The sequence below is a fragment of the Akebia trifoliata genome, chromosome 1, assembly GCF_017979445.1.
Source record: "Akebia trifoliata isolate Shusen 1 chromosome 1, ASM1797944v1, whole genome shotgun sequence".
Taxonomy (NCBI): Eukaryota; Viridiplantae; Streptophyta; class Magnoliopsida; order Ranunculales; family Lardizabalaceae; genus Akebia; species Akebia trifoliata.
In genome coordinates, this window is record NC_141375.1 from 35,884,059 (window position 1) to 36,025,712 (window position 141,654).

Sequence of the window (141,654 nt, forward strand, 5' to 3'; positions counted from 1 at the left end):
TATATAACTTTGATTGATGAAAGAAATTTTATTTTACTCTAAATACTTGGAATTGTAGTTTTAAAACTTGCAAAGCTTGACTCAACTCAACCCCATTGAGGCTAGTCAAGTGGCAAATAGAAAGTAATAAAAAATTTAGATTTTTAACCCAACTCAATGCCTCAAAGTTGATGAGTAGACTCAATATTTTCTGAATTGACTCAATGAGCTGGTTCAATCGAGTATACAGGCCAGGTTACCTTAAAATCCAATTGAGTTGATTCGAACCAATTTTGAATCAACTCGAAAGGATTTAAAACTATAGTTTAAATAATTAAAAATTGTGATTATTGATGATGCATTAAGACTAAGCTAATGACGTGAGATTCCTTTATACCTTGTCGCCAATATATGAATAAGAAGTCAAAACTAATAAACTAAAGAATCGATGACATAAAAAGAAGATACCCTGAATCTTTTTTGAGTTTTAGATTCCCTTTTAAACAAAGTGTATCATAACCCCCACCATTAAAGAAAATAAACTTTAAGCACGACATAGCCACTTTAATTCTTTCTAATAGAAATGTATACAAAGATGCTGAATATTAAAAGTGGATATGGATGGCTTAGATTTATAACACGTGTCCATCAACCAATTGATTTTCAAATATCGTGCTTTAAGTGAAGATCTTAATGTTAGCATGTTAATATTCATAAATTTGCAATTTAATTTTAATTATTGAATGAGATATTAAACTTCTAATAAAAGCTAAGAGATACATCGTGGATGCGAAAATTGTTCTAGTTGACTCGATTCCATTGAATTTCAAGGCGACTTGGTTAAAACCAACGCGTGATATTTTTTTTTTTTTGACTTATAGAAAACCGAGATCCTCCAATCACATTTACCAATGTGTATTAAATCGTACCCTTAATTTACAAAAATACCCTTATTTTATTGATGTGGCACGCACTGAAGAGTCTGTGAGCAAAAAATCACTCCCTAACTCATGGTAGTGGACACAACTGAGTAGACTCGAAAATGCACGGAGTCAGATCACAAACTCAGTCGAATTTTGGCTATACGTAATGTTTTTGTGTATATTAAATAATTAATTTACTATAAAATATCAAAAAGCATTTTTTAAGACATTTGTAAATTTAGAATATTGTTATTTCACTTATATGACTTGTCTGAGTCAACTCATTACTTTATACTTGATTTGATGGACATCCTAGTCAAGTTTTAATACCATGGGCCTGCTATATGACAAAAAAAAGAACAAATTGTCTTAAATATTATTGGTAGGAGGTTTAACGTTACAGTTATAACGGTAGTTAAAATACTTAATAGTGGGTTCAATAGTAGATAACGACAGATTTAATGGCATTTTAAATCTTTATAAAGTTGTAATCATGTATTAAATCTTGGTATCCTCCCTCATCTCGTCCCCAACAATTACTGAGTTGACTGTCTTGAGGCATTTTACATCCGACGATTAACTCTATTTATTAACCTGTATTTATATTCCAATAATTATAATTTATTTTTTTGATATTGTTAAGGTATTCCCTAAAGACACATGTTAAAGTGTGTTAAATACACTTTGGAAATTAGATTTTGTACTGAAAATGACCTTGAAAGTTTTATTTTATATTCCAATTTTCAAAGTGTATTTATTGCAATTTAAACTAATGATCTCAATTGGATTTGAGGAAAAACTTTAGATTTCCTAGATATCAATTCCTAGGGATACACATTTTTCTAGGGATCCATTTGTCTTTGGGAATCCCTAACATCCCAACAACGTTGGGGAATCTCAAGTCTCAACCCTCCCATGGGGTAGCATTTTCCAATTTGGGCTTTGAGACACATGTTTTCAATGGTTCTCAATTGTACTTGGGCCGGTCAAACCCCATCTTGTTTGACCCATTCCAATTCAAATCAACCATTCAACCACATAATTTACCAATATACCATAAGACTCCAAACCATGTAAATGGAGGTTCAATATTATGTTATATATATATTTACTAGAGTAGAAGGTTAAAGGCAATATTATTGGAAAGAGAGATTAAAAAAATAAAGACAATAAAGTTGAAAGGTCAATCTTGAAAATCAAGAAAAGAAAGACAATAAATTAAAAATTATCCTCGAGATTTGTAATAAGATTAAATCTCAATCCGTCTTTATGTTGGGATAAGGGGAGTGGGATACATCTTTGTATTTTATTATCTAGACAACAAGTGATTAATTTTTTATGATATGTGAATTTATTTTTATCAACAACAATAATTCGTGTTGACGAGGATTGAATCCCAAATCTAATGGCATCATCACCATTGACTTTACCAACACGTTAGAAATCTTAATTTTCATAGACAACAAATATTTAATTCACTAAAAATAATTAATTTACATTCAAATATAAAACATAGTGATTTAACCAAGTTTTCATTAGGTAATCTTGGATCGAGAACAAGTTAAATTGACGGACATTTCACATTGAATAGCTAGATCAATACATCTAGAAGTTTAATTGTTTTTAAATTTTTTTTGCTCACAAAACAATTAATACAAGATTTCATGAAATCCCAATCCATCAATCCCACAACGCCTAACGCAGGTAGTTTTGTAAATTGGAAATGCCTTCAGTACATATTACTTTCTGTAATTGGTCGATCATGACTATAAAATTTCTTTTCGGATGAATTTTTCTGTGAGTAAATTTTTTCCACATTTGAACTATTTTAAAGTTAGGTTTTTCAGTCGAAGGTGTCAGCTTGGACGAGACAACTCATCCATGTTTTGAGTCTTTGTGTCGTTTCATTTTTTTTTAAGAATAATGATGAATTCACACGATTTTGACGTGGTAAGGGCACAAAACCACACATTTTTAATTTTACTGTGTACCGTAATGAAAGAGATCTATGATTTTGTGCCCTTGGCACGTCAACTGCGTAATAAAACCGCATGCATTCATCATGACTTTTTTTTTAATAAGGATTTCTTGACTCCCCTAAGACTCTCTTGATGGGGCAGCATTTGTCAGATCAATAGTTTTTTTCATCAAGACATACAATTACTCTTATTATTTTGGTGATGTGCAGTGGTGTATTCGAGAAAAAAATCTATGATTCTAACACATGCCATGTCAGGAAAGCATGAGGGAGTACGTAGTTGGGTGGAGTAAGAAAATCACGATTTTTTTTTTTTGCTATTATAATACGTCAACTTAGGAAACATCGATGCCACACACACCACGAGCCAGTGGCCATTTAAAGCTAGAAATAAAAGATGGTAGGGTCCACCATTCTCCACAGATAGTGCCAGTTGGGCCCACCGTTTGGCAACATGTTACGTAATCAGAATGAAAGCAAACCTGATTTAAACACGTGTCACTCTCATGTCCCTTCGTGAAGTGCGCTCCAAAGATGCTGGTTCAATCTCCCCTAAAGTTGAATAATAATCTTAATTGCCAAAGCCCAAAGGCAAAATAATTATAATAATAAAAAAAAAAAAGTAAGAGCTTTCGAAAGAGAGAAGAAGATTTCGCCACGTGTCACAAAGAACGCATCATGACAAGTAAAGCAGATTTTCACTGATGATGACGTCATTCCACCAGGGAACACCACCACCCATTCGTTCACGTAAGCTGACGTAACTCTCCCTTTAAACAGCATAACAAACGTCATCGCTAACCTACGCTCATTCCCTACCTCTCCTCATGTGCCGCCCCCTTCCTCCAACTAAGGAGTTAATCATCCAATACTTCTCCATCTACAATATTTAATAACTCACTACTCATTTAACCGTCAATCTCCCAATCAACTTTACGATCGTGCAGTTTATATTGAGATATTGTTTTAATACGGTATTTAGAGATGTAGATAGTTTAAACTTTTGCTTTATAAAACCTAAACGTCCCAATTTGACGACTAACTTCTTCTTCTTCTTTGTTTTCTTTCTTCTCCAGCGATGCAAGGAGGATGGATTATCAAAATTTATTTAACGGAGGATTAACTCTGGAATTAACGCCGTTAAGAGGGATGATATTGCCTTTAACGATTGACGTTGCAGAATCTACGGAGAGAAGGATCGAACGGTTGATATTAGAGAATCCAGTGATAATATTCAGTTTATCGTCGTGCTTCATGTGTCACGTGATGAGGAGGTTACTGTCCACCTTAGGAGTACATCCTACCGTAATAGAGTTGGATGAGGAGGAGATGGGTGTGCTTGCGGCGCACGGTAGCGATAGAGTGGGTGGCAATGCGCCGGCCATTTTTATAGGTGGGACTAGCGTTGGAGGACTAGAGTCTCTGGTGGCTCTTCATCTAAGTGGCAATCTCGTGCCCATGCTTAGACAAGTTGGTGCTCTTCAGGAATGATTCTCTGATTATATTTGTACTTTGGGGACTTTTATCAAACTTATACAAGTTTTAGGAATTATCGATATCTCTCTTCTAAAACATGCTAAGCATTGTAATTTGTTTAGTTTATGTTATGGATCATCGTTACCATTACAGTCGTATCTCGAAAATTTGAGGTTATCATCTGAATTAATTATGATTCTCAAATTGTTTTTTATAACTTCATGTCTTATGTTAATTCAAGTGTGTTCATATATATATATATATATATATATATGCTCTAAATACTATAATTTATAAGATTTAGATTTTCGATATTAAATGTTATACGAGATATGAAGTATATATATGTGCTATAATATTACATATCCATAATCAAAAGATGTACTTTCTAAAGGTGCATGGGATATAACCTTCTTGGGATGTATCATTTATGAATCCAACCATTAATTACATCCAAGGCGCTTGAGTTTTAATGATGGAGAAAGTTAAGCCTTTATCTTTAGGGGTAACAAACCTATTAATAGGGATGTTTGGTCCAATTCCAAAATCTTAATTTAATGGTTTGACTTATAATCTTTCTTCCTTCCTAATTTGATACATTTATAGGGATTGATAAATTAGATATTTATAATCAAAAGCTTAAAAAAAATATATAAAATAGATATCTTTGATACAATTGAAAATACTTCCTACTTTGTACATCATGAGCAATGGATAGTTGTCCTTTATGAGCCATTTGGCTCAATAGATTCATGAGTTCTTTTTTTTAGATGCCCCCTGTACGCCCCCCCTCATAGAATTGTAGATCCTTTACTTCTGTTAGGGAGTGTATGGGGGCATCTGAAAAAAGAGCCCCTATACAATTGAAAATACTTTCTACTTTGTACATCATGGGCAATGGATGGCTGTCCTTTATGAGCCATTTGGTTCAATAGATTCATGAGTTCTTTTTTTTAGATGCCCCCTGTACGCCCCCCTCACAGAATCGTAGATCCTTTACTTCTGGTAGGGAGTGTATGGGGGCATCTGAAAAAAGAGCCCCCCCCCCGTATGCCCCCTACACAGAATCGTAAATCCTTTGTTTCGGGATACACAAGAAAAATATTTATGCTTTTGTCAGGGAGTGTATGGGGGGCATCTGAAAAAATAGTGTAAGATTATCATTAGTTGTCTAGATTCATTATAGATTCTTCAAGATATACAAGACAAAGTTAATGATACCAAATTCACCTGTAACAATCTCCACCTTAACTTTAATTCTACCAATTAATCTTTTCAAAGATGCTCAAGGAACTATATATCATCTTTAGTGCGCGCATAGAACATTAATCAATCAAGTCCAAGCAATATTCAAACTTCATGGATAGAAATATTTGGCTTCGCCATTATATTTAAAATAATTTACTTTGTATACTCTCTTGATTATTATGTCTTTTAAAATGAAGAGAAATCCATGTTTATATGTTAAAAATAAATGATGGTTTTATTAATAATACAACTAATTTGGAGCAACAAAGATGCAATATATAGTTGTGCGATCATTATAATTATTCTATAGTATACTTTGCTGATTCGACTTTGAAAGTTGATCAAGTTACGTACATTTGCTTTGTATTCCTTTTGATATTTATAGTGATATATTTCAAGAGTAAAAAATAAATATCATCATCACTATATTCTTATCATGAAGATTTGGGGTAAACGAATCATGTCTCCATTCAATTATGTTCAAAGCCATATCTTTTGCTTGAAAGTGTTCTTATTTGCTTTCACTGCCTTATTTAGTTATGTTAGTGTTTTTTTTAGGCTTCCCCTTGTTTTTTAGAACTTTCAATAAAAACAGAAGTTAAATGTACACATTGAGAGAGAGAGAGAGAGATTGGGTTCATGGAGCGATGACTCACCCATCCATATGGACTGCATGTGCACGTAACACCCAAAATAATGATCAGGTGCCGCATGGATGCAGAGAATGAAGACATACATTTCAATTTTAAGATGGTTTTTACGAGAGTTTTAATTTTCTCCCAAAAATCACCCCTTTTCTACCTGTCAAAATTCACACTTGTTCCCCTAACTTTCTACTTGGTTTTACAATGATTTACACATGGACGCACTTTACGCTGTTGCAACCAAACATTTACAAAAAGTAAAGAACAAGGATCCAAAACGGCATCCCATTCCTAAAGAATAGGAACGATGTCTACGTGGTTAGTTTTGGTTGGGGTTTAAAACACATCGGGCTCCTAAACAAACAAGCAGTGCATGCAGCCCTGTGTATTTTAAATCCAACCAAAACATGTCATATGTAGACATCGTTTGTAGCTGTAGGAATGGGACAATGTTCTGGATCGTGACTCAAAAGCAAATTTCAAAAAAATAAAAATGCAATTATGGAGCTATGCGGCAATTTGCAGGCATACCAATCAGGGTGTGTCTAGAAAAATTTTAAGAGCATCTAATTAAAATCTTAGAAATGAAGGGTAGATTCAAATGAAATACCAAAATGAGTTATAAGATTTACACAATAGACACTCTAGAAATTACATAGCAACTTGTCTTTGGACAATAACAAATATTTGAAACCTTATCTTAATTATAAATAGATCTCTTAACTTCTACACCTTTGAGACGAGAAGAAATGAATCCAGTAAGAAAGTTGATCAATGGGTTCAATTTTCACTCATTTCTCCAGTGCAAGCTCACGCAACTAACTTCTAAGTGAGGGGGTGATGAAAGTTGACAAAGTACCGGAGTTGGAGTTCTTGGCAACTCCAAGTTGAATTCTCACAAGCAATCAAACATTCAAGTTGTAAGTATAACCGTTAATTTTCAAAAGTTATTAAAACGTTACAAGTCCATGTCTCAAGATCACAACTCCAATCAACAGTTGGGTAAAAATTACCCATTAACAATGAAAACCCTTCCAAGCCAACACCTGCAATGTGCTAACTTCATATCACACATATCACACAAATCTACACATGGCTAAGAAAAGCGTACCAAACTCACAGGTGACAAAAACTTCCTTCAAAAGAGAAAAAAGATACAGATTTTACATGGCATAGCTTTGAGCAAAAAAACAAAATAAAAAAGCTTACATATAGCCTTCAGTCTTCTATCTCTTCCTCACCATTGTTATCATCGTCATCGTAATCTTCTTCTTCTTCGTTGTAGTCTTCTTCTTCCGGTTCTTCATCATTAACAATGAAACCTCCTAGACTATCTTCTTCTTCTTCTTCTTCATCTTTATTAGCATGGAAGATTTTCTTCTGTACTGATCTTTTACTACTTTCTGTATCCTTAAGGGGCCTGATAGGGTCCTTAGATCTAGTTGTTGTGTATTTGGGTCTTTTACCACTTCTCAATTTTGCAATTTGCAACTTCTCATCTTCACTCTCACCTGACCAATCGTCATCATTATTGCCTTCATCTTCCTTCTTTCTCCTCGCACCCTTCTTACCTCTAGACCTATTTCTCTCATTGACCTCATCATCCTCACTATCCTTTCTAGGTGACTCAAGGAACCAGTCCCAATGCTTTATATCACGGAGAATTTTCTTTGGATAGTTGTCGAATTCGCAACCCATTACCATGAAACCAAACTCTGTGATTCACAAAATAATGAAACATGTATTAGTAGCACAAATAGCACTTTGTCCTTCCCAAATACACAAAATAATGAAACAAGTAATCAACACAAAGAACACTTAGTCCATCCCAGATGCAATAAATTAAATCTAAAATTGTCATTTTCATATGGCGCCGCACTTGACAAGAGATAAAAGGTATAGAAGTGGAGAGAAGAGACGAGAAACTCAATTTCTCTCCACCATGTTTGGATTGACAGGAATGAACTTGGGACAGCTTTGGAATTTTAAACTCACCTTTTTCTCTCTCTTCTTCTCTCCCCACTTAACAATCCAAACAAGAGAAATAGAGAGAAACTCATTTATTTCTCTTCTCTCCATTTCTCTCAAGTCTCAATCCAAACACCGCGTAATGGGTCAAGGCTGTGGGAGCGGAAGAGCTTTCCAGATTTTTAGAAAACTACTAAAAAGGGAGCTGCTATTGTCCCCCAAACTTTTACTTATCGCATCCCAAATTCTTAAATAATTCATCACACCCCAATTAAAGATTAAAGAGAAATTCCCGTAAATGTGCACAGCTTACTACAAAATTCCAGTTCATTTTAATTACCAAACCATGTTTTCCAGTGAGTAACTGACTTTTATATAGGTAATTTGAAAGTGACTTTTATAATCAGTGACCTTGCTAATAAATTACCAGCAAGATCACAGGTAATGTTAAAGTCAAATGCTATTGATATTTTTAAAGGCGAGTTCGCTGATTATAAAAGTGACAAACTCACTTGAAAACATGTTTTGAGAATTAAAGTAAATAGTGTACCGGATTCGGAATTCTGCAATATTGAAGGCAAGAAATGGTAATTTTACCCCCAAGATTAAAAAACACTCTCCAAACATTACAAAGGTTTAACTCAAATTATAATCTCAACATTACAAAATATTATTACGCTCCTTCAAACAATATCAGTAGTTGTGATGTATAGAAATGTTTTGTTTTGCTTTATTTTTGGAAGTTCTCAGACACTCTGTATCAAATACCTTGTATTCAGCTATATATAAGAAATCAAATACGGTTATTGGGGGTGTGAGGGCGAACCTTTAACTGGGTCGATATCCGAAACATCAAGAGATCCAAACCCTAACTCTTCATTACATGATCCATCATCACTGCTTTGAATGTTTCCCGCCAGTTCCTCCTCCACTGAAATCACGTCTTTCTTCAAACCCCTCTTTTCTTTCTCTTCTTCTCCCTCAAATACACTTCTCTTCAAAGTAAACAAAGTGGGGTGTTTAACAGAGACGCAGAAGGAATCACCGACTCTCATCTCCCCTTTATCAGAATTCCTGAAAACCCTAATATCACCAACTCTATTGCTGAAAACCCAGATAGGATTCTTCCCCAAAACTTCGAAATAAACCCTAGGATCTTTACCATCAGAGGTGCGATGTTCAATTGAAATATGGTGACGAGAGACTGTTCGATCGTCGAAAGGAAACCCCAACCCTCTACCGAACTCGATCTTTGAGCTAGTTTTGATGACGATTTTCAAACCAAATTCACCTTCGATCTCCATCTGTTTCTCTGATCGATCTGATGCAGAATTGCTCGAGAGGAAAGTCTGCAAACTTCAGAGGGAAGAGAACCACGCAGGCAACTAAAGGAGTGGGAATATTTGAATATTGGTTCATGTGGGTCCTATATATATATGTGTGTGTGTGTGTGTGTGTGTGTGGTGTGTGTGATTCATACAAATTCATAGAAATTATTATCTTACAAATTCATAGAAATTATTTGAAAATAAGTATACGTTAAGAAAGTTTTTAAATTGAATTAATGATTTGACTCGTCAAAGATAGATAAGTTCGATTCTTAAAATCAACACTCTTAATGTAAACATCCGAATTTGCATTGGCCTTACTTCGGGAAATAGGACTTAAAATGGGACGGATTTTATTCGAAATTCGAGAGAACTGAATCCAAATTTAGCGGGTTTGGTTTTTTCAAATATATTCAAATTAATATATGGTTCAGATATGGGTTGATGTCCCTTTACTTGGGTCGGATCCAGATTTCGGGTTCAATACTTCTGCAACAGAATCATATATGATTTCGGGCTCGGGAACAGGTTGAAGGTGAGTTCCTTCACTTCATCCATAACAGAACGATTGCCAACCGTTTCCTCATCTCTATGCTCCCACGTGCACCGCCTCTCGGAAGGCATTGGAGTGAGTTAGCAGCCCGGACTTCCTTTCCTCTCACCCACCGAAATTGCATAAATAAAGAAAAAAAAATAAGGTCGATATAGATCCATTTCATATCCACCAAGATCTGAATGATATATTACTTTGTAAGTTATATTTTTATATTTTTTAAATTATCTTTCATCAATTAACAATTGTTGGGTGTAGTGATCAAGAGCTCTCTTTAAATGAGGAGATCATGAGTTTAAGTCATCATTTGGACAAATTTTAGCAATTTTGATTGAAATAACTTCGAATGATTTGACATTATCTAACCTGATCGACACGAATCAATTAATTCGATCGAATCAGATCCGAAAATGGATTTAATGGAAGTGAAATGGTTCATATATGGTTTTAGCTATCAGGACAAAGTTGGATTCGGATCCAGATATGAATCTGAATAAAAAATTTGGATATGAATGCGGACACACTCATATATTCATAAAATTAAAAATGTGTTTTAAAAATTTATATACATAAAATTATAAACTAATTTAAAGAGAGAAGAAAAATAATAAAATTAACTAAAATAATCATTTTTATTAGTAATCATAATTTTCAAGAAAAGAAAAATATTTAAAGTTGTAATATAATCATTGTACGACAATATATAATTGCGCTTAAAACAAAGCTTTAATAACAAAGATGATTATTTATCTAATGAAAATAATCACAAAGTAATTTAGATGCATAGATAAACAAAAGTATACATTTTGAAATATGATTTATGAATGTGAAAGAAATCAAGATAAGAAATATTTTTAAATTATTATCATATTAAGTTTGGGTTCATGCAAATTGGATTGGCTGATACCTATGCCCTCGCCCAACCTAATTTGAGTTGGGCATTTTTTTTTTATTGCCGAACTCAGGGTTGAACCCAGGCTAATTATGCCCAGACATGACCTAAGGTCGAATTCTTTAACCCATCGGGGTCAAGTTCTTCAACCCATCGGGTTCGGGTTTTTCCTGCCAAGTTGCAACCCTAGTTCTAGACAACATGTTTTATACTAAATGGACTAAAAGTTTCAAAATGAGCTGATTCTTTGTACTTTGATCTTCTTTTGCTTGCAGTGAATAGGTAATATATATAAACTTTTTAAAAAAAGATTTCACTGAAGTAAAGTTAACAATATAGCTCGTCGTGTACAAACTAATGCAAAATTGTTCCAAGAGCTATTTTTTCCACCAAGGAGATCCTAAGAGAGTGATAGGACTATTTGAAAGCTAGGGTTCATTGCATGCGAATCAATAAGCATTTGTTAAATATATTAAATCATTAGAGAAAATGGGTTATTGGGTAAAAGTGCAATACTTAGGACATTGCATAAAGGTGTTTGTCCCAACCTCTTAATGTTGTTCTCTTTTGCTTGTTTTCTTTCTTCTCAAGTTGGTGATTGCACTAATAAAAAAGTTGACATCTCAATCTCAAATTGAGTTTTAAAATCACGAACCAAACTAGTGATTATACGTTGATTGAGAAATGATTTAACTCTTATTACCCTTTGTAAGTCGTAACCATGGTTTTAAATCTTGGATTCTTGTCATGTTGACATCTGAGTCTTGGATGATTTTCAAAATCGTTCAACTAACGAGTTCATTATTGAGTGTGAACCGCGAACCATGAATTCGAATTTGAATCCAAGTGAACTGTCGAACCAAGTAACACCAATCAAGATCTTAGAGGAGTGTTTTTCCCGAGATACCAACGATAATGCTATTAGGGGGTCAATGGGTCGGTTCAAGAAAATTTTAACCATGATCATTATATTTTTTTCGGATCCAATTCTCAAATAAGGGAAACGGAAACGCCAAGAATCACGAGTAACCATCGATTCCGATTCTCAAGAATTGAATGAAAAGACAAATTGTTAAAAATCATTATCATTTTTTTTTCTTCTAAAAAATAACATATTATTTACAAAATATAACTTAATTATAATTTATTTTACTAAACTACCCAGGTATGCTTGACTTGGCAAGCACCGATGAGTCTGTGAGCCAAAAAACGACTCGTGAGTTTGACACCCCTAACTGGGTTTCTTTCACTTTAATAATCGAATTTCAGTTTCTGACGAAGTACATATATTGATCGTAGATTGCAACCTCCGCCACTAACCTTCACCACTCCACCAATGGCGTATCGAGTAAGAATCTCTCTCTCTCTGAGTTCTGTTTCCCAATTTTGCTCGACAAAACTCTCTGAATATGTTTTATTGGAGTTCGATTTCGTCTGATCTATGGAACAAGCTAACTTTGATTACTTTTATAAGTTAGATTTCGTTGTGCAAGAACAGGATCAGATTCAAAGATAATTTTTTGGCGAGGAAAATGAAATTTTCTTGCGATCTGTTTAGTTTAGATCTGCTATAGCTCCCCGTTCTGCATTTAGATCTGCCACAATACGTGGATGTCATTAATTTAGAACCAAAATTTTTACTCAAGTTCGTTCGTGTAGATTCTACAAGTGACCTCAATTTCATAAATTTTTGTGATTCAAACACCTTTTGACTTAATATCGAGGAAAAAAATTGTTAATACAGTGCAAAGGTTGCTATTTTTCAGGCCTAATTCAGTATTGCTTACTATTTCCAGTAAACTTGGAATCAGATCCAGGGGACTTTGGAAATGGATTTATGTTATTTTCTACAAATTATAGAATATGCTAAGTTGGAATGTTAAGAATTCGGTAAATTTTTGTATAACACGTTAGTAATCTTTGAAGATGATATCCTTGTTTACCAACCACACATTGTCTAACCAAATCCAGTTCGTTATGGATTTTTCCAATTGCCACATAGGAAATTGAGCACAATTTTGCAAAGAAATAGCGCACATGTTTCTTGGGAAGAGATGGGAAACATGCTCAATAACATTTGATTGAATAGTTGATGGTTCTGTGTGTTGTTGAAAAGTTGCAAATTTCAGATTTTTTCCATTATGGTTGAATTTTGGAGAACTCTTGTTTGTTCTCTATGAATTTATACATCCTGATTCTTCGAGTTTTTTTTTTTTTTGCTATGTAGGAGTCATGCCCATCCATTAAAAAACATTCTTCTTTTGGATTCTGAAGGGAAACGCGTAGCTGTCAAGTATTATTCGGATGACTGGCCAACATTAACTGCAAAGTTAGCTTATGAGAAGTCGGTATTTACTAAAACTCAGAAGACAAATGCCCGTACAGAAGGTAACATACTTAAAATGTTACATATTTTAGTTATCCATTTTTTTTTTTACAATTGTAGTTTGAGCAATTCAGAATGTTTGGTGAAAGCTCTTAACAACGAACGTTGAAGGCTTTGATTTTTCTTTATGACATTCTTGCTAATTGGTAGTCAAATGTAGGAATCAAGGTTTTAAGTTGCAATTTAGGTACCTGACATTCTTTGGGTCTGAATTCATTGTACCCCAAGGATTTAGTACTTTCCCTTAGTTTTATATAGAAAAAAAATGAATATATATATATAGTTCAAGAGAAAAGCATGGATTCCCAAAACGCATTGGTGTACATCCTACAATAGCGCCATTATGTTTGGGAAGTTGATGGTAATTGTGAGCCATGTTGTTAGTTGGTGTTCAAATTTCCTTACTATTGCAGTTATATTAGTGGTTTGATATTTCATCGTCTGCAGCGGAGATAACGATGTTCGAGAATGATATTGTTGTCTACAAATTCATCCAAGACCTGCACTTTTTTGTTACTGGGGGCGATGACGAAAATGAACTCATCTTAGCCACAGTTCTTCAGGGGTTCTTTGATGCCGTTGCCCTTCTCCTCAGGTCTTATCAGTGATATTTATGACTTTTGCCTCTTCACCGATTCTTATTTAAATGATGATGGTTTCTCAATTTTCGCATCTATGCTATCTAATCTGGTACATCCACGTTACAGGGGCAATGTGGACAAAAGGGAGGCACTGGAGAACCTGGATCTTATCTTTCTCTGTCTCGATGAGATTGTTGATGGAGGGTATGACAATCTGCTTCACAATTACGTATTCTTTTTCTAAGCCCTTTGTTGATTGTGCTATTCAAATACTTTATTAGCGAGGTTGTCTAGAAATTCCACTGTTCTTTTTCTTGTTTGATAGGAAAGATAGTTATGAGATGATAAATTTTTTAAGAGTAACTAGTCTGAGTATAGAGATCATTATGTAGACCCCAGAATCGAAAAATGATGTAACTTTATCATGTAATTCCTAACAAATTATAATTACACGTACTATCTTTGGCCATCGTAGAGTGCCCTTATACAAGAATCTACTGATATAAATAGAACATCACACTTGGAAACTGCCTTCTCAGGCGCTTTTGCTAAAGGATGCATATCTTCCATAGCCAAAATCATTCAATTCAGGTTTATCATGGTAGGTTGACCTCTCTTGTTAAGTTGTGATCCATCCCCCTTCTTCTTCTTTACTGTTGGTGGTAGTGAGAAAAGCTTATTACATTATAATCATGGATCATATGTAATCATCTCTAGGGTAATTGCTTTTGTTAATTTCTGTTACCTATGTAAGGCTAGTGATGTCATTAGGGAAATGTTCAGCAACAAACATTTTGGCAAAACATTTTTCAAAACATGGGTTAGAGGTTTTGGAATGGGCTGATTTTTGGTGAGGATGATCTGTGAGGAGATCATCATCACCAAAAATCAGCCCATTCCAAAACTTCTAACCCTATCAAAAATGGTTTACAAAAAATGGACGGTCCACGATTTTTCAACTTGTAAACAGGGGCTAAAAGTTTTGGAATGGGCTGATTTTTGGTGAGGATGATCTCCTCACCGTAGAGATCATCCTCACAAAAAATCAGTCCATTCCAAAACCTCTAACCCATGTTTTGAAAAATGTTTTGCCTTTGTTGCTGAACGGGACCCATCGATTATAAATTTGCTTAGGCGGTTTGGAATTACTTTATTTCTTTTACATATTTATTTACTAGGCAGTATTGCCACACTTTCTTGGTTAGAGAAATGATCCTTTGGATTATGGTTCCTTTTGTTGTTTGCCGAGGAATTTGGAAGGAGATTAACCATTGAGCTTTTGAGTGGAGGGTCATTCTTTCTAGGAAGTTATTATTAGCATTGGTCAGTATTTCTTGCATAAATTATTGGTTATTTTACAGGCATAATATACTTGATCCCATGGCATTTACCACATCATGGTAATTTCTCTTCCCAAATGTGACTATTTCGTTCTCATCAAACTATGGAAACAGTTGGCCAAATTCCTTCCTTTACATGACATTATAGAGATTTGGAGTGAAACAATCACATTTGAGAAGTGTGGGCATGAGAAAGCAATTGTCTTAAAATAGTATCATCACCAATGTGTAATATTGGAAATTGCCATGTGACTGAAGCATCCCAATCAAAATTATATAAAACGGCTATGCTTTATGGAGTTGAATGATGGGCAATCAAGAAAAAACACGCACATGGACCGTATGAAGTAGAGATGAGCGAGAGGAAAATTTATGAATGATAAAATTAGGTACGAACGCATTCCTGATAATATAGGGGTAACCCCAATAGGTGATAAACTAAGGGAAAATCAATTGAGATGCTTTGGTTGTGTGCAACAAAGACCAATAACATGCAAGTTGAAGGTTATAAGAGATTGAGAAGGGGATTTTTGTCTTGAAAGTTCTCTGACAATGTTTCTGATTCATCTAGGAAGTTATAAGAGTTGAAGCTTTTGTCTTTTGTACAGGATGGTTCTTGAAACCGATGCAAGCATTATTGCAGGAAAAGTTGCAAGCCATAGTGCAGATTCTGCAGCACCCTTGTCTGAGCAGGTGATGTAACTTTCCGTTTTTGTACTCCCCTCCTTAGTAGAAAAATGAGAGAAGGAAAATATTCTCTTCTTTTTGTTTCTAATAAAACCCCAAACACTCCTATTTTTTCTTGCAGACTATAACTCAGGCACTCGCCACGGCACGTGAGCATTTAACAAGATCACTTCTCAAATGACGCATCGTACATAAGAAAACAAGAGGAAAAAGGTTGTCTTCGTTTCTTTTACAAAAACATTTCCCTTCCCCATTTTTCATTTTCCTGAGTTGAGGTACGGCAGTCGATTTTAGAAGGGATTAGTAATGGATGATGATACTGTTTTAGGTGTTTAAGGTCCATCTTCAGCCAATTTGATTTGATCTGTTTTCACAGACAAATTCGTTTGTCTAATAATATAGTGTATTCATTGTAATCCACACCATCACCATCAACATAAGCCATGTCCCAACTGTTTAAAATTTGGATCAGTTAAATGAATCTTATTTCTTCATTCCTTTCTACCATGGGTTGTATCCTTTGTTAATTAAACATATGCTCTCAAATCCCCTTTGTTCTTCCATGGTCCACTTCCATTTTGGCCTACCTACTTTGAATCGATCTGCACCATTGGGTTCCATCAATGCCTATATTACCAAACCATCCATCGTCTCCTTCACGAGAAAAACTAAGATTGCCTAAACCAAAACCTTATATGAAAATGTGAAATCCCAATGGGTTAATAGTTCCTTTTTGTCCCGGCCAAGACCAGAATGTCCTGCTGAAATATTACGACGTGGAACGAAATGTGATGTATCACGGGAAATAATAGGGCCTAGTTGGAGACCAATGTGGTGATCTTATCCCAAGAAAAAACCACTCTATTGTGCTACTGATGCCACAGGAGTCAAAATGGTAGTTGTGCATATGAAGAAAAAAATGTGTTATCCTCGAGATAAGTATTGTCGAAATTAGAATTATCCGGATATATGTAAAATTTCAATAATTGGCTGTCATGCTTATGCGACTAAAATAGTGTGTTAGCAAGTTGGCACCTTCATGCTTGGTTTATATAGAGTCTGAGTTTGATGTGAAGACATGAGTTGTGCGAAGTCACCCATGCGTGACACATCAGCCATGTAATTTAATGCCTTGACTCAATGTTTTATGCATACCCCTCACAATTTGGATAATATCTTGGGCACCCCTACAAATATAAAATAACTTATATATCCTCATCTTCACTCAATAAATAAAAATCCTTAATTTTTCTCCTTTTCTTTTTCAAACTTAATATTCAATCTGTCGGAGGAGTAGAAAATGTTGAATTGTTTTTAAAAAATAAATGTAAGGTTTTCTAACCATTGATTAATAGGAGGTTGAGAAGAATGGGTCGGAGATTTGGTAGAATGGATAAGAAAATTTTGTAAAGAATATTATAAAGTAAGAAAAGAAAAGTGATAAACACTTTTTATCTTGACCTTTGTGAAAAGAATAATGATTTTCTTATGCCCCATCACATAATCATAGATCATTTATCTCAGGATGCACAAAATCATAAATCTTTTTCTTGTGTATCTTGAGACAAATGATCTACGGTTCTATGATAAAGGCATAAGGGGACGTATGTCAGAGGAGGCGTTAGATTATCACTCACTTTGATGAAATTTTTTTGAAACTTTTATATAAAATTTCATTATTTAAAAAAAAAAATTTTGAATCCCATCTTTTTGATGAATTGGTTTTGATGAAATTTTTTTGAAACTTTTATATAAAATTTCATTATTTAAAAAAAAAAATTTTGAATCCCATCTTTTTGATGAATTGGTTTTGAAGATGAAAATTACGGATGATGATAACTCATTTTGAGGATGAAAGAAAAATTGAGAGGTTATTTTTTGTGAGAGATTCTATTGTCGACACCAACTTTTGCTAATAGCCGTGTCTAAAATGTCTTTTAAATGGGTGAGGGACATGTCTAAATCATCCATTAAAGCAGCGGTGGAAGTGTCATTTTTTAGTTGGAGAGTGCCCAACCATCTAAACATAATGAGTGAGGGCCACGATTTAGACTGACAATTTTACTATAACCATCTAAATATATCTAATAGCATTGAATTTTGATGCCTAACACTTGTGTATATTTAGATTGTTCATTTGGTGGGCCCACACCATTCAACGTTCTTGATCAATGACGGTGGGGCCACTCCAAAGTAAACAGGGAACCGACACTAATCAGTCTTTTTTCTTTTTAAAGTGAACTTTTTTTTTTTTTTTTTTTTGTCAACAAGCTAAACTTAGTGAAATTAAGTTTTAAGAGAAATTCTATGGCAACAACTTTTAGAGTGGAGTTTGATGCCAAGACTTGCACAACACGGGTTATATGCGAAGCTACAAATGTATGCCACCTAAGCCTTTGAGGTTAGCAGCTCCACTTTTCAAGGAATATAAAAAGACTAATGAGAAAATGACTAAAAAAAACATACGTGGTATTCACGTTGTTGTTGACGTGGTAAGTGCACGTAACCATAAACTTATATCCTTATGTATCTTAAAGAAAAAGATCTATGATTCTATGTATTTGCTATATCAACCACATATGAATTGAGTATGTTTTTCAAGTCAGATTATCATGACTCATATAAAAACAGTCGTCTTGAAATCACGTTTTTCAGACATGGAGGTAGCCAGAGAACCATATATGCTTTGCATTTCACTCATATTTCGATAAAAATCATCTATGAATCCTACACACTTTCATGTAAAAAAAGTTTGAAATGAGATTATTTCAATATTATTCTTGAAAAAAAAAAAAAAATAATAAAAAATACTCTTCTAACTTTATCACTCAATCTTTTATTTTCAAAACTAGCGTCCAATATGTACTTCAACCCTTAGCCCAAGATGCAATTTTTGAGAAAGTAAATAATCATGAAATTTTGAGTAAAATATTTAAGATATGTTACAATGTTTAGGGTTAGGAAGAAAATGAATGACTGTAGATAAGATTGAAAATAATTTATCATAAATTTTGAAGAATTTGAAATAAGATTGATTTTGAAAAGAAAATTTAAATAAGATTTTTGTAAAGTAGAAGTGATGAAATTTTGAGTATAAACATCATGAATTTTTTTCGATAGATAAAAAGTAGGTTGGAAATGATGGACTTGACTTGAGAAAGAGTATACATTAAGGTTAAACTGGTCGGTGGATATTCTTAGGAAAAATATAAATTTTTAGTTAGAATCGAAGAAGAGGATATTTTGATTATAATAATGATTTTCTGACGCCCCCCTTCACTCACGACCTCATACCATCGAGAAAGCCTACATAAAAATATGGTTAGGAAACTCGGATTTACAATTTTTTTTTTTTATTTAACGAAACACGTGGCAGTTCCCTGTTAATTTCGTCGAAAACGAGTGGGTCTTCATGGAACTCATGTTGCCAGTTCATCAAAGAAAGCTAAGATGAGTGTGGATCTTGTATCTCACGCAATTGATTAGCTATCATATCCGGGTCTTAATTGCATGGCACGTGGCAAAATGTTTGACTTTCTTTTTAAAATTTTATACAAAGTATATTACAAGGTTTGGGAATATATATATACATAACCATTGAATTTGAGTATTTTCATCGTGGGCTTGATAAATAATGCACGATCATGTTGATTTGATCAAATGAATTTAAATATAATTGACTATAAAATAGTGTTTTGTGTGAAATTTACATAAAAATATGAATAATGTTGAAGTGACCTCAAGATTGGACCTCACATCACACACCTTGATGTGAGAATGTATAGGAATTATAAATACTTTTTCTCGTGATGTGAGTACAAAAAGCATTTATAATTCCTATCTACTTTTATATTAAGATGTGTGATATGAGGTCCAATCTTGAGGTCACTCCAGCAAGACTATAAAAATATTTCATTTAATACAAAGAGGAACCCCAATTAGCTGTACCGACATAATTAAGGACATTTGTGAAAGAATCACGATTAATTTGAGAATATTAGATGAGAAAGCAAATGATCTCGAATATATTTGATTTATATTATGGATTAGAGATAATTTATCGTCTGTTTGCAAGTTGTAGATAAAATAATTGTTTATACTTAAGAATAAGTCCTTTGATGTATGTGTTTTTGCAAGTGACATATACAATGCTAATTAATTAGAACAAGAAAGTCAATATAAAATCCAAACTTTATAAAGTTGTTTTCGATAGAATCAAAATGTAGATTGAAAGAGTAATAGTTGATATAAAGACAATTTAATTATACACCAAACTCAACTTTTGGCATAATTGAATAGTGGAAAAGGATTTGTTCGTTCACCACAAGGTATGTGGACAAAGCTTTGGTTCCAATGACTTTGATGATTAATGACGATTATGATGATTGTGGATGCAAATTTTGCAATCTGCAATCCATCTCAAGATTTTGCAAAGCTTTCATGATTTTTTTTTTTTTTTTACTATTACAAATCTTATTTGATATAAAAATAGATCCATGGAATATTTTGTTTTTCTGATTTCTTAAGATTCAGTCTCGTCTTTTATTCAAAGTGATTTTGAGACACCAATCAATGGTTATGGTGGGAGATCACCGAGCATGTCATCTTGAGACACCTTTCATAGTACACTTGGGTCACTTTGCCAATATCTGATCCCAAAATAACATGTGGTATTATCTTAGAGGGAAATGTTCAACACCCTACTATTTACCCAATAACTTGTCCTATATGGGTTAGAAGTTTTGGAATTGACTGATTTTTGGTGAGGATGAGACTGTCCATTTTTTGTAAATCATTTTTGATGGTGTTAGAAGTTTTGGAATGGGTTGATTTTTGGTGAGGATGATCTCCTCATCATAGAGATCATCCTTACCAAAAATCAGCCTATTCCAAAACTTTTAATTCATGTAGGACAAAACACGTAGGATAAAGTGTAGGGTAAAGCATAGGGTGTTCAACGGGACCCTATCTTGGATCACCATGATTTTTACCTCCACAATGACGATGGTGATCTTAGTCTTAAAGATTATATCAATTTCTACTTGAATTAATTGAATTTAAAGGGAGTGTGAAAGTAGTGAGAGGTTTACATCATTAAGTTGGACACCCATTTGATTGGGCCAAAAACATATTAAAATTAATCAATTTCTAAACAAATTCGACTAGCTTGATTATTTGACATGCGATTTAAGTTATAAAACTTGATTATTTATTTATTTATTATGATTTTAAATATGATTTTTTTTAAAAAAAATTTAAAGTCACGTGGTATTCATGGTTTCAAAACTCGTTTGATTCATCTCAATATCGGACATGAATGAGGCGAATTAACAAGTTAATTTTTCAAACAAGATTTAATACTTACATTCATTTTTTTATATATATTTTAAATAAGATATCTTAAACATATCGAAAAAGTCATCAAAGATGACTCAGTATCTAGCATAGACGAGACAAGTCTTAAACATATCGAAAAAATCATCCAAGATGACTTGGTATCACAAGACGAGATGAGACGCAAAATCGATTTTTAGAAGGATGGTGACAATTCAAAATTGAAAGTGCGGGCTAGTATTATATTACCCACCCATGTATATCGATAAAAGACCCACTATGCTCAGCTTAGTTGTTAAAAAATAAATAAATTTAAAATAGAATTATAATTTTTTATTATTATTATAAAAAATAATTAAATTACAAAAATAAAAATAAATAAAACAGTCAGAGTTTATAAATTTATAACCGAACCGGGAAATCCTGCCGTATCGTTCGAATAGACAGCGAAGAAAAGAAGAAGTACCGCCAAAACCATAAACCATAATACATAATCTCTCTCTCTCTCTCTCATCGCTACCTTCGGAGCTTTTATTTTGATTCAAGGAGCTTTAATGGCGATCGATCATTTACAGAGATTTTCCTCTTAAAGATCGAAGAGGACGTTTTCATTTCTTCATGATCGTAGGTGGCGTTTTTAACCCCCTTGTTTTTCATTTCTGCAATGTGTTTTTGGTTTTGGTTGAATTCTTTGTGTTTGGAGATTGTTTGGTATTTATTGTTGTTCTGTTGGATTTTATATGTTGATTCTTGAAATTAGAAGCTGCAAATGTGGATACCCTTTTCTTCTTTTGTTCAAATTATAGTGAAATATTTAGGTCTGAGAAGAAATTTAGAAATGATTAATCTTGATGGATCGTTACTGTTTTTGTATTTTTGAGCGAATTTTGGGTTTAAATTAGTAAAGAAATTTCATGAAAATTTTAATTTTGTGTTCCAAAATTCATGAATATGTAGCTGCATTAGCCTGTAAATGTCGAATTCATCATCTGTGAATATCAATTAAGAATTCGTGGAAATTTGGATAGATGAGGGTTATTATTATTATTTTTTTTGGGGGGTGAAAATTTTTTGACTTTTTTTTTCTTCTGCAACGTGTCTGAGTGTATTTGCTACATTTTCATTTGCATTCAAGATTCGTTCTTGATGGGAGGACTTATGCTGCAGGAGCTACTGCTGTTTTAGTGGCAAGCATTGTTTCTTCAATGGGTAGTAGTCAAATTTAATTGACTTGAGGTGAAAATTTAGAAAATGGCGCGAGGAAGCAGGATAAAGGAGAAGCTTCGATGGAGCAATCTCTACACTTTCTCTTGCATCCATCAGAACATTCTAGAGTCAGAGGGATCACATTCTCTCCGAGGCCCTGGTTTCTCACGTATCATATACTGCAACCAACCGCGTTTCCACCGAAGAAAGCCTTTGAAATACCCATCAAATTATATATCAACCACGAAATACAATATTCTCACTTTCTTACCCAAGGCAATCTTTGAGCAGTTTCGACGGGTTGCCAATATGTACTTTCTAATGGCTGCATGCTTATCTCTCACACCTATAACTCCGTTCTCCGCTGTGAGTATGATCGCCCCTCTGGCCTTTGTTGTTGGGCTGAGTATGGTAAAAGAAGCTTTGGAAGATTGGCGTAGATTCATTCAAGATGTGAAGGTCAATAGCCGAAAGGTTAGTCTCCACAAAGGAGATGGAGTGTTTGGTTTCAAAGCATGGCAGAAGGTAAGGGTGGGAGACGTGGTAAAAGTGGAGAAGGATCAGTTTTTTCCTGCAGACTTGCTTCTATTGTCGTCAAGCTATGAAGATGGGATTTGCTATGTTGAAACAATGAATTTAGACGGTGAGACAAACTTGAAGGTTAAGAGATCTTTGGAGGTAACATTGCCCTTGGATGATGATGCATCTTTAAAGGGTTTTACTGGAATAATCAGATGTGAAGACCCCAACCCTAACCTCTACACCTTTGTGGGCAATTTTGAGTTTGACGGCCAGGTCTATGCTCTTGACCCTAGTCAGATTCTCCTCAGGGATTCAAAGCTTAGGAATACAACATATGTGTATGGAGTAGTAATATTCACGGGCCATGATAGCAAAGTGATGCAGAACTCGACTAAATCACCCTCCAAAAGGAGCACAATTGAAATGAAAATGGACTACATAATCTATATTCTCTTTACCTTTCTTGTTTTGATCTCATCAATAAGCTCAATAGGCTTCGCTGTGAGGACAAAGTTTGGGATGCCACAATGGTGGTACATGCAACCACATAATTCAACAAATTTGTATGATCCAATGAAGCCTGCCTCATCGGGCATTTTCCATCTTGTCACTGCTCTTATCCTATATGGATATTTAATACCCATCTCGCTCTATGTTTCAATCGAGATAGTTAAGGTCTTGCAAGCATCGTTCATTAACCAGGACTTGCACATGTATGATGAAGAAACTGGAATTGCTTCGGAAGCACGAACATCAAATTTGAATGAGGAACTTGGTCAGGTTGACACAATTCTCTCCGATAAAACAGGCACATTGACATGCAATCAGATGGATTTTCTCAAGTGTTCCATTGCCGGCTTTTCCTACGGTGTTGGTTCTAGTGAAGTTGAACTTGCTGCTGCTAAGCAAATGGCCTTTGATCTCAATAAGCATGATTCGTCAAGTTCTAGGGAGAATGATAGAAATGATCTTGAGGTGCCTGAAATTGAACTGGAGACAGTCATTACTTCTAAGGATTGTAAGGAACTCAAATCTACGATAAAGGGTTTCAGCTTTGAAGACAACCGCTTGATGGATGGAAATTGGTTAAATGATCCCAATGCAGATGTCATTTTGTTATTTTTTCGGATACTGGCACTTTGTCACACAGCAATTCCTGAGCTAAATGAGGAAACTTGCAGTTTCAGCTATGAAGCAGAATCACCGGATGAAGGAGCATTTTTAATTGCAGCAAGAGAGTTTGGTTTCGAGTTCTGTAAAAGAACACAAACAAGTGTGTGCATCCGAGAACGATATCCTTCTAATAATGTGCACCCAACTGAAAGGTTAATATTTGAACATCTTTTCTTACTTTAGCTTATGCTACTATTTATTTCACATTTTGATTATCCGTCTATGGCAACATTTTCAGGGAGTTCAAAGTTCTGAATCTGATGGAGTTCAGCAGTAATCGGAAACGAATGTCTGTAATTGTGCAGGGTGAGGATGGAAGTATTCTTCTTCTGTGCAAAGGTGCAGACAGGTCTGATTCACAGTACCCATCTGCTGTGTGTGTGTGTGTGTGCGCGCGTGTGTGTGTATGTGTGTGTGTGCACCTCAAGGAAGTGGAAATTATCTAATAATCTCTCTCTCTCTCTCTACACACACACACACACACACTCTGATGGCCTCTAAAGTGTGATATTTGCAGTCAGAACACCACGTAGTATGGAAATAGATCGTTTAATGGGTGTGAGAATCTTGCCCACCTCTTTTCTCCCATGTGTGCATGTGGGTTTGTCCCTTTCTTTGTTTAATAAAATTTTACTTATAATGATCCCCACATTAAACTAGTTAAATCCTCATTGAGCTCACTTTGTCATCTGGATTATTTGAGTTCCATGTGAGTGCTTGTTCTGTCAGCACTGACTGCATAATCCCCTTGCTCAATCCATGCAGTGTCATATTTGACCGGTTATCAAAGGATGGAAGGATGTACGAGGACAATACAAGAAAGCATCTGAATGAATATGGAGAAACAGGCTTGAGGACACTGGCTCTTGCATACAAGCGGCTTGAAGAGTCTGAGTATCTCAGTTGGAACAGTGAGTTTCAAAAAGCAAAGACCACTTTTGGGGCAGATAGAGAAGCTATGCTTGAACGTCTATCAGAGATGATGGAAAAGGATTTGGTTCTCGTGGGTGCAACTGCTGTTGAGGACAAACTACAGAAAGGGGTAAGATTCTGTCACTTTAATGTCATAATCAACGTAGCATTCTGAGTCGGGTAGGCTGTGGGTCAAACTTGTACTGCTTTGGCCTTGGGTAGACCCTTAATGGGCCTTATTTTATGTGCAAGTAGGGCCACATCAAATCCAAACTATTAAGGGATTTCCACATGCTTAGTTTGGCATACATTTTTTATATACTCAGGAGTGGGTTCCACAAAGATTCATGTTAGTTCTTAGTTCCATAAAGTGGGAGAGAGGGCATGAGTGCAGAAGCATGATGGAATTGCATGGTGTTACCTTCACATTTGGCTCATGTGCTTAGATATTCAGCAGATAACAGTTGGAAATTCCAAAATATATAGCACAACCTTACAAATGCTAACTTGTGGTATAACTTGTCTTCTTGGTGGAAATCTAGTAATTTGTGGCACATGAAGGAAACTTTGAGTTGGATAACTGCCCAAGTTACTAGAGTACACACTATTAATATTAATTCATTTTAGAAAAATATTAGGGAAGATTGGTTCTGTCTCATGTATAACAAGTGCCAGGTGTAATGTGATGTTGGCATGACAACACAACATAAACATTACGGTTGAAGAAAGATGATACTTTAGTTTAGGAATATCTTGAAGAAACCATATTCATTATCTCGAGAGCATTATACTTAAGGATGGAGAGATTGATGATGATGTTGCCTGTAGAATTAGAGTTGGATGGTTAAGCTGGAGGTGCACTTTTTGAGTGATATGTGTTGACGAATACCAATCTAATCAAAATAAATATTTTATAAGATGGTAGTAAGACCGGCTATGCTTTATGGAGCTAAGTGTTGGGCGGTTAGGAAGCATTGTGCTTAATAAATTGAGGGTAGCAGAGTTGAGGATGATGAGATGGATTAGATGAAAGAAAAATTTAGAAATGAACGAATTCAAGAAAATGTAGTAGCTTTTGGCACGTTAGATTGAGATGGTTTGGGCTCATTGAAGGAATGGCGACTAGGGGCCCAATTAGAAGGAGCGTGCAAGCTGAAGGTTCTGAAAGAGTGGGAGGAAGACCCAGAAAAACGTGGATTGAGGTAGTGAAAGCATATATGAGCACACGTTCAATAATGAACAACGCGGCTTTGGACAAAATTGAATGGAGGAACGAGATTCATTTAGTGGATCCTTTGGGATTAGGTTTGATGATGAAGATGATATATGGAAAATGGTTGGTTGGGCATTTATTTTGTTCGTTTTCTACTGATGTTAGGAGTTCTATTTCCAATTTGAGTATGATTAGGACAGTCGTTGACCTCTAAATACCCATATACTCATAGGAGAATGTTTGATAATTTTGTTAGTGGCAGCCCTTTTGTTTGTAAGGCGAATTATTGTCCCAACTTTAGTATTGAACCTTTTTTGATTGTTTGATTTATCAATTTCTAATACCTCTTGAGGGGGATAAGAACCTTCCTCTCTGTCTCTTCTTTTCTTTCTCCTTTTCTCTTCTGTTGTTTGCTTCTTTATTTTGGGTTAATCAACATGTTGCCCTGCATCACATACTTTTGGATCTCTTTTTGTTTCCTTTTTTCTCTTTTCAATAGGTTCCTCAATGCATTGACAAACTAGCACAAGCTGGTCTCAAGATCTGGGTGCTGACAGGGGACAAAATGGAAACTGCAATCAACATAGGGTTTGTTTCTCCCACATTGCAAAATAGCGAAAGCATTGGTTGATCCATAACAATTTTTTGTTTTTGGCAAAGTCTATGTCTTCACATTGTAAGATGCTGAACAGCTCACCAGAATGAAATTTATGTTTATGCAATGCAGATTTGCTTGTAGTTTACTTCGGCAAGGCATGAAGCAGATCTGTTTAACAATAACGAATACAGATCCTGTAGCGCAAGATTCCAGCAAGGTACAGATAATTTTATTGGCTTTTGTATAGTTTTGAATTTCCTTAGAACCAACTAAACAAGCACAAAAACAAACCTAAAGCACACACAATCATGTATAGAAAAGTGGAAAGATTTCAGTTTAGGTTTTACTGATTTACTTGACTATTGATCAGGCTTTGAAAGAAAACATTTTGTTGCAAATCACCAATGCCTCACAAATGATCAAGTTAGAAAAGGACCCTCATGCTGCTTTTGCCTTAGTTATTGACGGGAAAACTCTATTTTATGCTTTAGAGGATGATATGAAGCATCACTTCTTAAGTTTAGCAGTTGATTGTGCGTCTGTCATATGTTGCCGGGTCTCTCCAAAGCAGAAGGCACTGGTAAGATATTTTTCACCTTTAATTGATGAAGTTTGTCATATATGAATGGGATGAGGCTTTGTTTATGATGGTGAATGGACGGTGCTTGTCATCCAACTATTTATTTATTTTAAGTGATATTCATCTAAAGGGTGATCCAAATTTGCATTTGGATATGGCATTAGGTGACAAGGTTGGTAAAAGAAGGATCTGGAAAAACAACTTTAGCAATCGGTGATGGTGCAAATGATGTTGGTATGATTCAAGAGGCTGATATTGGCATTGGTATCAGTGGGGTAGAAGGGATGCAGGTTGGTGACATTTCAATTCTCAAAAAGTGATTTATATATCTTCGAAAAGCATTGATTCATCTATTAAACACATGTTCGAAAAATTGAAACTCAATTTTTGTCAATGAATCTTACTGTATATGATGTTGAAGGTCCTAGAATGTGATAGTTTTGATTCTTTTTGTGGCTAAATTTGAACTGTTGTCTCTTGTAATGTTTACCGTCTGTCAGCTGGTCTCCAGTGGGAGGCAACATTTATTTTATCAACTTTTGATCATTTTCTATCTAGTTGGATTCCCATTATGGCTTAGAAATATTCATTTCAGCTGAGACTATATGGTGTCCCCTGCAAATCTAAAAGTATAATTTTAACCTCTCAACAAAGTTTTTCAAAGGCATTCTAGGTTTGCTCATTGAGGCTCCCTGAGGGAGAGACTCTCCAAAAAGTAGTTGGAGCTTGGTGGGCCAAAGCACACCAGGTGACCGTGCTCCTGGAAAGCCCACTCTTGCTGGGCCGAAGTGCTAAAGATTGTTCTTTCTAGGGGGTCCTATGTTTGTTGGGCAGACCAGTCAAAAGAAAAGGAATCAATTCTTTGGGATTTTGAAGCTTTAAGGAAAGGCCTGTTTCCCTCAAAAGGCTTATGCTTATTTGAGCCAACACTAAATAAGTTTATGCCTTAGGGGTGACACATGCCTTTTTGAGTAAGGCGTACGCATAATGGGGACGTGTTCTATTTCTTATTTTTTCCTCTCTGTTTTTGTAGCACCATTACAAAATATTCATTGTAATTAATAAATATGTCCATGTTATACCATTAATTTACATAAAGAGGCGAGGCTATACAAAAGTCCTTGAAGCTTTAAGCAAAGATCAAAGGCTTGTTCAAAGAAGTGTTGAAAATTACTACTACTACTACCCAATACCCACCACCACCACCACCACCACTACTATTTTTTATTTTGTCCCTATTTTAACTTCTCTCTCTATTCCGAACCCACTCTTCTGCTTCTACTTCTTCTTCTTCAAGTCTTGGAGTGTTATTATTATTAGTATTTGTTAGAGTGGTTGTTTAACTCTAAATGTTGCTTTTTTGTTTGAGGGATTACAATTTGGAAATATAAAACAATGGCTGTAATTAATTTTAATTTGATTCTAATGCGTTCCGAATTTGGATTTGGATATTAAAAACTTTGGAACGTGGGATGGTGAATTGCCATAATTTTTATTTTATTTTTTCTGATTTTCTTTTTTATTTTATATTTAATTATTTATCTATTTTAAAAAATACAAGCTCATTTAAAAAACTGACTCTCACTGATACTTTTCAGATTGAATGTATTATCCGTGGTGCACTGTTAAAGTGCATGGGGTTTTGCTTTTTCAAGATATTGTATTGCTTCTGAAAGGAACTGTCAAGCTCACAAATTATCAGCTTTTTGCAGGCTGTAATGGCAAGTGACTTCTCTATATCCCAGTTCCGGTTTCTGGAGAGACTTCTGGTTGTCCACGGTCACTGGTGCTATAAGAGGATTGCTCAAATGGTAAGAATATGTCATCAAATATGCAATATGATTCCATGGGATCTATTTCTCCTCTAGTATGTTTGTGTCAAATGAATAAACAGATGGAATCGGATCAAAGAGTGGCCTTTTCATGTTTTACTTTCATTTGTTGCTAATTTATGGTTAAGATGTATGATGTGTTTGCATTCAGGTCTGCTATTTCTTCTACAAGAATATAGCCTTTGGCCTTACGCTCTTCTATTTTGAGGCATTCACTGGCTTTTCTGGGCAGTCAGTCTACGATGACTGGTACATGATACTGTTTAATGTCATTCTCACTTCGTTGCCTGTCATTTCACTCGGAGTTTTCGAGCAAGATGTCTCTTCCGAAGTCTGCTTGCAGGTTAGTTTCCGTAATATCCCTTTTAACCATTTTTTCATTATGTCATCCATAGAGGTGTTAATGGTTCAGGCCCTGCTTTTGTTTATTTTTTAATAAGCTTGACCTGACACAGTCATCCAATTACTCAATCCATATATTTCCTTTTTCAGTTCCCGGCATTGTATCAGCAAGGGCCAAGAAACTTGTTCTTTGACTGGTATAGAATTTTCGGATGGATGGCAAATGGTCTCTATTCATCTCTCATGATCTTCTTTCTCAACATAACTATCTTCTATGACCAAGCTTTCCGTGCTGGAGGCCAAACAGCAGACATGGCTGTTGTGGGAACCACCATGTTTACCTGCATCATTTGGGCCGTCAATTGCCAAATTGCCCTCACAATGAGCCACTTTACATGGATCCAACACCTCTTTGTCTGGGGCAGCATCATCACTTGGTACCTCTTCCTCCTACTCTACGGCATGCTCTCGCCAATTTACTCCAAAAATGCTTACAAAATCCTCGTAGAGGCTCTTGCCCCTGCACCGATTTACTGGTCCATAACATTGTTAGTAACAGTTACATGTAATCTCCCCTACTTAGCTTACTTATCATTCCAAAGATCCTTCAACCCCATGGACCATCACATGATCCAAGAGATCAAATACTATAAGAAAGACGTGCAGGATCAACATATGTGGACAAGAGAGCGGTCCAAAGCAAAGCAGGAGACCAAGATAGGATTCACAGCTAGGGTGGATGCCAAAATCAGGCAGTTGAAGGGGAAGTTGCAGAAGAGATACTCGTCCTTAACTGCACAAAATGTACCACCTACTTCTTAGCAAAGGCTGGTTCTTTTCTTTCCCTTATTTACACTCACATCTCCTAGTATTTCTCCATTTGGTTACACGGGGTTTGTTCACGACCTTCCGCTCTCGTTACTTTAGATCGAACCTCTTGAAAATGGTTGACATTTATAAGAGTTTGTTTTCATGGACCCGCCATCCTCTCTTTGCATTTGTGTACTTCTGGGATCGGCGTAAAACAGCTTCTGTTATGAAGAAACTTGGGGTGTGGCCACTTGACAGTAAAGGATCGTGGCCATTTTAGATAGTGAATATATCGTTGTTTACTTGAATATATTGGTTTGGTCATGTTTTTGACATTAGGTAGGAAAAATTACTGTGCAATTGTAATTCCTGAACAATTTTATCATTTATAAAAAGGATAATTTGTCTTTATAGTTAGTGCAAGGAATGGTTTGAAAATTCAGCAACCCAAATATATGTGGGTATTCTTGAGACTAATGCTGAAGTGAGACTTCAAGATTGTACCTCATATTGCACATCCTCAAGTGAAAGTGTGTAGGAACCATAGATGCTTTTCACCAAGATACGTGTCAAAACTATCTATGGTGGAACAATCTTGAGGTTACTCCAACACGACTCTTTTCTTGATGATTTTTTTTTATTTTTTTTAAATTCGAGTGGGGGAATTTACAAAACTCAGGGTGTAAACTAGGCTGTTAAGATACCGCCCCAAAACTCAGGGTGCATTTACGAAGACATTCCTACGTTGTAAGGTATCTATTAGGTAACTTTCCCTGTAAATTAACATTTTTTCTCTCTTTATCTTATATAAAAGAGATTTATTTAAAATTGTAGTTGTTGGGGTTGACATTAGGCATGATTGGCAACCAAACCTTTCTTAGGGGACTCAATAAACATGTTTCTGTCTCTGTCTATATCAACCAACACAAGGATGAAGGATCCGGATATTTGATGGGCCCCCGACTATTTAGTTTCAACGGCATGATTTCTCTTACTTCGGTTCTGGGATAAAATCGAGTGGTTTTTGCTAAAGATTCGTGATTTTCTGACGCCCCCTCTGACACATGGCCCGTACGCCTCCCGACGTGGCATGGGTTCGATTAGAACCATAGAGAATAATAAAAAAATAAGGGGTATGTGATCAGTTAAAATATAAGGGGTAAGTTAAATATTTTTAAAAGTGTGGAGGGGTATTAAAATAAACTATAAAACAAAGTGGAAACTGGAAACTGGAAACAGGTTGGACTAATATAGAGTTACCGAATCTGACTTATTATTACTAATTAGGAGTATTAATTAAGAGAGTTTCTATTGTTACACCAACTTTTGCTAATGCCACACTACTTGTGATTCATTAAGAAATTGATGTGACATTAGTAAAAGTTGGGTGTATCAATAGAGCTCTCTTAATTAATTGAGGGATAGTTTTAGAATCAAAACTAATGTCTTGTGTGAGAATTAATTTGCCACGAGGGATGCGAAATTTTTTCCTTCCCATCTTTCCTATCAAATGAAAACCTACGACAAAGATGGGAGGATAATCTTTCAAGATTTCAGATGTAAAAGTCGAAGAAACTCTATAATTAGCCTTGTCTTTTCCATCTCAACTTGAAAATCAAACCAAACCAAATCAAACATGGGGAACACACTGCAAATGCTAAAACGAAAACAACAAGAAGAAGAAGAAGATCCCTTTTTATTAATAAGATGTTCTCTTGTACTTATGTGCTTATTTTGTCATTGATGCTTTTCCTCAGAGAGATCAGTGAAAAGATCTATGATTTTGTGTACATTACCATGTCAATGTACCCTTGAACGTTGTGTCCTAGGACGTTAGAGTAGCGCAACTCTTGATCAAATAATATTAAGGTTTCATGGTATTTTTAGAGGCATGCTATTGCACCTCAACTTTTACTTATTACATCCCAATTAAATAAATATATCAATGATTGAGAGTAAGTAAAAATTGGGGTGCTAATTGTAAACAACAGCTGAAGTTGTTGGAATGTTATATATATATATATATATTTTGCTTTGACGGGTCACACGTACCGATCACCTTGAACATGTACGACAGTTAAATGTAATCACTTTATGTGGAAGGGCATATAGAAATTTGAAGGTGTGACCTGAGAAGTAAATCGAGTCGCCCTTACCATCTCAGCTAGCCCCAGATGGAATGGAATGTCATATAATGCTTTGTAATGTTTAAATACTAACTTGAACCAAGCTTTTGTAATTTTTGAATGGTGTGTTTTAATCTCTAGCTAGGGTGTGACAGATATAACAGGTTTTTGGAGAACAAGGTTAACTTGTGATTTCTTTCTTAGAAATTCGTCTCTTCAATTTTCTTAGATGATTATGATTTATTTTCCAAACCTCATTCACAACCGATGTGCAAGAACCTTATAAACTCCGATAGAAATTGTTCATTCATATTAGAAAGGATGTAAACAAAGTTGTGAGGTATCATGGGCATTGGGAAGACTAGAAGAGAGATTGAAGCGATGGATTTTGGGGGAAAAATATATATTTTTTCCAACTATATCAAGATTCGTGAATTGAGATTCATTTATAATCCATGGTTGTCAAGTTGGTTCGGACCCTCCTATCTCAACAACGAGCGTGGGACAGTTGGACTCTTACCAAAGAGAGATTGTTTTCATGTTTAATTTTTAGTTGGAGGTGTAACTTAAATAAGCATTGTGTGCTAATAAAACTTCTCTTGAAATACCATAATAATTAATAACAACCTTTGATCTGTGGATGTGCTTTTGGATCAACTGACTAGATTTTACAAGACTATTTAGATGGTTGAGATCCTTCAATCATGTTGATCTTTTATCAGAAAAATCCCCTAAATAACCCCAAAGGGTGGAGAGATGGTCAGGACCATGATTTAAAATATAGTATGGATTAAATAATCCTTTAAAGGTCACCCTCAACGATTTATCCCAGAAATTACCTAGTGCTTATGATAGTTGGTTGGGTTTTGTTGATCTTGATGTCAAAATAAAAAATAAAAATATAGTGATAATTTGACTACCTCATGTGGCAAATTCAATCCAATCGACAATCGGATGTGACAAATTCGAGAATCGTAGATTTGTGTTTCTTGGAATACATAATTCCATCAAGATACACTTTTATGGGAAAGTGCAGCCATGTATCCCGAGGAGCATAGATTTACGATTCCCAAACTTATCACATCAGGATAGTCGATTGAGTTTGTCATGTGGGGTAATCAGATTATCATGACTCCTAAAGAGTGGTTGGCTAGAAGATTAAGATGAAGGCATTTATGTCTTTTTCATTAGCATTCAACGTAGAGAGGAACAAAGTCAATTGGGTGTCCCAAAAATTCAGGAAAATGTGGCTGGGGGTATATTTAAAATACGTTGACGCTTTAGAGGTGGAAGTTAGAGTGTAGACCATCAGCACAGCCTGGAAAATAGGTGGGCCCAGTCTAAGAAAGTAGGGTCAGTAGTTGTTGTTGTTGTGCGGGTCGACTCGGGTCCACCCATTTTTAGAGGTAGTGAGAGAAATGACGTATTGAAAGTCCGGTTCGATTGGATCAAAGCGTGATGATGGGAGGCGGTATCATGTCGTCTCCTCTCTTTTTCTTCCTTTCTTCTTCTCCTCTTCTGCAACCAATACCTCCATTGATACACAGAGATCTCGAGATCTCTCTCTCTCTCTGTCCACGTTTCGCCAATTGATTGACCTCCTAGTCAATTGTTTTTGGTTTGTTTCGCGAACCGAATCGATCATACGAGGAGGCGATGGGCGTGGATCATTCGACTACCGTTTGTTTCAGATTTCAATTTTTGTTGAATTCTGATAATTGGCGAGGCTGAATTGCTGGTTCTTTGGGATTTTTTATGTAAATATTGTTGGAATTAGGGTTTGAATTCGGACTTAGGGTTTCGTTTGTGATATTGGTTTGTACTTCGGTTGATGGAGCCTCGTGTGGGGAACAAGTTCCGACTCGGTCGTAAGATCGGTAGCGGATCTTTTGGAGAGATCTATCTTGGTTCGTCGATTTTGGTTTAAGATGATTTTTTTCTTCTTCTTTTCATTTGTTAATTATTTTAATTTTTTGGGATTGTTATGGGTTGATGGAATTTTTTTTGTAGGTACTAATTTCCAGACGAATGAAGAGGTCGCCATTAAGCTTGTAAGTGATTTTACTTGAAAAATATCCGAACTTGAGCTGAATTGTGGATTATTTCGATATGAGGAAACTATTAGTTTTGCAATTTATTTATGAAGTCTCTGAAAGGTGTTAAATTTGGCGGGAATTTCAAATCTTTTTTTTATAACTTTTGCTCGTAATGAATTCTTCATAATCACCAACATTTTCATTGCTTATAACATCTTTGTTTCTGACTTATTACTGACACCGAAATTCAGATTGTTTCGAATAAGATCTAATCATCTAATACAATTAGAACTGTCTTAGGAGTAAATTTGGGGCAAATAATGATGTTGGTATCCTATATTTGCGGGGCATGGTATTTAATTTGGAGATATTTGCTATAATTTGGGGAAGGATCTTTTGGAGATCACTCCCTTTGTCTTACAGTTAATCTAATGAAACCACTTTGTTAAAAACAATATCATGATGTTTGATAATTGCAACAATGCGATCACAATTCTTAAATATAATTAATTTGTAGTAATTGAAGAATGTAACACTTCTGGTTAGCAGCTATTGTCAAATGAGAATGGGACACACATAATAGAACAAGATCGACTGTTATAACTTATGGGCAAAAACACAGCCGTTTTAGTGTCTGTTTTCTTGATATATCTTCGTGATGCTTTCTTGAATTTAATGATGTATATTGATTGACACTGCTTCAGATCTGATGCTCACATTACATAATCTTTTATCCACGGCGCTAAATGTTATTCTTGCGCAAACACTTCCTGTATTTTTCCTCAGGAGAATGTCAAGACAAAGCATCCTCAATTGCTATATGAATCAAAGTTGTACAGAATCCTACAAGGAGGAAGTAAATGAAATCTTTACTTCTTTTGTCTACTAATTGTTTAGAAATAACTGTATTCACTAGTTTAGTATATTCTGTTTCCAACTCTTTTTAATATTGGCAGATGGAATTCCAAATGTGAGATGGTTTGGTGTCGAAGGGGACTATAACGTTCTTGTAATGGATTTACTTGGACCTAGTCTTGAAGATCTCTTCAACTTCTGCACCAGGAAATTGTCTCTGAAAACCGTTCTTATGCTTGCGGATCAGATGGTAGGATGTCATTTATTCGTGTTGTTATAACATTTTACATTACCTTGTCATTTTCGTCATTTTGTGGTATTTCAATGCTTTTGTCAGATCAACCGAGTTGAATTTATTCATTCGAAATCTTTTCTACATCGAGATATCAAACCAGACAATTTCCTCATGGGCCTGGGGAGGCGTGCTAATCAGGTTTTAGTTTTAAGTTATTATTATTTTTTTTTCCAATTGCTAGAATTTGCTTTGTAAATATCTGTATTGATGTAGTTTGTGCTGTTGCACTTGTATGTAGGTGTATGCTATTGATTTTGGTCTAGCTAAGAAGTACAGAGATACGTCAACCCACCAACACATTCCATATAGGTAAAGTAGTTCTAAATTATTTAATGATTGATCTTGTTAGATGGTTATGGTTGAAGAGGTGGGGATGCAGTAGCCTTGAAGGTCTATTATATCATAGAAATGACACAAACATGTGTGTCGGTATCTGACATGGATGCTTTGAGAAGCCCAAAATGCACACACATCTCTACACATTCATGGTAATAAATATTTACTATCATTTAAATCAGATGCTTTTTTTTTTTTCAAAGTAAAGGTTAATGTACAAATAGAAATATATGAAATGTAAAATAATGCATTTATTTAAAATAGGTAGATTTAAGAGATGGAAGACTACCACTACCAGAAAAACATGGATTTATCTAGCAAAAAAAAAAAAAAAGGATGTGTTTAACAACTTAAAAACATAGTAGTTATAAAAAAGGAAGAAAACCCCTTAATAATGTAGTGAATGGAACTTATCATAAAAAAAAAGAATGTAGTGAATGAGACTGAAGTAAATTTGGTGGGGTCAATCTACAAGATCATTGCAAAGATCCTTGCCTCAAGATTGAAGGAAGTTTTACAGGAGTTGACCGGGCTAGAGCAAGGGGCTTTTATAAGGGGTAGGCAGATTTTAGATGGGGTTCTCATTGCCAATGAATGTATTGATTCTAGATTGAAGAGTAAAAAATCAGGCGTTGTAGGGGAATTTGGCATTTAGAAAGCCTATGATCACGTGAGTGGGAATTTTTTGGAGTACATGGTGTTGATGTTAGGCTTTGGAGATAAATGGTTTGGGGGGATTATGAAGAGTGTGACTTTGACTTTGTTTTCGATTTTGGTCAATGGTAGGCCTGCTGGTTATTTTAGGGGTTCTAGAGGGCTAAGACAAGGAGATCCTCTCTCCCATTTTTTGTTTGTAATTGTGACTTTTGTAAGGCAATTAACATATGGTCGTTATCAGGGTTCAGAGTGATTGAGAATGGTCCCTTGGTTCCTCATCTTCAATTTGATAACGACACATTAGTTTTCTTTTGAAGGATGGTAGAGAGCAGGGACAAAGTGAAGTATTTGAGAAGGCTTTTGTGTTATTTTGAGACCATTTTGTGGTTACATATTAATCTCAGTAATAGTAAGTTGTACGTGGTAGAGATGTTAATGAGGGATTTCCTATGGAACGATTAGGATGGAAAGAGGAAGTTGCATTTGGTAAAGTGGCAAATCATTTGTTTTCCAAAATAGAATGATGGTTTAGGGATCATAAGTCTGAAGAGAACAAACAAGACTTTACTGGGAAAATGATTGTGTCGTTTTGGAGAAGGAAGAAGTTTGTGGAGAAGAGTTGTTAAAGCAAAGTAAGGGAGAAAAATCATAGCTAGGAGAGTGGGGAGGCAAAAGCTGCATTCGGTTGTAGTGTGTGGTAAGGGGTCCTAAAAATGTCTCAAGAGTTTAGTAAGGGGATGAGATTCAAGGTGGGAAGAGGGGGCAGGGTGAGATTCTGGGAGGAATATTGGTGTGGCAATTCATCTCTTTCACTTTAGTTTCATTCTCTTTATGCCGTATTTTTGAAAAAGAAATCAATGGTTTTTCATTGTCTGATTCACAATGGGCAAGAGCACTTTTGGGATATGGGTTTTAGAAGAAATTTGAATGATTGGGAAATCAATAAGGTGGTGTCTCTTCTCGATCTTATCAATTCTTGTCACTTGGCTGAGAATGAGGAAGATCAGAGAGAGTGTTGTTAGAGCAAGGCAATAGATTTTCTGTGCACTCCTTCCACTCGTTATTGCCCACCTTCGGTTTAGTGTTTCCGGCTCATGCTTTTTGGTCCACGCTCGTCCCTTCTCAAGTTGCTTTTTTCATTTGGTCAGCGTCCCCAGAGAAAATTCTGACTTTGGAATTTGGATAACTTGATCATGTGAGGTTTCTCCATTCCTAATTTTGTTCTCTTTGCAAAAGAAGTGGTGAAAGTGGAAATCATATTTTTCTTCATTGGCCTTTCGCTTCTAGCATGTGGTCATACTTTCTTCCTCGATTTCATTTGGATTGGATTTTCCCCATTACCATTTTTTCTCTCTTCCTTGCTTGGTCCCATAATGTGTTATCCAAAAGGAATAGATTTTTGTGGGCAGTCACCCCCTTTTCGGTGTGTTGGGGGATTTGGAAAGAGAGGAACAAAAGGGTTTTCCAGGGAGAAGCTAAGACTCTTCACGAGGTCACCTTGGAGTTTTTGGGCTTACTATTCTTGTGGAGTAAGCACAGTGAAGAATTCGTATTTTTGAAGATCTTGTTTATTAGTGGGAAGCTCATTGTAATGTATAGCGCTGCTGGGATTGGGTTGTGATTGTTATTCTCTTGCTTTTTCCTTTCCTTCTTTTGCTACTTTGGTTCTTGCTTTCTTGTTTAGGGGCCACCTCTTTTCCTGGTCTTAGCTTAATAAAATTTTCATACTGATAAAAAAAAAAAAAAATAGATGGAACATCAAACACACTAACCATATTTTAAAAATATTTATTTACTAAAAATTATTAAAATAAAGGGTAACATTTACCTTAGAAAAATAAAAATAAGGTGTGACTTCAATATGTCTTGGGATGCATTGGGGCATCGTGGCAGGAGTATCAGTGTTGATAACCTTCGGCCCCCTTTCCCCCCAGCTCTTTCTCTTTCATTGTTTTGGAGTTTATTGTGGTCCTTTTTAAGAAGAAATGTTGCAAGTCATAGCAAGTATTCCTCAATCTCTTTTTTTTGTATCTCACATTGGTGCAAATACTGCAGAGAAAATAAGAACTTGACTGGTACTGCACGATATGCAAGCATGAACACCCACCTTGGCATTGGTATGTAACACACATTTTGATGATATATGTTCTTGGTTCTGAGGCTTCTTAGACAAATATCAATTTATCAAATATTTTATTATTGATAAGCTATTTTAATCATCCATCTTTCAGATATTAATGTGTGATGTTTGGATTTTGATTTATTACTGTAGCTGTGTGTGCATTTCTGAGAGTATTGTTTTTTTTTTGCATAGAACAAAGCCGGAGGGATGATTTGGAATCTCTTGGATATGTTCTCATGTATTTCCTAAGAGGAAGGTACAAGTTCCCTGTCAACATTTCTTTATTGAGTTCCACTGCATTTTCTGTTTCATTATTTGTTTACCCCCCCCCCCCCCCCCCCTCTTTTTTTTTTTTTTTGTAGTCTTCCCTGGCAGGGTCTGAAAGCAGGAACTAAAAAACAAAAGTATGAAAAAATAAGTGAAAGGAAGGTTTCCACATCTATCGAGGTAATTTATATTTAAATAGAAGCTTGGACGCTTACCTTCCATGTTCTATGTATTTGAATGAAATTATGACTGGAAAGCTTACACCTTTTTCCTCAGGCCTTATGTAGGGGTTATCCCACAGAGTTTGCATCGTATTTCCATTACTGCCGTTCACTACGGTTTGATGATAAGCCAGATTACGCTTATCTGAAAAGAATATTCCGCGACCTTTTTATTCGTGAAGGTTTGAGTTTTTCTCTTCATTTTTATGGTATACAAATCTGCAGGTTGAAAAGCTGCAACAGTAGTACAAGTTCTCAAAGTTCTAAGCAAACATTTCATCATCAACATCAAGCATCAATGTAATTCCATCTTACCTTTTCTGGCTTTCCTTGCAGGATTTCAGTTTGATTATGTGTTTGACTGGACCATTTTGAAGTATCAACAATCACAGATTGCCACTCCGCCGGCACGTGCTCTTGTAAGTGATATTGTAGATTTTTCATACGATCATTTTCCCTATTTGGTCCCATAGGAACATTTGCATTTAAAAAATATTGACTTTCTTTAGGGCCCTCCTGCTGGAACAAGCTCTGGGATGGTGCATGCTGTTGCCAGTGCTGACCGACAGTCAGGTAGTTTATTAGCACTCTTCTTTTGTCTTCATTATACTGCATCTGTGTATGGTATGTGGATATGAACTTCCTCCATATTGATATTGGTTTGAACATCCAATCCCTGGGATATGGATCTAAAGTTTATTCTCTTCACTCTCCTTGAGCACTGTAGTTTCTCTTGACATTCAAGTGTCTATCGTGCTCCATGGATATAAAATTTATTCTCTTCGAACCTTTCATCCATTCAAGGTTCTTTTCTTCTTGGTACACTTGTTTTTCTCCTTTATGCTACTTTCTCCTTCATGGTGCTGTTTGTGTTCCTTAACATGTCTTTTGATGTTATTCTTCCCCCGACCATTCATATTAGATGAAAGGTGCCTTTTATCTCACATTTTCAGGAGTTTAAACCTGGTTGTTACTTTAATCGTCCCAGGCGGTGAAGAAGGAAGACCATCTGGTTGGTCTGCAATGGATCCATCTCGTAGGAGAGTCCCAGGGCCAACTTTAAATTCTGGAAGCTTATCTAAGCAGAAGAGTCCAGTTACAACTGATTCAGCTGTGACTAAAGATGCAACGGTAAGTCCGTTTGGCTGTACTTATCAAAAAAAAAAAAAGTCCGTTTGGCTGTATCCTTAGTGGTTGAACAGCTTAATCATTTCATCTATGGCCAAGAAAGTTGTAATTTTATGTTTATTTCTGCTTGATATATTGGTTACATAGACTATTGTTGGCTTGCTATATTTGTGCCATATTCAAGTTAAAAGAGGAAACTTTCCCTGGGAAGTGAATCTTTTTAAAACAAAAATGCCCTTTTCACTTGCAAGGCATTAAGATGCTTAGGCATTTCAAACAAAAATGTTGTAGATGAAGCCAAAAAGAAGTGGTAAAGGGCACAGCTCTTACCCTCCATTTAGAATTTTGTGTACATCTCCTTTCTATTTGCCTGATGTTGTAAAAAAGGCTTGTGTGGAGGCTTAGGTTCCTTTTTTATTTTGATGCTAATTTACTCAAATTTGTAATCATGCAATGGGCTATATGACCTTATTCCTAAAGGTTTGTTAGTTTATATAATTGCTTTAAACCATGGAGGTGTGTCATACCAGAATTCTACCTTCTTTTTTTAATTTATTTTATATTATAAGCAAACAACTTTATTAAGCAAGTGGCCGAGATGACCAATTGAGAAAAATCAAGCCAGAAAACAGAACAGAAACACCAGAGACTACGACCTGGCAATCCTACAAACGCACTCCCAATGGACAATAAAATCATAGAAGAAAATTCCCCTGAACTCAGTATACACCAAAAGAAACAAGCAAGAAAGGGTCGAAAAGGCCACCGTCTCTGCATTTACTCATCTCCCTCCAAAGCACCGACCATTCCTCTCTTTCCAAACGCCCCAACAAATTGCAAATGGTTCTAGTCTCCAAATTACTCTCTTGGCATCAAAGAAGGAAGCACCCCACTCATCCCAAGATCCTAAAAGCAACTCCACAGACCTTGGGAAGCAACCCACCACCCCAAACAACCCCAGAAACAAGCCCTAAACTTGCTGGGCAAAAACACAATGAATGATCAAATGATCTGCGCTTCGTCACCTCTTGCACACATGTTCGGTCCACTGAAACCTCTTCTAAAGACCTGATCCAGAGTCAAGATTCTCTTCAACGAGGGACACCAAATGAATAAAGCTATCCTCGTAGGAACTCTTTTGACTCTGAACTGCTCTAACTGGAAAACGCCTGGGATTCGACCCCACCAAGGGGTCGTAAAAAGATTGAACCGAGAACAAGCCCGACTGAGTTCCCCTCCAAATCCAACAGTTATATAGTCGCTTTCCGTCCTGCATCAAACAGTCCCTCACCTCGTCTCGTAACACCACATCATGTAAACTCCCCAACAAACCTGCTACTCCTTCCAATTCCCAGTCATTTATTTTTCTTCTAAAACCAAAATCCCATGCTTCACTTCCCCCATCTATACTAGCAAAGGAAGCAATGTTGCACCTTACATTAAATATTTTTAATTTCATAAATTATAAAATGATTCGAACAGAAGGCAATTAATGGTAGTTAGAACAGTGTAACGATTGTAATATTCCTTGTTTAACATAACTTGCATCGTAATCCCTACCATGTTCAAGACGTTATTACTGCTGTTCAACCTTGGTTTTGTTCTTTTGATTCCTTGCGTTAAATTATTTTTTGGATGGTTTTAAATGATTTTTTTAGTCTTAGATCAGCATTTGCATTTATATTATTTTGAACGTAAATGAATATGTTTTCCATTGAAAGCTGATATTTTGCCTTTAGTTTCTTGAGTCCATACTTCCAACTTTAACCAGACAAGTGTCTGAACTCATGCAGTTAGCTAGTTCCACGTTTTTGGGACGGTCAAGTGGATCTTTGAGGCGAGCTGCAGTGTCTAGCAGCCGTGATGCAATACTCGGGAGCGAGTCCGATCCATCTCGCCCTCGAACCACAGAGGCGAGTCCAAGTGCCTTCCGCAAGGTTGCAAGTGGGCAGAGAAGTTCACCTGTTGGCTCTTCAGAGCCCAAGCGCACACCATCTGGAAGGAACACGGCTAACGTAAAGAACTTTGAGTCCACTCTCAAGGGAATTGAGTGCCTGAATTTTGATGAGAGGTTGCAGTATTAACTGCCTGCTGTGCCAATCAACTCAATTTCTCTAAGTCTTTCACCTGTAGAGCTTAAACTGTTATACTACTATTACGATTGGAGTGGAATTGTTGCTTCGAAGTTGTTTTGGAGGGAAGCTGTGCTTGGAGGTAGTGCTAGTTGGGAACTACACACAGGAGCTGGACCTCAACTTAACTAGCCTGAAGTAGGTTCTCCCAATACAAACTGTGTCAGCATAGCTTTACCTTTCGCTTCCCTATACATCACGATTTATGTTCCGTCGATGATTTTGACTACATCTTATGCTATGTTTGTCTCAATGAGTATGTCCAACAACACATTCACCCCTCCCACTAATCGTTTATTGATTCTTATATGGTTTCCTCGATACTTTTGCATGAGTTGAAAAAATTTCTGGAGTGGGAGAGAGATTGAGGTGCATCTATTTTATGCTGTTATCAGGGACTAGAGGATGATGGGTTGGTGCTGAGGATGTTTAAAATTCCTATTTTCTTATTCAATTTTTTAGATGATGCAGGTCTTTTTTCAAACCTAGTTTGAATTTGCCTTCAAGGAAGCCTAAAATATGATTGTGCCCATAAATTACAACCACCATACTTGAAGGAACAATATCAGCAGGGGTGCCTTATACCTATCTATTCATTTTGTTTGTATGAGCAAAACATGTATGGAAACGTACAGGATTTTGGGTTGACCCACTATGTGGATGTTGTGACTAAACCTAAGATATTCAATCCTGAAAACAAGAATAAATACTCCTGACCCATTCTTGGGAAGATACGGAGGTTTCTACATTTAGAAACGTAAAATTCATATATGGTTATGGGTTATCCGATCAGGTTGGATCTTTGGGATCACAACATGCTGAACCCTGTTACCCATGGATGTGTACCTCCTGTGCTGGTAGTGTGCTTGACAATGAGAAAGACCATGAAGGCTTGCTAATTGAAGTCAATTTGAAAGCAATTAAAAAAAACTGTAGATGTATGGGAACAGTAAATGAAAAGTTTGTCATGAGATTTAGTGAGAAGCAATATCCATGAAATTGCATTTATCGACCAGAAAACAAATTAAGAGCAATCCTAACATCTATAACTGAAACCAGTTAAGTCCGCCAAACCCGAGGTTTTGATAATTTTGTCGTTCATTATCCCAAGCTTCCACATTGTAGCATACAAAACACCCTAATTGTCTCAAAAAGATTTTCCATGCATCTTTCTCAAAAAGGAAGTGAATCTGGATCAAGAAGTGAGTTCGTGCGAGACACTGGTAAGGACCGAGGCATCCTCGGAGGGTATGCTGCAATTCTGTTTCCCTTACCGTCATAAATGATAGCATCCTCCTCGTTCGGGACTCGGCATCTCTCACCCAAAATTATAGTTTTCATCCATATGGAGTCTTCTGGTTTCAATTGCTGTTCTTGTTGTTGTTGTTGTTGTTGTTCATGTTGTTCCTCCTTTCGGGCACGGTATCTTGCTAGCGTGCGCCCTCCCAACTTCATACTTAGGCTCACGGATAGTTTTCTTTTCGATGTTGACATAGCTGATATAATGTGAGTTTGGGTCTCTTTTAACTTGGATGTTGATGGCAGCTGTTTCTGTTCTTGGACTTGTGGGATGAATCTCTCTGTTGGATTTTCTAATAATGTTGCTCTGTTGTAATAGTTTGTTGCATTGGTATTGTTGTTGTTGCTACTTCTGTTTCTATGTGGGGTTTCTGTCCTGTTTTATGTGTAGGGGAAGGTGATGGAGCTCGCGATGAAGATTTTCGAGATCGAACACCACAAAGAGCTGCGATTATAGCGATCGTGACTGCTATCCATGCAGCAATTAGAGATAAAGAGATTGTGGGATGGATAAATGGGTTCCCTTCAGAAGGGATTCTCCTTCCCATATTATGGATCTCTCTCTCTCTTACTCTTCAATTCTCTCTTTGTATGTTTCTATGTTTTTTTTCTCTTAATTTTCTAAAGATGGGCAACAAAGGGATAAGAGATTGAAATTTCAAGAATGGGTATTTTCCTCTTGTTTTCTTTTGTTTTCTCTTGCATTGGAAACAAATTTGCTTGTTTTGAGGAAAGGAAGGTAGGAAGAAGAGGTGAAGAGGGAGAGACTCAAATCTGAAAACTGGTTTTCTTTTTCTTTTTTTGTTTGTTTTTCTTTTTTCCTTTTTTTGGGTAAAGCTCTGCTGTTGGCAGTTAAGTTAGTTACTCTCACGAACCAAATATATACAATTTGCTTATCACTAAGGACATTTGTGGTGCTGGAGCATGGAATGGAGGAATAAAGTTCGATCTATAATCTAGGGTTGTCATTTCATCGGATATTAATAGAACCAATCCCATAAGTATCGGATTGGATCCAAATCCAATATCTTACTGGATCAGGTCTGTACCCGATCTTGATATTTGGTTCTAATTCTAAATCTGATCTGATGACAATTGGATCTTATTTGGGATTGTAAACTCCGCAAACATGACTGATATAAAAACATGCAATCATAACCCTAAAACATATAACTAATGATTCGTTAAGATTATACCAAAGATATATGACATATTTTCTAGATCATTATTTTTAGACACCCCAACTTTTACTTATTACACCCCAATTTCATAAATTATTTCACTCTAATTAAAGATGAAAACACATCATTCAAGCATAAAAAAGATTTGGCTCAAATTATCACCTCAACATTAAAAAAATTTACAACACTCCTTCAAACAATTTCAATAGTTGTTTACTAGTCTGATTACGCCCATATAAATTCTTTAAAAAAAAAAAAAATAGAAAAAATATATATTTGAGAGAGAACTTCTGTTGGCACCTCAACTTGTACTTACTCTTTTTATTTTTAATTGGAGTGTAATAAGTAAAATTTGAGATGCCCATAGCAGCTCTCTTGTTTTATCCCCCCATGTCAGATTCGTTGATCACAATCAGGATTCCATGTATTTAATAGTCCACTCACCCTGACCGACATAACTTAATACTTACTATTATAATGGATTAATGCTGGAGTGACCTCAGCAAAAGAACCTTGATGTGGTGGAGTGTGTATGCCCGTAAATGCATTTTCTTCAAGATACGAGTAAATTGCATTTAGGACATGCACGTGTCAGCACGTCAAGGTGCCCCCGCTGAGATCACTCGTGCACCCCTCATTATAATGAGAGAAAGGTGGAATTGTTTACCAAAATCTTTGGTAAATAAATTTTAAATTATAAAAATACTCTTGTATTTATATCTACTATGATATTTCCACATCAATGTGTCACCATAAAATTTATTTATTTATTTATTATAATATTATGATCAATATTTTATTTGGGCATTAACATCTTTCATAATTTTGATTTTTTAAAATGTTCTTGAAATACATTTATTTATGAGGATGTGCACTTGTCTATCCTGAGAAAAAAAATCTATGATTCTATATGCATGCCACATCAGCTGAGTATTGACTTGGTGAAGATTTTCTAATAAAAAATCAGCCCTCTTACGAAACTTCATTATTGTACAATGACGGTAACATTTTTAAATTTTATTTTGACCTAAAAGACAATGATAAATGTATTTTAAAGATATCTTTTAAAAAAATAATCATCATAGAATATGCTAACATGATCACAATAATGTAAAAACAAACTCCAATGATTGGGATGATCATCGAGATAAATATCCTCAAGATAAGTGTTATTGGAAAATGCATAAATCTCGAGGGCTAGATTTTGCTTTTATACTTTTGGGATCATGTGTGTTATCATGAATCATTTTCCGATAGTGGAATCCAACCCTATGTGCTTTTTAAGGTGAATGTTGAACTGAGTTTTCTCAGTACTGAGCTGATGTGGCAATGGATAGAGAATCTATGATTCTATGTTCACTGCCACGTCACATCGGCACAGTGTGAAATGAAGTAAGTTTAGAATGACAATTTTTTAATGTTATTATTGTAATTAATAAACGCTACCCTCACAAAATCTCATTTGGCTTGGACCCATAGCTCATTAGTTTGACATATTGTGATGGGCTCAAAGGCCAACATACTTAATTTTACATTGAAACGCTTGCTTATTGATTTATATAGTCGGACTTTTTCGAATTGACTCTACCCTAGTTTTTTTTTTTCGCTCACGTACTTTTTCCTCATAAAGCTCAAAGGATCGAGAATCAACCAATCACATTAGCCTTCATGTATTGAGGGAATCCCCAAATTTATAGAACTATTCTCGTTAGGCTTCACGTGTCACGCAATGGAGAGTTTGTGAGGAAAAAGTCTATGAACAAAAGTTTCTCACTAGTATTAGAACAAAGATTGTGTAGCACACTTTTTCGATAACATGATTAGTTTGGTTGGTGATTATTATCCCTTGGATTTTAGCATTTTTTTTCCCCTCATGATTGGCTTGGAACGTATAATGAGAGAAGAGAAAAGATTGAACTTTTTTGGGTTTTAGCATTTTTGTCTTGAAACCTATTTAAGAGAGCTCTTATTTTTCACGAAAGATGCTATTGGCAACCCAAATTTTATTTACTACCCTTAATTAAGAAAAAAATGAATAGTGTAATAGAATCGGAATTTTGCCATACCCAGTGCACGAAATAGTAATTTACTTAAAAAAATAAGTCAATAACTAAGAATGAGTAAAAGTTGGGGTGCCAATAAAAATTCCTATCGCTCTTTGTTTAGATGTTAGATTTTTATTTGCTAGAATTAGGATTTTATATGAGCTTAATCGGAATTGTAAACAACTGTTTAAGTGTCCGAATATGTCATAATGCTTTGTAACTTTAAGGTAATAACTTGAGCTAAACTTGTGTAATGCTCAAAGGGTGTGTTTTAATATTCATTTGTATGTGCTAAGTAATTTTAGAAATTGGAGTGTGATAAGTAAAAGTTGGGGTGCCAATAGCAGCTCTCTACTTTATTTTTTAACGTTTAGTTAATAATACAAAATTGAATACGTAGAAACTCTGCTCTTAAAGAATATCAAAGAAGGTAAAAATAATTCCTGCTTTTTCTCGAATCTTTGGGCCGACAGAAAGACGTATTATGAAGTGTATTTGTAGAATGTGGTCGCTAAAGCTTAATTGTCTCTTTTTAGTGCAAACAAGAGACTACTAGTCTTGTCACCTACGTCTCTTCAGTGCAAAGGCACTGAAGTAACAATTTGTTTGTTAAAATTCCTTTTTTTTTTTAAACTCTCCTTCTCATGGTTTTGAAATCCTGTGATGGAAGGAAACAACACCCAAAGCAGCAAATTCAAGAAAATCTGTGTGTTCTGTGGGAGCAGCTCTGGTAACAGAAAAGTCTTCAGTGATGCAGCTCTTGATTTGGGAAATGAACTGGTTTGCTTTCTAGAATATAATCATTAATCTCTTTATTTTATTTTATTTTAAATGATTTTAAGGGTTCTGATTAATGGGTATTTGCTGTTTTGAATTGGGTTCCTCTTCTTTTTTCATATTTTGGGTTACAAGTCATATATTAGTTAATTAATTGGTAGTTTTTGTGTATTTCTTTTGATTGGTTTTGTGAAATCTTTTATGGGTTTTTCTTTTAAGTTTAATGAGTATTGATTATTACAGGTGAAAAGGAGAATTGATTTGGTTTATGGTGGTGGAAGTGTTGGATTGATGGGTTTGATATCTCAGACAGTTTATGATGGTGGCTGCCATGTTCTTGGGTAACTAAGAAATATCATGATGGTTGTATTTTTCATATAAATTTAATAATGAAACCAAGCTATGAACTTCTGGCTCTTATTAAAATGCTTTTTTTTTTTTTTTTTTTTAAATTTCTGGTTTTGGTTAATCTCTTATATGCAGGGTCATTCCAACAGCTCTTGTACCTATTGAGGTATGTTTTGAACTACAAAATGTTCTTGAATTTTGATTCAATAGAGCTTTTTATAGATATCTGATAAACCATCTTGCCTTAAAGTTCTTATTATAAAACTTGATTCTAATCCGTCGAATTTCTATATTTTTATGAAAAAAAATTAATTTTGGTGCTTGAGAAAGCTTCTCTCATATCTTTATGTTCTGTGATTTTTTTTTTTTTGTAGAAATTTCAGAACATAATTAAGGCTGTTTTCTTAATTTACTGGTTACCCTATCACAGATATCTGGCTCAACTGTGGGTGAAGTAAAAATTGTTTCAGACATGCACGAGCGTAAAGCAGAAATGGCACGACAATCAGATGCCTTTATCGCTCTTCCGGGTAAGTTTTTTCTTTTGTTAAACACAGAATTGGAGTTATGTACCCTTATACATCTGTACTAACTTAATGAATCTTGTTTGATAATTTGAATTATTTAGGGGGATATGGAACAATGGAAGAGCTATTGGAGATGATAACATGGTCACAACTTGGAATTCATAACAAACCTGTAATGCATCAATGCCTTTGTAATGACAATTTTGAGGTGAGAGAAAGATTGAAATGGTGTTCTAACTTTATGCATATGTGGCACAGATTGGTCTTCTAAATGTTGACGGGTACTATAATTATTTGCTTGCATTGTTTGACAATGGGGTCAATGAAGGGTTCATCAACCAACCTGATCGGCATATAGTTATTTCGGCTCCAACTGCGAAAGAACTGTTAGTAAATATGGAGGTTAAGTAATCCAACTCATATTTCTTTCATAATAGTACTTGAATTATGCATCTAAAAGTAAATTTTCTGTTTTATAAATTTGCAGCAACTCACTCACTCCAACGGACATGCCGCTCCTTATAACAATTTGCAAATGGAACAATTGGGGTGACCAAATTTACACTGAAATTCTTCTCAGTTTGTTGGTTTTTCTACTACTTGTGTTCCTATTCTGATCCAATTCTTTCTCGTTCCTTTTGTGTACTGGAATCCACGAAAAGAATGGGGTTTCCACTGCCTATTATCAAACATAATATTTACCTTTTATTTTTCCAACCGAATTCTAATGAAATCAACCGTGCTGCTTTACCATTGAACTGTTGATCACGTCAAAGGTGCACCAATTGTTGCTAGGTTGACACTATTTTCTAGTTGTATTGGGTGTGTCCACTCAAAGATACCAAATATTCAGGGCCTTTGGATTAATTTTCGACTTCTACTCAATGTCAAGGCTTAAAATCTCGTTGCACAAGTGTTATTCTAGATGTTACCTTGCGTTTATCTGATCATCGTTTGGAAAACTTTTTGTTTCTTTCTTTAGTACTACTGCATACCAATTTGCATATCTTAGTAGCCAAACTAATCCCACTTTTGGAAATTTCAGATTTTCAATTCATGTTGATTGCTTTGTTACGACTAATTGGACTATTTGAAGCCACCAACTACTACTCACATGTAAGTTTTAAGGATCATGAGGAGTCTTTATCACCTATTGAGTGCAGAAACTAGATGATTTTGTTATCTGGAACTGTGTCTTCCTCATGTCCAAGGTATGGTGGGCCCGGCCCTTTTTGTCTAAGATTCCATTAACAAAATAAAGGTGGAGAGAGATCTATGGTTCTATTCATGGGTCCCCTTAGTACTCCTTTTGATGTGAAACGGATCCCATTCCTACCCACGTTCGAAAGCATATGACTGTTACCAAGACATGAACCGTTCATAAAAATGCACAAGTTTTTGAATAATGGTTTTCATTTGAGTCTCTTTCGTACCATTGCTCATGTGCCTCCTTGTTTTGTTCTTCAGATGATTGTCGTTCTGTGAACCTTCCCATCATCACCACCACCACCATCCTTTATTGTTGTTATTTTCATTAGAATTATTGTCGAAATCATCTTGTTCGATATCATTTCATGAACTTGTACCATAAATTCACCAAAAATAAGTTTGGACATAGGGGCCAGGGCCTCCCTCTAAAAATGGAGAGTCTTGAATTCAATCCACATCTTTGGTCACCCACATAGATTTATCCCGGCTTACATGGTTATGTGTGGTTTGTGGGGTATTACATGTACTTGATATAGTCATCGAAGTCTTTGACTTATTGAAAAAGTTGGAATTAAATCGTGACTTTTTTCTTCACCAATTTAATTGTGACTTTTTAATAAGACACGGCTTTTATGAACTTCACGATTGAATCATGAATTTTACGATTAAATCAGGAAAAATGAAATATGACATTCATGCACTAGTAAGAGAATACGACCTTGATAAAGGTGATGGTGACCATTTTACCAATAAAACATAACATAATAATTATGTAAATGAGAACAACATTGAATTTGATGTTTTTGACTAGTTCAAGAATCCTAACTCAAGACTAATGATTATTAACTTTTTTAATATTTTGAACCATATAAATCTTTACTATATTGTGGACATGTGGTTACTTGTCGTGCATGCATGGATGAAATCAATTTTGGGGTTTGGTAATTGATTGTTATAGTTCAATATGATATTTAATTATATAATATGAGAATACCATTTAGTAGGAATAATTACACAATCCTAACCCTAACTCGAATTTTTTCCCGATGTTATCGAATTTTTTCCTCTTGCCAATTTATTCCTGAACTCTAACTTGGCGACTATGATACTTGGGGGATTTGGACGAGATATGATGCTCTAAGAGGCCAGTTGCCTCATCCCTATCAGTTGGGCTTATAGCTCCAAACACCGCATCATAAAAATAAAAAATTTATATCATAAATTATTAATAATAATAAAAAAAATCAAAAGTTTATTGCATTGTAGTTTCTACCGTCATTTATTTGTAGAAAGATGAATTGAGAAAGGATTGTTGGGCAATGCCCCACTCTAGAGGTAGGCCATTGATTATATGATCTTACTCGATCACTGATTGTTCATGTATATTGTTCACAGACTAGGTTCTATTTAGAAAGGATTGGGTTCCATCATTTAACATCTCAACAGGATGGGATCATAGTTCAAAGTTTTGTTTCATTTTGGAATATTTTGATGGAACACTTTAATTTCAGCTGTGACCGAAATGAAATGATGACTCGAAAACATTTGTATGTTCTTTATTATTTTATAAATCTTTTGATTGAGACTGTTTCCGAAACGTTTCTCAATCGATTCAAATGGGAAATCTTTGCTTGGATGCCTCCAATATTTCATCTCAGCAGGGCAGCATCATTAGGTCGATGTGCATGTGTGTTTAGCAAAAGGGCTATGTTATTAGTATAGTACCATAAAATGATTTTTTAAATGACTCGGGCATTTTTGAGTTGACTCAGCGAATTTAAAAACCTTGGTTTTAACTTGATAACTTTTGAACAAGAACAATAGGCTAATGGGAATAACTGTGGAACAGAATCTCTCCCTATTAAAACCTACAAATAGCAAAAAAGAAAAAAAGCCTAGTTTTCATGAAAAACAATAGGAGCAAACATCAGAATCTAACCAATTTTAGATGATAAAACAATAAAAGCAAATGAATTTGTTTCCGAAACAACAAAAGTTTAAGCCTATCAACCCCTACTCAAGGAAAAATCCAAAATCACTAACTTCAAAATAACTAAATTAACAGACTTAAAAAAGAGTCCACAAAACCAAGAATCCAAAATACCAAAACATTCATAAAGAACACACCTACAAATATACAAAGAGAGTAATTCCACTTACAAATAACCCATATCAAAATCACTAAATACCCACTAAAAAAACACGCAGACACACTAGGCTTTTGATGATATAAGATTCAATTCTTTTTTCTTCTAATATACAGAATTACAACAATCCCAAACAGATGAAGTAAGAGAAACAAAGACATCATCACCATCCATAGAGTGCTTGGGTATATCTGTCCTTTAGCCACCTGAAGCTCTTCCTAAAGGGACCCTTCATCTTCTCCTCAACACCATACATCTTGTAACTAGCAACCCTTTTCTTCCTCTGAAACTCAGGATCATTGAAGCTCCAAATCTTTGAAAACCCACCACTTTTACCTTTCTTTAACTTCATCTCTTTGTTATTCATTTGGAACTGTGGTACAGATGAAGCATAAGATGTACTGTAGCATCTGAAATTATTGGGACCAGATGAAGTAGGTGGTCTGCCTCCATAGTAGCTCTGTATTTCCATCCTCCTATCCACACATGATTTAGATCTCAAATCTTCCATTAAAACAAAACAAAAAGTAAGGTTAGACAAAAAATTTCAATACTAATGCCTAATGGAATGGAGACTCAAGACCCCAAGACCCAAGAGCCAAGCAGCCAAGAAGAGAAAGAAAATAGGTTTGTTGACTTTTCTCAGTCTTTTCTAGATATTTTTTCTAGACTAACTTGACTTGGAAAATTTGAATTTCAGGTTTTGTATTTTTTTTTATTATAACAAAAATGAGATCTTGTACTCCTGGGAGTTGAGCTACAATTCAACTTCGGGTATCCTTTGTGCACCACATCGCCACACTCTCTCAGGTCAGCCACTTTTTCTTTTACCATTAATGTTTGGCCCACTAGGCTCCACAAGATGTATTTCCTAGAGAGATACGAGCTCTCATACAAGGCTCTCGTCACACACGTCAATGGATTGTAATTATTAAAAATTACAATGAAATATAAAGAATAATTAAGGATTTTAAAAATAAAATGGATAAAAAAAAAGTAAATTTTTCATTAGCTATGCATTTTAAGGGCACTTTGAGAATAATTAAAAAAAGAAAATTAATGACGAAATGATCAAAATGAACTTCATAACTGGTGCCATTTCCATGTTTGGTCCATTTTTGACAAAATTGTTAGTCGGTTGTTCACCAAATGGTCATTCTATAATTGGATGCGATTTCGAGGATTGAAGAGTGAGAAACAGACCCCAAAGGGTGTCAATAGGTACCCAATTACCAGATTAATTGATTTTAGTCTGTCATAGATTTAATCATTTTTAAGTTTCGTTATGAATAACGAAATATGACAACAATCATACATGAATAGTTTTTAATCCAAAATATAGAGATTCAAGAGTCGATTGCTCTAATACAACATGTTAGATTTTAAACATACAAAATCTCATTCACATAACTATTTTTTTATAATTCATAATAGATTAAGAATCATGTATATATCTCAAGAACCTATTCATGTTGCTAAGAATCAAGGTTCAGGGTACTTACTTTGTGTTATAAGTCAAAACGTTGATTCAAGATTTATACTGGAGGTGTGTCTTTGGTAATACACATGCCAATGAATCGAAGTGCACAAATCCCCAAATCGAATTCTACAATTTTCAGACTCACATTTTCTCTTCTCTCTATTTGGATCGACTAGAATTTTAGTGATTGATGGAGATCACTATATTCAGAATCTCGTAAATATTATTTGTGCGTTTCTTACTATTATTATTATTATGGGGTGCTGATCCGCTTATATAAATGAAGATAGAGGGCCTAGAGATCTCTCTTAGTAAGATTTATATCAATTGAGGTTTCCTACTAAAATTTAAAGAGTGTATTTCTATTTTTAATTATATTGGGTATCAATATTTATTATTGACCTCCTTAATGTATAAATCTCTCTACAAGTAAAGTTATTAAAATCATATATGTCAATAGGTCACACGAATTGGATTATAATACTTTCAACTAAATGTTCTTTGCTCGGTAACAACATTCGAGGTTGCAATCGCCCAATACAAAAAAAATCTCTTGTTCTTGTAATATCATTCATGTTACTATAATGATTTTCTAACGCTCCCATCACAGAATTGTAGATCATTTTCCTTGGAATACTTAGAATCATAAATATTTTCTTGTGTCTCTCAAGGCAGATGAACTATGATTCTATGATGTATGTTAGAGGGCACGTAAGATTATCACGACTCATGTTATGACAATTCCAGTAGAGTTGACGCTTTATGCTATAGGTAGGATTCAATCTTCTATTCCTTGTTAGCAATGTTATTGGAGTACCATCAAATTACTCTTATAACCAATTCTGATGTGGCACATGTGCTTTGGATGTAACTCACAATGTTATTGTATCTCATATCCAAAAAATCAGAACCATAAGAACCAGAATCAATGTTTTGTTTAGGTTTCAATTCTTGGTATATATGAAATTTACTTGTTGACACGCTACTTTTTCCCAAACAGCATCTAAGAATTTTAAGTCTAAAATTTTTAAAAGAAATTCTCTTCATTTTTTTTTTCTTTAGGTCATATTTTCTATTTTAATCTTTCATTTTAAATTTTAATACTTGAATTTAATTAGATTTTATTTAAGATATCAGATCAAAACCTCACCCCAAAAACATTCATCTATTAATATCAATATTGATGTCCTTTACTTGTACCAGGACTACTTCAACCTAATGTCACTAGTTCAACTCGATGAGTTGAGCTGAAAAATAAATTGGGATTTTTTTATTTTATTTTATATATATTTATGAATAATGATTTTTTTGACTCCTCTTTACTCTCTTGAAGTGGCATGTAACAGAATCATAGATATTTTTTTTGGGATGCACAACTGTACATGTATAGGGATGTGCAGTTGTGCATCCAAAGGTAAGAAAATCCATGATTCTAGCACACGTCACATCAGGAGTGTAGTGGTGGAGTCAAAAAATCACGACTCTTGTCTTAAGTGATGAGGCTGGATTAATTTGGCCATTCCTTCAAGATAAGGATCTGAATTGGATATGGTTAAGGCGATTGTTGGTCTAAAAGTGATCCAACTTAGTTTCTATTGAAAAAAGAAAAAATAAACATAAAATTATAATTAAAGTTGGGAGGCGGTGGTTTTTGTTATTTCTATGACCTAACTGTTGATCTAACTGTATTGTTTGGTAATTTGATATCTAGATGGTAAATTGTTTGGTAACCTACTATCTAAATTTATTGAATAAATTAAAAAACATATATAATACTTTTATAAAAATTAAGTACATTATTTCATAAAAAATTGAATTTGACATTAAACAAAAACGTATAAAAGATAAAACATGATTCCATTCTTCCTTGACCTCATAAATATATAAATGGGAAAGACATATTTTTTTTAATATTCCATATTGGATTACAAATTACGAGCTAAAATAAATGAGAACATCACCTAATTAAAAATAAAAAAATAAAAACAGTTAAAAAAATCATTTTGAAAAAAATGTTGGAGTATAAGATGAGAAATAAAATAGAGCGCGTGAAAAAGTAGCTAAAACAAGATAGGTGAGCTATTTGACAGCAAGCATTGCAAAGGTCTAAAATAATGAAAGACATTTAAGAACAAACCAAATTAAAGATGAAACCAATTAGAATATCCTCATCAATCAGTACTACATAGTTATATATATATATATATATATATATATATCAACCACCAAAAACATTAACCACTCTTCTTGAAGTCAAAACAATATTAACATTTAAAACTCAACTAACTTTAAAAAACAAACAAATAAACAAAGATATAAATATAGGAAGAAAAAAAAAAAAAAAAGAAGTGGGTATCCAAAATAAAGATCTAAATGTTTAAAAAAAGAAACACAAGTAGGTATCCAAACTTTAAAAAAAAAAAAATTTCCTGTAAGTCCAAATGGGTACCCAAAATGAATGTAAAACACATCCAAGATGAGACCAAGTCAACGGTTCAGATTGGTTGAAATGTTCTGAGATGGAGTGATCACAGCCCCAATACATACACCTCAAAATTAAATACAAGAAAGCGGTGGGGCCCTTGGGTTAATTATTGCGTGTGGGGTTCAACAACCGCATTTGATGGATACATAGTTGACTAGAAATGATAATTGTATTAAGTTGACCAATCCAGAACCTTTTGTAGGACCTAGTCACATTGACATGATGTGCATTGTGCGAATTACCAATGCGGTCTGACTCATTTGATCAAAAACCTGAAATGGTGAAGCACAGATGGAGGGACTACGTCATGGTGGGCCATTTACAAGACGAGGATGGGGTATGATAATAATAATGTCCCTTTTCTACTGTATCATTACCGCACATATATGGTTGTAGATATTCACATGTGATGGTCTCAAAATGAGTTGCATTTATAATCCTTAACTTGTGGTCCGTGACTCCATACAAACTTGCTTCTTTGATTGTTTGGTGGATTGACATCATCAAATTTCCAAGAAGAGATGATGATGTAAAGGACAATACATCATGTCACACTGGATCATAAAAGATGATTCGTACAATAAGTGTCTTACATCCTGCTGGCACGACTAAGCATCGATCCCCACCATTCAATTGGTCTTTATCATGATCAATATCTAATTACGCCCACCCAAGTTTTAGCATTGGATTAGATAGCTTAAGGTCCTCAGATTCTCCATGAAAATGAGGTAGACCTCAATTTCAATTGTCATGATCTATCCCTCAAGAGCTTACTCAAAACTACTCTTAAGCATTGATGAGAATGAGATGGCAAAGACCATGCCTCCGGAAGCAGAGGTCTTGAGTTCAAATCCCCCCATAAGAGTCATCATCAGGGATTTATCCCATAAATTACCTTGTGCGTGTCGTCGAGGATTAGTCTCTAAAATCCTAATTAGTTCTTGAGATTTGATGCTTGGAGGAGAGAATCTTTAGGTCGAACACAAGGATTAAAAAAAATAATTTACCTCGAAATTTAGGTCGAACACAAGTGCTACTATTGCTACACCAAAATTTACTAATGCCACACCAATTCCTATATAAATCACCAAAAAATGCACACAGTTGGTGTGACAATAGCAACTCTCTAAAAAATATTACCTTGAAAGTTTATGACACCGAATTTTTGGAAAAAGTCAAGGGTTTATAACAAAGGGTTGGTGATGAGGGCATTTTAGTCAATTTGCATTAATTTCTCACGGAAGACCAAAATCAATGGTTATATCATCAAATTTTGAAAAAAAAAAAAAAAGCGGATAACTCTAATTTTCACCAAAACCTGTAGGGGTTATTCACAAATGACAACCTTATGTGGTTGTAGAACCTTTTAAAACAACTAATTTACATAATGTGATTTTATAATAGGATTATGTATAGTAATTATATTTCAATTTTGGGGGTCACAGTCGGTGTATAATGGTGGGGTGAAATAACCACCCTTTATTTATTTTTAGTTTATGCAGTAGCAGTGGGGTGGAATGATCAATCTTGACCGTGACACAAATTTAAAACAATCAATTAAACAAGAAATCCATCTAAGATAAAGCAAGCAAGACGTCATAAAACTGGAAATGATCCACGTAAAACTGACTGAATAATTTAAAATTGCGGAACATGTATTACAGGTGAAGTGTCAAACGCATCGTCGCTCATTCAACATCTCTTGCATCGGTAAAAATCTATATAGATCTCGTTACAAATCTCAGCAGCAAAGAGTGTGGTTCAGATTCAATTTATGCCAGTTGTATCACAGATTACTATTTTTTATTTTTTTACTCATTTCTCGCTTTCCGATTCATCAAGTCATGGTAGTATAGGAGGACAGACATGGGTTGACCAAGAATGCAGAAAAAGAACCAGAAGATCATATTTCCCACCTGCAAATATCAAAATTTCAAGAGAGAATCGGTTGGTTTCTAGTATTTAACTAAACGATTGTTGCATATATGGGAAAGTAAATATATGCAATCAACATATAAACTTAAACATGAAGGTGCGTTCATAGAATCTAGACATTGTAAAAAGAAACAAAGAATGAATTCCATTCTCACAATAAAGAGATCAGGGAAGGGACACTGATATGCTCGTTCTGCTGAGGGTAAAGATTCCTCAAAATCATGGGGCTCTTACAGTTGCACAATTTGCTACTTGTCAAGAGTATATTTTAAAAGATGACTTTATATATTATTACTAAGAGATTATTTTCAATGCATTACTGGATCTAAGGATACTTTTTTGTAATTTTAAATAATATTTAATGAGGATTTCAGTCAACAATATTCACCCTTCTTTCATTATAATAGTATAGATGTGCTATGAGGCATGCGAGGCTTAGCCTCGAGGTGCTCCTCAAGATGAGGCTCATTAAAACGCCCTGAGGCATCAGGTTGGAACCTTAAATCAGTTAAGGCTTACACCTCAAACCATGAGGCACCTAAAAGGCATACTCCTTTTGGCCGAGGCATACGCCTCATATTATTTTATTTATTTTTTAAATAATGTATTTCTACCTTATTATTCTTATTCCTTTCTTGCTAATTTACTTCTATATTTCCATTTTATTATCCAAGTAAGATTTTATATAATTTTTTTTTTTTTACTTCTGCTTGTACACAATATAACTGGAACTCTTAGAAATGAATTCGAATACAAACAAATACAATATACAAAGAAAATCACTGAGTTAAGCTGATTTATAAATAGTTTTTGTCGTATTTAGTATTATATCGATAAAGTTTGTGAAAAAATAATATTTAATTGTATTTTTGTAATGAAAATAAATAATCAATTGTTATAGAGACTTTCAACTATTCTAATACAAAGTATTTCTATTTAGCTAAAATATAAAGTAATAATATTTTATATTATTATTTATTGTTATGGATTAAAACTTGAAATTCGATTGTGTGGATTTGAAATTTATAAATATCCAATGACTATACTAAGTTTGAGTTTTTATATCATATTATTCATTTAAAAATATCATGCACGTGAGGCATATGCTTTACGCTCTGAGGCTTACGCCTCAAGGTGCTGAACAACCGAGCGCCTTGCCTTGCGCCTTAGCATCTGAAAACATATTAAAAATAGCCAAGTTCACAAAGATTCTTATCTCGATGAGAATTTTTAAAAAAAAAAAATTGAGATGGTAATGTGGCTTTCAATCCAAGCCCTCTAGCCAAGTGCACATATTTCTAAGTATCACATTTGTTTACTTGAGTTTGGATAGTTAAATAAATAGTAAAAAGGTTATGGTTCAGATATTGCAATCACTTCAAATTTTGTTGATCCATCGATTGGAAGATCCAGATTGTTAGCAGAAATATGGGGACTACATACCCCAAGAGGTGTAAAATTTTCACTTGACTCTCTGTCATCATATAATCTCAACTAAGCTATCTTTAATATGTGAACCTCACATTCTGAAATATACTTGCAAGATAAAACAAAAATTGGATGAACTTGTGGGGGTAAAAAGACTTACCATAGTATTTCTGAATTTATCTTGTAGATAATTTGTTATTATAACCAAGGGAATCTGATTCAAAATAACAATAAAAGCTTGAATTAATAAAGATAATACTAGAAGATGCCACAATTCTAAGAGAGTAATGGAACAATACTGTCAAGGTAATGTTTTAGCTTTCCACAAGTCATCCCTTGCTTGGAAAAAAGGACTTATCGATTAGCGAAGTTACCTGAAGCATTATTGCCATGAAAGCCCAATACTTGAATATGTGGCATGGGACACCAACACATAGCTGTTGACAACACAAAACAAAAACAAAGATATAACATCAAGAAAGTAACATAGTTGAAGAATATAGAACACAAGCATAAAGGAAGGAGGGACGAAGAAAAGAAACCCCTCCAATATATATATATATATATATATATATATATATATATATTCCTCATGCAAACTAATAATTCAAACTACTATCTAGCACTGGGAAATAAAAGCTCTTTACCTCATGGAATATTGCAGACACAAAGAAGGCAATCACAATAGAAACTCCCTGAAATAAAACCAAACAGAAACATGTAAATTATTTTATGCAACTAAAACACCATTAAATAGCCTTCCTAATTAGTTTTTCTCAAAATCAGATTCATGCCAGCTCATTTTTCGCAATTCCTATGTTGTGGTGGTTCCTCCTTCGCAAGATAAATGCTGAAATAGAGAAGAGGAAACGAGCAGAACAGCACGACCCGGTACATGAATTGCCATGTCTGTCTATAAGACCAAAGGTAATATTACAAAGCATGGTCCTTATTATTCTCTTTACATGGCTCTACCATGCCTGCAAGGTGGAGTTTCACAATCACAATTTATCATTGGGTGCTAACAATCCAACTTTAACTGTTTCTGATTTTCAAACTCTTATTTCTACAGAGTCTATGTTTTATGTTTAAAAAGTAATAGATTCGATTTAGCTTAAAAATCTGCTCATGTAGTGCTAGGGTGAGTTGCATTAGTTGCTTCGGAGTTGAGACTTTGATCAAGTTCAATCAACTGTTCAAAATCCATCAAGAGACATGCACTTCATGATTTAACGGTTTGATTGGTTAAACCAAGAGTTGATTTGATGCAAGGGTTCTAGGGTATTATACAAGTGATTCCTGTGATTATATCTGAAAAATTCTAGCATAACATTAAGACAAAAACTTTATAAATTATTTTCCATCTTAGACCACATCAGGTATAGTTTCCCAACTCTTTTTAGTGAATTGTTTACCAGTCTATTACAAGCCAATATAATTCCAATTCAAGGTAAAAGAGAACCTGAATAGGATTACTCACCAGCGATTCATTTGACTATTGTACCCCATTGACTGAACAGGTCACAATGGTTTAAATTTAAATAAAAGTATTAAACTAGTACAACCAATATAAGTCCTTTCTGACTCATCTGTAATCTCAGACTTGTAAACTCATTATTTACGTTTAAAAGAAATAAACAAATTTATCACATGGGACAAGTTGCACGTGAACAATTTAGATCACACTACTCAAGCAACTGGCACTGCAAGCATAAATTCAAATAGCATATGAACATAATATGTAAGGACATTAATGGGTGATGTAATGGGTCTTCCTGGGATTCAGATCATGTAATTGGGGATTCGCCCTTGCATACTTTGTACTCTATTTTTTTTTTCTTTTTTATATAAAATGTTCCCTTGCTTGCTTAGCAAAAAAAAAATGTAATGAAATAACATTCACAGAATCAATATTAAACAATGAAGCCAAATCATAAAAAAAGAAAAGATCAGTCCAAAAATGCACATAAAAATATGCGAGAGAAAAATCTTTTCCCTACCCTTTTTCTACTCCTGATATACCATTTTTATGGGGGATTTTCTGCAGAAATCAAAGAAGGCATTCATAAATAATTCAAAATATTAAAATATGTACTCTTCTTCCCAAAACTTAGGGTGGCATTGGTTAGTAAAAACAAGGCGTCAGGTGTGCTAGAAATAAATGGATTTATTTATTATTTAAAATTTCCAATATGTAGTTTTTATTCTGTGATATGTGGCAACAGAGAACAACTAAATAAGTTAATGAAAGTTGTGAACTTGCATGTCTTCAAGCTCGTATTAAAGCTTCGTTCCATTATAATGGTGTGACAGAATTGAATGGAGGAACATGATAAGTTCAACCAACCCGAAGTTTTCAGGATAAAGTTTTGATGATGATGGTTTCATTATAATGACAATTCAGTGAACCTTTTACTGAGTGAGCATAGCAATAAACTATCCAGAAAGGAAGAACAAAGGAACTCAAATAATTTGGTATTGCCTCGTAACCAGGATGCATTTATTTCAGTAGGATTTAAAAGTTAAATGAAAAAAAAATTTCAATTACCTTTGGTATCCCTTTCAGTAAGCACGGCAAATAAATATGGCGAACCATCCATTTATGAACAGGCTGTAATAAATGAGAATTTCGTTAGTGACCGCCCTACCAACTTTTTCATGTGTACATCACATAGTTTCCTTAATAAAGGTATGCTTATGGGATGAACAATATCAAAGCTTTCATGATGCAAGGAAAGCACCCACACAGACAAGTGGATGCGAGATAACAAAAAAACAGGCTTAAGTTGTCATTACAAATGTCAAATTGGATCTTTTCTACAGTCAAATCCTATCACATTTTGATTGAGGGGAACATGTGGGAACTATTGCAAAAAGAGATCTTTAAGAACTGATGAAAAAACTACCAAATTAATTAGAAACAATGTTAGCTTGGCACTTCTAATTTCCAAATTTTTGCAGTGTTGACATGTCATACAACGTGAACTTTATGGCACGGCATTCTTTATCTATGAATGTTCAAAAAATAATAATATCTATTAATTCCCAATTTCATCAATTTATTTCAACACTTAGACTTGGATCATAATAGGGTATCCATTCAGTGGGACATGGAACTTAATGTGGCTCCCTCCAACTACAAACTTGAAACCTTTTATAAATACATGCGACGAAAATAATCTCAAAGGAACATGTTTTAAATGCACGTGAGACGTAAACATAAGTTCCCCTTCTTCCATCTCAACATTGCAACAAAGACAGCCTAGAAGTTTATTTTTCATCCCTTCCCCACTTTGGAGAATCACAACAACAATTATTCAAGTCATAAATTTATACGGTTTGGTTCTAACAATGTCGGCTGTTAAAGTCATTGGTTGTACAACAGTCATGTTGTCTTTGCAAGATCATACTTGGAACAAGTTCCCCTTTTGAAGTGAATTAAAACCTAATCAAGAAAATCTTCTAAAAATTGAATTTAAAGTTTTAAAAGTTTTTGGATTTTAAACATTCTTTTGTTCAACCAAAGGTTTTGTAGGATTAAAAGTTCTCATTTTTCTACCAAATAAAACTGAAACATTCTGACAAGAGTTGATTGATGCTACAGTGAGAATCTTCATTTATAAACCCATTCCATGGCAACTTTATATATCAAAGAATAGAGTCCCTCACACAAAGTTAGCCACAAGCTCCATAGTCATCTCAATCATAGCTTAATTTATAACAACATTAAGATATAGACCAAAAAGGGAGGGAAAGCCACCAACAAAAATGGTCCACATTAGTATAAATGATTTCAACAGGTGTCACCTTCCCATAGTTATAAAAGACAATGAGGCAAAATAGTAGTGTTAGCATGAACTGGTAATAATGCAAATTATTTATCTTTCAAAAAACATCCAAATGACTATAAATACTCAAGAAGTTGAATCAAAGTTTTACACCAAGTTGAGCAAGTCACAGTTGATAAGAACAACAGATGACCATTTATATGACAAAACAATTGATCATGTAAATAACAGGGAATAAAGAGATGTACCATATTCCACATTCTCCAATACTGATGAAAGCCCCCAAATGAGAAGAGCATACAACAAACACACATTAGTATCTGGAAACCAATTACACTATAGAAAGGTCGAAGCACTTTCAAGGAAACACAAGTATTCGCATAAAAAATAAATACCTCTTCAACCGTTTTTGCATTCCACCAATCTTTGTAAAATTCACGATCACCAAAACAAAGGAGCTCAGCAAGTATATTTAACCTATATTCACATCATTGCATGCAAGTCATAAAACTAAAATATCACCATAATAAAAAAATAATGAAATGATTCAGTTACCCCTAGGAAATACTAATGTTTCTAAACACTGAAGATATAAAATAGTTGACATGAAGATCAAACCCATAATTTCATGAAGATTTACAAAAAATATACAGAAATTCTTCAATAAATAAAAAGAAATTTATGACAATCGTTTCTTCTCAATAGCTTAAAAGAGAATGCTTCACTTGCATAAGGAGTGGACATACCAGAGGTGGAAAAAGCAATAGAACATGCAGAGCCATACATATAAAGTTGGAACCGAAAGCTTCAAAACTCTCTCTATAGCATTTAAAAGGTTCCCTTTCAATGGGTGTTGAGAATTCTGAACAATTGGATTGATGTACTGCAAAATTCTTCCATCAGCATTATCTTAGAAATATTGTTTCTATGGCAATGTTAAATCCGAAAAGGAAGAAATCAGAAGACTTGACATATGAAAAAACAACTTACTTGTTCTACGATAAAACCCATCACTCCTGTAAATATCACCAATTTAACAAGTTGACGGGTCACCCAACCCTTCCGAATGCATGTAGTACGAGGATAGCTTAGCTAAAAATAATAACAACAGGATATGAAAATATAGAGAAACATGTTGTGATAGAAGTTACTGTACACACACATATTTATATGAATTGAACTCAAACTTATCTATAAAGCAGGCAATAGTGGAATGAACAAAATTTTATTTTAATGAGATATGCTTACATCACTAATAATAAGTCAAACCTCGGTGCTAAGAAATGGAAATAGGTCTTGTCAAATACAAGGAAAAAAAAAACAAGAAACAGTCAAACTATTCACTAATACAAAAAATTACAAAGAAAAAAAAAAACATATAGATGTTCATTTACACACCACATCAACACAATTTAGCACTATGTTTCAACAAATTACAAATAACAGAAGATGTGGTGCCCTGTCATTTATGTTTGGGTACTATTGACTTCCAACACACTACCTCAGTACTTATTGACTAACAACCACCATGTAAATACATATGACTTGGTTATCTTCGTAAAAGTCTACCCACATCACACCAGCACTGATACAAAAAGTAAGTGTTGATCTTGACCATTAAACCAAATTATGACATCAAATATAGCTACTTACATGGTTAGGCTATGCCTTTGTATTTCCACGACTGTGTGAGAATGAATCTATCTACAAAAGTTTTAAATGGGTTCAAATTACATTTTCTGAGTATAGTGATTCTGGAATTAGCATAACAACTATTATTTTCTAGTGATACCTTCCTTAGTCATCATCGCCTCATTATTGTAAAACTGATGTTTTAGCTAGGCCAGTGACCAAAAATGAACACCAACACAAATATTACCAAAAGCATTAAATAAAAACGAGTCATGCTAGAAGCTAAGATATACGAAGGAAAATATGTTTACCTGGTAACACAATGTCGGAGCCACCATGAAGTATACCAAACTCTTGAAGCTGACATCGTAGAAATCATCCACTTTTGGATAATTTGATGACACATCCCCCTAAAATCACAAGAGAACATTTTGGAATGAGGGGAAGATGTATTGCTTCATAGTTGCACTTGCATTAGAGGAGTTCAATAAATTATTGACTAGCTGCCGAATAGAAAAACACCTAATGTTTTCCAATTCTCATAAAAATAGGAAAATAATATATTCCTTGATGTCATTATTATAAGAAATACTAACTAAAGTATTCTAAAATTGGAGAACTGAGTGATGTAAAACATATATCTTCATAATTACCACAGAAATATCCATTAAAAGATACAAGACTGACCAAAAAAAATATTTTTCCTAACCAATGAGAAACTACTAGATTCTAACTTATGGACTCCCACAGTCCCACTTGCAAAAACATATTTAAGCCTCTTAGAAAGACACTACTTTAAAAATGAAATGAGTAACATAAACGAAACGTTGATCAAGCCATATGTTTGTGTTAAGGCTCTCAAGACTTGATTCTTAACACAAGATCACCTATTTTTAAATTATAATTATTTTCTCTACCTTTCCAAGTGTAGGAACACTTCCCTTTCGAACACACCTTCATTTTATCCTAGGTGATATGCAAGGATTCGATGGCTAAACAAGCAAATTAAAGACTAAACCCAAAGTTCTCAAAAAGAACAGAACTCGAATGTGATAGGTTCACCACAAAGTCATGAAACTTTAAACCTGAGAAACAAAAAAGAAGCACAATTAAACACAAAAATATGATCTAACACATTGTACCATGTAATGATCAAGGTACATCTGTCGTTCGAAATAGGCAGATCCTGGAACCATCTAATTTGTCAACTGACATCTAAGAAAAAAAGAAGAAAGGCAAGATTCTGTCCCCAATCTTCCATGGTGTTCAGATAGCATATACGTACACTTAGGCTCATCAACTCATGCTTCAACAATGAAATACAATGGATTTCTCAATAGAAGAAGAAAAATACAAAATCTTAGTTGGCATTATAATTATCAGTCCTTTTGGCCTTCTCTACAATAAGTGAATAGTTATCTTCACAGGGCAAAAGTACTCTAATTTTGTCTAAATATTCCACAAGTTGCATAAAAAGAAATCTATAGAAAATTGGTTCAGCCATAAAAATCTGCGAAGTGCCATGGTTACCTTTTCGACTGACTTGGTGAGAGCCCTCATATCATAATTTGTGTGTGCATAAGATACCAACTTCAACCAGACAATGCAAGCAAAGATCATTAATGTGATGCCGGATAGAACAGCAGAATCAAACCTGCATGGTTTCCAATCACAAATGAAAGAAAATAAATTGATTATTTTTTAACTGAGTTTTCTATCGTGAGCACTGGACCAGAAGCTAAAGAGGACCATAACATTCCCCAGGGACTATCAAATATGTGAGGATCTCCCCGGATTCCTGCAATCTTTTAACTTATATCCAGAAGATATCTGTTGCTATAAATTGGTCTGGTGTGTTCGTATACAGATGTGACATATATCATTAGTAGCCATAGAGAATTAAAGATATTGTAAAGCTCACAAAATTAACATTCTATCCTCCAATTGTGCATGGATAAATAAAACCAGTAACGAACTTCAATCAGTCTGGTCTTCTAAATTTTCCACAAAAAAATATAATTTTGTCTAAATATTCCACAAGTTGCATAAAAAGAAATCTATAGAAAATTGGTTCAGCCATAAAAATCTGTGAAGTGCCATGGTTACCTTTTCGACTGACTTGGTGAGAGCCCTCATATCATAATTTGTGTGTGCATAAGATACCAACTTCAACCACACAATGCAAGCAAAGATCATTAATGTGATGCCGGATAGAACAGCAGAATCAAACCTGCATGGTTTCCAATCACAAATGAAAGAAAATAAATTGATTATTTTTTAACTGAGTTTTCTATTGTGAGCACTGGACCAGAAGCTAAAGAGGACCATAACATTCCCCAGGGACTATCAAATATGTGAGGATCTCCCCGGATTCCTGCAATCTTTTAACTTATATCCAGAAGATATCTGTTGCTATAAATTGGTCTGGTGTGTTCGTATACAGATGTGACATATATCATTAGTAGCCATAAAGAATTAAAGATATGGTAAAGCTCAAAAAATTAACATTCTATCCTCAATTGTGCATGGATAAATAAAACCAGTAACGAACTTCAATCAGTCGGTCTTCTAAATTTTCCACAAAAAAATAATAATCTGAAACATGATAAAATATCCAAGAGGAATAAGACATTTAGTTTGGTGGTTTGAACATGTACTAATTCAAGACTAAAACTTTCACCTTATTTTAGTCAATTCACAACCCTCCGTCTGTCAGAGGATCGGAGCTTTCCATTACATCAAAGGCCTTATTAATGCCTTTTATCTATGCAATCCAAGTATTCACCATGCAAGTTTTCTTCAAGTTCTTGGATAAGCTCTGGAATTATTATCTCACTTGACATTATTATTCTGGTTCTCTGGTTAAAACAGGAGGAATCGAATTACTTGTGGAAGTTGGAGGCAAAATGTATTGATGTACGATTACGATATAGGAGAACATTCTTTTCAGAAAGATAACAAGACCCAACATCCTGGAGACAACCAAGGTGATGCACATTTATTCTTTGGCCGGCGCACAAATGGTTTGATGGTCATACATACAAAGATTAAGTTTAAGGGGATTTCACCATGCTTGCTTCAACCGTAGGCAGGAAATATAAATTTGTTAAACGTATTATTTGATGAAAACTGAAAGAGCTCTAAAAAAACCAAGGACTACTGGATGTAAATTTTCACTGAATTAAAGGGCAGCAAGACTAGGCATCACTTTCAAGGATGTCAAATGTCCAGATAGATTAAACATATTGAAATAGAATTAGCCAGTAGAGAAGTCCAGCTTGAACACTATATTGTGTGCAAAGATGAACCGAAAGAGAGCCTTCCATGTACTATATTTCATTCTGGTCTTGGTGGGAACATTTCGATACAATACTTGGAATGAATATACATACATTTGGAAACAAGATACATGCAATGTGCATTTAGTTGGGGCTGGTCTTGATTTAGATTCAAAAGGTTTAGATAGAGGGCATAAATCTCCACTTCTATTATAGCCTCTATTCCCACCACAATTTTCTTTTTAGTGTGAGAATGAAACATTTATATGGCTTTACATACAAATTGAGCAACTGTCAATCGTGGACACCACATTATTAGGTCTTCCTACAGGACATCATTACCATTCATGTATTTAATTGTTCCAACTGTAAATTTTCAAACGTAGTGAACTGGTACGTATAAAATAAGTTGAAACAAGAAAGTAATTTTATAACAGAATACATAATCAAAAGAAGTTGTGAAGGTAAAAAAATGATATTACACTAACCTGAGAATCGTAAGAACTGGATACAAGATTGTAGTCGTAGTAATCATTACATGAAGAAAAACAATCACCTGCAAGATTCACTTAGAGATCAGGATTTTAATTCTGTTTTTCTTTCTCTTTTTTCTTGATGACAATCTCCGTTACAATTGCATTCAATGAAACAAGTCACTGAAATGGATTCAAAGAATGTCAAATGCAGAGTTAACAACGTTTGCAATTCCACATAAACATGTACTAACCCAATTCCCCATATGCTTGGATAGATTATGCACTACGTAACAAAGACACTATGTAGCTCCTGCTTACCGATCAAAAAAATAAATAAATAAATAAAGATTATGCATTATGAAACAAAGACACGGACACGTGTACCAGTGACCAACACAGATATGAAATCAAACACACGAAACCCCAAAACCAATGTGCCTACATGTTCATACAGTTTATTGAGAGCTATTTAAAAAAAAAATGTTCACGTTAAGAATTTGACATGTAGAAAATGAATTCTGATTAGATGATATACATCAGAATCAGTTAAACATAATACAAATACAGATATTTAAATAAACTAGGGTGCATTTCAAGAAGTGTGTTAGCATGTGTCCAACATGTTACTTATTGGAAAGTAGTTTGTCCTTGATAACTAAAACACAATTTTTGTAACTTATTTTCTGAAAGAGCCATGGAGATGATCTCCTCCTTGGAAAAATCATGGTTTCCTCTGAACATGAGGTTCTTTGTTTTTGTTGCTCATCACGTTGTTTGTCCAATATGGGCAGAAAACACAGCCCGGTATGGTAACTATATTTGGCCATAGAGGTCTTGTCATAAAGTACAAGCAATGAAGATGACGATTCACAACAATATGATCTTGCAAGCAAGTCTATGGATATCAAGGAAAGAAATCATATAGTCTTTCATCCCATTTACAGAACAATAAGCATCGAACATCAAAAGTTCATAGAAAAGATACCAAATTATGTAATCACTTACTGGTTCAGAAATGAACTTATGATATGCCAGCTTTTCAACCGCAAAAGAACCAAGAGAAAAAATAGGTAGGGTGAGACTGCAATTTAAAGAAACGTTAGCACATACACCAATAGTAAAAGATAAAGTACAATCAAATATAGTATGATTCAGATTATGTCGACTCTCTTTTATTTTTATCTTTTTAATGAAAAAGGGCAAAAGTATCAGAAATAAGGAACATTACCAACACATAAAAAGTGGCCAATCTCTCAGTGATTTTGAACTAAACCAAAATCCAGATCTGATTAATAAGCCATACTGCAATAGAAACCAAGAATGAGCCATTTAAAATTGTAAACCCTAACATTGAAATCCCATTACAATGGAAATGTTAGGTTGAAAGAAATATTAAAAAACACCAAATGAATCCAGGAGATAGTGATCACTGTTCTACTGCAACAAAATGGTGAAGCAAAAGGGTCAAACCTTCATTAAATTCTCAATGATAAGCCTGCTATTCACCGCAACAAGTAGAACAATACAAAGGTTGAATAGACCTGCATGACTCTGTCATAAAATATCAACTTAGAAATAGCATGTTGGATGGTAGAAGCACAAGGGGATAGACCAAGCTACAAGAACAATAACAAAAGCTAGAATAAGGGGTACATATTGCATCCCATCTAAACTGGAAATCAACAAAGAAAGCCCCCTCCACCCTTAAATTCTGGGAACATCTTAGCCCAAAACAACAAGAGGCAAACAATGCTGAATATGATATCTCATATCGATTGCTACTTTTATAATAATTAATTCTATTAATGCCACAAACTTGTAAGCTTTCTAAAACCATGAATATGTATGTCCACACTGCACAATAGCGAGTGTAATACTAGTGAATGTTTGTAAATGATGAACAATTTAAAAATAAATCCCACCGCTAAGACATAAGAACCAATCTTTTTATATTCAAACGACACTCGATCCATAGCTTATGAAGAGTAACGCCGATTGAACTCATCACTCCATAGGTTAAAATACAATCTCAGCTCATCCAAGAGGAATGAATCGAGTTGTTCTACTTAATGATCTAGAAATGTTTTTTGTCCTGTGAAACTAATTCCATGGATGAAAAATATAGAAATAAAAATCTAGACTGATCAGTTATAGTGGCAATTGCATAAACTACCTATCCTTCAACTAATCTCTCGTTCTTCTAAATCAACCTAACAACAACAACAACAAAAATAAGAGATATTCCAGAATTTCATTTAAAAACCAGCTCAAAGAGAAAGAAAAAAAAAACTAACTTGTCTGAAAATCGCGTCAGAACTGAGAGGACTCTCCTTCACTCTGCGATGAGCAGGAGCAGATGCACGATACGCGAACTTCACTGGAACCGCCTCAGGTCCTCGACCCTCACCATTCCCGATCCTCTCACCACAATTCTCTCCATTACTCGACGAATTCACCTCTTCTTTCCTATCTCCATGGTTTCCGATCTGATTTACATCTTCTCCAGAACTTGTTGCGCCGTAATCAATGGCGGAATCCTTCCTCAAATTCTCAATTTCAGATTCGTTTATCATGGAAGACGAATCGGGGACAGATTTTACTGTGTTGGCGTTTGATCTCCTTCGTACAGAGTGATTGAGATCTGAACCTTGTTGAGGATTTGATTTGGAATCGAAGTTTTCAGGGGAGTCTGAGATCGCCATTGAAAGACAGAGAGTAAGAGACAGATTTGGCGAAATGTTTGATCGATTTTTGGCGGTTATATTCGTAGAAATTTCGTTAAAGCGATTTTGATTATCTAGGATAGTGATATTGCCAGGCCCACTAAGTATTTTATGGGGGCATTTTATCATCGATACGATACGGTTTGATTCATCTTAGCCGACATTAACAAACCATTTGACGTGCTTGATTCTATCACTCTTCGGCCCCTCCCGTCCATACTTCTTGTTGTAGTCTGTCGTTTACTAGTCCATGCTCTTGAAAGGCGGCATCTCACCTCGATTTCTCGTCTACGGGTGCAACTTGGTCCGGTTCAAATCGACGGTCGAACCAAGTTGTGATTCAGTTTTGAGTTTAGAAAATGCGGAACCAGTCAAATTTAGTTTGCTTCAAATTCAAAGCTCAGTATAGAACCGAACCAAATGGAGGGCTGCATCTTATAAAATAAATAAATATATTCAGTTATATGAATTATTTTAGAAGTTAGGACATTGATTAATGACTTTTTTTTATGAATAAATTAATAATTTATTATATTTTTTATTATTTATTTATTTATTAAAAATCATTTTCAACTGAAATTATAGGATTTTGACAACCCATAGAATTGAACAGAAGCAAACCCATCTTAATTTGGTTTGGATTGGTTCGGCTCTATTGGTATTTTGGTTCGATTTTGATTCTTATTTAGTGGAATCGACAGATGTTGGTTCGGTTCCGATTTAACCATAAATCAAATCAAATTGAACTGAGTTGAACCCCTATTCTCGTCTACCATATAAATAATTTATTAATTATTTATATTAAGGTGAATATATTATTTTTTTAATCTAAGATAAATTGTAGATGCTCGTTGGAGAAATATTATTTTTTATATAAATATCAAATAAAAAATAAGAGTTGTACTGGAGTGAACCTCGTATCGCACTTCGTGACGTGAAAGTGGATAAAAACCATAGATGTGTTTCATCGAGATACGAGTGGAAAAGCATCTATGATTCCTATCCACTTTCACGTCATAAAATGCGATGTGAGGTTCAACTTGAGGTCACTTTAGCATTATATAAAAAATAATTAGTGGGGTGCATTCAATTTGATCATGTTAAAAAGTTCAATGCTTTTTATATCAAACCTATCCAATCCTATACAATTTGTATATATTCTTAAATTATAAAATACACCTAACATCGAGCCAGAATTTTGCCAAAGTGTGTGTGCGTGTGAGGGAGACCAAGAGTGGAATTTTTTGGGGGACAATTACTTAAAAGATTTTGGTGGAGGGAGTTTTTTCTAATTAATTCCTAAGTTTTAGGACCGTTTTTAATAGTTTATTTAATAAAAAAATTATTTCCAATCAGTCCCTAAATCCAAATTCTCACAAGTGAATGTCCTAACTGTTCGAATTCATCATTTTCATAAATAAATAAAAAATTAGATTTTGAACATCTCAATCAAGTTTTAGAGACTCTATTATGTCGAAAAGGATTTAAAAAGAAAGAATAATCCATGTCAATGGTTTTTCAAATATTTTCCAGATGTATATAAAAAAACTAGGGCTTTTCACTTTTTTTCTTCATTTTTTGATGAAAATCAATCAAAAATGATTCTTTTAATTTGAAATCATCTAAACAAGTCATTATTTCAAGTTTTTAGTTAATCTTTTCATGTATTAAAGTTGAAAAAACTCGAAAATAAAAAATGAGTGGATTTTACCAGTGTCGAGTTCACCACTTTTATTGTCAAGCTCGACAATAAATAAAAAGTGATGAGTTTGACACTAAATTAAAAATGATGAACTCGACAATAAATAAAAAGCGGTGAGTTTGCCAATAATAAAGGATCATTAAGGAATAAAAAATTTACTAAATAGACTATCAATCTACCGCCCAATACTTAGGGATTATTTAGAAATAAATCCATTTATCAAGGTCCTTTAAGTAATTTTTCAAAAAAGGTTGTGGGGGCAACTAAGGGTGAATTTTTTTTGTGGGTAGTAGCGATAGGTTTTTGTATTATTTGTCCCAATAACTCATAAATCTTTTAAGGCTTTAAAAATTCTTATATGAACAAGTGCCCCCAATGTAAATCTGCCTTGTTTAATATTACCTTAAATGCCACGCATGAAATAAAGTCGGACTATCTATTTGAATTTTCAAAAAGTAAAGATATAAAATATTTACTATTTTAATAAGAGAAGGTTAAGTAACACCAAAATTTGAAAGATAAAAAATATATTCACAAATTTTTTTTTTTTTAATCTTTATTATTATAAAAGTCATTTCCATCCAAATAAACAAAATAGCAATCCCACAAATCCTTCGACAAGTTAATTAGTCTTTAATTTTCTAAATTTATAAAAATATTCTTTTTATTATATTATTTACAAAGTTACCTCCATTAGTATTTTAAATTATAAAAGACCCTTATTATTTACTAAATGATACAATATGATATAATCCAACTTTTGTATTACACGTATGGTTACCATGCCACCTACTCCTTAGTTGTAAGGATAAGCCCACCTTTTAAATACCAATATTTATGACGCACGTGCAATATATTTGATATTGGGAGATAATACTCATATGGAGGAATGAATTATTAAGCCTCACCCACCAACAAAAAGACTTCTAAATGTGTAAAACAAGTTGTTGAGATTCGTAACAAATCTCAACAAAAGCGGAATTACAATGGAGGTACTTATCCTTATAAAATTTTTAAAAGTCAATAGATTAACAAGTTATTGCGACAAATATAAACGATGGATAAAAAAAATCTGTCACTACTGTGGGGGAAATTCTCAAACATGGACACGTGGCTCGAATGAAGCCCGGAAGTATGGATTTGAAGCTCGGATAAGCTGCTATGAGTGCCCACTTGGTTAGACTCGTCAGATGCATGGACACCAACTCGAACCTGCACCACCAATCCATCCAGTAGTACGGATGGCATGCTCGGTGGATATCAAGTGTCAGTGTAGGTCGGAAGGACGAGGCTGACCGATGTGCCATTGATTGATAGCTCTGACGACCCACATCATGTCAGATCAGCTCTGATTATCCCAGAAATAGCTGGGCAGTTGCAACCACTCCTGCAGCTGACATGTCAGAAGGTAAGCTAACTACCCTGGGTCACCTCAAAGGATGGCATAGAAAAAGATTAAGTTGGATGCTTATAAAAGGAAGAGGACCATGAGTAAAAGAGGTTCGAATTCTTTTTCTCTCTAAACTAAATTAAGATTGATAAATTCTGATAGAGACTAACTTGATCGTTGGAGTGGACTAATTCGCAGGTCCGCCCAAGTAAAGAGAGAGGAAAAATATAGAGCAAATTCGAGCATCTACAACTATTATCCCCATAAAAAAATTTCTTCTCTTAGGTACCTTCACATGGACAAAATCTTGACTCCACCCTTGAATCTCGAGAGTTTTTTTTTTTTTCCGGTGGATGAGACTTAAAAAGGACTTTTCTTTGATCGGGAAAGTGTTAGTATATCCGTATAGGCGAGAACACCAGTCATAAAAAAAATAAAAAAATAAAAAAAAAAAAAAAAAAAAAAAAAAAAAAAAAAAAAAAAAGGAAAAATGTGATTAGTGATTAGCAAAACCACTCACCATTTTTTACATTACTACAAGTACTGCATGATATTTCTCGAATTTAACCTTTATGGGGACCCCCTTGAAAGTTCAAGAATCTTGGTAACGCCATCATGTGATGTTTCATCCAGAATTAAAGTCCAAAATCATACGTTAGGGACACTTTCGGGTTTGGAAGATAGTATAAGATAGTACAACACACGTTGCGCGTGCATGTACCGATACGTCCATTTAAATTAGTCATTTTCACCTGACTGATATTCTCTACTTCTTCTATTTTTCTTTTATGGTGCGATGATTCGTTGCTTTAAAAAGTGTAACATCGTGGGCATGCCCAACTTGACTAAGTCTTGAATGTTAAGGCCTCGTAAAAAGAACTATACTTTTTAACAAAAGTGCTTGTAGGAGAATTCTCAATAAATCTTTACTTTTTCAACTTTGTTATAATTTTCACTATAAGAAATAATTCATCTGTGATAAAGTTGCCAATGGATCATTTTCCAGATTACTATGGGAAGATTCTAATAAAGAATCGGATGGAACCAGAATTGATCCAGCGAGAATTGGATTGGAGTTTTTGATCTTTTATTTTTTTTATGGAACCAATTCGATTGTCCAATCAAATCTTTTTATTTATTTATTTATTTTTATGACCGGATGTCTGAGCCTATGATTAAGTGAGGGTGCGCCCTTGTGAGTGGTCCCGAGAAAATACTACTCATACTAAATATCGAACTCACAACCTACGAAATCAAATCCAATTTGATATTCAAAATATAAATAAACTTTATATGTTCAAAGAAAATACAATATTATTGATAAAATTATATTTTATTAATTTGAAACATAATTGATCCATAACAGACCCGCTAGATTATCAAATCAAATCAATGTCAAAATCCAAATATTCGAGTAGATCCAAAATTATGGAATCAAAATGTTAAAATATTCATATATATATATATATATATATATATATATATATATATATATATATATATATATATGTGGTGGGGGGGGGGGGTTGAAATTCCTTACAAATAGGGGGGGGGGGGTTGAAATTTCTACATTTGTAAGGAATTTCGTTGATCACCCTAATACTAGTTTAGTAAAATTACTTTCATCTGCTCGGCTGCTACCACTATCAACCTAACTATAGTACTCTCATTCAATCTGGCCAGATATCATGTGATATTCTCATCATTGTTAAAATTTTCATTTAATTTGTGGGAATCATATTAACTTCATGATTTTCAAGATTTTTTTTTTTATTTCCCCAAAATTGATGCAGGTAAGTCTTGATTATACGCTCATCTCGAGTCTGACATTTTTTTTCTTCCATTGGTGAGTCACATATTACTTTCTTAAGCAAATCTACCCACCAAATAATAATGCGATTTACCAATAGAAAGAAATTCAATACCCTGATTATACCACAAAGTGACACAAAAAAAAAAACAAATCATTATATATAAAAGGTTCGTTGTCAACATGTCTCAAATAAACTAGAGAATGGCCAACTTACCACCAAAAGCTCCCAATTTTTTTACCCTCAAAAGTTAAGACAAAAAATATCCAAAAAACAGGGGAATGCTTGCCAATAAACTGGGAAACAATGCAAAGTTAAGAGGAATCAAAACCAATTTTCTACATAGGGAAAAATAAATTTTTGAGATTTGCTTGCATATTGTAGATGATTGAAGGCTTCTCTGCCTTTAAAAGTTAAAAATAGATATTATATAAAGTGGTCAAGTTTCCACATAAAATATATCTTCCAAACTAATGGATGTACGTCTTCATAAAGACAACATAAGAGGTAACAATTTAAGTTGAAATTTCCAATCGGTTAAAGCCTTAGACTAAATGGGCTTATTTGAATGCAGTGAGCTTTCAATAACCAAGTACCAGATTAATCAGCTCAACCTTTACATATTCATTAAGGAAAGACTCAGGCAGTTATCCGGTAGTTACATGAGATTGCAAGTAATAAACGAACTATACCATATACGATTGGCTTCCCTACTCAATCTAAGTTCACTATATTCATTCATCCAGAATAGGTAATCGACCTAAAGTCGAACATCTCTGTTGAACATTCGTTGCATATAAAAAGATGAATCTTAGACTTAGAAAAATTAAATACTAACTCGGCAAACATTAGCAACAATTGGAAAGTAAGTAAGGTCACTAATAATTGGGAGTAGATACCACCTTCACAACCTGATTGATAAACATTAGATATGGGAAATTTTCAATTGAGTCAGAATCATGGGAAAAGCATGAATGAATAAACTCAAGTTCAACAACTACAAAATAACTGCTTTGCAACCCCACCACCAAGTGATGGACACAAAGTTCATGACTCAATGGACTGAGTGCCACGTGGTAATTTTTTGTTAGGTCAGCTCAGGGGGCAGAAAATTGTGACCAATTAAATAGAACATTATTCATCCAGTGAATCCTAGATACGTTGTAAAAATCAAATTGGTGAGTTGGGGGTGAGATGCGAATAGAGAATTGTCAAAAAGCCTAGATTAAGGATGCAAGCAAGTGAAAAAGGAGAGTTTTATCTCCAACATAAATAACAGATCATGTTTCTACATAATTATCCACTCTGTTTGAAGAAAACAACAAAAAAGGCAAAACTAAGAAAAAGGGAGAGAGAGAGAATCAATCCAAACTAGCAAGCACATTTTGGGAAACAAAAGATAAAAGATATAGAACCCCTAACTACGACGAAATTTGCAATAATGAATGCCCACCACACCTAATGTGTGCAATGACACAATCCCAATTGCAAATGTGTACAGGACCCATATTGACAATCAGTAAAGTTTAAATATGCTAAATAGACACACTAGACCATTAGAAAAAAAAAAAACATATTTAAATACTACTTACCAAACAGATAACCACACTTCAATACAGCAAGAAAAGAATCTCATCAAAGTAGATCAGCAACGTTTGAAGGCAGCTCCTCGATGACCACATTATAGAACTTCTGGATGTCAAACAGCATCCTTTCATCATCACGCGTCACAAAGTTTATGGCAACACCTTTCCTTCCAAAACGTCCACTACGTCCAATACGGTGGAGGTAGTTCTCGGGCTGTGTGGGGAGATCATAATTTATTACGAGAGAGACTTGCTGCACATCAATACCACGAGCAAGGAGATCAGTAGTGATGAGCACACGAGAGGACCCAGATCGGAATTCACGCATGATAATATCCCGGGTGTTCTGGTCCATGTCTCCATGAGTGGCAGAAACTGTGTGGTCACGGCTCCGCATCTTGTCAGTCAGCCAGTCAACCTTGCGCCGGGTGTTCACAAAGATTACACTCTGGGTGATGGCCAGGGTCTCATAAAGATCACAGAGTGTCTCAAGCTTCCATTCCTCCTTCTCAACATTGACATGGAATTGCTTGATACCCTCAAGGGTGAGCTCATCACGCTTTACCAGGATCCTCACAGGCTTGTTCATGAACTTTCTTGTGATCTCAAGAGCTTCGGGTGGCATTGTAGCGGAGAAAACACCAACCTGAACTTTCGAGGGGAGGAGCTGGAAAATGTCATAGATCTGATAGCAATAAAACCAAACATCAGAACAAGTCTCAAGATAAAAAATGACGATTATGATGAATCCTAAACACCACATAACTCTAGTTAAGGAGTCACTAAGCCACACTTAGCCAAGAACACTAGCTCCTAGGCCATCTCGTAGGCAGGTGCCAATCGCTAAATCAGTCACCCAGATTCCGAACCACTAGGTGTTAAATTAGCCAAAGTGTTGCATACTTGCATACAACTTAACATAGTGGATCTTTTACATGCAAATAAATCTCTTACAAGTTACAAGATGAAATATTTTTTGACAGTTCTTAATACATGAAATGTTAATAGTCACGTGTGAAAGTAAGAGCAACAAATTAAACAAACCCCTTTATTTATAATAAAATAAAATAAAAGAATAAATAAATAAACAACCCGCTTTGTATCAATTTTTCGGTTTTAGGATATGGATCGTCTATACAACATAAAAACCATCCTCTATTTCTCTAGTCTTTTCTTCCAATTTTTCCTTCTTCCCCATCTCCTTCTTCAATCTTTTGCCAAATTTCCATTTACTTTGTTTATTGGATCCTTTTCACTGAACAAAAGAAATAAAAATATTTGTTAGCTTCCTTTTTATGTGCATTAGCTTTGTTAATTTATCTTTTTACCCCCTTTTCTCTTTCTATTTTTTGGAGAGGAATTATGTTTGTGAAACAATAAACGACCCCCTTGGTATCTCTTTTTGGTTTTAGGAGATGAATTGTGTCTATGCAACACAAAAATCATCCTCCGTTTCTATTTTGTTTTTTTCATTTTTTCCCTTGTTTCCCATCTCCTCCTCCTTCAATCTTTTGCCATACTTTCATTTTCTTTGTTTATTGGATCCTTCTTGATGTAGAAAAGAAACAGAAATCTTTGTGAGCTTCCTTGATATGTACATTTGCTTTGCCTAGATTTTCAAAACCATATTTTTCCTTCAGGCGATTGGTGATATAGTATATGGCTATGTGCCTTGAGACCTCTTTTCAGATTATTTTATTCTTTGTTTTTTTATGGTACAGATAAAAATTTGTCTCATAGGATTCGCACAAGTGACACCTCCCTTGAAGGATCCCTGTCGTCTAGGTGTTTTCCAATGCTTTTGAGTACACTGATAATGTCTTGGCTTCAGTTGTTTTGGCTCAAGTAAAAGCATATTTTAGGATCTTCCTACCACATAAAAATATGTTCTAATAGCTTCCTATAATGCTTCAACCAGATAAGACAAAAAATAGTATAATTGGCCAAAAATAAAAATAAAAAAGAGAAAAGTAGCATTAAGTAAAGGAAGATAATGGAGGCGGAGGTAAAGAAATGACCTGATCCTTGAAACCTCTTGAAAGCATTTCATCAGCCTCATCCAGTACAAACATCTTAATGTAATCAGGACGAAGTGATTGTCTCCGCAACATGTCAAACACACGACCAGGAGTGCCAACAACAACATGAACACCACTTGAAAGAATGCGCTGATCCTCACGAACAATTGTCCCTCCTACACAAGCATGAACTTTAACACCCAAATAATCACCAAGTGCCCTCATAACCTTCTCAATCTGCTGTGCAAGCTCTCGAGTAGGTGCAAGAACCAATGCTTGACATTCAACTAAACCATAATCAAGTTGCTGCAAAATTCCAGAGCAGAAAGTGGCTGTTTTTCCAGTTCCGGACTGTGCTTGCTGAATTACATCAAGACCCTTGCAGAAGGGCACAATTCCCCTTTGTTGAATTGCTGAAGGCTTCTCAAATCCTTAAAAATAAATTTAAGTCAATAAACTTCACCAGCCAATAGAATATCATAGATAAGGGTTGAAAGCATATACAAATAACAATGAAAAGTTCCAAATCAGAAGAAAAGAACACAGGAGATAATATTAGGATCTACCATATGCATATATTCCCCTCAAAAGGTTCTCTTGGAGACCCATAGCATCAAAACTTTCGTAGACCTCATCATATGATGTAAAGAAATCTTGTCCATCTGCTGCCAGCCTGTTCTCATCCATTTTTCAAACCAAGCATGAATAATAAGAATACCAATACAAAGTAAACATGGTATATAACAAGATGAACAAGTACAACAGTCAACACATCAATGAAGTATATCTGGGATTAAAAATTAAAAGAGAAACTTACAATTCATTCATTTTAGTATCAAATTGCCGAGCATCAAACTGCGCCCCTTCTGGTGCCATTCCCGCCATGACTGTAGAAACAATGGGCAGAACTTCATAAGTAGATGTAAGGTAAAGTAAGATCTACCGAATACAGAAATAATACTACATAAACTAAGCTGAATAATTGATAAAGAACTAAACCCCACTTTTAGAGTAAAGCAGAAGCACCATACAGAATACAGATAAAGCAAATTAGAATAAATCAGAATACCGAAAAGACTTCAAAAGAAAAGGGCAAAGTAATAACAGATTTTGAATTGAAAGAGCACTATGACCTGTAAATCTAACTTTAAAGCTCTATCACTCTGGTATGTATGGTAGGTCTTCCAAGTCGACTTAAGAGATCCTTTCAAAACAACTGCTATCATTGGGCCCAATTGAACTTATGGTAATCCCAAGTTAAATCATTTGATCAATAATTGGGAAAAAGAAAGTATTCTAAATTAATGAATATAAGACAATCTGAAGTGCCAAGTCAATTTACTTTTTGAAAAACCATTAAGTTAATCTTCAATTCAACAATTCCATGACATTTACATAGTATCTTCAAGTTTTGTCTATTTTTCAACATCTCACTTTATTTTGAATTTTTTTTTTTCTGAACATACACCAAATCTTATCTGACACGAGAACCAAGAACAAACAAGATATTCTGAATCTTATTACTTTTGCAGGTGAACAGGATACTCAACAACAATTCTAGCGAGGATTGAGTGACATTAATAAATCGAAATCCAACAAGAAGAGAAAAGCTTTATCACTAAACAAAGCTCATCCCATACACAAATAAAACATAGAAATAACAAACAAACAACGTTGATGATGATTAAAAAACCAAATATACTTAGCCAGAAATAGAAGAATTCTATTAAGTGCAGATTCACAACATCATGGCATAATTTTGAAACTATTCTTGCGGAATTTTAATTATCGCCACATATCCTTTAAAAAAAGACCGAATTAAAAAAAAATTGTAATTTCAAACAATGCTACATTCTAAAAGAAAGATCTTCTAATTGAAGCAACTCTTCTCCAAAATTTTAAAAGAACAAACCAACTTATTCGAACCTAATAAGATCAACTCCAACCACAAAAGCTTACAGTTACCAACTCAACACCACACACAAACTCCTTCGAACATATGAAGTCAATCCTTAAATCGAACAAATCAAAAGAACTAGAAAAGAAGCAACAACTCAATCTAAACCAATTAATCAACTCCAGATCCAATCCATAACCAGAAACCAAAAAAAAAGAAGACAAATTGATCAATCAGAAGCAGCGAAATCTCCACCAAATCTATCAAAAATAGCACATGAACAGGATTCAACGGTATTAACAACCTTGCATTAAAAAAAAAAAAAATCAAATCCATATAAAAACAACCTAAAACAACGAGATTCGGATACTAGATAGCAATTCTAGAGAAGATAAATTGAAGGAAATTGAGAACGATTAGACAAAGAATCTGCTAGTGACCAAACCTTAAGATGATCTCTGAAAAAGAAAATTCACGGAAGAGAGAGAGAGAGTATTTGCGTTCGAGCTTTTTTAGGGTTAGGGTTTCCCAACTCCTCGGATCTCTGCCTTCGAGTTAAGGAACGCAAGTAGAGTTGGGAGAGAAACTATGACAGGAGTGGGTTTTCGATATCTATTTCTATGCTCACGATCTTCTAACCTTTTTAGTAAGTTCTCGAATTTGCCCCTGGTACTTGGTAGGGGTTTTTTTTTTTTTTTTTGGTCATCATGACTGCATCGTATTTTTTAGGTAATTTAAACATACTCCTCCGAGTTTCAATTTTATCTGAGTTATACCTTATATTTTAAAACTGATGACATACCACTTGACTGTTGTCTTTTATGAGATATTAAGAAAATTACTGAAATACTCTTGGTTTTAGCTTCTGGCAAAATCTCCAACTTTGGGGATTAATTATTACGAGAGCATCTATTAGCACACCAGTTCATATGTAAACAACCCATCAATTCAGAAGGATTGGTGCATTGTGAGTAAAAGTTGGTGTGACAATAGAAATTTTCAAATTTATTGATTGTTTTTCCAAAAAAAAAAACCTTCTCATGTTCCTTTGAACACAACTTCAATCCTTGATTTACTTTGGCAAAAAATTATTGAAGTAAAATTTATTATATTTTTTATAAGAAGAATTGATTGAGAAAATTAGTGTAATTAATCAAATTGCGAAGAGAATAAGTGGCAATCTCGTCACCAACACCCAATATTGAATTGAAAACAGGGTTTTAGAGGGAAATCGGATAGATTTTGGCAGATGGTTGAAGGCAAGGGTATTTGGATAATTTTATTGGTCTCACAAACGACTGCAGTCAAGGAAATCGCATGATCTTGAAATGCAGGGGTATCTCAAATATGCACAAAGCTCAGCGAGGTATGTTTAAATAACTCTTTAGTAGGTTACGTGGGGCCCTATGTATCTTTCAGTCTGGACATCGGGCACATTAAATTAGCACTTATTTCATAGGGAACCACCTAAGATGATCCTAGTCGCCAATTAGGTTTCTAAAATACGAACTTTCCAATAATACAACAGAGGATACCATTTTAATGGACGGACCAACCCAGATTTTCCAAGTCCTATATTCGAGAAGTCCATTTAGAATGCAGGGGCACACGTCCTTGATATTTGTGGAGCTTGGTTTGCAAATCTACTCCCACAAGTATAGAACCAATCGGATCTACCAACTGTTTAGCACTCAACCACAACTATTATTAGTGCTGTAAATGGGTCGGGCCAAACCCGCTAACATAACAAATCATTTTTTACACTTGTGAATCCATGAAAATAGGTTAGAGCTTAAAATGGTACGGATTTAGCGGAAGGATTTGGTCCCATTATGTATATCCACATTAAAATATGATTCAGATATGGGTTGATGTCCCTTGATCTTAGTCGAATACAGATTCATTCCTATATTCATCAAGATCCTAATGATATATTACTTTGCATATTGTATTTTTATATTTTTTAAGGTTTAAATGTAATTTTAACTATTAGGATTTAAATAAAAAATTTGGATATGGATATGAACATACTCATATCTGGATCGTATCCCACTCGTTTTAAGCCCTAAATTATAGGCTTACAAACCCCAAAAGGGTTGGCCAGTGAAAATGAACACTTTGGTGCAAGATAAAGACCCTAAAAAGAGGTGCATTGATGATGATGGTAATTAACTTTAAAACAGTCACTAAGCATGGTTTCTTTTCATCATCCATCATTCTCAAAGCCATCCCTGAAAAAATTGGGATTACAAGTTAAAAGAACCTTGTTCCTCAATTCAATTTTGTCTGCAACCCCATCTTGGGGTGTTATTAAAAGAGCGCCTGTATCTGCTTTCACTTTCTCAATCCACCACTCTCTTGGGTTTTCCTCTTGATGTTCTAGAACCACTACCTACAATATTTCTTTTAATTTGGACTGTTGTGGGCGTCTGTTGAATATGACCAAACAATATTTCTTTTCATAACTATTCATTTCTAATTTTGGTTTTTTCTAATATTTCCACCCATCCATCTCAACTAGGCTCAATTTATTAACACAAGGCATCTTGACCACCCAAAATTCAGTTTCATAAAATTCAACTAGCCTATTGTCTTGTAAATTTCAATTCCATATGCACTCTATAAGTGCACTTCAGTTTAGGCATCCAACTCTAATTCAATGGGCAACACCTCCCTCAATCTCGACGCAAGATAATGGAAGTGATCACTTTCAAAGAAGTTCTAGACCATCAATTTTTTACTGGACATTCCTCCTTTCAGGTGTCGGTACTAAATTCAAACTTCACATACTAGATCTTGGGTCTACACCAAACAATGAAAACTTGGGGCCGATAACAAACACCCACTTAGGGTGGAAAAAATAATCAATATTATAATGTTCTCCCACGTAGAATTGAAAGAAAAAAGTGTAATATAATAATTAGAAAGTAAGCCATTTCCTTAGTTCTACAATACCATAACCGACAAGCTCAACCATGAGAAAATAGATGACGGTAGAATATTATCCCTATTTCTAACTGTATAACATCTGGACTATGACAAATTTGGGTAGAACACTCGTGATACTTACTTGACAGTGAAAAAGAATGCAATGCATCAACGGCCTCCACAACAAAATGTACACAAATGGCTTCCAAACTGAGAGATGACATCCACTAGTCCTCCATAGCCTCCAACTGCCATAACCTGAACAGTAAAACAACACAACTCCATATGAAAATGGAAAGTATGTCATCTGAGTGCCAAGTTAAATTTGTACAGTTTTTTTTTTGGATGACCAAATGGCATGTATCCAAGAAACATCAACAATAATTTTTTGAAATATTCAAATTTTGCACTTAAAATTTTGAAAAAGAAAGTTTTCTTTAACAATCGATCCAGGGTTTAACATGCTGAATGATTGGATTCACGGGATGTGTATCCCAAGGGCATAGAAGGGGTTTTGGATAATAGAAAGCAAACCTGTCATAATCAAACTGAATCATAAGATCATAAGGAATAGGACTCAAATGGAATCAGAATTTAAATCATTGAATCATAAGATTCATAATATCATAAAACCCTGTATGGAAGCAAGGGAAAATTTCTAGAAATCAGCAGTGTAAACATAGAATGGATATAACAAGTACTTTATTGAAAGAAAAGATATGAAATAATAAGGTGCCCAAGTAAAAAGAAGATTATATTAAAACATACACCAGAAGGATGTAGGGAGATGGAAAATGCTGACTGAGGAGCGCATTGTATCTGTGAGAGAGTCATCCCATTCATGTCGAAACGACTGAGTACAGGTTCTGCTCCAACAGCTAAAATCTGAGTAAAACATAAGAACCAATGTTTACTTGGGAAGAATGAGATGAAAGAAATTTTCAAAAACTACAACTTACTAGTAAAAGTAAATTCCAATATAAAACTTCGAAGAAAACTCTATGAATTGGATAGTGCCAATTCAACCACTACACTAATGACAAGTATTTCCTTGAATAAAGGACAATTATAATTCTTGCCACTGAAATAATAAAAGCAAGTAATTCAAAATATTTACACCATTTGAAAAAGGGGTCATCCGGCAAACCAAAATGATGTTAAAATTTCTAAATAAGAATAGAAAATAGTGCTATTTTCTAATTTGTAAAATACAATAAAGGCATAAGAAATTTTACCCAATGGAAAATAATTCTCCATAAGCGAGTCAGGTAAATAGCTTAAGCAAACCAAATGAGAACAAAACCATGCAAGATACGCTTACAGTGGTATAATTTTAACAGGAGATGCCCAGAGAACTTCTTATGTTTGCAACTAAAATAAGTTGCTTTATGAATTAAGAAAACTTTACAAATGGGTATCAATATAAGAACAGTTTGTAATAAAAATGAGTTATAAGGGGTGTAAAACTCAGATTTTTAAGAACTTTATACAAGCTTTCTTAAGATCAAATTGTAAATAGCAAGGGAACAGGTAAAGTTAAATATAAATCAACATCATGTTCAAATTAGATTCTAAGAGATACTGTGACCAGGGTTGATGCAAGGATATTTAAGAACTTACTTCATTTTCATCAAATAATATGTCTTGAGTAGGGGAACGAGTGGTGATCCTAGAGACGCACTCACAAGCAGAAAGATTCCAGATTGATAAACTCCTACCATTGCCACAAGCCTGGAGATGAGCAAAATAGGTTAAATCTTTCAAGCATACAATGTAAAACAACCAGAGCAGAAGGTATCTTCACAAACCCAGAGGAGCAACTTCCTTAATCCAATTATGTATCCCATATCTTTATCGTGGAGATGGCCTTAAAATAGGGGACCTTTGGTTCACAAAATAACATTCTACACTTTAAAGTTTGAAAATATGTCTCACAATTCATATTGACTAACCATTAAAAGCAGAGTAGAAAACCTACATATCCAATGCTAACATGATGTCTTTTGGCTCATATCGCATAGTAACAGAAACAAACTATTGCATCATTGAAGTTTCCCTCATTTATAAAGGAGGAAGATGAAGTCAGTTTGGCATCTGGTTCAAACTTTTAGCCACATAGTTCCAAAAATCCATTCAGGCCCTCAAGACTGCAGCTCACTTATATGGATAATTGTTGTATACAAGCAGCCTTAGGCATAGAAAAATAAACAAAAAACAACTATATGCTGGTTTAGGGAAGCACAGAAGTCATAAAATTTATAATGTAAGTTACATTTAGTGTAATCATCTGTTCATAGATTCATTGGCATCATCTTACGCATTATCCAAATATTGGGACCACCTCTTCACAGATTACCTAGTTAAAAACATCCCAAATTCAGTGAGCAAAGTGTCGCTGCACATCAAGAAAAGTACTATAAAGCATAAACACAGGCGAAGAACCAAACTTCATCCAATTCTATTTCCTTTAAGGTGTCATTATCCCAAAATTTTGCGGTTGGCTGAATGAATATCGTTCCTCCATTCCATTTTTTATAAAAACATGTCCTTTGTTAACTCTAGTGTGTTCATAACCGTACTATAATAAAAATATGAGTTGTGATAATCTGACGCTCCTTTTTTTGTATGCTCCCTTCATAGAACCATAAATAACTGTCCTTGTGTATCCCGAAGCAATGGATCTACGGTTCTGTGAAGGGAGCGTACAAAAAGGAGTGTCAGATTATCACAATTCTAAAAATAATATCCTAGAAAATACTACATCAATTACAGTTATAAGTATTTATGCTTGTCACTACAAACCGAAGACACACCCAACAACACACGTACAGACACGCACACGCACACACAAAAAAAGATGCATAGAAAATCAACAATGTGATATAGAAACCTATGGAAAGAGTATAAATAACACCACCACCAAATATCTTTATTGTAGAAACTCTTACCAACCAGCTTTCACTTGCATCGAGATCAATACAACTGACCCATGAGAAAGTTTCCTTCAACTTTGTCTCCTTTTCTGGATCTATCAAATGAATACTTTTTCCACTTCTGCAATCTGGGTCAACAGATAACACATGGCACTAAGCATGTTAGAATTGTAACCATGGTTTACAATATCTTTATCACGATAACCAACATGTATCACTATGCAGTAGGCATAATACCATATCAAGCAACATTTATAAGTATTTGAAGTCATGATTGTAGTAACTAAATCATCAAAACTTATGGTAAAAGTTAAACCCCCAGCATTGCATCACGCTCTAGAGAAACAGAATCTAGAAGGAGATATAACTAAATGATCATATTGCCTGTCTAATATTTTTCTTTTGAAACTGTTTCAGAATGTTTAAGCTCACCCCATATTCGTACGGTCCCATCCTCCGAACCAGTTATGATCTGCCAAAAAAAGAAAAAAAGCGAGCACATGAACAAACAGACCACAAATAGATAGTGTATTGGCCGAAGGAATGATCCTTAAATGTCATCTAGATTACTCTCGCATGGGATACTTCAACTGTTAGCATAAAAAGTGTGCCCACATCACCTTAGTCACATATTCTTACCATATATGGGTAGCATAGAATGGCATATATAGTGTAGGCACAATGATCAATAATAGAATGTTCCACAGTTTTAGAAATTAGAAATAAATAAGGTACTTCTAGAAGAAACGCAAGGAAATGTACGAGGGTGCTAAAAAAATTATGCACATAAAAGAGGAAAATAGATAAAGAAAAAAAGATCAAGAACAGAGAGGGTGGAATAAGAAGGTAGGAAAAGAAAAGAATACTATAGTAGGTTCAATTATACCAAGTTACCAACCTGATAGCTTGAATTTCGTGCAACAATGCAATGCAAGTAGTCTGAATGCCCCTTGAAAACCATTTTGATTTTACTTGTTTCCTAAAAGCAGTAATATAAATCATATTAAAAACAGAGCAATCAAAAAACAATATCACGAACTTTCGGTGACAAAAATAGATGAAGTCTTCTTCTACAACTGAACACTGCAATTTAAAGCTGTTTTCATGATGATAACCATAAAGAAAAGTCATGTCGTCACCTTTAGAAAATACGTACCACATCCCAACAATATGCACAAGAATCACCAGCAGCAGAAAAAATGGATCCCCCCTGTAGGAGAAAAAACATTAGTTCATAAACATCAGGGAATGAAACAGTTATAAAACTAATGCTACAAATCCAGACATGAAAAGGATGATGTCAGCTAGGCAATTTCAGAACTAAATGATATGCCAACATAGCTTGAAAAATTATAGCTCTAAACTTTAACCAACCAAAATCCAGAAAAGCCTTGCCAATGATGCTGTCAATACCAAAGCTCTAACCCAGTGGAAACAAAAGACTGTCATTGAAAAATGTGAAGAGTTTCAGACTCATCCTTGGACCTCTTCTATAAGTGTTGATTTTCCCAGCTTAATGTTTTCAGAAACCACAGCTATTATTTCCTATAGCAGAGTATAACTGCATTTTAGATTAGAATGGCATTCCACTGACTGTACAAAGCCATAATGTGATATAATCCTCATTCCAATGTATTGTAGAACAAAGAATACTGTCATAAACAAATGAGGTCATAAACCATTTAATATAGTTATATAATTCTGAGTCCTACAAGTTCAATTATGATAACATAGACAACAGTAAGGCTTGGTAAGAGTTATAACATAAAAACACGAAGATTTCCCACCTCATGATTTGGCATTCTTCTAAAAAAGTGCTAATTTGGCAGGATGCTAAGATCAGTAAATACTTGAAAGCATTAGAATCAAGGCATAATGGTTGATGGGGATACAGTCTTGAAAGATAATCTTCTGATATTTGTGATATGCAAATATAGGCATTAAAGCCTCTAATTTTCAAAAGTCCCAGCAATAGTAAAGTTTTGAATGTGGGGAAACAGAATTTACAGTGGTTTATTCATCATTATAACAGTCAAAATGGTTGTTACATAACGGGAGGTACTTTTTCTGGTATCATACTATTTTTTTCACTAAATTACTCTTAAGTTATTGTACTTAAACACTTTATTTTGAAAATTATTAAACATTGTAACCACCTAATTAACTACAGTATATTGGGCATTATAGCATATTTATAGTAACTGATGTGACATGAGACAGTTACAGCAACATTATTAGCAGTAATAATGGTCGTTGTTTGAAACTATGGTTATTATCACACATGGAGAAAAAGTTAAGCTGTAACAATCTACAGCATTATCTTCACACCTGAATCGGTGTGTAATGCCTTGCAAATAAAGAAAAATACAAAAAGATTCAATTGCTGTCTTTTTTATGGAAATCTATTATCAGCATGTACAATACTCAGTTAGGATAAGATAGTTCATGATATCTGCAGAATGTACTGCAACCAATTAAAAAGAAAAGAAAAGAAAATGCAAACAAACACCGAAATGCACCAACCTTGTTATCAATGGCAATGGCATTGTTTTCAGGGATTGGAGAAAGAGCACCCCAAGGACCTCTAAATTCAACAATAGAAAGAGATGAAGACATGATTTACAGAAAGTGGTTAGTAGAATTAAAATGCAAATAGCAGAATGTAGGTAAATTTTGGCCAACTTACGATCAAATGATGGGACAGAACGCAGAAAGTACTATAGTTCAATGAAATAGGAAATATGAACATCGAAAACAACACAGTTGAAAACATAGATCATGAACTCCAAGAAGACGATTATCATGCTAATCAAGTGGTGATTAACATCTTGCCTAACCTAGTGTTATACTCTTAACAAAGAAACATTTCCAGTTTGACTACCACTTTATTGAAATGTTTCTTTAACATATAAATACAAAAGTAGCTAGGTAGTCTTCCGTTCTATATTACTCCTTATTCCGCATACACTTCATGTAAGAGTAGGTTCTTTTTTCTTCATAAGATTGTACCACAGGCATCTCAGTCTTAATAATTAACCAATTAAATAGATAGTGAAGTGTGTGATTAGACACATGTAAGATAACTTTTAAAGTCAACTAAGTTTTTTGACGGAATTTTGATTAATTGTTGAGTATGTCTTTTAAAGCGTGATTTTAGCATAGACAAATTTTACTAGAGTTTAATCTACATAAAACTTTTTGAGGCTCCTAATGCAGTCAAAAGTAATACACCTTCAAAATCAAGTAGCAGGAAGTCAAAAAATCAAGCATCAAAAGAAGTTGCCACGAATAGACGATAGGAAAAGCTAAGTTTTGTAAATCTTGCCCGACCCAAAGATAGACAACTTCCAAGGAAATAACTTTCTACCCAAATATCCAATTGAACAGCCAACAAATGCACTTGGATCTAAAACAGACATGTCACAATTTCTGTCAAGATTCCAATGTTTCGGGCCTCAAAAATGTGTTTTAAGTATCAATGTGTAGTTAATATGATGAATTAGGGGGTAGTTTGATCATTATGGAAAAAAAAATATTTAAGTTATTCTAGAAATATGGCTAAAATTTGTTGCTTAGGCCTTAACACCTTTTAGGATTCTATTACCTTACACACAGTTGTTATATAAGCATCATAGAAGGTGACTTTTGAAATAGTGAATGAAGATTTTCCTACACCCCTTTTGGTTAGTTGAGATCTTTAGGGTTGCTCTTACATGCACCTTGCCACAGTTTTTTAGGATATCCTCTCGATTCCAACAATGTTGAGATTCTCTCTTTGTCCCATCATATCCTAGTCTTATAGCTGCATACCAGGTATAGACTTCCCATGCATCAACTTCTCTTTTGACAAAAGATTATTCTTAAGAAGATGGAGCGATTCTGCCTCCACGACTTCCCTTCAAACTGTTATGAGACCAAGCATTGAGATTCAACAAATGCTACTGAAGGAAATGTAATTAGGGTATTATTTGAAATCATGTTGCAATGTGAGTTGACCGGCCTGAGTTAACTATTCAATTATTAAAACTTCAAAAAAAATAAGTCTACAAGTGATAACAAACAACTAATTCTGGGAAAACTCACTTATGTTGAGGGTTCACCAGGTCAAGTATTGGCTTCAAATGGTTTCCTGAAAATTATATTAACAAACAGAACACATTTAAGAACCTAAATTTGATTTTTTGGCAAACATATGAAATGCATCCAAATGCTCCAGGGGAAGATAAGTTTGCTAATAACAAAACTTCAGACAGAAATTATGAGTATCCCTATATGTGAAAGGAATGTTTGTGAAGACTAGACTTGCTGTGATTGAGGTGTATGCCTTGAGGTGAGGCACAGGGCAAAAACATCAAGGTTGTAGCCTCAACAGACAATAATGAGGCATACACCATGAGGGTATAGCCATAGGGTGCATCACGACTATAACCACAGATATACAAACACTGACCACCTGATTTTGATTAAAAAGGGCATTTTTTTTTTTTTTGCTTGATTCCAAAAACCCCATTAATGTTATAATATTGCAAGACAAACAATTGGGTTAGGTTACACACATCTTTTCATGTTATTCAAGGAATATATCAAGCTTTTTGGCTCAAAAATGCCCATCGTAATAAAAGAAAAGCTATATTTACGATTTATGTCATTTGAGAGATTTTATCTCAAGTCAAAGGATGCAAGCCCAAATTTGCTTTATGATTTATGATCATGTATTGATGACATAATAAATCATGGTCTAGATCGAAAATATTCCTCGTTGAGGAAATCATAATAAAAGAAACATGCTTATTTTATTTATTTCTTTATTTTTTATGATAAGTTCATTTTTTTTTAGAAATTAATTATGATTTTTCAATGAAGAATTCATTTCTTTATATTTCTATAATGAGAATGATTAGATGAATGAGTAGTACAATTAGGAAAAACAAAATCAATGAGAACATTCAAGACAAGTTTGTGAACAACACTAAAAATAGATAAAATTATGGAAAGTCATTTTAGATTTTTTGATCAAGTACAAAGAAGACCTTTAACCGCATTTGTGAGGAATGCTTTGGAGTAAATCTAGGATCTAAAAAAGTAAGAGGGAGGCCAAACTGACGTTGCATGTCTAACTAAAGACATGAGACAAGATAGAGTGTGAGAAATAGGAATCATGTTGTTGACCCTGATATTTGAGCTAACAGACTAGATGATAATGTATGAAAGCTTGGATCTAAACTTAGAAGCAAAAATGAGCACTTTCATAATAGGAAAACCATTTCAAAGAGGAATCAACAAAAAAGTGAAATAGATTATTTAGAACAATAGCTACTTATTACTCATACATGGACTACCTTGCACAGGAATATGTCTCTCTGAGCTTAATATTTCCTTCCACCTCCACCCTTGAATTCGACCATCATCTCCACAACTACATAAGAAAAGTTAACTTACTCATTGTCATTTGCTTGAAATACAACACCTTAATGTCATATTGAATGGCTTAAATTCAGTTTTCAAGCAAAAGGAAACAATTTTTGCAATGCGAGCTATCATTATCTAGCATCTCAAATGTTGGAAATAAAGGAATGTGTATGAGCATATCACAAGATCCAAGGCATTTTCTTAGAATAAAATAAAATAAAACAAATAATTTAGATACATTTCTTTCAGAGGTTAGATTTCAACCATTTATGAACCAACATTATAAACAATGGTTCTTGATCGTGTGAGAACGTAGGGAGATGGTTTTAACTTCTTTCCACATTCCTCTATTTGAAAAAGGGGGGGGAGTATTCCACGTATTCTATAGTTCCTTCCCGCATCAATTGTACTTGGTCATTAAGATTCATAGGCGATTCAGTCGAATATTTTGGGATAGATTGATGATGAACTAGTATTGCACAGAAAAGGTAATGATTAAGACAAACAATAAGAAAGAGAATAAGATATTCAAAGTATACCTTAGTAATAGAGAATCCTCCCCATCACCATAAAATTTGACATCATATGCAGCGCCGTTATGTCCTTGAAGCAAGCAAAGAGGTTCAGCAGCTAAAAACCTAGACAACATTCTCCGCAAGAGACATTATAATCAGTTCTGGTTAAATTCATGGCGTGATCAATAGTTAACCAAGCAAGCCCGTATATAATACTTACTTTTGATGCCTAGCCTTACTAAAACGTGATGGCTGCCAAAGAAACACAAAATTTCACATTTCAACCACTCAGAAAAAATAAATAAAAAACAAGACAACGTAACTACATTTCAAGCATTTTCACTTGAGCATTAACGAGAACATAATTGGGAGCATTCTAGCAGTATTTGAAGATCGGAACCAATGACCTAATTACATAATTCCGACGAAACGCAACAAATTCAAGAGGGATTGAGCCAAAAAAAATGGAAAGATTCAACGATGAATAGATTATGAATCAGAAAAAAAAAAAAAAAATCATTTTGATTGCAGAGTGAACTCGGATTAGTTGTGAAATCGAATAACTGCTCACGAATGAAGAAATGCAAGATGAGATAGAGTAGGGAGCGACGGATCCGTCGCTTGAGGCAACAACGATGAACTCTGGATTAGGGTTTTGAGAAGGAGCGAAGGCGGTCCTGAATACTGTTAGAGATTGAAGCTCTCTCTCCTTCATTATGGTGTTTCTGTAGGCATTTTCATCCCAATTCGTCGCATTTCCTCCCATTTCAAAATTGAATAAATAGCAAATCTGGTTTTTTCTTGAAGCTTTTCTTTTCTTTCTCCGCTTAGTTGGAGTTGGAGTTGGAGTTAGAGTTGGACGGACCTGGGAGAGTGGAGAGGGCGGGAATGTTAAAATATCTCGAGGAATAAAAATGAACGACTTCCATTTTATATAGAAATATGTCTATATAATTTTAAAAATAATTTCTTTTTGGAAGGTAATAATTTCAAAACAATGTTTGGAAAACCAAAGCCAAGCATGTTGATATCATCGAGGGACGCGACACAAATATCCAGAAAATCGAACGGTTCAAACCTTGAGAGATGACGTGCTACAATTTTCTCCCATGGTTCTTCGTTTTCCCCGAAGACCATTCCGGTTTTTCCAAAGACCGGATATGTTAAAGTAGCCATGTGGATGTAGTCAGGGAATATAGGCTTTAAGATCATTCCGTTAATAACTTTTCGTCGAGATGTACGTCAGTTAAAATGCAGTTCTATTTTATGAGCATCCCGAGATTTTACCATCTAATGGACTTTATTTAAGTAGTCTACATATCTTCTGTCCATCATAGATGTACTTGAAAACAGCTTTCTTTTTCTTGGCATATCTTCTTCACTACTACATGACCCTGATCCCCAAAATGAAGCCCTAATGTATTGCAGATCTCCGAAAAACCCTAGAAACCAATCTAGAATCGCTATGAAGAAACCCAAATTTTAATCTCCCGATACTTGGCCTCTTAAGCTCCGTAGAAATCCCAAGCGACTGGTGATAATCTGTAAGTTTTCTTTATTCTCTGATCAATCGCCATGTATATTTCAGAGATCTTATGTGTTTCTTTATTGTTTTGATTTGTTTCGATTTTCAATTTTTTTGTATCTCGTTCCTTATATATTGTCTTGGTTTTATTCGATCTGGAATTCGATTTTTATTGATCTGTGGCAGTGTGTAGCGTTCCTAAGATCTCTGCATTTGAAGAAAGAAGTTTTTCGATTCAGGAAGACTATTAGATCGCACAAATTCTGTTCTTTTGCCCTAATTGTAGATATGGTTGGTAGTAATTCCTCTCCTGGTTCCCCTGGCGAAAACCTGAACCCTAACAACAATAAAATTGAAAACTCACCTGTTGAGACTGAAAACTCGATTGAAACCCTAGCCCGAAAGGTTCAGGACTCGCTTTCTCTCGGAAAGCGACACGCGTTTTGGGAAACCCAACCTGTTGGGCAATTTAACGAGCTCGGCGACACGAGCTTGCCCGAGGGTCCAATCGAACCCCCAACACCTCTATCTGAAGTCAAACAAGAACCTTACAAGCTCCCCAATCTGTATGAATGGACCACTTGTGACATAGATTCTGAAGAGACTTGTGCTGAGGTATACAGCCTCCTCACCAACAACTATGTCGAGGATGATGAAAACATGTTCAGATTCAATTACTCAAAGGAGTTTCTTCGTTGGGCTCTTCGCCCTCCTGGTTATTTCAAGTGCTGGCACATTGGTGTTCGTGTCAAAGTTTCGAAAAAGCTCGTTGCTTTCATTACCGGTGTCCCCGCAAAGATAAGGGTTCGTGATGAAGTTGTTACTATGGCGGAGATAAACTTTTTATGCGTCCATAAGAAGCTTAGATCAAAAAGACTCGCACCCGTCATGATTAAGGAGGTTACGAGGAGGGTTCACTTAGAGAATATTTGGCAAGCGGCTTATACAGCTGGAGTGGTTCTCCCAACACCGATATCGACTTGCCATTATTGGCATAGATCTTTGAACCCAAAGAAACTTATTGATGTTGGGTTCTCTAGGCTTGGTGCACGGATGACTATGAGTCGAACAATAAAACTTTACAAGTTACCAGAGTCGACTGTCACCCCGGGTTTCAGGAAGATGGAATTGTGTGATGTTGCTCCAGTTACTCAGTTGTTGAGGGAATACTTGAGCCAATTTCTCGTCGCCCCATGTTTTGACGAGAAAGATGTAGAACATTGGCTTCTTCCAACCAAGGATGTTGTGGACAGTTACTTGGTTGAGAGCCCTGAGACTCATGAGATTACTGATTTCTGCAGCTTCTACACTCTTCCATCATCGATCCTTGGTAACCAGAATTACTCGACTTTGAAGGCAGCTTATTCTTACTATAATGTCTCCACACGGACACCATTGCTTCAGTTAATGAACGATGTTCTTATCGTGGCCAAACAGATGGATTATGACGTCTTCAATGCTCTTGATATCATGCATAACAAATCTTTCCTGAAGGAACTGAAATTTGGGCCAGGCGATGGGCAACTTCACTATTATCTATACAATTATCGTATAAGGCATGTCGTGAAAGCATCGGAGCTTGGACTCGTGCTCTTGTAGTTGAATTTTATGGCGTGGGCTGGCTGAAGTTTGTTGAAATAGTCATTGGGCTGAATTCAATTAACTTCTATTTTTCTGAATCTTAGGTGATGTTTGGACCTGCAAATTCCAAGTTAGAACTGAAATAAAGTTTGGGTTTTGGAGAGTCTTTTCCGATTTTGTATCCCCTTTTGTTTTCTTTCTTGTTTGTGTGTCCTTTCTCTTCTTTCTAACAAAGTACTATTTGCCGTATGGTTGAAGTGATTACTGGAAAGTATTTTTGCCACTTGTGTTAATTCCTGCTTCTGTAGTTCTCAAGAACATTTCATTTCTTTGTTTCCAGTGGTTTATTGTATTTTCTTTAAACTAATCAATTAGCTTATCGGATTCAGTTTGGTATACTGATTTCCCCTAACTACCGTATTCTATTTGGATTATTGTGTTTCATTATCTGTAGTGATGAAGAGCCAACAGTGCTGACATACAGATCTTTGGGTTGATAGATTATATTTCTTGGAACAATGTCCATATCTTTAGAAGTCTATGGCTATACTTGTGCCCAGTAGACCGTTAACTCACGGATTCATGTATTATTTACTGTTAGTCTGTAAAGATTTTTGTAATGTCTGATCATGATCCATGTTAAGGGGCGGTGGATTTTTACACCGGTTGCTAATCTGATGCAACCCTTCTTTATCTGGTCTTGTGACTGGTAATGTTGGTTTTGGTGGAATGGAGGGACAAGAGCCGTTTAGCTGACCTCAATTCTTTGGGATAAGGTTTTATTGTTGCTGTTGTTATTGTTTATAAAGATCTTTACCCATCGCTTCCATGGCATCAGTTCCTGGATGCTGTTGCTTGCTGTAGCATTGTCAAAGCCTGTATTTTTTTCTCTAAAATACAGCTATATTCTTTGTCATATTAAATCTTTTCAACGTGATAAGAATTTTGGAGAAAGACGAGACTTCGATTTTTGGGCAGAAAAATCTATAGCTTTCTTCAAATGGGTGAAGATGATGTATTGAAGACGAGGTCTGGCTAGAGGTTGAAGACAGGCATTTAAGTCATTTTTGTAATCTCTTAGAGAATACTGAGGTCTATGGATATGCCCCAGATAAAGAATATGAACCACCGAAGAGGGGTACCTCTAGACAGGTAGAGGTGTGAATAGGCCGGGCTTAGGATAATCATTCAAGCTTTTGAATGACCAATTTTTGGTGAAGATGAGTTTTGCGTGAAGGTGAAGGTCATCCTTACGGGAAAAAAAATGGAAAAATGAAAAAATAAGTCTCCTTTAAAACTTATAACCTTATCAAATTTGGCATTCAAGCTGAGAATGAAAATCACCGTCGACAAATGTTTGTTCGCGATATAACAAATTAATTAAATCACTGGGACTTCGTCCTCCTTTCTAGCGCCAGTTACCCCAAACTCTTGTTTGATTTCTATAATTTAAGAGCGGGAGTTCTTTAAATTAAATTAAAAGGCATCTCTCTCTTTGTTATTTGTGCAATTTTTCTGTAAGGGTCGTTTTGCACACAACTGAATGATGATGATGTTGTCAATTTACCATCAAGTAAATAACGATCACGTTATTTATGAACGCATAAGCACCATTGCTATAAAAGGATATGGGTATTTGGATAAATCGTTAGAACTTATAATTGATAGGGAAAACGGATATTAAAAAAAAAAAAAACAGAAGACATTTAAATGCTTCTTGTTTTATCCAAGTCAGCTCATCCTGTTCTCCATTCAATTCTATATAGAACCATGTCTTTAACCTTTGAAAGAGTGCTCATATCCTCGTTTTACCATCTCAATCCACGTTCTTTTAGAACACTTCTTGTCAATCGTTTAAAACCTTCAACTTGCATATTGCTTTTAATTAGCTAGGACTAATCAATCTTTATTAAATGTATTCAAATCATCTCAATTGCCTTATTATGGCATAACCTTAATGTGAATGATGAGGTTCAAACGAGAAAATGTTTACATAGAACTACTACTACAATGTACAACACAAACACAATGAGAAAAATCTAGTACTTTTTATATCATTATTTCAAAATATGTTTCCAGTATGAGGATGGCGCCCATTTCTTAACAGTTCTACGCCAGAGAAAAATAAAAGATTGATCAATCATTGATTTAAATCAGGTTGGTTCCATGTTAAAAAAATGTCCCTAATGATCACCATCAAAACGTTTTTTTGGGAAACAGGAATCAAATCTACATATTATTGTTTACAGATTATATGCATATTTTGGTTAGCCAAACAAACCCAAGTCTACTTGTTTGAACAAGAACTAATATACAAATTCAAACAGTTGAAGGCCTATTTCTTTGCTTTTAGTAACACACCTTAATCAACAGCTTAGGCCATGAGCACGATTTCACCCCGAGAGCCTGTAACAATAAAAAAGAAATCAACATATTTTTATCAGAGTCCAGGAAAAAAAGAAAACATGTAGGACGTTAGAATTGTTATTAAAAAAAAAGGATGTTGAGCTATCTTTATTACATTGTTCGAATATCTCTTTCGCTAGTTGTAGCAATGAATCTGTGTCTTCTGCCATCTTTGCAACCCTATCAGCCTCCTTAACTGCCTCGGATGCCACAAATGACTTATTTTCTGCATCGGCTATCTTGTAGGCAGCAGTGATCGCTGCTTCTTCTACCATGTCAGCTGACGTTTGAGGGTTCTGTGACTGCCTTGGGCGGGCATCTTTCTGTTTAGGGGTTGGTGTTCTTGTTCCGAAAAAGGTATCTTTTTTTATCTTATAGAAGTTCTGGACCTACACTTTAATGACGGTGCGGAAAATAAGGTAACTAAAATTTATCAAAAAGAAAAATTAAGAAAACTGAAATTAGAATTAAGTAGGTAGAAACATGGTTCAATGTTTCTTGTGTTTCGGAAGAACATTCCAATTTCAACTGAGACTGGAAGGACACATCGATTTCGAAACCAAAATATTGAATATTTCCAGGATGGATCAGTCAAGACCATTTCGTTTTTTCTTCTGATAATTTTTTTTTTTTTTTTTGCTATAGAATGAGACTTAAAACCTTGGGTATAAACACCATCTGCAGCTACATTCCCAAATATGGATACTTAAGTTCACAATACCGAATTGCCAGTATAACATAATTAGAGTTGAAATACCAAATATGACACTCTTTACGTAATGATAAAGCCTTTCACCACTAACTAGCTTTTGTTCGACAGGAGAAATTACTGTCTGAAGAGTCTATCCAGGCAGTGGACATATAGGAAGGACTCCTATCTTCATTGGAACAACCCTTGATGATGGAGGAGCAAATTAAAGTTACACTTTTAAAAGCAAAAAAAAAAATAAAAAATGCTCAGGATCTTAACAATAACAAGAAAGCAAATCCTAACTACATGCTAAATGAATTTCTACAAAACAAAAGGAATTATGATGCAGCGACTAAAAGCGTAATCATCTCAATAAATCAAGGTAGTGTGAAGAAAAGCAAAAGCATAAAACATCTTCATTGTAATTGGGTGCCAACATGAATTAGTGAATAAGTATTGCGATGCATTGCAGGACGATTTAGAACAAATAAACATGCATAAGGAAAAGGGTTAGCAGATAACCAACTAGATTCATCCATCATCCAAAACTATGGGTTGGTCAAATACTTACTTTAAAGATATGGGAAAATATTCACCTTTTCAAGTTTGTCCTGGGCAACAAGCCGTCTCAACTTTGAACTTAGCAACCTTCTAAAGTTTGGTGGCACTTCATGCCTTTGCTGCATTAAAGTTTAAGAAAACATGAGACACTGACCATTAATTTAAACTCGAAGATCAAGGGATATTGACTAACAAGAATAGTTATCCTAAAAATTGATGACCATTTTACAACTATATTAACTAGAAAGATCTAACAAACTTTCAGCATGTTCAATTGATTTCATGAGCACCTTGTAGCTATACTAAAATAAAGTATTTATTACAAAAACCCAAGGTTAATTTATACGAAAAACCTCGATCTCAACATGTAACAGTCAGTTCATCCATCAATTGTTCATTAGCTTTAAGTGGTGCAAAATGTTATCCACTTTGTAATATGGGTGTGTTTAAAATAGTATAAAAAAAGATGAAAAAAGACTAGATATGACAAGAATTAATAGAAGCTATAGTTTCGTAGAGAATTGAATAGTGTAATATGATGCATTCAGTGAACCCAGATACGATGATTTGATTTTGACTTGGGTTTAACTTGGGGTCATCAATTGTGATCATAATCGTTTATCATTTTGGAAGCCTGAACTATAGCTCTGCATCTTAAAATAACTCCAACATTACTCCTCTTATTCAAGTGGATATAGAGAAGCAGTAGCTACATCAAATATGCATGTCTCAATGTTGTAATTGCCCATTTATTTCCAACAGCGACAGAACCATGGAACTGCTTTACCCAAATGTACAGCTCCCTCCAAAATGAAATTTTCCCATGGTATAGTATATGGAAAAAAATATATATGAGGCAGTAAAGAATACAAGAGATGTGCATCTAACCTCAATAAAACCAATGATGGCACTAATATCCGATCCATTTGGATCTTTCATGGTTGAAAGTGCTTCAAAAACCATTGCATTGTACCTGTTAAATGAAGTAATAAAAAAGAGTAATTCATGAAAACAGTCGTTGAAAAATAAAAGTAACAGGGAGAAAAGGGGGGTTGCCTCCGAGTCTTAATATATAATACTTAAAGAGATTCAGCAATCATGGCATGTGTTCATAAATAAGATGGTAAACAAGAAAAATGTGTTTATTAACAAAGGAGGCAATACATTCAGATAACTCATGTTTCCCCTCAAGCTGGAACATACAAATTGATCCTACTTAAAATTATAGGAGATATTCAGAATTTTTCATGTTTGAAAGGGATGCAAACTTGAATTGCCAACTTAGCTAAGTTGGTAAGACATGTGAACTGTTGTTCCCATGTTCTAGGTTTACTCCCTTGAACTCACCGTGATCTTGCTAACAACTGATGTCCTTGATCAATGGAAAAGAAAAAAAAAACTAAGTTTGTGTTTGGGACACGTTTGGAAAGTGCTGGAAGCACTTGAGACCCTCTAAAGCACGTTTAAATTACTGTTTGGCAACAGAACTGAGATGCACTTCCCACCAAACGTAGAAGCTGCCAAAACCAGCTTCCCACATCTAGCATTTGAGGGAATCTGGCGAAACTTTAAGTTACAGGACTTTCAGACAATAATGCCTTGCTTTTTAGCTAATGACTACAATTCCCTCCAAAGTGTTTCTAATATAACAAGTTGATGATAAAAAATGACGAAGACTCTTAATATCTCATCTGATGATTTATAAGGAAGACGATAGGTTATAGAAAAGAAAGACTGAAAAAGAATGATCAATTCAACGGGATTCTTGATTGGATCAGGAATTCCATTTTTGATTTCGTATGGATAAAAGATCTTCCTATGTTATACTATTCAATTCTCGTCAATGTACCAAATAAACACCCTTTTCAATTATAAAGTTTACTAAGCTTCAAATTGTCTCTTGGTATTAGCTTCCCTTTATACTGTAGTTTAGTGACAGTGACATGAAAAAAAAGCAACACATGCAAAGGGAGGCCCCAAGGAAATTACAAGAAAGTACCTCAATAACCAAAAAAATCCATATGGGTAACATGCATAAAGTGTGAAAGAGAAAAAGGAATAAGGGGGGGGGGGGGGTACCGAGGAGCAGATTTCCCATCTTGTACACTCTTGGAAGAATCTACGACTGCACCTGCCGATGAATTCTGTGCAAGAGGAGTGGAGGAACCAGGAGTCTGACAAGTGGACAATGGTGGGGCTGGAAGCGCCTTTAACTTCGGTGCCCTTAGTTTATCCCTTGAGCCCTGACCGTTGGCACTAACACTCATATTCCGCCATTTGTCCTGAGAGTGAGCAAAAGGAGAATCAATGAAGAAGTAGATAGAATGCCTGATAACTTATCGGAATTTTAAATAAGAACAACACAAGAAGGCAAGCAAAAGCCAGACTCCAGGTAGTAATACAGAAACTAAATATAATAACATATGCACATAAACAACAATGCCCATGATCATAAGTTGCCCCGTTGTTTCAATCGAATTAAAAAAAAAAAAAAAAGAGTTTTATCACCAATAGTGGCATATGACATACCGATGAGAAATAAAGATGAAGAAGCAGTGATGCCAAACATGCTAGGCAAGCACGCGAGTTAATGGGTGAAGGCAGATTTTGAACCTAGGTCATGGTATCAAGACTTACAAACCTTAACAACTTATAGCTAAGTTGACACGTTCAGCGTTCAAATGACTATGAATGGTCCAATAATTACCCCTGGCATCATCTTTAAAGGCACACAGTAAGCAATTCTTCACTACGTCACAGCAAAGAAAACAGTGCTACTGTGCATGCTTAAACCATAAAACATTTTTTTAAATCTAATATATCCCAAAACACATTCTATTGTTAAAATCGCCATTAATTTGCTGACTTCAAGTCGTTGCCAATTCAAATTTAAGGGGGTCGTAGAGAGCGATATCATGTGAATTGATATATTACAATTAGGGTTTTTTAAAATGCTAGGGAGACTGTACTCAATAAACTGAAAAACCTAACGAGAATCTTAAAAATATAAACAAAATAAAACAAAAAATTACGATAAAATAATAAAAAATCATCGATAGAACTCCCACATAAGTTAAAAATCAAGCAAAAAACGAAATTGAGAGAGAGAGAGGGAGAGAGAATGATTAAAAGTTGAAAAAAAAATAAAAAAAGAGACCTTTAAATCAATGTTGGAGCGAGCAGAGAGACAGTGACCGAATTCTGGATCTTTCTGGATGTTCTTCCATTTTCCAGTTCCATGCTTGGCCACTCCCGCTCGTAGGGCTTCTTCTTCTTCCGAAGTCCATTTCTGCTTCGGAGCTCCCATTCCTCTCTCTCTCACCTTTCCTTTGGATTCTCTCTTGTAGAAGAAAGCCTGAGATTGGGGTTTGAAATGGCAACAGAACTACAGAGTACAGACAGGAGGTTTATACTTTATACTTTATACACAGAGTGCTTGGGTATTATTACTAAAATAACCTTGAATTCAGAGTATTGGACATTTGGACCCATCTATATGAAAGGGTCCGACTAGCCTTACTAAGATAGTGAGGAAAAGAGACCTTCCTAAGTCTCATCCACCGTTTAAAAAAAGGCCTCGAGATGCTCAAATATTCCTCGAGATTAGAAAATAAATCTCAAGGTCTTGTTTACCCATCTCGATGTCTTAGTAAAGTCATTTTTTCCTCTATCTTAGCAAGGAAATGATTTCTCATTTGAAATATATTGAAGTGAGTTTTAAAAGAAAAATCGTTAGGGGACTGTTTTTCACTGCATTGATGTGATAGCCATAGATGTGTTTTCTCAAGAGATGAGTAAAAAGTATCCACGGATATCTGCCCAACTCCACATCAGATGTGAGAATCGTAGTAAATCCCGGTGTCACCCCAGCATTACTCTTTTTAAAATATCAATGTGATTACTATAGTAGTGTGCACCCTACTATATATCATGTAGATGTAAGATTTTGCTCTACACTTTTCCTTCCTCTCTTTGCTCGGGCGGACCTGCAAATTAGCCCACTCCGACGATCAAGTTAGACATTATGAAAGTTAGGTCTAAAAATATTAATCTAATTCAGAGAGAAGAAGCCAAAAAAAGAAGACATTTTTTTTGCCCATGGTCCTCTTCCTTTTATAAGCATCCAACTTGATCGTTTTCAGTGCCGTTCTTTGAAGTGACTCAGAGCAGTTAGCTTACTCTCTGGGTAGTTAGCTCACTCTCTGACACGTCAGCTGCAGGAGTAGTTATAACTGCTCTGTCAGTCCTGGAATAATCAGAGCTGATCTGACATAGTATGGGTTGTCAAAACTGCCAATCAATGGCACATCTGTCAGACTCGTCTTGCCGACCTATACTGGCACTTGATATCCACAGAATACGCCATCCGGGCTACTTGATGGATTGGTGGTGCAGGTTCGAACTGAGTGTCCGTGCATCCAAGGAGTCTAATCAACTGGGCCCATACAGCAGTCTATCCGAGCTTCAAGTCCATACTTCTGAGCATCATTCGAACCACATGTCTATATTTGAGAATTTCCCCCCACATATCATCATCATCATCGTAATCGTCATCATCAATTTTTTACTTTTCAACCAATCATTTTTTTCTCATCATTTCTTTTTAGAAGCAAATCTTAAAATCTTTCAAATCTACCTTTTACACCTCACTTTATGGTCAAATCATGGAGAGTTATTTGGTTCCACCAAGATATAGACCTACCAGTGATTTAGTAAGAATCAAAAGTTTGTTATCTTTTCTTAATGGAAGACTATAACAAGGGGTACTGATTCATTACTATTTGTTCATAAGCTTGTGCGACATTATCCTGATTATGTTCTTTCTATACATCATAGAAATACTCGTTTCAATATGAAAGCAATCACTAGAGCATCGAAGTAGCCACTATTGTAAAACGATTTCTACAACATATTCACGAAACACTGCGTCCCAATCATCATGTCGTTGGTTATTTCTTTAAAAGAAATTCTAAAACCGTTCAAACTTACCTTTTTACACTTTATTTCCATAGAAATTGGAAAAAAACCTCTATTTTCATCGAGATTTAGACTTTACGACAATTTTCCTCAGAGATTAGAGAAATTGAGTTCCACATTACAGAATAAAATACAAAATAAAGGAAGGCCTTCCATGAACCTTTTATGTGGAATACTTGTTCAATTTCCAATTACACACATACCCTTCTTTATTTGATTTACATTCTATTGTTTGGCTCCATCGTATTCTGTCGACCTTCTGGGCAATAGCCTTCCCATTCCATTTATTGGTCTTGGACTTGAGCTTCTGCCAACCTCTTCCGAAGTAAATCTATGTGCGTTAGGAGTGCTCTTCAGTGGTTCCTGATTTCACATAATCAAAATATACATATAAAGAAGTGTTTATCAAGTATAGTGTCCAACATCAATAAGTTGTTGCCATGTGTATTTGACAAGTTTGGAAACTTTCGCAATTTTTGCTTTTTGGGATTTTTCTAGCTTCAAAGAGCATCAAATGTATGACCAAAATCTTACAATGAAACAGTAAGAGTTTTAAGAGAATCCAACACTATAGGATTGTTAATTAGGGGGTTATCAGTTCTATTAGCTCATATCATTATTAGCAGAACGTACAACTACCTATTTCTCAAATCAAGGAAATATTCTGTTTACTTCAAAAGGGCTAGTTAATAGGGTGGACAATTATCTGGCATCGTTTGCAACCTTAATGCTAGTGTTCATTTGTACACTAGGTTGTAAATGCTCTATGATTGTCTAAAATAAACCTATTTGTCAAACAATTAAACAAGTTCGATTAGTAAATAGGCTAACCTGACTTGCATATGTTGAGAACCTTGCAAGTGAACTTATGTTATAAGAATACGGTCCATAGCCAATGCTGTTGCTGCTACTAGCTTCATTGATCCCCAAATCCCTCAACCGATTGAGCTCAGGTAATACATCTGATCCAAGGTCTGGTCTGTCCTTCCTCCTAAGTTCAGCGCACTTCAGTGCGATCTTGGCATAGGTTAGAGTATCCTCCATGGGCCAGTTCGATATTGCTGGATCAAGGAACTCTGAAAAGGTTCCTTTGTCAATAGCCCTCGCGACATAGTGGGTAAGACCCATTGGAGGCTTTGCAGTTATAATTTGAAGCAACATTATTCCCAAGGAGTATATGTCAGACTTGGTCCCTAACATGCCTGTTTGTTGGTACTCTGGATCAATGTAGCAAAACGTTCCAGCCGCAGATGTCATGTGATATTGTGTGACAGAATCGGCTACGGAGGGTGGAACTAGTCGTGCCAAGCCAACATCGCTGATCTTACTCACGTAGTTGCGATCGAGAAGAATGTTAGCAGGCTTAAGATCCCTATGTACAAGGGGTTCTGGCTTGCTTTGGTGAAGGAATAATAGTCCAGTTGCAATTTCTGCTGCTATTTTGAAACGTGTCCTCCATGGGATTGGAGGACTGTTCCCCCTCCGGAAAATCCTGTCTTCTAAGCTACCATTGTCCATGTATTCATAAACCAAACATCCGAATTCAGGGCAGGCACCTAGCAATAGAACCATGTTTGGATGTCGGATGCAGCACAATACTTCAACCTACATTATCATGTTCAATATATAGCAAAGACGAAAACATTAGATTGATGATGGCATACACATGCATACATACATACATACATACATACATACATACATACATAAGTTTTAGAAACTGGTTTCAGAATCTCATTTTATTTACTATGCTTCTACAGTTATCATATGAAATATTATATACCTAAGTGTAAAAATTGTCATGTTAGCTCAAGAACACAAGAAACAGATCTTCGCCAACTATCCCAAAAGCATATATAATAATAGTTAAATGGATGTCTGAATCAAAAGTTATACTCTTATTATGATTAGCTTGGATTTTGCAGCTTTTAAACAACAACAACAACAAATTAATTCACCGATTTATCAATCTCTGTATATAAAAAAATAAAAATAAAAAAGGTATTTATGAAAATGGATAATACCCATTTTTTATTTATTTTCCATGCCCAATTTTGTATTTTTTTTTTTTAATAGAGATGTATGTATGTTTATTCCATCACTACTTGGATATACCTCTTGCTGGAATTGCTGCCTTCCTTGTGCTGCATCTGGTCTTAAAACCTTAATGGCCACTGGAGTGTGATCGAGTGTGGCCCTATAAACTGGCCCATATCCACCTTCACCAATCTTTAAAGATTCCGAGAAGTAATCCGTGGCTGTTTCGATCTCTTCTATGGTGTATTTCCTATACCGAACATCATTATTGGCTAAAACATCCAATGCTCTCTTCTTCTCTGCTGCCTCCAGCTTCGCCTTAGCCTCTGCATTCTTTCTCTTCTGCGCCTCCAGTTCAGCTAGCCTTTGAGCAGCCGTGGCTGCCTCTATCGCAGCCTTACACTTGGCCTTCTCCATCTCAGCCATTGCAAGGGCTGCCCCTTCTGCCAGCCTGGCTTGCTCAAATTTACGACCTTCCTCTAACTTCCATTGATGAAGCTCTTTAGCCTGAAATTGTCACATCATTCATTAATTGGTGCAATGTCCCCGCATTAACGCCATTTTCCAAATCTTGTCCTTGATGATGGTTAGGATAATATATATATATATATATATATATATATATATATATATATATATATATATATATATATATATATTCAACAGGATTTAAACCTAGATCTTGATATATATATATATATATATATATATATATATATATATATATATATATATATATATATATATATATTCAACAGGATTTAAACCTAGATCGTGGTATCAACACACCACACGTCTTTACAAACTTAGCTAAGTTGGCACCTTTAGGTTCTATATATATAATAAACCAAAGTGTGCATGATTCATATTATCATACCTTTTTTTTGGCTGAGATTGCTTCTTTGCAAGCTGTACTATACATGTCTATGGTTTGCTTTAGCTCTAGCTTTAGTCTCTTCATCTCTGCCTCAATCTCTCGCTGTCAAGAAAGTTATCCCAAAGGCGGTTATGCTTAACATTCAATAAACAAGAAAAAAAAATCTCACAAGAAAGTCAATAAAAGATTTCACAAAATCTCAGTTTAACCAATCACAAGAAACCGTGTGTATTGAAGGCAACTCCAATTTACGGAACTACCCACGTCAAGGGTTGTACGATTGATCGATGGGAATCATGAAAATTTATATTGACTTTTAATGTGAGCAAAAAATTTGTCTTCATTAAGGAAAACGCTAAAGCGACTTATTTTTTTTCTAAGCAAAGATTCATTCATATAAAAGCAAGAACCATAGATGCTTGATAGCAATACAACACACCCTATGTGGTAATACTGCATTAATGTGGAGGTGTGCTCAGAACCATAGATGCTTGATAGCAATACAACACACCCTATGTGGTAATACTGCATTGATGTGGAGGTGTGCTCAGAACCATAGATGCTTTCCTTGATATACAAGTGAAAAGCATCTATGGTTCTGAGCACACTTTCACGTCAACTCTGCATCGAACACAATGTCCTGCAAAGTCATCCTAGCATTGTTCCTTCACTAAATAGGATATTGTTAGGGCACACGTTAAAGTGCAGTAAATACACCTTGGGATAAGCATTTGGGGGTATTTTGGTATATAAAAAAATAATTTTTTAAAGGGCATTTCAGTACAAAATTCAATTTCCAAAGTGTATTTATTGCACTTTAACGTGTGCCCACCCCACTAAATATATACAAAAGGAAGGATGCTTGTGGGCAGACCTAGTACAGATTGTAATAGTGGGGGTCTGCCTAACCCCGCCCCACTCTCTTAATCTTCAAATATATATATTAAGAGTCATGATGAATGCTGGTGGTCTTGATACGCGGATGACATGGCAAGGGGATGGAACCATAGATCATTTTCATCGGGATACACAGGAAAAAGATGAGCGGTTCTGTGATCTTACCACATCAGCCACGTACCCAAGTGCGTGCATTCATCATTATTCTACATTCCCTCAATACACGTGGTTCCTGTGATTGGTAGATTCAGGATTCTATGGAATCTTGGATTGACTTTAATTAATTTTAAATATAAAGTGGATTGCACTTACAGAGGGAGGTGAAGAGAAGGAAGCTTGAGGACTTTCGGATTTGACAGTAAATTCAAGATTATCAGCAGTGATATCCATAGATCCAAAACCTAGAGATCCAGAAAAATCAATGTCTTCCGAGATGGAATCACGACTATGGGATGACCTGGGTGGTGTTTGCATCACGAGATCATAACTTTCCATCAATAGATTGGTGGGAGCAGTCTTGGCAGTGGACAGAGGTATATCCCTTTGAGGAGTTCGCATGTAATCATTACCATTCCTATCCGTAGACCTTCTATCAGGAACAACCGCACCTCTCCAATTTCCCTTCCCACTCGCAACCGCGAAAGGTGATCTGTTTTTTTTTTTTTTTATAATTATCATACATAATCTGAGTTGGTGGGCCCAGTGACAGTTAAGTAGTTAGTTATGACAGTTGAATTTAGCATAGATACCTGACGAAATCTTCTTGATCGTTACGATCAGGTGGAAGAATCACGGGAGTTGGCTGCCTGGGTGGAGTCGCAGTGTTGGGTACAGGACGATTCGCCTGTCGGACGTTTGACAACTTTCCTTTCGATATTACGTGCACCGCACAGAATTCTGGTGCTGATTTGGTTAATGAAGTTCCCACATCTGGGGTCCTAAACTTCCTGCTTAATTACACACCCCCACATGAGTTTTTATTTTTCATATTGAGACTAGTCTGACTAACTTGGAAAGATTTCAAATATTACTATAAGAATCGTGATAATTTGACTATCCCACGTGGCAAATTCAATTAACTACCCTGACGTGACAAACTCGGAAACCATTGATCTGTGCTCCTCGGTATACACAATTGCACTTCCCCATTAAAAAAATGTATCCCGAGGGAATTGTGTATTCCGAGGAGCACAAATTAACAATTTCTGAACTTGTCACGTCACGTAGGCGATTGAGTTTGCCATATGGGGTAGTCAGATTATCACGACTCTTACTATAATTATCAAATTGGCCATCCAACACCAAAGCCTTCTAGTTGAACTTGAACTAAGGTATTGAAAATGAACAACTACTAAACTCCAAAATTTAAAAATTAAAACTCAACTGTGAAGATTAATTTTTTTTAATTTGGGAATTCAGTGACTGTCCATTTTCAAGACATTGGACAAAGTTTAAAAAATATTAAAAAATCTGAATTTTTCCATCAAATCTAGAAGGTTGTATTGTTGAATTACCAATGTGATACTGATAATCCACTGGGGGGCAGTGAATTTTAGTAAGAGACCTTGTGTGTGGGTGAGAAAGGAAGAGACCTTGCAAGAGCACTCCTACTTGATGCACCCACAACAATATTGGTGATGCGGTTGCTATTGATGTAACTAACAAGTGCCTTCCCAACGTCAGTGCCATCAAGGACCGCCTCCCTCTCATTGACCTGAAATCCTCACCATCCATCATAATCAGGGTTGATCCAATACGAAGTGCTGACTAAGATCTTGTAGGAGTTTGTGAAATGAAGGTTCATTTAAGGCTATCAATGGGCCGGCTTGCTCAGATAGTTGACAAGGAAATAAAACAAAAAATGCCTCACCACGAATTTGGAAAAATTTATACTTGCAAATCATAAAAATCAAGTTGAACATGAAATATAAAGCCCTTTAAGATAGATATAAGCTCCAATTTTGAATCATGCCAGGATCATCGTCATCAACAAAGCTATCCCTAGGATTTGAAAGGGGATAAAGGAATCTTGTTCTTTCATTCCACTATGTTCAGAATCACATCTTCAATTATGAGTCGTGATTTTCTAACTCCACCCTCTGACATACTCCCGCTCTACTCTCCCAACGTGGCATGTGATAGGATCATAAATTTTCTTTCCTCGGGATGCACAACTACACATTCCCATAAACATATGTCATTGAGAAATCTATGATACTATTACATGTCATGTCAGGAGAGTAGAGGGGGAGTCAAAAAATCATTAAACTTCTATTGTAGAAAGCGTGGATAACATTGCACAAATACTAATTTTTTGCTTACCAATTGAAAGGAAAAAAAGAAAACCTATATATTTACTTCTATGTAGATTAGTCAAGAGATAATTTAAACAAAAATTCATGCAACAAAACATTTTAAATGGATGACATCAAGCTTTGTGATAATATATAGGAATGTTGGACTCGTGTTTCTAGTGGTGGTTTGCGGACGTTAAGCATAATTGTTTGATTAGAAAGGATCCCATCAAACTTGATTGGTGGGCCAACCCTAATACCTTCAAGCACATTCATAGGCCATTGTAGTGTAGCCTCAAATGATGGATCACTCATCACACATTGATTCATCAACAATTTGTGCCATTGGTATGTCTCTAGGGCATGTTTGATTGCACATGGAAAATGGGTGGAAATTCCATTTTTCAGGAAAATCATATTTTCTGGTGTTTGATTGAGATTTTTTCCATAGAAAATAAATTTTAACCTTCATCTAAGATTGAATTTCATTTTCAAAATCAATTATAGCTCCCCAAAATCATTTTGCATTGATTTTTATTATTCATACGGTCAAACGGTCCATATAGATACCTCTTATGTCTTTCTTCTCCGAGCTTGAGTTATGGAAGAAGGAACCGAGAAGGAGCTATCAGCAACAATTGATTTTATTACAAGACAACTTATGATGTTCATATCAATCTATTAAGCTACGTAAGCTCAAAATTACACGGTTAAACTTATCAAATTGAAATTATCCCAAGGTTATACTCTCCATGTAAAGGGCTTCCCACCTAACCTTAAACAAGTTGGACGAACAAAAGTAATGAGAAAACACAATTCTTTTCCTAGGGATACGTTTTTTTATGAGAATCTTAGGAATATATTTTCATCTCAGCCGAACGTTGTTGTTGAGAATGGGATAATGGCCCATTATATCAAAAGATCAAACAAACAGCATAAACTCATGTTGTGAAACATTAACAAGCATAACGATGTACCTTTTTGCGAGCACAGAATCCACGGAAGGGTAGAAAAAACTGTTCAGTCTCGGATTCTATTTGTTCGCGATTGGCATCTGCATCGAGATTTTCTGTAAAGTTCGCACCAAAAGGTGGTGGTGATGATGATTATGATGATGATGATGATGATGAAAGAGGGAGAGGTACCTACGATTATTTCGGGGCCTGACATGGATGAGGAGTAAATCATTGTTGTTGCTGTTGTTGAGGAGGTTATCGATGGCCCATTTAACAGCTAATTGGCTGTTTTTGTCCTTGTCTATTGCTACGGCGGTGGAAGTATAGACATGTTGATCTTCCATGATGAGGAGATGTGGTGGTTGCGATTCTAATTAAATCACCACCACCACCGCCAACAAAGACAGAGGAGGAAAATGTAGATCTTTCTGTGTGTGTGTGTGTGTGTGTGTGTGTGTGTGTCTGTGTTTCTCTTTCTCTTTGTCTGTGTTTTTTGCGGCCTACGCCGAACCTCCTAACCTTAACAACAGAAAAAACTAACTGAATGAAGCTCCTCTCTCCATTCTCCTGTTTTAAACATTTGACTTGATCTCTTAATGACACGGTTATAATTGTATTAGGTGTCAAACAGGGGACATTCGTCAAGTGTCCTTGAAACTCTGGATCCATGATCGGGTGTTAGGATCCCGAAGTGGATACTAACGCCAGATATTTAGCTATAATCACCCCCCATTAATGCTCATGTAGTGGCATCCAAAAACTACTTCAGGTAGCTGTTCATTTTAAAAATCTTAGATAAAATTTTTTTTTTTTTATTTCTACTTTTAGGATATGAGTTTTTCAAATAAACTTAGACTGTGATTTTAGATTTTTAATGTGATAATCCATTTGATGAAAACCACCTTTCATAAGACTTAGAATCTTATTATGTTAATAAGGAAAATGTTTATCTTTTAGATGTGTTGATTGAGTTCGTAATTCTTATCATTTGATATCTAATCCAGGCGAGTGGAGTGCCTAATTTATTTATTTTTTAATTGTTAAACATGTTACTTAATAGAGTGTACAACTTTGATGATAATTATGATTAATTTTTACAAAATTGACTATTCAAATCATTGAATCAAGTCAGCTTCACATTTTTGCAAGTCATGAGTATAATTTTAATTTAGTCATCCCAAAATAATTTCTAAAGATTATTGTAATTTTTTCAACCAGAAAAGTCGTTAATAATCAAACTTTCGGGCTAAATCAAAAGGTTTGATGAGGGTGTAAAACTAATGTGTTATTTTATTTATTTATTAAAAAAAATTTTATCCCATACACAAGAATTTACAGGAGTATTCAACCACCCAAAACACTTGATTTCTCTTTCCAAAACCAATCATCTTCAAGTAAAAAATCAATCATTTGCCAATTCTACTACATTTATGATAAATTATTTTAATCAATTAAATTTCATCATATATAAATCCAACATTTTCAATCATAAAAATCTTTTCAAGACTAATCATCTACAAGTCCTACACCTTTACGAAAAATTATTTTAATCTATTAAACATCACCTTCAATTCATCCTTCTCAATCTTTCCTTTGTTCTTATAAAAAATCCTTAATTTTTCTATTCAAAATCCATTCATCTTATATTAAAAATCTTATCTTTTTCTTAAGTTCTGAAGGATGGACAAGATAGAATCTTATAATTGAAGAGAACAATAAATTTGTCACGTAAAAATAGCATTGCCCGTCCATCATTTTAAATCTTGCCTTAATCTCTCGTAAAAGTTGTTGATTTTTTCATTTAAAAATCAGGATGGTAAGGAATGATTTGTGCCGTACCTATGATGTGACACTTAGACCACGTCACCTCCATGATGGCTTATACGGACAGCCACATCACACCATAATGGCAGAAGGTGGCTTGGTTAAACAGGATTACGTGTGGGTCCAACCGGAGAGGGGGCACGTATAATAACCATACTGACATGTCTTGGCGACGTGGCTTATGATAGAGAGAACCAAATCTAGTGAAGAGGACATGTGTTCGTTTTTTTGGTCGAAAGGGTTTCTAATGGTAACGCAGGCGACATCACGAGGGACACAATCATAGAGGTGTACGGATGAGCAAAATGTGATTAAGAGGTGTAGATGGTGTGTAATGAGTTAGTCAATGTGTACGCCATATTGACCGGTCATGTGTGAGTTGGCAAATCAAGGTCTATGGATAAGTCGACCCTGCACAATGGCTTATTCAATACATTGTATGCAAACAATACAGTAAATTACTGGTCATTGGATGAGAGGAGTATTTCGATCATTTTATATATTTTTGGTTATAAATATATTGATAGGGTAACAAAGAGGGGGCTTCTTCTAACCCCCAACACACATTCTACCTGGGGATGATCCTTTGTCTCCTCTTTCTTTCTCTTTTGGAAAATATCAACTTGCTCATTGATATTTTTTCCTATTTGATCCTATTTTCTTTCATTAAGTAAAGTCTTATTTACATTCATCTTCGGTATAAACCTCATATTTAAGCTAATTCTGGATAGGAAATTCGATAAAAAATCTTACCTTAAAAGATTGTGTTATAAAGGTAGTTTTAAAGAAGGTGCCCACTTAATAAATTGGAAAAGTTTGTGGAGGATTAATAGTTGATACCCCCGATTTGGGTTCAAAACCCATTTAACCTGACTTCATATCCACCATTAACTATTTATTGTCTAGCAAAAAATTTAAAATTGAAAGTAATTTTTTTTTTTATTTTTAAAAGGCCTATAGAAAACATCCCAAATGGTAGTGATGGTAATCATGAGAGAAAGACCAGATATTATTAGGGTTGAAGACTAACCCACCCTTCAATATCACTTTGTGAGAACATAAAAAAGTTCTCAACACAACATAAGATTGTGAGGAATCAACAAAAAATAATAACAACAACAAAAGAAAACAATAATAACCACACTAAAGAAAACACATAATGTGTTTTACCACTAAAGGACTTTGTTTATAGGGGCAATGATGAGAATTTCCGGATCGAATTAGTTGTTGGATTGGTGACCAATACATAAATGTTTGGTCTATTCTTTGGTGGATTGGTACATCAACGATCAAATCATTAGATCATATGGTAATTTCTAATCATTGGTTGTTGATTTGAATTGCAAATTTGAAGTACATTCATGGACTATTGGTTATAATCCATAAAAACATGGATATTACTTTTCCACCCATATAGGTGGGAAAGTGAAATCTATCTAAATTTTCCATCACCAAAATATGTTCTTCTTCTTCTTCATCAGTCATATATTCTTTTTCTCCACCACTATACTCAAGTTTACCATCATCGCCATTGTCGACTCTCTCTCTCTCCTTCTTTTTCCACCACTGTCACCACCATCACTACATCTTCCTCTCTTCTTCCTCACTTATCTTCATCAACGTCGCTATTGTCGCCTCCACCACCACGTCCCCCCCTCCTTCTACTTCTTCCCCTTCTTCTTTTTCTTCATTTGCAAAAAGGGATTGATTTGTTTAGAAAGACAAAACATATAATATATGCTAAATTAATTTTACAAGTTGAATTGGTTAGCAATAGGCGTGGTTGGACGGATTGATGATTATAATAAAAAGTTATAGGGTGATTTAGGCATCTCATTCTATATTTTGCAAATATTTGAGATACTTTGTGCTTTCATATTAATTATATAAATCCTTGACGTAAGTTTGTTCTCATAGATTAATGAAATGACCTAAATACCTTCACCTTCCACCTCTCACCAACCACTATGATTTTCTCCTAAAAATCCATCATCATCGCCCTGTTCAACCTCTGTGATAAATTATTCTTAATTTATTCAATTTTTCCTTCTATAATTGTTCACACCATAAGTAATAAAATCTCATTTTATATGACGTGATTTTATCATAAAATTATTTATAATGTGAATTCATATTAGAGTGGTCTGGAATATCAGTCCCTGTTTTTTACTTAAATGACTTTCGTTTTTATGAAAAATAATATTCACAAAAATTGACTAAATGGGATTGGACCAACGATTTGGTCCCATTTTTAAAGGAATTTGAGATACTTAAGAAAATTCTCTTTCTAGAAAGATTATTTCAAATCCCTAGGAACTAATTGCTGATCTCTAACCCTAGAAAAGTCCATTTTTTAAAACACCGTCCTTCCTTCTTTCCTTCCGCTTTCTTCCTACATTCCTTCCCTCTCATCGACTCCTCCTTACGCGGTCCCAATTCTCAAGTCCAAGGTCCAAACACTGAAAAGCGTTTTCAAACATCGTTCTTTAAGACTTTATCCTGTACTCCAAGTAGTTACTTAACTACTATTTATCCCAACTTTTCTTTCATACTGCTACATGGACAGCACTTGAAAGTTGAAACCCACTGAGACTTACGAGCACGTTGGCCCATCCTTTGAGAAATTTCAACCAAAATATCGTCATCCACATATAATCAAGCTAACACATGTCATGCAAGAAGAGACATTCGAGTGGAGAGTATACTACTTCGTGCTGTACAGGATTTAAACTCAAATCCTTTTTTCCCAAAACAAGCAACCGCGTTATCCAAATCACCGTCACACCTACCCTTACAATCTCAACCGCGTTCACACCTTACACACGGCTTAAGTCTTCTGGTATAAATACCCATATGTGTTCACATTAACGAAACGCTCTCATCTCTCTCTCTCTCTCTCTCTGCATCTCTTTCTTGTCTTTCTGAAGTCTTCTGGAAGTCTTCTCTTGTATCGCACACATGAATCTCGCTTCAAATCTCCATGCCAACCAAGACGATTTATCCTATTTTTACAACTTGTTTCAAGAACCTCTGAACGAAATGAGAAAACGAAGAAGAAAAGATGAAACTAGTGAAGAAGATTTATTTGGAGAAACAGCAACAACTACAACAAAGAAGAAGGCGGCTTTAAAAGAGATTATCACATCTTTGCTCTTATTAGAAGAACAAGATATGGAAGAACAACAAGAGAGTATCAAAGCCTCTCAAGAAGAGAGATCTCTTTTCGAATCCAACCACAAGAAGAAGACTCAACTCATGCTTGATTTCAACTCTGAAAATCAAGATAACTACTCTGATTTTGAGGAATCTGAGAATTTACGTGTCAAACGGTCACGATCATCTGCTACCTCTAAAGTTGCTTCAGCTCTCGCTCTGTCGAATTTGAACCCATTGAATCAAGCTAGCACTAGTGGTGGTGGTCAGCATCGAAGGCTTTGGGTGAAGGATCGATCGAAGGCTTGGTGGGATAGATGTAACCATCCTGATTTCCCCGAATCGGAGTTTCGTAAAGCGTTTCGGATGGGACGAGCGACCTTCGATATGATCTGTGAAGAGTTGAATTCGATTGTGGCCAAAGAGGATACGATGCTTCGCGCAGCGATTCCAGTTCGACAAAGGGTTGCGGTCTGTATTTGGAGATTGGCCACTGGTGAACCGCTTCGACTCGTTTCTAAGAAATTTGGGTTAGGGATTTCGACTTGTCACAAACTTGTTCTTGAGGTTTGTTCTGCAATAAAGACTGCCCTAATGCCCAAATTTGTTCAATGGCCTGATGAAGAAGCCGTAGAAAATGTCAAGAAGGAATTCGAATCGATTTCAGGGATTCCAAATGTTATTGGATCCATGTACACTACACATATCCCAATAATCGCTCCAAAGGTTAGTGTTGCAGCTTATTTCAATAAGAGACACACAGAGAGAAATCAGAAGACCTCGTATTCGATTACGGTTCAAGGGGTTGTTAATCGAAAGGGGGTTTTCACTGACGTCTGTATCGGTTGGCCTGGTTCAATGTCAGATGATCAAATTCTTGAGAAATCAGCTCTGAATCAAAGGGCGAATGGAGGGTTAATGAAGGGGGATTGGATCGTTGGAAGCTCTGGGTATCCATTAATGGATTGGGTGATGGTACCTTACACACATCAACATCTGACATGGACACAACATGCATTTAATGAGAAAATTGGGGAGATTCAAGGGGTTGCAAAGGAAGCTTTTTCGAGATTGAAAAGGAGATGGTCTTGCTTGCAGAAGAGAACAGAGGTTAAATTGCAGGATTTACCAGTAGTTCTTGGGGCATGTTGTGTGTTACATAACATTTGCGAGATGAGGAACGAAGAAATGGATCCAGAATTGGAGAATTTCCAGTTATTTGATGATGAGATGTTACCTGAAAACAGCTTGAGATCGATGAGTTCGAGCGAAAGGAGAGATAAGATTGCTCATAATCTCTTGCACCATAGCCTTGCTGGCACAGCTTTTCTGTAGTTGAAGAAGATTTCTTCTTTTTCGCGTTTTAAGTTTTTAATTCTTCTTGTTTTTTTTTTTTTTTTGTTGTTTCAGATTTGTAATTCTTTTTCGCTTTGGCTTGTCACTTGTGACAGTGTCAGAGTCGTGAAATAATACAATTTAAATTCTTATTCTATTATGTTTTGTGATTTTTTTTTTTTTAATTTATATATTTATGCCACTCGAGTCCTATAATGTAATTCAACTAAAAAATATACTTTTGTAATTTATTAGATCATTTATTTTATTTTTCATGGATTATGGAGTTGGAGTTTCGTTTTTTTTTTTTGGTTACATGGTTTTTGTGATGGTGGCCTTTTGTTAGGGTAAAATGGTGCATGCATTAATCTTAACATGGACGTGTCACATCATAATTGTTAATGTTTTTTTTGCTTCTCGTAACCAAGCAAGTACATCCCCGTACTTGATAAGTAAGGGAGAATGGTATAACCAACAAAACCTTCTTTGCTATTGCATCGCTCTCATACATCATCGTAGAATGTTAATGGGTAGAGTAAGACTTTCAAGCACGATGGATGGCGTTGACAAGTACCTCCATTGGCCAAACCCATATGAAAGGAAGAAAAAACAGATGAAGCATGTGGTATGCATTATTTTCTAATCTTAGTTTATATTGATTTGTGAAACGATCGGTTGTGCCAAGTGAAATTTATGGGCACTCGTTGAAGTTAAGTTTTTTGTAATGGGAAAAAGTGAAATTTTATTGACATGCCAACTACTTCTAAGGGTAGATCAAAATGGAAAAAAAGTTTTTTTTTATACTCTATCTTCTTCTTCTTCTCTTAGTCTTCTCTAGTGATTTAACCCTCCGACACCCTCTCCTCCTCTGATCTCTCTCTCTTTCTCCCCCCTCCCCCTCTTTGTTTTTTTTTTTATATTCTCTTGCTCATCTGATTTCTCTTTCCCTCTTTGTTTTCTTTCTTCTCCTCTGATTTCTCTCTCCATCTTTATTTTTTTTTTTTCATTCTCCTCCTCTGTTCTCTCTCTATCCTCCTCCTCACTTGAGTCATCAAAATTGTTGGAGAAAGAGGGTGCCTTTTAACATGGAGTGCCCACAAATTTTTAGAGGTGCCCCTAAAAATTGAAGGGCCCCTAGAGTTGTTTGGCACGTCAATAAAATTTTCCTAGAGAAAATCGAAGGTTCTTCATTGAATGTGTCACCATCATGAGGTATTGAAGAATTCCCCCACAATGAAATCTTAAAAATAATATTAAACAATCATATGATAGTCAAAATTATTATTGAGAAAATTAGTAAATTTCTTACTTGAGTTATCTATGTGAAAGCAATATATTGTTGTTTTTTTCCTTTTCTTCCTTGATTATAGATTAGGTACACACTACGTGCATGTTTATATTCATGCAATACTTGAATGTGTTTTAAACAACTTGGTTAGGAGTCCAATGTGTTTAAATTCCAACCAAAATGTATGATGAAGACATTGTTCTTATTCTATAGGAACAAAATGCCTTAATGATCCTAATTCAATTTTGATGTTGGATTACTTTTAAGAGAAATGCTTTTTTAATCTATATGTAGATGTCTGAGATGCCCAACCACGTCAAAGAAGAATTCTTTTAAAACTAAAATAGTGAAAAAATAAGAAAAAATTATTATTTTTTCTTTGGAATTAATAAATGGTGAAAACCTCGTCAAGTTTATAGAACATGATATTTGTGAATAAATGAAGTATATGATAGAAGTTTGTAGGTTTTGAATTCGATACCTAGTATGAGCATTAATTTCTTAGGGGCCACCCGTGAGGGTGCACCCTCACTTACTTGGTGTATGTGATGTGCAAGTGTTGTACGTGTCCCGGGACTAGTTCTTGGACAAGACCATGGTCTATGGACAGAGCAAAAGCCCATATATGGGCTTGATCCTCTATCTACATGGATACGTTGTTATTTAAAATAATTAAAAAAAAAAGTATCACCTTGCAAATTGGAAGATCATGTGCTTGTTGAAATATAGGTGATAACTTCCATCTAGGCATAAGACAACTCCAATGCACGACCTGTCCCACTCTACCCACCCCCTTTAAACTTCAATTTTGGGTCGTGAAATCCAAAACTGGGGTCTCCAACATGTGACCCATCCTAACATTGGATTTTTGCAACCCAAAATAGATTGCTCTACACAGTTTCTCTATTTTTTTGGAGGGAAAAAAAATTAAATAATTAGTTTAAAATTTTACAATGTCAGATGGTTTGAAATTTTAGTTGAATTACCTTGCAAATTGGAAGATCATGTGCTTGTTGAAATATAGGTGATAACTTCCATCTAGGCATAAGAGCAACTCCAATGCACGACCTGTCCCACTCTACCCACCGCCTTTAAACTTCAATTTTGGGTCGTGAAATCCAAAACTGGGGTCTCCAACATGTGACCCATCCTAACATTGGATTTTTGCAACCCAAAATAGATTGCTCTACACAGTTTCTCTATTTTTTTGGAGGGAAAAAAATTAAATAATTAGTTTAAAATTTTACAATGTCAGATCGTTTGAAATTTTAGTTGAATTAAAAATAAAAATAAAATATTAATAGATAGTAATTTTTGGGTGGGATGGTTGGCATGCATATGACGTTAATAAGTTCATGGTTACCCATTTATGAGTATGGAGATGGGTATCCTTGTTGACGTTGCTCCAAAGAGAAGACTTCCTTAAGAACTGAAAAACAATCAAGGAGAGCCTTTATAAGAATCTATGAAAGGGTATTTGATCATTTTGTGAGAATTTTTTTTTCATCTTACATCTCTTATATACTGATGTTTGCGAGCATTTGATTGTAAGAATTCTATGCATATGTCCCAAAATACACTTTACCCCTTGAAAGTTCCATTAGAGTAGTTGAATAATTCTTTATAATAAATTCCTTTGACATGTAATAAAATGTTAAAAAAAAAATCTATAATTTTAGAAAGGCTTTATCCTAGTATCATGTATTCCTTCCCTAACATCAATAATACCACATTTCAAAAGTATAGAAAGTTACTAAAACAACTTTCAAACCTGTTAAAATGATTGAGTCAGTCTTTTTATTTATTTATTTTAATTTGATGAAAAAATCATTATTAATTTATTTTACACAATGATTATTTGTTGTACCGTAGTTAATTAGGTGCTTTACAAAATTCATTACACCTTTGACCCTAGTTATATTGTTAAGAATAATGATGAATGCACACGATAAATCATACGTGATCTGTACATGGATGATGTGGCAAGGGCATCAAAAGCTTATCTTTTTCCTTGTATATCCCGAAGAAAAAGATATATGGTTATGTGTCCTTATCATGTCAACAACGTATGATTTACCACATGTATTCATCACGATTATATTGGTAAATAGCTAATGTGACTCTCTCTATATTGGTAAAAATAAGCTATTTCTATTTTTGTAAATATAAAAAAAAAATTAAATGACTGATTCGGTAATTGCTGCCAAACATTTTTCTTAAAACACTCTTCCAGTATGATTAAAGGTTACACAACTACTTGGAGCACAGGATCTGAACTCCTTTTATAGTGCCAAATACCAAAAAAATCTAGCTAAATCTTGCTGTAAACCAACAAGGCCACAACACTCTGAATTTACATTATAATATTATCTTATTATAAGGAGAGACATGTACTTATAAATTATAGGAAAGTAAAATGATTTCATCCTCTCTCTGCAGACAGTGTTGAAACCTCGCTGCAAGCTCCACACCGTTGGATGGACAATGGTTTTTTTTTTTTCGTCATTTTATCTTACCACTTTTCATAATGAGTTTTAAGAACATATACATGGATCGGTTCTATAGGACTATCGATGGGTCAATCAAACCCAAAATCCTATCCATTGTGATCCAATATTTTCATATTGATCAAGGATTTGGGTTGGAATAAGGATTGATTTGATAATCTATCATCAGATTGGTTATGGGTTATGGATCAATCATGGTTGAATCTAATAAACTGGAAAAGATATTGTATATTTTATTTGGATCATAATATTGATATCTAATAAATAACCTGACCTGACCTGACAATGATCTAATCCAATTTTGTAATTGTATCGAATTGGTTCCAGGTTTGGGTCTGATTCAATTCTTATCGAATTATCTAAGATCGATCTTGATCCACTATGCAATTTTTTGGAGCTCAATTGCTTGATGTATGGGTCACTAAAGTTTGGGCTAGTCACTTATGGCTCCACTAATCCATAAATGTGTAAAATGGTTAAAAAAAGAAATAAGAGCTAGGTAACTATCCAACTCCCTAGAGTACATAATCTGAACTCCTATAAAAAACTTGTACAAAGTACATCGTATTAATACACGAAGAACTTATTCTGTGCAACTAAATACACGTATAATGTATGTATGCAATACATTATATCATGTTTTGTTGTGAGAGCAACACAAGAGCTACAGCACAGCAGGGAAGTGTTGAGAGAGAAAGAGATGGAGGATCGAAAGGAGGGTGAACCCTCAGAGGAAGAGACGTTGGGATCGAGTCTGACCATGGAAAGGGTGGCTGCAGCGAAGCAGTTCATCGAGAATCACTACAGAGCTCAGATGAAGAACATCCAAGAGCGTAAAGAGAGGTAAATCTCAAGATCTCATCTTTTGATTCGCTCTAGTTTTATCCTCATTTGATCTTGATTATGTTCTTAAATTTGATCAATCGGAAATTATGATTTAGTTTGCTCACGTTCATTTGTTCGAATGAGATTGCGTTGATCATGTTAGTCTCTCTGTTATCTGTAGTGTTGTACGAGTGTTAATTAACTCTGATTTTTCCGAATTTATGCTCCATTTCATAGTTCAAATTCTTGTTTTCTAAATGAATCTAATCGGTACTAAGGAATTGAAGTGCATGTTCTTTGTCTAGCTACTTAATTGGAGTGTTGATCTATGCTTACTCTTTTTTTAATAAGTCGAGGATTGTTGCATTTTGATGAAGACTAAACAGGGTTACAAGAGGGTGGGATATTGACATGGCAGGCATACATTTTGGCAAATTGGATTATTTGGATTGGGGCTACATGAGGTGGCAAGCTTGTTTATTCACTATTATCTATTTAAAAAAAAATCACCATTAGCATATTTTGTAAAAATAAAAATTAAAAATCGTCATCAATATTATCATCAAAGGCTTATCCTACACGGGCTCAACCGAATGAATTTTGTTCATTCATTTCTACCCAAGTCCATTTTGTGTTAATTCAAGTGCCTTCATATTTCCTCTAGTTACGTCAATCCATGTCCTTTTTGGTCTTCATCTTGCTCTTATAGAACCTTTGGCTTGCATATTCCTTCTAATTGATGTTGATATCTATCTTTGCTGGACGTGACTAAACCATCTCAATTGACTTTCCCTTAGTTTAGCACATATTGGTGTCATTCCTACATTTGTACGAATGCATTAATTTCTGAATTCGAGTGCTGATGTGGTTCATGATATTAGTGAAAGAAGAGTGCACGATTCCAATTGAAGTGTCAGATGGCATAATCGGTGTTGTCATTTTGGGAAAGGGCTAACTTGCTAAAATTCGTTAAAGCCAGTGAGTGTTGATACCACGACTTGGGTTCAAAACCCACCTTCACCTACTAATTACTGACCTCTAATCTTGCTTTCCTTGCATACAAAAAAACAAAAAGCTTAGGTCATTTTGTGTTTGTACAAGGGGCCTTCATAGGCATTATCTTCTAAGAATTTTTTTTTCATCAGCAAATGCAAAAATCTATTGATTCTTTCATCAGGACGCACATTAACAGAAATAATTGGTTGTAGCCAATGATGAGGTACATTTGAGGAACAAGGAAAGAAAATCACAATACAAAGGATAACAACATGATGATGCGGTAAGTGGTAAATAATACACTTCATATTAATCTTGAGGGAGATGTATAGATTTTTATCCAATGGAGTCACATCAAGAACATTAGTACATTAGTTCAAGTATAACTCAACTAGGCTTTTAAGTTTTAAAGGAAATTGAACAATCGGCTAGATTTTGTATCAAATTGGCTGGATTATGTTTTTCTTAAATTACTCTTTTTTTTTTTTTTTTTTCCATTTGTGCTCTTCATGTTGTTATGTTATTGTGCAAATATGGCTGCCAGAATGAGCTACTTGATTAACGATTCAAATATTAGCATTAGTTCTTGTATTTTTGAAATAATTTGGTTTTATTTCAGACGCTGGTTGTTGGAAAGGAAATTAGCCTCTTCAGATGTCCCTGCGGAAGAACAAATCAATCTAATCAAGGATTTGGAACGGAAAGAGACAGAGTTTATGCGACTTAAAAGAAACAAGACATGTGTCGATGACTTTGAGCTTTTAACGATTATCGGCCGTGGAGCTTTCGGAGAGGTTAAAGATATGCTAAATATTTGCAATTTAATATTTAGATAATTGATGTTATCTTAGTATGTGAAAGAAGGGTGCATGAACTTTAATAGTACATCAAATAATGAATGGTACACGATACCATTATGAGCCACCAGATACAAAATGTCGGGATTTTTGGAAAACCTTCCCTTTGGAATTGTATTTGAGGTGACTGCCACTCTAGTAATTTTGTTCATATAATAAACCCTATTATTTCCCCCTTTATCGGTTTCCTCCATATATTTGATACATTTTCTCTTACAAATGTATTTTAATCAAAACTGATTTGAGTAGCTTCTATTGCTTAAGTCAAAAGACACCAATGTATTAGAAGCTACCAAAAATACTTTTCTTGTGTGTGTTATATTCTTATAAGATTAAACTGTTGGCAAGCTACAAAAGATTGAATTTGATAACTAAAAAATAATTGGTTGGACAATCCAACCATAACAGTGACATTTGGTAGATGGGGCCACATACAAATCAAATTGGACAATCCAACCACACGTTGACTTGTCCTCACCATAAGATCATCATCACTGAACATCATCCCATCCAAACATTGTTTACCAGTTGAAAAGTTGATCTTAACTAGTGATTTAATTGGATGGCATGGTTAGGATTTTTATTTTATTTTTGTTTTTTTTAATGTTACTTTAATGATGGTTGTCGCGATATGGGCTGCTGACTATTGGCCAACATGATCCAAGTATGGTCCACTCCACTTAACATAATTTTAGATGTCAATGTATTTCAAAAAGATAGGAAGAACAATACTTCTTATGAAAGGAATAGTTTAGTGCAAGATGAAGACTCCAAAAGGGTGAAAGAAAGGTTTTGGATGGAACTATTTAGAAAGTACATGAAGAAACATGCCTTGGTTGAAGATGTGGCTAAAGTTAAAGTTGAATGGGAGATATAGGATTCATGTTGTTGACCGAATATTTGGGATCAGGTATAGATGATACTTATGAAGCTCTATATGTCAATGGATTCTTTCCTACATACATACAACATACAACGTTTGGAAACCTTAGTTGTTGTTCCCAAATAGCATCCCATGTGTTTATGAAGCCAATTATTGCTCTATGTGACACTCTTCGGGCCCATTTGACCCTAGGATTATGTGGCCCATCCTTGGAGAACCTATATGCTCTGAAATAGTCTAATAGGTGGTTCCTAGCTGTTGGATTGCCAGATTTTCCCTTTGATGAATAGTCATGGATAAAAAGAATTGGATCCTGGCCAATGATGGAAAAAAGGCTCAAGTTGAATGGCAAGGAATCACATAGCAGACTGACCTTCTGGTGTGGTTCACGAAAAAATGAATCAAACATTCATGGGATTGTGGCTCAATGAAAATGTCATGTGACCAACAACTCATGTCAATACTCAATCACATATTCACACATGAAGATCATAAGCAGAATGTTTGAAGAATGCATGTGAACATGCCCACACTGGAAATATGCTGTTAGCAAGCTCACATGATATAAGTAACTGTAGGTATGCATGGGAGAATAACCATATAAATAATGGAAATCTGCCGTTAATGAGAATAAATTATGTTGGTCTCAATAAGTAACTAGTACCTTTCAACTTATAAAAGAACTTGTACCTTTTAGCATGAACTTTGTGAAAAAATAGAAAGATTTAGCAACATATAAGTGTTTATAAGGATTGGATGTCTTTCTTTTCTTGAGTATAAATATAAATGACACTTCATGGTTATTTGACCTACAGAATTTTTGTATGATTTTTCTGATGTCATGTTGTTCTCAAAAACAATTTCAGTTGCTTTTAGTTGTTTTTTCTGGTCACTTAATTTAATATTTCCTGGTTGGTTTAAATTAACCTTCTTCCTGCCTTTGATCCAAGTTTTTGTCCTGTTTTGGCATATCTGAAATTATTTAGGTGCTTACAATTTGTTATGATACAGGTTAGGCTATGCCGAGAGAAGTCATCTGGCAATATTTATGCTATGAAAAAGTTGAAGAAATCAGAGATGCTTAGCAGGGGCCAGGTGAGATTAGACATCATTACTATCTTTGAAGTTGTATTTGTAAAGATGTTTGGAAGGACTCATTTTCTTCATTAAATCTTCTTGCGCAAGTCCATACATTAATTTTTCCCCCATTTCTTTTTCAGTTGGTATTCAAAGCTATTAATGAATAAGGAATAAAATGCTCTCTATCCATGTCGTTCTTACACTGAGGGCCGACTCTTTTGTCTTGTTCCTGTCTTAGTATGTGATGGAACGAAATGCCTCGAACGAGACAGAGAGACATCATCACCTTATCCCAAAGATTTGTGGTCGGCTGCATGAACCCTGTTACTCCATTTCATCCTGTCCAAAGCCTTTTATTATTGAAAATTTGTTCATATCCGCTTTCACTAGTTCAATCCACGTTCTTTGGGATCTTCCTCTAGCTCTTTTAGAACCTTCAACTTCCATATTCCTTTTAATCAGGGTCGTGATTGGCCTTCATTGAATTTTCCCAAACCATCTCAGTTGACTTTCTCTTAGTTTATAGCCTAGGAGCTGCCCCTACGTTTTCTCAGATGTTTTCATTTCTAATTTTATCTTCTTCTTTTTTGTCTTTCCACTTACCCATCTCAACATCCTCATCTTCACTGCCCTCAAACTATTAGTATGATGCCTGTTGACTGTCAACATTCAGCTCCATAAAACATAGCTGGTATTTTTTGCTATCTTATAAAATTTCCTTAATTTAATCAGTTAATCTATGTCTCACCATTAACATAAACTATTTATAGGGCTTAGTTGAGCTAAAATATATTTGTTTGATGAAATAGAATTACTTGCAACCGTGAAACAATAACCTCTTTCATTTGTTGTCAATGTTTAGTTAATTACATTAACTTTCCTGTTGAAGACAGTACATTCCCATGTGAATTATTTGTCATATTCCCAAATAAAATACCTTGGGCTAGTCATTTTGAGAATGAATGACACCTTGAACCATTCCAGTAATACCATTTTACTTTTTCTTTTGCTTTCTCTATAGAAGCTTTATAGCTGTTCAATGTCAATATGCCAACCTTTGATTGTTGTACTGTGTGAAAATCAACATTGATGATGGGGCATCCTATACTAGCAATTTTTATTTTTTGAATTTTTTTTCACCCTTTTATCTCCATGACCTATGCTTAGTGCTTACAAAGATTTTTGGATGCAGCATTTCGGATTTTTGAACCTGATTAATGGTTTTTCTGGTAGTAGGTTATGGAAAAACATTTGATTGATGACCCAACGGTAAGCTTTGGCGAAAAGCTTATGATTTAGATGTCATAAACTGGAACTAATCGTAATAGACAGTTAAAAATTTGTTATTTTGTGGTAGAATATAAGTAGTGTATAGATTATCTATTCTCATGTCCATTCATCCTGGTTTATCTGTTCTTTGGTGATGAACTCCAATTAATGTACCAAAGTCTTTGGTCCTGGACTTGATCTGCGCATCGCTCTACCTTCTGTTATTTTGTAGTTAACACATTATAATTTTTTTTTTTACTGTTTCTTTTCTCCTGAGCAATTCACCTTTGAATTTGGAAGCCCTTACATTTGTGCATTGTGGTTTTTCCCCCTTTGGCCTCTGTTTCTGCTGGTGATACAATGGTGGCCATATTTTATTTACTTAATTAATGCCCTAGGTACAGTTTGTGTTACTCTCAATTCGTTAGTATGTGTACAATCCACATATTTTTTTTTCTTTTATTTTATAACTAGGCATTAGAGAGTTGTACTTGTGCGGTTGTACCTCTCTTTGATATCTCTAATTATTAATTGTTTCCAAAAATCTTCTCACTGAAACCTCAATCTTCAATAATGTGGTTTGGTGCAATTTGAATGATTTTATGAACTTTTGTCCCACCCTTGGTGATCTTTCACACACAAAAAAAAAACTGATAGTCATTACCAAATCTACCCTGTTTGTAAAGATTATTTACCGTAACAATTGATCATGTGTTTCATATGCGTCCTTCTATGACGCTTGGTTACTGTTACTTACGAGAGGCATTTTTTTACTGTAGGTTGAACATGTTAGAGCTGAAAGGAACTTGCTTGCAGAAGTTGCCAGCCACTGCATTGTTAAACTCTACTATTCATTTCAAGATGCCGAATACTTATATCTAATCATGGAATATCTGCCTGGCGGTGACATGATGACACTGCTGATCAGAGAAGAGACCTTAACTGAAAGTGTGGCTAGATTTTATATTGCTCAAAGTGTCCTAGCCATAGAGTCCATTCATAAACATAACTACATTCACAGGTTGGTGTCATCTTTTACGATAAGTTACTGAAGCTTACCTGTCAGAAGAAGGATTATCTTTGGAAGCAGATTTGAATATTGTTATAGTTACAATTTTTTTTTCTCATACAATGTTTTTAACCATTAATTTTCAGAGATATTAAACCTGACAACCTTCTATTGGACAAAAATGGTCACATGAAGCTGTCTGACTTTGGCCTTTGCAAGCCTCTTGACTGTACTACTCTATCTACACTAAATGAAAATGAACCCATGGATGATGAAAATCTGAGGGAATCAATGGATGTTGATGGGAACTTCAGTGATGCTAATAATGGGAGGAGGTGGAGAAGCCCCTGTGAACAACTTCAGCACTGGCAGATGAACAGGAGGACGCTGGTAAGCAATTGTTTCTATTTTTTTTTTTTTGGGTGAAAGAGGCAGATTTGTTAAAAAGAAGGGCAAAAGCAGCCCCAATGATACAAGGGAGCCTGGCGAGAGAGAGACTTATTAATCACCCAAAGGAAAAAAGATACAGAGAGAAACATTAGAAGCTCCTTCTACATGATTGTCCCATCTATAGTTAAAATCATCAAATCACATTCCTTTAAAATCACTTGATCACCTAATATGGAAGACCACTTGAATAATAGGGACTTGATTTTCAACACCACTTCCTAGCTATCTTCCTCATTGTTGGATTCTTTTTCATTGCCCTCCGTCCAAATAGATGAAATAATTGCAGAAGGAAGTAATTGCCATTGGCCTTAGAGAAAGAACCTTGGTTGTCCACACCATAGTACGATGATCCAAGACACTTTTGGGGACCAATTCATACCTGAGGAGCAAAATAAAAAAGAATAAGGAGATGATCAAAGTTCACATGGTGCATAATATGTGGGATTCAAAAACACCTACCAAGAAGATGATTCACTGTAAGAAATTTATCCAATATGGCTCTCCAAACTCTAAATAAAGATAGCCACCTTAGACAGGAAGATACATGATTCTCTAGACCATAGTACTAATCATGCCTTATAGTCACACATTTTGGTAGTACTTCAGAAACTTGAAAATGATTCGGTTTACAGAAATGATAAAACCTAGGTAATATACATTGTCTAGATAGCCCCAAGATAATCTCCATTTTCACCTCTTATCTGTTTGTGAACAAAGATAATATGGGTAACTTAGATGTGTGTCGCACGACACTTAATGTTCTAAACCATTGAACTGGTGGGCAATCCCTTGGATTAGCTGTATCCCAAAAACTATGCAAATCAAAAGATCCCAACTATCTGATTTAAGCATATTTTCTCCTTGATCCGGACCAGACACTGAATTATTTACAACCATCTGAAGTTTTCCTATAGAACGGATCATTTGGACCAAGAGGTGGTGTGGCGTTTTTGCTATGGTCCATCGAAGGATTACCCTAAGCATGGGAAAATGTCTGTATCCTTGATTGATTGCACTAGTTGGCACGCATCGACAGCACCCATATAGTACTTTATACAAAGTGTTTTCAAACCAGGACTGAACCGGATGACTGAGCTGGTGTATCGTCCTCTGAACTGGCCTGGGTGATAATTGTCTAAAAACTCAAATAGTTTGCTCTATCAGCCAAGTGATTGAACTGGTCAGCCTACAAACTGTCCATTTCGTCTGTTCAATTACTGGCTGGATTAAAAAAAAACAATTACTTTCATACAAATTCTTTCTATCAGTTCATTAAAGGAAGATTTTCCGACCATGACTTGAGGACAACATTTTCTATATGCCCCAGGCCAGTGAAGTTATGAGAGTGAAACCTGTGACTCATCATTTCACACTCCAGGCCAGTGTTTGAGTTCTCTGTTAAAGTCAACGATTTGAAGATGTTAAGAAACAAATTCCCCTGCTGAGAAACTCCCTAGATTGAAATCCTACTTCCATCATTTCACCTTCTCGACAGTTTTTGCATTCTCTTTTATACTCAAGATTGAAATTTTCTTCATTGTGGTGAATTTTAGTTCTTGAGCTCTTTTAAGCATTTTTTATTCACTCTAACAGGTTACCAGTTTTATCATATAGGCATTTTCTACAGTGGGTACACCTGACTATATTGCTCCTGAAGTATTACTCAAGAAAGGCTATGGCATGGAGTGTGACTGGTTCGTTAATTTGTTTTTATTCCATAGAATATGTTCCCATTATTGGTATCTTCACTACCCTGCATGGCCTTATTTTTTGTTTTGCTCAATTGGTTCTTACTGCTTTTTTTCCTTTTCTTTCCCACCCTAGGCAGTAGGCACTTCAAGTGAATGCTGACTTTTTTTTATTTTACTTTGGGAAATGAGTACAAAGAACATCTCCAGCTCCCAAGTTCGGATGCCAAAAAAAAATGTACGATAGGCTTTCACGCCACTTTGGTGATCCTGTACTAAAGCACCCTCATATTTCTCGCCTTTGCATAATGAGTGCGTCTAACATCCCCCATTGTGAATCTCACATACACCTTTTTGAGTCATTATCAGAGCTGATGTCATTCTCCTAGCTACCAGATTCTTCTATCCCTTGAAATACAAATCCATTTAAAGTGATCTATTAGTGGTTCTGATGCAGCAATCACCCATGGGTTTTTTTTTTTTTTTCTCTTGGTGCTTATCCATGTAGATTCTATGGTATCTCTTATCGAATAGTTTGTTTTTTGGTTGAACTGTGGGATAAGTATTCTCAACTTAGTGATGTAATTACTTTATCTGTAGCTTATTCATATATATGGTGATAAGTGTGCTATTTACGGTTTATTTTTTCTGTATTTTTATTCATTGATTACTCGCAGGTGGTCACTAGGTGCAATAATGTATGAGATGCTTGTTGGTTACGCGCCATTTTATGCTGAGGATCCAATAAGCACATGCAGAAAGGTCAACTTACTGTCTACTTCAGTCATAATTTCTTGTGAGCTGAATCATTTGATGTCTAAAGAATTTTGATGTCCTGTGATTATATTTCAAAGATGTATATTATCAATTATAGTAGCTGAGATGGATTTGTGAAAAGAGTAAGAAAGATAAAGTTGGAATGTTGTTTTGATGAAAATGTAGTAACTAAAGGAAATTTGATTGAGATGGTTTGGTCATGTGCCACGAAGACCGATTACCACCCAATGTAATTAATCATTGTATATTAGCAGGAGAACATCCTCATTTTTATTTCAATCCATTCCAGAATATTTTACTTTATTAAATGTTGACATGAATCTGAAAAAATCGGACTGTTTATTTTTAACATTAATTTAATTAAGTTCATTTATATAGTTAGTGAATGTTAGAATGGGTTACTTTAAGTAAAGCTTATGATGATGTTCTTATTGTCAAACTCTGTATGTGTGTGCGTGTAATATATATGGCATCTTTTGGTTAATGTGTAAAAGCTACAGTGATGCATAGATATTGGGTACTTTCATCAATTGTAACTTCTATTTTTTCAAATTGTGGCTTTTGCATGCAACAGTGTGCAACTATTTCCTTATGATATCATTAGTTACCATGTCCCTTCTACTGATTAGAAAAATGAAAGAAAAAAAAAGAGATATAATGAGGTTTGTTGTTCATGGTAGTATATCAGTTCTTTAAGATACACCGATGCATACATGTTGGGGAATTTCATCAACTATAACAGGTGCTTCTAAATTGTGGCTTTTTTTCCCGGACAGCACACATTTGTTTGCTGGTTTTTCATATGGTGGTATTTGCTTGTAACAATTACTATTCATTATTTTGTGTTGTTGTATGATGTAGGCACCTTCAGGTTTTATTTGTTAGCTCATTTTCTATGCTTTTTGATAACATCTGACACATACTATCTTCCATTGCTTAGTTCATCATCCTCGAAGCATCATATAACACTTCTCTTTTAAGTGAACATGGATGTAATGTTTTTTTTGACACGTTGTTTGTCAATGACTGTTAGATTGTCCACTGGAGAAATCACTTAAAATTTCCTGAAGGGGCAAGGTTGACACCTGAGGCAATGGATCTTATCTGTAGGTTGTTATGTGATGTTGACCATAGGCTTGGAGGAGCAGACCAAATAAAAGTATGGTGCTGAATCTATTACCATGTTTATCCTTTTACTTTCAATAATTTGTTCTTCACTTCCTTCATTGCAATTGGACTGTCTCAGGCTCATCCTTGGTTCAAAGACGTTGTATGGGATAAACTCTATGAAATGGAAGCTGCATTTAAACCAGAGGTCAACGGGGAGCTAGATACTCAAAATTTTATGAAGTTTGACGAAGTATGGTACCACTTCAATTCATCCTTCCCCATTTTTTCCATCATTAAGTATTGGCTATTTTAATATTTCGTTGGTATGCATGGATTGTGTCTGTTTCCTGGAAATTACAGACATTTGCATTGTTTGTATAGTTGGTTGGTTTTCATGATTTCTCGAGTTGGGTCTTTTAGTCATTTCCTAATATTACACTTCTTTTGATTTTAGACATTTAAGAGATTCACATTATCTTCCTAGTAACCAAATGGAATGTTTGTCCCTTGATTTTTTTTCCAGTCTTTTCTATAATATTAGGGCATAATAGTTGGAAATTCAAGCTTATCTACCAAAACATGCTAGTCAGTGAAAAAACTTTGTATTAATTCTGTAAATATCTAGTTCTTTCCCTCTGACGCTTCCATGGTATTTTCACTGGATGCTGTTCCTATGTTAACTGTAACACATTTGCAATTTGCCTTACTCATCTGATAACTTCTTTGGATTTTTATTTTTACCAGTCGAATCCTCCAACTCCTGCAAGAACTGGGTCTGGACAATCACGCAAGGTATGTAATAAATTCTTGTAGTATCCCCACATTTCAGTACAACACTACAATCAGCTAATGCTTTATGGAACAGAATGATTGTCTTTCAAGAAACAAATTCATGTTGCTAATCCCAAAAATTGGGGCAATGCATTGTAAATGATGAGTATATCTGCTAATAAGCAACAAATTTTCTAGGTGGAACATGCATGCATGACCAGCTTTATATATTATCACCTTCAGGGCCTTAACCCAACTAGTTGGGTTCGGCAACTTGAATTTTGTCCTTCGATTCATTTCTATCCGGACATGTATGCATGATGATGAACATATCTATAAAATCTAAAAGATGGAAAAAAATTTGACAAATGGATAACCATGATATACATAGATTACCTCCTATATAACCCACGGATATCAAATTTTGGCTTGCCACCATTCTCATGACAGAATAATTGGTATTTAGGTTATGACAAAATTAAGCATTTTTAAGTTTCATAATCTATTGACCATTCACTTCCCCCACACATAATTTCTCACATTGTGTTTCTTATATGCATCTGTCCTAGAATTCTTACCAAATGATATTCATTGTTAAAGCCAGTGTAATTCTTTTCCTGGCCTTGCCCAAGGCAACTGAGTTTATTTTAACTTTGTCGCAGATGCTATTAACTCCCAAAGATTTAAGCTTTGTTGGTTATACGTACAAAAATTTCGATGCTGTAAAGGGGTTACATCAATCTTCTGGTATGCTTATTCTACTTTTTTTCTATATTTATCGTGGGGGTTAAATTCTGTTGTTAAAAGGTCATTCTAATAGCTGTATTTGTGGGTATTTGTAGTGTATTTGTTTATTATTATTATTTTTCTTCTTTTTCTTCTTTTTCTTTTTACTTTTTAAGTAGAGCATATTTGTATGTGGTTCTGTTATCTAGGAAGGGCACATTTCTTTGTGAGTGTTTGCTTCTGTTTTGATCAACAGAAAGAAATCTTCACAATTTTTGAACTGTTTTAATCCTTTGCAGATATGAAGAGGAGTATAACAAACCAGCCATCTGTTGGTTCTATCTTCAGTAATAAATTATAATTCAAGACTAAAATGTTCTAATGTGACTGGCTTCTTGTACCGTACTGGTTTTGATTTTGATAGTTAACATTAATCTTTCCCAGGTGTTTCTGCCATGGATTACTCTGCGAAATCAAATATAGAAGAAACAGAAACAGAGATGGTTGCATCCGGTGATGCCATGTCACCATAAAGAGGTGCCCCGACCCTTACCATCTAAAGCATTTGATTTGCAACACATGAGCCCCTTGTGTGGTGAGATTGCCTTCTTCTTTTAGTCATTTATTTGCCTAGATCTTTGTTTCCGATTAGTTGGTTGCCATGCCTTCTATCAAATTATCATCTAAGTGTACAGTAGTATTTAAGGAGCTTTACTAGTAGAAACATTTGTGTCGGGGGAAGTAGTGAGATGATTTCTATGTCCTGGCTGCCCGGGTTGGCAGAGAAAAATATGCCTTCTCTTGTGGTAGTTTCTGCCCTCTCCCCCTGTTTTTTTTTTCGTTCTTCTTTGCTGACAATTCCTGAATTTTAGAAATCTCAATAGCTATGTCGACAAAAACTGATTGTGTCAAGGTAAATACATGGGCTTCTGTGGGTAGAACAGAAAACCTAGTGGTTGGCTTATGAGATTTGAACATCAATGTTTTGGTTTGGAATATTTTATCTGTCTTTGAATCTTGGGTTTGTAAAAGGCCATTTCATGTCTTATTGATACAAATCAGAATATGGGGAAGAAATAAAGAGGGATCTAAGAAAAAACCCAAAACCAGGCAAGAGAAGTCGGAAGTCAAGCATTCAAGCCATGATCTGTTTAATTTCATTATTTATTAATGAGATACTAACTAACATGATTTAAATGAAACTGTTAATTGGGGTAAAGTGTCTTATTTATCTATCAAATATGGGTTTTATTACATGCTTGGAAATAAGCAATTTGTGGGGGTAATTTTGGTAAGAAAATTTTCTTTTATGGGCATTTGAGGAAGTTTTTTTATGTTTTATTTTTGTGGAGGTGTATTTAATGCATGTTAACTTGTGACCTTAGGGCACATGTTAACAGAGCCCATCAAATATTAAGTACACGTGGCTCACAGGCACGGGATCAGGATTCAGTGTCAGTATGAGATCAAGGGGAGACCTGATCGAATGATGTCAACGTCTGATTGGTAAAGGTCTCAGAAACGAGCCAAGAGACAATACGAATCAGATGGTAACAATCCATTGCATTGTGTCGTAAATATCCTCTTAAATGGAGTTGTGGACATTACTATGCCACGTGTTCTATGTTGATAATATATGCTAGGCCAAATAAAAAGAAAAAAACGTCATTTTATTTCCCAAACGAAGGGTGTTCCAGTGCTACCCAAATACATCCACTCATGGTGTATCCAAGACCCCAGACACGTGGTGGGTAGCAATGAGAGAATACAGACATAATTGTCGGAGAGCAGGAAACGTGGCGCGTAGTTGGTGGTCAATAGCACGTCAGATGTTTTCTAGATGCTAACATCGAAACTACCCTCTCTTTCTTTCCTCGATATTCGAAAGCATAAATACTCCTATTTACTATCTATTTACGATAAGTACCATTATTGTTCATCGTTATTAATAATACCTCGGTAATAGGTCTAGACAAATAGTAAAAAAAAGGGTTTGAGAAATTATTGTATAAATAAAATAAAATATGTCCAATATACTATACATTTGTGGGAAATAACGCACAATTGACTGGAAGAAGTCGTTGGTTACGATTCGAGGGGATGGTATTATTCATCCATCAAAAATCAGAAAATATAAATTAAAATTACTCCTGGTTATACAATTAGAAATTAGGAATAACCCTTTTATACGTAGTTCTTTTCATGGGAAAAATAATTTTCACAATCTTTTTTATCATATACACTTATAATTGGGAATGGAGAAAGGTGCCATCACACTGTAGAAGATTAACTAAGAGCAACAATCGAAATCTTGCCAACATTGAGTTGCTGAACTCATTAAAAATAATCTTACTGATTCAAGGATAAATAAATAAATTGAAATATACAAAGCAATGGAGAATAGAGGGTCGTTCCGATCCTAGATCCATATCACCGAGTTGCATTCTTTAGCTCCATGATCATTGAGAATGGAGGAAGGGACCATTATACAAGAGAAAGATCAATAGTTAATAAGAGGGAAAATATACTAAATAATGGAGAAGAGAAGGTTGTTAGTTCAAAATATTTATATTAAGAATTTTCTTTTTCATTTTAAAAAAAAATTGATTATTAGGATGATGGTGGGACTAGCAAATGATTAATGAACCAACTACTCCAAAAGATTGATCTATTGAAGAAGGGGAGAACTGTTAATATAAAAGAGTTACGGGTTACATTAGGTATGACACACCTAAGAGTGGTGGAAAATATACACTCAACAATTCAAACCAAGGCAACTCTTTATGTTTATTTGGGCTTGGGCTTGGGATCATCAATATAGTGTAAAGCAGTTGGGATGTTCCACCGTCTGGGAACTAATCCCATCACAAAGAGTGTGAGGATATATACTACATTTAAAGGGAAAAAAAGGGTTTTGAGTAAAAATGACACAAAATAGGTAGTGTTTTGATGAGGATATTATCATATAATTAATTTTTCTTGGGGGAGTGGAGGGTTTTGAACTGGGATCTTTTAATATTATATATATATATATATATAAACACCTAGGAGGGGCATCTCCAAGAGTTTTTTTTTGAACTTCCAGGTTTCAATATTAAGGATCTCTTAATTTTTATTTTTGGAAAACCTTCAACATAAAATCTTTTAAAAAATTAAGAGCTTTTTATTTATTTATTTATTACTATTTTTAACTTTCAAGTTCCAATATGGTCTAATATTTTAAATTTCCTACAAGGAGGAATGGGTTTCTCAATTTCAACCTAGACTTTGAGCAACTAACTAAATGGTGTTAAGAGGAAACCTGATTATGGTTAGTTCTTCATTCTCAAAAGACAGTTACTTTATGAAAGGGATAAATCTAATATTGCAGTTCATAAGGAGGTAAATATAGTAACAAGGTAATTTTGAGGAGGTAACACTGAAAAAAAGGGGGAAGAAAATAACAAGCAATGTTTTACGGTCTGAAATCTGAATAACGAAATTGTAATGGGCAATTTTGTAAATAAATGTGAAGCTCTTGGATGAAGTGAAAGAAAGTGATGAAGAGAGGTGCATCGAAGAGATGGGTGGAAATGCTTTTAATATGCCATCGTCTTTTGACACCTGTCCTTTTCTCTCTCTCTCCTCTTTCTTTCTTTCTTTTCTTTTTGTCTCCAATCTCTACTCTCTCTCTCTCTGCTCTTCAATGCCTCCTCAATCCCAAAAAATCAGGAAAGGAGGTTAGTTTAATCAAAATATTTGCAGTTCTTTCAAGTTTCAACTGGTAAGCAAGTCTAAATCTGTTCCACTCATTCTTGGTTACTTCTTATGTTTCTCCGTTATTAGACATAGAGAGAGAGAGACAGAGAGAGAGAGAGAGAGATTGCCTCTGATCCAGGGAACCCATGTGTTATGTTGAAAAGGGTTTCATCTTTTTAGGGTTTCCTTGTGATTCTTGGGAAGTTTTGCTTTTCCTAGGTTCTTTCTCATGATCCCTTTTGTTTTCTCTCTTTCTTGTGTTTAGAGATAAGGGTTTGATTTCGAATTTTTCTTTCTTTTAGATTTTAATTTTGTTTTAAAGGGTTGGTAGGTGAAGGGATTTTAAGGTCCTCCTCTCTTGTTGTTTCTCTAATTGTTGTTGATAAGGGTAGTAGATAAAAAGTTTCCAAAAGTGGGGACTTAAAAATTTCCATGAAATGGAAGTTTGGATCTATTCTTTCTCACAAAATTTGATTACCCATTTCTATTGCACTGCATTCTAGCTCAGTCTCCAGGCGTAATTAGCTCCCTTCATCATCGTTCGAGCAATGTTTGTGTTTTCTATTTGTCGATTCCACTTAAATGATTGATGGGTCTTTGAGGTTTCTAGGCTTGAAATATAGTTTTGAAACACATAAGTCATTTTGCCAGAGTGGGAGAAACAGATTGATTAGTTGAAAATGGTAGATTATGGGATGTTGGAGGGATTGGAAAGTCACTATTACTACCATCCAGATAAGGAAATTGATGGAAAAGCAGTGTCATTTAGGTTACAGCTTTTAGGTTAGGTAATTCACTTGGCGATAATCTGGAAATCACAATTCACATGGAAATCACGCGACTCAAGCTGATAACGGATACTATGAGTTTGTTGTCTGAACCTGTCACTGTAGGAGATGAGGGTTGTAGCAGTGTTAATCCTCCGAGTGAAGTTGATATAGTGACCATGTCGGAATCAAAAGAAGATGATAAAGAGGCAGCGATGTTTCAGATTGTACCCGAAGGTGAAATCGGTTGGGTGGCTAACGATTCCGTAGTTCAGGAAAGTGAGGAGGACGATAACTTATCTGTAGACGGTGATCAAATACTCGATACCAGTAGCATCATCTGTGGTGAAGAATTGTTAGCTTTGGGGAGTGTTAGTGAGTTAGGCGTAACAAGTTCTATGGACGTTGAGAAGAACATTGGAAATGGACCTGTTATTGCAAAGACCATTGCATTAGAGGAAATGAGTGTTCAGAAAGATTTGAGAGGTGACCTATGTGCTTTACCAACAACGGGCATTGAGGGACAGGTTTTAGGTGGGCCGGATTCAAAGGCATTGACGGTGGTTCTTCAGTTACCTCAGGAGAAGAGGATCATTGGAATAGGTGGTCGAGGCCTTTTCGAGTTGGATTGCATACCCCTTTGGGGATCCATATCCATCTGTGGGAGAAGACCAGAGATGGAAGATTCTGTTGCGGCTATACCTCGGTTTTTTAAAATTCCTCTTCAAATGCTAATTGCTGATCATGTCATGGATAGCTTGAACCGAAGTTCGAGTCACTCTACTGCTCATTTCTTTGGAGTCTATGACGGCCATGGGGGTTCTCAGGTACCCTCTGTGGTCCCCATTGCATTTAATGGTTTATACCAATAAAAGGTTAGTTTAAGAGAGTTAATTTTCTTTGTGCAGGTTGCAAACTATTGTCGTGATCGAGTCCATTCGGCTTTGATCGAGGAAATTGAAATTGTGAAAGATGCGTTGAGCAATGGAAACATCAGGAATAATTGGCATATGCAATGGGAAAAAGCCTTTACCAATTGTTTCTTGAAAGTTGATGACGAGGTTGGAGGCAAAGTCATTAGAGGATCCGTTGATGGTAGCCCTGAACCTGTAGCTCCTGAAACTGTTGGGTCTACTGCTGTAGTCGCTGTTCTTTGTTCTTCGCACATTATAGTTGCAAACTGTGGTGATTCAAGAGCGGTTCTATGTCGTGGCAAAGAACCTATGCCATTGTCAGTTGATCACAAAGTAAGGCATGTGCTTATGGTGTTGTAGTTTGATAACTTACAATTGAATCTATTGTTCTATGGGAAACTGATTTCCTTTTTAATTGTGCAGCCAAATAGAGAAGACGAATATGCAAGGATTGAAGCAGCTGGTGGAAAGGTTATACAGTGGAATGGACATCGTGTGTTTGGTGTTCTTGCAATGTCAAGGTCCATTGGTATGTGTATTTTTCACTTTGATTTGGTTTCCATTTGCATGTTTAATGTATTCTAGGCTTTTACCTAATAATCAAATATTTTTGTTATTACAATCATGAAAGTCAAAACTTAGAATTCCAATTTGGGATACGCGTTGTTCCAATTTGGACTCTTTTTTTATTATTTATTTATAAATAATAATAAAAAGTACATTGCTACGTTAATGCGTAAACCTATTAAACAAAGATTCGGACGTATATGTTGGGTGTCCTACATGGGTAAAAATTGTCAAACGCGCTGAACCCCTAAGCGCTAAAGGTTGTTCTGTTCAGTGGAGCAAACTCAATACGCTGATACATCTGTATGGTTCATTTCATTTTACGGCGACACTTAAGTTCATGTTAAGCATACAATATAGAAATAATTTATTTAGAAATCTGATTTGCAACAAATATAAACAATGTATGTATTAGAGGATAACTGAAGTCTTGGTCACAAATACCTGACCTCATGTTGGATACATCAAGTATTGGTATGTGGCACTCTCTTAGGCTCACTGACCCATGAACTTTTGCATTGCTCCTTGGGGGACCTACTTGACAGAAATCAGTCTAATTGATGATTTGGATTTGTCCATTTTTCATCATGAGCCATAGTGGGTTAAAACCTTTGTGCTTAACGCCATAGATGAAATTTGCTTTAGTTCAATGATGAGGAGTCATCATTCGGGCTGATTTTTGGGTCAAGGT

The 141,654-nt window shown here is 35.0% G+C and overlaps 14 protein-coding genes and 1 pseudogene across 28 annotated transcripts in view; 8 read left to right on the forward strand and 7 right to left on the reverse strand.

The window, feature by feature from the left end:
• Nucleotides 1–3,914: 3,914 nt before the first annotated feature.
• LOC147412185 (Thioredoxin superfamily protein) lies at nt 3,915–4,612 on the forward strand. The gene has a single exon (XM_086457293.1). The coding sequence runs from the start codon at nt 3,970–3,972 to the stop codon at nt 4,369–4,371; it is 402 nt and encodes a 133-aa protein (XP_086313419.1). The 5' UTR covers nt 3,915–3,969; the 3' UTR covers nt 4,372–4,612.
• A 2,759-nt stretch (nt 4,613–7,371) lies between these two features.
• LOC147412186 (SMAD/FHA domain-containing protein) lies at nt 7,372–9,633 on the reverse strand. Its single transcript, XM_086457302.1, has 2 exons — nt 9,043–9,633; nt 7,372–7,963 (listed from the first exon to the last, which is right to left on the reverse strand). The coding sequence occupies exons 1-2, from the start codon at nt 9,518–9,520 to the stop codon at nt 7,467–7,469; spliced, it is 975 nt and encodes a 324-aa protein (XP_086313428.1). The 5' UTR covers nt 9,521–9,633; the 3' UTR covers nt 7,372–7,466.
• A 2,692-nt stretch (nt 9,634–12,325) lies between these two features.
• Nucleotides 12,326–16,477, forward strand: LOC147412187 (coatomer subunit zeta-1-like). Its single transcript, XM_086432609.1, is given in 7 exon segments — nt 12,326–12,337; nt 13,217–13,234; nt 13,236–13,377; nt 13,823–13,970; nt 14,083–14,160; nt 15,905–15,989; nt 16,105–16,477. Coding segments are annotated over 7 exon segments (543 nt in total). The 3' UTR covers nt 16,165–16,477.
• A 5,250-nt stretch (nt 16,478–21,727) lies between these two features.
• LOC147412188 (putative phospholipid-transporting ATPase 4) lies at nt 21,728–30,914 on the forward strand. Of its 2 annotated transcripts, none has more exons than XM_086457312.1 (11): nt 21,728–21,945; nt 22,485–24,370; nt 24,457–24,567; nt 24,984–25,260; nt 26,843–26,931; nt 27,071–27,158; nt 27,312–27,521; nt 27,686–27,811; nt 29,234–29,332; nt 29,505–29,696; nt 29,846–30,914. In XM_086457312.1, exons 2-11 carry the CDS (start codon nt 22,569–22,571, stop codon nt 30,515–30,517), a joined length of 3,666 nt encoding a protein of 1,221 aa, XP_086313438.1. In that variant the 5' UTR covers nt 21,728–21,945; nt 22,485–22,568; the 3' UTR covers nt 30,518–30,914. The 2 variants fall into 2 exon arrangements, with proteins under 2 accessions (XP_086313438.1, XP_086313446.1); XM_086457320.1 differs by having other exon boundaries at nt 21,728–21,941.
• A 3,145-nt stretch (nt 30,915–34,059) lies between these two features.
• LOC147412189 (casein kinase 1-like protein 2) lies at nt 34,060–43,003 on the forward strand. 2 transcript variants are annotated; one of them, XM_086457332.1, is made up of 14 exons: nt 34,060–34,538; nt 34,642–34,682; nt 35,454–35,523; nt 35,624–35,772; nt 35,860–35,955; nt 36,056–36,126; nt 38,866–38,927; nt 39,125–39,188; nt 39,295–39,379; nt 39,476–39,602; nt 39,757–39,839; nt 39,930–39,993; nt 40,409–40,551; nt 42,342–43,003. In XM_086457332.1, exons 1-14 carry the CDS (start codon nt 34,463–34,465, stop codon nt 42,630–42,632), a joined length of 1,422 nt encoding a protein of 473 aa, XP_086313458.1. In that variant the 5' UTR covers nt 34,060–34,462; the 3' UTR covers nt 42,633–43,003. The 2 variants fall into 2 exon arrangements, with proteins under 2 accessions (XP_086313458.1, XP_086313464.1); XM_086457338.1 differs by lacking the exon at nt 35,454–35,523.
• Nucleotides 43,004–47,650: 4,647 nt separating this feature from the next.
• LOC147412190 (cytokinin riboside 5'-monophosphate phosphoribohydrolase LOG8-like) lies at nt 47,651–49,615 on the forward strand. Of its 2 annotated transcripts, none has more exons than XM_086457355.1 (7): nt 47,651–47,985; nt 48,226–48,323; nt 48,466–48,496; nt 48,761–48,860; nt 48,959–49,065; nt 49,186–49,259; nt 49,345–49,615. In XM_086457355.1, exons 1-6 carry the CDS (start codon nt 47,869–47,871, stop codon nt 49,213–49,215), a joined length of 483 nt encoding a protein of 160 aa, XP_086313481.1. In that variant the 5' UTR covers nt 47,651–47,868; the 3' UTR covers nt 49,216–49,259; nt 49,345–49,615. The 2 variants fall into 2 exon arrangements, with proteins under 2 accessions (XP_086313481.1, XP_086313473.1); XM_086457347.1 differs by having other exon boundaries at nt 47,668–47,985; nt 48,959–49,029; nt 49,116–49,259.
• Nucleotides 49,616–52,376: 2,761 nt separating this feature from the next.
• On the reverse strand, nt 52,377–52,685 carry LOC147412191 (uncharacterized). Its single transcript, XM_086432617.1, has one exon. The coding sequence runs from the start codon at nt 52,683–52,685 to the stop codon at nt 52,377–52,379; it is 309 nt and encodes a 102-aa protein (XP_086288743.1).
• Nucleotides 52,686–57,774: 5,089 nt separating this feature from the next.
• On the reverse strand, nt 57,775–71,683 carry TAG1 (membrane bound O-acyl transferase (MBOAT) family protein). 4 transcript variants are annotated; one of them, XM_086457386.1, is made up of 16 exons: nt 71,010–71,683; nt 70,186–70,266; nt 69,944–70,017; nt 69,721–69,796; nt 68,728–68,795; nt 66,492–66,615; nt 65,273–65,371; nt 64,320–64,388; nt 64,076–64,212; nt 63,725–63,806; nt 63,578–63,598; nt 62,090–62,152; nt 60,189–60,236; nt 59,916–59,978; nt 59,702–59,755; nt 57,775–58,094 (listed from the first exon to the last, which is right to left on the reverse strand). In XM_086457386.1, the coding sequence occupies exons 1-16, from the start codon at nt 71,565–71,567 to the stop codon at nt 57,990–57,992; spliced, it is 1,722 nt and encodes a 573-aa protein (XP_086313512.1). In that variant the 5' UTR covers nt 71,568–71,683; the 3' UTR covers nt 57,775–57,989. The 4 variants fall into 4 exon arrangements, with proteins under 4 accessions (XP_086313512.1, XP_086313502.1, XP_086313496.1 ...); XM_086457376.1 differs by lacking the exon at nt 66,492–66,615 and adding an exon at nt 67,068–67,191 and having other exon boundaries at nt 71,010–71,681; XM_086457370.1 differs by having other exon boundaries at nt 64,320–64,421; nt 71,010–71,680.
• A 5,900-nt stretch (nt 71,684–77,583) lies between these two features.
• Nucleotides 77,584–82,450, reverse strand: LOC147412193 (eukaryotic initiation factor 4A-8-like). The gene is made up of 5 exons (XM_086457425.1): nt 82,288–82,450; nt 80,763–80,832; nt 80,512–80,618; nt 79,946–80,376; nt 77,584–78,612 (listed from the first exon to the last, which is right to left on the reverse strand). The coding sequence occupies exons 2-5, from the start codon at nt 80,828–80,830 to the stop codon at nt 77,977–77,979; spliced, it is 1,242 nt and encodes a 413-aa protein (XP_086313551.1). The 5' UTR covers nt 80,831–80,832; nt 82,288–82,450; the 3' UTR covers nt 77,584–77,976.
• Nucleotides 82,451–84,735: 2,285 nt separating this feature from the next.
• On the reverse strand, nt 84,736–94,829 carry DWA1 (DWD (DDB1-binding WD40 protein) hypersensitive to ABA 1). 2 transcript variants are annotated; one of them, XM_086457402.1, is made up of 14 exons: nt 94,706–94,829; nt 94,199–94,492; nt 93,848–93,879; nt 93,652–93,762; nt 93,043–93,119; nt 91,787–91,832; nt 90,227–90,287; nt 88,860–88,913; nt 88,602–88,682; nt 88,136–88,175; nt 87,719–87,831; nt 86,391–86,501; nt 85,539–85,655; nt 84,736–85,028 (listed from the first exon to the last, which is right to left on the reverse strand). In XM_086457402.1, the coding sequence occupies exons 1-14, from the start codon at nt 94,736–94,738 to the stop codon at nt 84,939–84,941; spliced, it is 1,260 nt and encodes a 419-aa protein (XP_086313528.1). In that variant the 5' UTR covers nt 94,739–94,829; the 3' UTR covers nt 84,736–84,938. The 2 variants fall into 2 exon arrangements, with proteins under 2 accessions (XP_086313528.1, XP_086313538.1); XM_086457412.1 differs by having other exon boundaries at nt 93,652–93,750; nt 94,706–94,827.
• Nucleotides 94,830–95,006: 177 nt separating this feature from the next.
• On the forward strand, nt 95,007–97,026 carry LOC147412195 (glycylpeptide N-tetradecanoyltransferase 1 pseudogene; annotated as a pseudogene). Of its 2 annotated transcripts, none has more exons than XR_015182522.1 (2): nt 95,007–95,171; nt 95,346–97,026. The product of XR_015182522.1 is annotated as a glycylpeptide N-tetradecanoyltransferase 1 pseudogene, transcript variant X2 (transcript). The 2 variants fall into 2 exon arrangements; XR_015182521.1 differs by having other exon boundaries at nt 95,008–95,171; nt 95,339–97,026.
• Nucleotides 97,027–98,917: 1,891 nt separating this feature from the next.
• Nucleotides 98,918–103,796, reverse strand: LOC147412196 (telomere repeat-binding factor 4-like). The gene is made up of 6 exons (XM_086457436.1): nt 103,549–103,796; nt 102,471–102,673; nt 101,280–101,364; nt 100,427–100,510; nt 99,255–99,528; nt 98,918–99,139 (listed from the first exon to the last, which is right to left on the reverse strand). Exons 1-6 carry the CDS (start codon nt 103,696–103,698, stop codon nt 99,108–99,110), a joined length of 828 nt encoding a protein of 275 aa, XP_086313562.1. The 5' UTR covers nt 103,699–103,796; the 3' UTR covers nt 98,918–99,107.
• A 1,580-nt stretch (nt 103,797–105,376) lies between these two features.
• Nucleotides 105,377–112,901, reverse strand: LOC147412197 (U-box domain-containing protein 35-like). 4 transcript variants are annotated; one of them, XM_086457459.1, is made up of 9 exons: nt 112,623–112,901; nt 112,451–112,527; nt 110,772–110,893; nt 109,929–110,126; nt 109,492–109,828; nt 108,283–108,384; nt 107,484–107,912; nt 106,200–106,973; nt 105,377–105,731 (listed from the first exon to the last, which is right to left on the reverse strand). In XM_086457459.1, the coding sequence occupies exons 1-9, from the start codon at nt 112,771–112,773 to the stop codon at nt 105,594–105,596; spliced, it is 2,328 nt and encodes a 775-aa protein (XP_086313585.1). In that variant the 5' UTR covers nt 112,774–112,901; the 3' UTR covers nt 105,377–105,593. The 4 variants fall into 4 exon arrangements, with proteins under 4 accessions (XP_086313585.1, XP_086313576.1, XP_086313599.1 ...); XM_086457450.1 differs by having other exon boundaries at nt 112,451–112,542; XM_086457473.1 differs by having other exon boundaries at nt 112,619–112,812.
• Nucleotides 112,902–123,187: 10,286 nt separating this feature from the next.
• On the forward strand, nt 123,188–139,107 carry LOC147412198 (uncharacterized). 2 transcript variants are annotated; one of them, XM_086457491.1, is made up of 13 exons: nt 123,188–123,379; nt 124,977–125,151; nt 127,109–127,192; nt 129,226–129,467; nt 129,602–129,845; nt 131,520–131,599; nt 132,271–132,355; nt 133,404–133,529; nt 133,617–133,730; nt 134,225–134,272; nt 134,914–134,998; nt 135,277–135,324; nt 135,422–139,107. In XM_086457491.1, the coding sequence occupies exons 1-13, from the start codon at nt 123,237–123,239 to the stop codon at nt 135,508–135,510; spliced, it is 1,563 nt and encodes a 520-aa protein (XP_086313617.1). In that variant the 5' UTR covers nt 123,188–123,236; the 3' UTR covers nt 135,511–139,107. The 2 variants fall into 2 exon arrangements, with proteins under 2 accessions (XP_086313617.1, XP_086313626.1); XM_086457500.1 differs by lacking the exon at nt 135,277–135,324 and having other exon boundaries at nt 123,189–123,379.
• A 146-nt stretch (nt 139,108–139,253) lies between these two features.
• The window catches only part of LOC147412199 (putative protein phosphatase 2C 6), a 4,526-nt gene continuing 2,125 nt past the window's right edge, over nt 139,254–141,654 (forward strand). Inside the window, exons 1-3 of one of the 2 annotated variants that reach the window (XM_086457510.1) lie at nt 139,254–140,309; nt 140,391–140,729; nt 140,820–140,925. In XM_086457510.1, the coding sequence (XP_086313636.1) occupies nt 139,542–140,309; nt 140,391–140,729; nt 140,820–140,925 (1,213 nt within the window). In that variant the 5' untranslated portion in view covers nt 139,254–139,541. Of the gene's footprint in view, nt 140,310–140,390; nt 140,735–140,819; nt 140,926–141,654 lie in introns of both variants that reach the window. The other variant, XM_086457515.1, reaches the window with a different exon arrangement.

What these genes read in the sequence shown, in the direction of transcription:
- LOC147412186 (XM_086457302.1), bottom strand. Translation starts at nt 9,520, where the DNA reads ATGGAGATCGAAGGTGAATTTGGTTTGAAAATCGTCATCAAAACTAGC. An exon ending in GGATATCGACCCAGTTAAAG is followed by an intron (nt 7,964 to 9,042) that starts GTTCGCCCTCAC and finishes TGTGAATCACAG; the next exon opens with AGTTTGGTTTCATGGTAATG.
- LOC147412196 (XM_086457436.1), bottom strand. Translation starts at nt 103,698, where the DNA reads ATGGGAGCTCCGAAGCAGAAATGGACTTCGGAAGAAGAAGAAGCCCTA. An exon ending in GCTCCAACATTGATTTAAAG is followed by an intron (nt 102,674 to 103,548) that starts GTCTCTTTTTTT and finishes GCTCACTCTCAG; the next exon opens with GACAAATGGCGGAATATGAG. An exon ending in GAAAGAGATATTCGAACAAT is followed by an intron (nt 99,140 to 99,254) that starts GTAATAAAGATA and finishes TTATTGTTACAG; the next exon opens with GCTCTCGGGGTGAAATCGTG.
- LOC147412191 (XM_086432617.1), bottom strand. Translation starts at nt 52,685, where the DNA reads ATGGAAATACAGAGCTACTATGGAGGCAGACCACCTACTTCATCTGGT.
- TAG1 (XM_086457370.1), bottom strand. Translation starts at nt 71,567, where the DNA reads ATGATAAAATGCCCCCATAAAATACTTAGTGGGCCTGGCAATATCACT. An exon ending in TGGCCACTTTTTATGTGTTG is followed by an intron (nt 69,797 to 69,943) that starts GTAATGTTCCTT and finishes TTTAAATTGCAG; the next exon opens with TCTCACCCTACCTATTTTTT. An exon ending in TCATGGCAATAATGCTTCAG is followed by an intron (nt 59,756 to 59,915) that starts GTAACTTCGCTA and finishes ATTTTGAATCAG; the next exon opens with ATTCCCTTGGTTATAATAAC.
- LOC147412190 (XM_086457347.1), top strand. Translation starts at nt 47,869, where the DNA reads ATGGAAGGAAACAACACCCAAAGCAGCAAATTCAAGAAAATCTGTGTG. An exon ending in CAGCTCTTGTACCTATTGAG is followed by an intron (nt 48,497 to 48,760) that starts GTATGTTTTGAA and finishes ACCCTATCACAG; the next exon opens with ATATCTGGCTCAACTGTGGG. An exon ending in AACTGTTAGTAAATATGGAG is followed by an intron (nt 49,260 to 49,344) that starts GTTAAGTAATCC and finishes ATAAATTTGCAG; the next exon opens with CAACTCACTCACTCCAACGG.
- LOC147412198 (XM_086457491.1), top strand. Translation starts at nt 123,237, where the DNA reads ATGGAGGATCGAAAGGAGGGTGAACCCTCAGAGGAAGAGACGTTGGGA. An exon ending in ATCCAAGAGCGTAAAGAGAG is followed by an intron (nt 123,380 to 124,976) that starts GTAAATCTCAAG and finishes GTTTTATTTCAG; the next exon opens with ACGCTGGTTGTTGGAAAGGA. An exon ending in ATCTGTTGGTTCTATCTTCA is followed by an intron (nt 135,325 to 135,421) that starts GTAATAAATTAT and finishes AATCTTTCCCAG; the next exon opens with GTGTTTCTGCCATGGATTAC.
- LOC147412193 (XM_086457425.1), bottom strand. Translation starts at nt 80,830, where the DNA reads ATGGCGGGAATGGCACCAGAAGGGGCGCAGTTTGATGCTCGGCAATTT. An exon ending in GAGGGGAATATATGCATATG is followed by an intron (nt 80,377 to 80,511) that starts GTAGATCCTAAT and finishes TTTATTTTTAAG; the next exon opens with GATTTGAGAAGCCTTCAGCA. An exon ending in CAAGAGGTTTCAAGGATCAG is followed by an intron (nt 78,613 to 79,945) that starts GTCATTTCTTTA and finishes TATTGCTATCAG; the next exon opens with ATCTATGACATTTTCCAGCT.
- LOC147412185 (XM_086457293.1), top strand. Translation starts at nt 3,970, where the DNA reads ATGGATTATCAAAATTTATTTAACGGAGGATTAACTCTGGAATTAACG.
- LOC147412197 (XM_086457450.1), bottom strand. Translation starts at nt 112,773, where the DNA reads ATGGAAGATCAACATGTCTATACTTCCACCGCCGTAGCAATAGACAAG. An exon ending in TGTCAGGCCCCGAAATAATC is followed by an intron (nt 112,543 to 112,622) that starts GTAGGTACCTCT and finishes CGAACTTTACAG; the next exon opens with AAAATCTCGATGCAGATGCC. An exon ending in TCTCAACATATGCAAGTCAG is followed by an intron (nt 105,732 to 106,199) that starts GTTAGCCTATTT and finishes ATGTGAAATCAG; the next exon opens with GAACCACTGAAGAGCACTCC.
- LOC147412189 (XM_086457332.1), top strand. Translation starts at nt 34,463, where the DNA reads ATGGAGCCTCGTGTGGGGAACAAGTTCCGACTCGGTCGTAAGATCGGT. An exon ending in TGGGGAGGCGTGCTAATCAG is followed by an intron (nt 35,956 to 36,055) that starts GTTTTAGTTTTA and finishes ACTTGTATGTAG; the next exon opens with GTGTATGCTATTGATTTTGG. An exon ending in CACCAACACATTCCATATAG is followed by an intron (nt 36,127 to 38,865) that starts GTAAAGTAGTTC and finishes CAAATACTGCAG; the next exon opens with AGAAAATAAGAACTTGACTG.
- DWA1 (XM_086457402.1), bottom strand. Translation starts at nt 94,738, where the DNA reads ATGGGAGAAAATTGTAGCACGTCATCTCTCAAG. An exon ending in CCATTGCCATTGATAACAAG is followed by an intron (nt 88,914 to 90,226) that starts GTTGGTGCATTT and finishes TTTCTCCTACAG; the next exon opens with GGGGGATCCATTTTTTCTGC. An exon ending in TGGGACCGTACGAATATGGG is followed by an intron (nt 87,832 to 88,135) that starts GTGAGCTTAAAC and finishes CTGTTGACCCAG; the next exon opens with ATTGCAGAAGTGGAAAAAGT.
- LOC147412188 (XM_086457312.1), top strand. Translation starts at nt 22,569, where the DNA reads ATGGCGCGAGGAAGCAGGATAAAGGAGAAGCTTCGATGGAGCAATCTC. An exon ending in GAAACTGCAATCAACATAGG is followed by an intron (nt 26,932 to 27,070) that starts GTTTGTTTCTCC and finishes TATGCAATGCAG; the next exon opens with ATTTGCTTGTAGTTTACTTC. An exon ending in TAGCGCAAGATTCCAGCAAG is followed by an intron (nt 27,159 to 27,311) that starts GTACAGATAATT and finishes ACTATTGATCAG; the next exon opens with GCTTTGAAAGAAAACATTTT.